This window comes from Hyalella azteca, unplaced genomic scaffold (assembly GCF_000764305.2).
Source record: "Hyalella azteca isolate HAZT.00-mixed unplaced genomic scaffold, Hazt_2.0.2 contig10279, whole genome shotgun sequence".
In the NCBI taxonomy this organism is placed as follows: domain Eukaryota; kingdom Metazoa; phylum Arthropoda; class Malacostraca; order Amphipoda; family Hyalellidae; genus Hyalella; species Hyalella azteca.
This window is the reverse complement of record NW_025940324.1, coordinates 156839-273919: the sequence shown is the minus strand read 5'-3', so window position 1 is coordinate 273919 and position 117081 is coordinate 156839. Positions and strand designations below refer to the sequence as shown.

The window sequence follows — 117081 nt, the reverse complement described above, 5'->3', positions numbered from 1 at the left end:
GTCACTCGCAGCCTGGCGCTACATCGATATTCTCAAGCAAGCTTGACGGGCTCGCTGCCTGGCTATTGTTGGTCTGATATAAATTACAGACGAAGCCCAAAAATATCGAAAATTGTTATTAAATGACACAGCAAAACAAAACGCAAAGTAAATAATTAAATTTTTTACAATAAAGAGAAGATATACTCACAAATATTCACAGTAAAGAGAAAATATACTCACATATATTCATAGTAAAGAGAAGATATACTCACATATATTCACAGTAAACATAAAACATACTCACCTATATTCACAGTAAACAGAAAATTTAGCTGACGTATGTTTAGCCCGCGTGCCTTCGCATTTCCCCGAATGCAACGCTGATTAAATGCAATCACATTAAATTCGAACGAATATCTAATAATATTCCTGAAAAACCGTGAAACTCGTCGAATCCTGGCAAGTGGCAATGACATCAAATGAGTCATGAATATATCTCAGTAGATAGGGAGTTCAGTGCAGAGGTAACTAGTGCCATTGACGGTAATTATCGTACGGAAATTAATCTGAATAATTAAGCGTTTAGCACCAGCAAAAACTGCATGGTCGGTAGATGTAATTGCAAACTACCTTCATGTTAATTAAAATGATTGTAGATATAAAGCTAAACCGTTTGCAATATATCTATATAGGCGTCAATTGCCATCTGAGCTTGGCTGGGCCAAAATGCGCTATTGACAGCTTAGAATGAAATTTTGAAAACCCATGCGTATTGCAAGGCTTCAAGCAAAAAAATACATTACGCAATATGTAAGCAAGATTGGAATGCTTTTGTTACGCGTTCTTGGTTTGGTATTGACACTTAGTAACCGCATTCCGCCGAGAATAATCGAGAACAAGCCATCTTGTGGCGTCAGTTGGCTAGCCAATATCAAGTATAGATCTACAGAGCCTCGGGAAATCTTTTGCAAGGATAAGTACATGCAAAAAATGGCGCGGACACGAGAAAAACTGGAGCTCCAGATGGAAATATATAGTGAGGTAAAAAGTAGTCATAAAGATGCATTCTGAACACGACTGCATCCGCTCGAGGTAGCACACGTACGCGGCCAGTCGGCGAGCGCATCTTGCAATGCTGAGTAATGGGCAAGACGATGTCTCTTTCAGTTATCAACGTTATGAGGAGAATCCTTGGTCTAAGCCTATATAAACCGTGAATGTTATGTATTTCTTCAATTTAATATCAGGTATTATATACAGTATATAGTATGTATATTTATATTATGTCTCAATAGAACCAAAATTAAAATACAAAGATGATAAGGATTGATATAGCTTTTATAGCCTTATTTGATATTATTCGTATATCAGACATCGAGAGGAGATACGTTAATAACCGCTGCTTAAATTAGTACGAAATAGTTAATTTCTAAGATATAAACAATGCAAAAAGTTTACCACCAGAGACACGCCATTAAACTCCCAGTCATTCATGAGTAACTTTATACGATCTAGAAATCGGACTCGGAGACGCAAGTGCGCCACTGTACATACACTAATAAATATATCTCAGTTCACAAGCCCCACATGTACTGCTTAGCTTCTTGTATATTATGCTATTCTCCCCTCCCTTGAATATTTCTGCTCTGCTAATCCTTCAAGACATGAAGACGAATTACTCAGCGGCGTCTGAAAAAGTCAGCCCAGGTGGGATGAATTAAAAAAAATAGCAAGCTTCAATATTCGAGCCTCATCCCGGGAGCAGCAAGGGGACTTGAACAAGCAAAATAGGTGCGTACGAAATATACGTCTATATATATATATCTCTTACCTATAATAGTGAAACTATAAATACTCTATGACTAATTTATATATTATATGTGTCTATTTTTTCCTATAGTAATGAAACCATGAATGACTAATTTTTACTCAAAATTTTCATTAAATTACCGACAGTTCAAGTTTCGGAAAATAAATGATTAGATTGAACATTAACTCCTGCTGAAGTTAAATTGAAGGGTAATTGGGTAAAATAGAGGAGAGTAAAACGTGTAAATCTCTATTAAATTCGACGTAAATCTTGCTATAGTTATTATTTTTCTTGATTGCCTATGGCTAAAAGACTCACGAAATGCAAATTTATTCATTAAGTATCTTTTTCACAATTTACAACAGAGTTGGAACTCGCCATAGTAAAATATTTCAATTTTAATGTGAACTTGACTTTATGTTTCTTTTTTTTCAACTCTCACCTGAAAAAGAGTGACTTTAGTGAGCCACGACCCTAAACATATTCGCTTGTGCTGCTGTGCGATGCTGCGCGGTTGTCCGCAACAGCCTTGCCGTCCAGCAGGACTCTGCCAACACCGGATATTGGCGTAGACAAACGAGATTTTTTTCATGCTTGGCCACCGGTAGCCATATGGCAGGAGCGTCTGGAGGTTTACTCCGTCGTCTGGAAGTTTATTACCTTTGCTATTTTTTCCATCAAGCTTATTTTCAACATTTTATATTCTGTACACGTGAAGACATGGGTCGTTGCAAAATAATATTACACGTAGAGTACGGGTGGCAAGTCCGGTTCTTCTCCTGAAGATTGGCATACACTATAATATCTCACGACATGCATAAGTTTATCAGTATAATTATCAAAACATGTATAAGTTTATTCTTAGTCTATAATTTTAAATTCAGTGAAAGTTATCTTATATTCATTTGACAATATCTGCGTTGAAAATTAAATTTTCGGAGGGTGTATTCACCAAAGACTCTTTTAGAACTAACACAAACTCTCATCAAGAAATATGAAGCTCTCCGCGTCAGAGTTCACAGGCAGAGTCAACATATTTTCCAATTAGTCGGCACAATTGGTGGACAAAGTTTGTCTCCGGATGAGCTAATTAATATTGAGATACCGACAGGGAGGTTAATTTGGCTTGCTTTTCCAAAGTTGTTTTCGTGTTGAACTTTCATGCAGTCTAGTAACATGTTGACTTTAGAAGTAAATGAGCGCAGATGAAGCTGATAAATCAAATCAGATTTTTGCCGTTCAGGTTCACAACTGTAAATATTATATTATTATTAAATTTAAATATTAAATTATCTTCACATACTTCTTGTCTTCATTTCTTGAAATTCTATTTTTCTCCCATGTACAGCCTGTCATCTACTTAAAAAGTTGCAATAATTCAGTGTAAAAATTGCAACAAATAGTAACCCAAAATCATTTTAAAGAATAATTGTTGTAAACGAGACCGAGGCTACAGGAAGATGCTACTGGTATTGGCTACAGGTAGCGGTTATATACAGCTAGACGATAAAGGTAGCGGCTACAGGTATGCTAAAAGTAGCGGCTACAGGTATATGGGGCTACAGGCAGAGGCCTAAAGATATAGGCTACTTAATTGTATAGCGACTGCAGGTAGAGGCTACAGGTTTAGGGAGGTTACTGATAGAGGCTACAGGCTGAGGCTATAATTAAGAAGAGGGTACTTGTGGCGACTGCAGGTAGAGGCTAACTATAATGGCATGCTCATTAACTTGTGTCTTATAGTATTGCTAGTAGCGCTCCTGCAGAAACGAACGTGATGAGGATAGATCCGACGTACGCGCACGACTATATGTGCGCAATCACCTGCGATCAGAGCGTGAATTCACTCATATTCACTGCAGAAGGACGGTATCTATACAAGGCACTCGCTATATACTCCTCAAAGAATAAAAGGCGTTGGTCTTTTTGACACCAACATCAGTTGGTGTGAACGGTGGCGGTTTTCATCAACGCTTTAGGCCGTGGTCGGGAAATTTAAAAAGTAGTTCAATGGAACATCGGCCATCCACTCATTCCACTGTATTATCGTTATTTTTTACTCAACTTCATTGTCTCGTTCTCTATCATTTTTATTTGCATTTTTTCGATAGTGATACGGCAATGAAGCAAATTTAATTAATATTGTTTGTTGCCGACAGTAATGGTTTTCAGCAGACACGGTGAAATTTTTAATCTTGACGCGAATTAAATGCGCATAAGAAAATTATCAGTACAAAGTGTTGTCAATGTTACGAGTGTTGCTAGGTTCTTCATACGCTGTGGGCTAGTAAACAACCTGAGCAAATTGACGCAAATAAGTACCGAAATGAAAAATGGTGAAACTAATTTCGAGAGATTTAGACATGCATCACAAGTTTCCAAGTGCCGAGAAAGTGTTTGAGCCTTTAATCCAGCATGTGAGTGACACGTGGACAACGTATACAATACAAGCTCTGTATTGCTGTTGTTAGAGGCCACACAGTCTGTCGTCGTATGAAAGCTCCAAAACATACCACAATTGTCAAGCTTGTTACGGTGCTACAGGGAATAATCCTCAAATCTAATTGGAGGTCTCGCAGGCAACTCACATCAGCTAAAATAATTGTTTTGCTTCACGCTTCATCGAGGCCTGTGTCGCCGGCACGCTTCCTGGGACCTCCTGTCAGGCTGCCCCGCCATCAGCAGCTGTAGCCTCACACAAACGATAGACTCAAGAAATTCTGCAGTAATTTAATACATTTTTTGTACATTTTACATTATTAATTAATACATTTTAATACATTTTTTGTGGGCAGAATGTTTTGCACACCGGCATGAACACCGGCAAGAATTTCGAACAAAAAATTTAGTTTATATGACTTAGGAGTCATTTAGTTATGTTCCGAAAGGGGAAAAATTCTGATAATGAGTAATCAGCTTTTCAAATGAAATATCTATTGTAACAATAATCAAATCAACAAATTTTGGACATAAGTTCCTGAAAAAAAAACTTGCTGACATGCATCAGGAAAATTTGATTGCCCTTAATTGTAGATACACTTGAAGTGATCACCAAAAATCGTAGCCAAAAATTACCTAGACAACTTTTCTGCAACTTCATGCCGTTCAGGTGGAATAAATCCTAAGTTGAAAAAAGGCCTGTGCACGTGCAGTAGTTTTTCATGAATTATTTACAATTATACAAGAATCATGAAAAGGTACACTACTTTGAATACGAGCATGCCATAGTGAGCATATTTCACAGCTATGAATGTCAGTTGCAGTCGTTGAAGACTTACACTCACACTCCTAATTGGGGTTACTTTATTTGCGGGGCGACAAGCAGCAGATGCCCTCCACTCACTGAACCTCAGTGAGTCTCTGGTCAGATATACACGCGTGCATACCGTACGGGGTGAGATATGTCGCTATTAGAAGATGTTGGAATAATCATCGCATTTATTATTCACATTTTTAGCGCATTTTCTCATTTATGGAAAAAATGCACTATTGTGCTCGCCATGTCCGTCTGTCCGTCCGTCTGTCCGTGACCTCAAGTTTTCGTCGACGAGAAAATGCGCTCTCTGTCACTCACTGCAGTGAGTACTGAGTTATATTTTTTTGACAATTCATCCTCAAGGGGTTTAAAAATTTTTTACCAAGGTAATTCTATTATGAAAATAAATATAATGCAGGCAGGATTTCTGCGGTAGTTCGATCTTGAGGATGTTGTCTATGAGATTTTAATTGATACTTTCATATACATACATATAACTAAGACCAATCATTTGAGTTTCAAGTGTTCACCGTCACACATGATTGTTGTAGAGCAAACAATTTGTCAGTGACCGCGTCTCGAATATATCCCACAATAGAGATTTTCAAACACTTCTAAGTGATAGAAAACAGAACTGTTCGATCTAAAATTGTTCATGTGAGTACTTCTAAGTGTGAAAAATTAAAAACACTTTAATTCTGACGTAAATTTTTATGTTGATTACTCGCAGATATAAAGTGGTCTGCAATTCGGCATACTAAAAACAGATTCTAAACTTCGCAGAAGTAAAACTATAGAAACGCATGAAAATACCAAGAATTAGAATAAAGGTTCAGTTGTCCACGCAAAAACCATGCACCCAAATTAACATAAAGGCACACAAATGACCCAAGAAACGTGGGTCCACTCAGAAAATTGAATGCGTCATAAATTGTTCATTTGGTGTACTTGTGTACACTATTGTACAAAGTACCAACTGTGTACTAAGTACACTATTGTCCGTTTAGTGTACTTTATATATAGTGTACTTGTCCTTTCAGTGTACAACATTTTCTGCATGTAGCACTGATACGCTTATATGGCGGGCCAAATAGTCAGGATGACGCACACAAGGGCACAAGTGCATCGCTATTTTGACAACGTCGCACTTATGTTCATGAGTGTTGAGGGTAGGCAGGTCGTGAGCAAAATATGTTAACGTAAGCCAGCGACTGTGAGCAAGCTGACTAATGCTATGAATGAGCGACTGTTGAGTACAGGGAGCTGGTCACTCATTCACGGCATCGGCTTTCACTCGGTGAACAAACGCTCGGTTCATTCATGAACTGAATTCCGTGTGTGAATGCGCTCTACTGTGACCAGGAAATTATCTGCCCACAGGACAGCAATGGCTTTGTGGATGAGCAAAGCTGTACTTGTATTTGTTATTCGTTGCCATTAGAGACGCGATCAATTCACCGCTCACCTTGTTCATTGAGTGGCTTTTGCATAATTGTCACTTGAGGAACTATATTAACATATATAGCCTGAATTTACTTCATCAATAAGTATAAATAAGCACATATACTATGCACGAAAACACTCCATGAATGCATTACTCCAACTTTGATGATAAATCTGATATTTCCATTGACAAATCAAACGAAAGCAATTTAGATGCAATAAAATCTGTCGTTTGGAGCACATTAGCATTCGACGCCACTAGCTGAAATTAGCAGATCAGACAACAGAGTCTTCATTTCATCTTTAACATTTTGAATTGTTCAAAAATTACTCCGATGGGAGCATATTTTCGAAGATTCCTACAGCAACAATGAACAAAGGCATTAGAATAAAATTTAATTCTGTATATATATATATATTTTTAATTTGTGTATATTTCATCCATTCCCCATTGCAAATAAAAAATTATAATATAAAGCCCACTCAGCAATGAATGATCGAAAAGAGGAACTTTAACAAGCCACCTGAAGAAAGCTGACAGGACCAGGAAGGACAGGACCACAAGAAAGCTGACAGGACCAGGAAGGACAGGACCACAAGAAAGCTGACAGGACCAGGAATGACAGGACCACAAGAAAGCTGACAGGACCAGGAATGACAGGACCACAACAAAGCTGACAGGACCGCAGGTAAAGTTCCACGACGAAAAATCTTGTAACAAACACCGACGCTGAATTTTCCTTGCATTTTTATCTCAAGGAAAATTATTTTCAGGTCAGTAATAAACTCATGGTTCTTCCCACGCTTGTCATGAACATCACCGCAAAAATACACGAGCTTCTGGTCAGTGAAATCTTTGAGTTAAAACACGAAATGAAAAATCTTCAAAGAAAATTTTACAACGTTATACAAACTATCACTTGTTTAGCGCCATTGTCAATGAGACAAAAATTATCAACGATTAAAGAATTCAAAAGCGAAGACGATGCCAAGTAAATTCGCTATCGTTTCATTGGAAACGTTTACGAGACCAGCTCCATTATCAATACAAGCACTTCAACAATGTAATTACAATAAATAGATAGAATAACTTTATACGTGCACGGAAGAGATTCAAACTTATAACTTCCGTGTACAGTTTTGGTCGTTCAGTTGATTATACTTGTATTCTTGGAAATGATAATGGATTCTATTAAAATCATGGCGACGATCGACTAAGTCAACCTAACATATAACTTACATTATTGAGCAAATAAAATGTATATGCATTTTGGACAACTGAAGAATGAGATCATTTGGGTAACATCAGTTCGGTTATAATTGAGTTCGGTTTTTGCGTCATGACTAATTAGTAATTACATGAGAGAAACTAAGGACATCCTTTGGGAGAAAAACTCAGTTAATGTGCTGCTCCCGAGACGATCTCTTGTGAGGCAGGAAACAAGCTAATGAGAGAAGATGGCATTCGAACATCGCATGCATTTGCCCGACACTGAAATGATCGCGCTGCCTAATTTCGACCAAAACAAAGCGCAACAAGAAGTCGTCTTTGTTTCAGTGACGGCAGTTAATCACTTTCGTATGTAACTCGTCAAATAAGCCAAATATCCACAAGAAGTACAGATGGTTTGAAAATAATGGCATTCCTCTTTGGTATCAAGGATCAGGAACAACCGTGAGCGGGATTCTCATTAGCATGGTTGCCTTAATTAGTGCATTAATTGGCAACGAAGAAACTTAAATCCGATTCAACAGTCCCAAGGGAATCGTTAATTTTAAACTGGGTCAAATTTGTATACAGACTCAAATCAATTATAAATTTTACTATCAATTCGTTTTGAATGCGAAATTTAGTCTGGATTCCTCCAATTTAGTATGTTGACGAATTCAATTAGAAAAGATAAGCCACGATGCAGTCGCCATGCTGAGAAAATCGATTCGAAGTCCATCTGTAAAAAACAAATAAAAACTTTTAAAAACCACGTTTTCTTAACGGACAAAAAGGAAAAACATTTACTCTTACATAACATTAAAGTTATGTAAAACGTTATGTAATGTTATGTAGGATTAATGTTTTTCTTTTTTGTCCGTTAAGAAAACGGGGTTTTTAAAAGTTTTTTTTATTTCATTGTTTTTAGTTTTGTAAACACAAAAAAAGTGGTTTTTAAAAATGTTTTTTTTATATTTATTTATTTTCTACTTTTTACTTTAGCAATTTTAGCAATTCAAATCGTTTTCCCGGGTTGGCAAGTCTGGATGTTCGACAAAAAAACTCGAATCACAGGTTGAATCCCAAAACTCGAATTTTCAGGTTGTTTTTATTTTTTTTCGTAAAATTTTTTATTATTATTACTTCTGATGATCAAATCTTGAATTGTTAGGCAGCATAAGCATGCATGCCAAATTTCTAGTTTCTAATATCGTCAGAAGTACTCTAAATTAAGGTTTGAATTTTTGATGACAGACAGACAGACAGACACGTAGAGAAACTAAGAAAAACGTGGTAATAAAATGGCACATCTGATGAAGGAATGACGTCTGAACACTTCGACTAGACGCAATTTTTTTTTTATTCAACAGTTGCATGATACCGATGATATTGAGGAAAAAACCTCATTTGGCAACTTATCCTCCGCCCGAAAGGATATTTTTTCTATAGAATTATTGACCCATGAGAAGTGATCGCAGTAACAACCACAAATAGTTCGGTTGATTGACCACGACATTTTCTACGACAACTTGTCAACTTTTGCTGATGTGCCTGAAAAATCAAATTTTGTTGCAAATTCTGGCGCTGACTTTTACTTATGCAAGATTCTACGAATTATTTGCTATATGGAGTTTATGTTGAGAAAAATATATTATATGGAAATATATCCTCATCAGACCATCAGACCGATTTAAAAAAATTATCATACGAATTGCGGGTACAAGAACACGTGGAGTTAAGTTTCGTTTTCTGTTGACAGTCCTCCGGATTTTTCATTGTAGCAACTCAAGGAAGAACTTCAGCAAAAAGCGTAAAATTAAACTTTGATAATACCTTTGAATCCTAGTAGACATGATATGATTAATGACAAACTTGAGTATAAAATGGAGCTGTACCATATCAATCCAGCAAAATTCGTCAACGTTTTATAAATTATATTTCTTTGGACATTGGTACAAAATTTCCAGTTTGCTGTAGCCGGACGAATTTTAATAAGCGCTGGCACACCTGACTGCAACATATCAAAATATTTCAGTTACAACATAACAGAAACGAGCTTTCTTCCACTGTACTGTGCTTCATCAACTGTGAGAGTCGCAAACTTGCTGGGAAACGTCAAAAAAACTCCTTGAGAAATTTCAGACTCAAAATGAAAACAAAAAATACCGTAATTTTCTTAACGCTCTGTTCACACATTATCTGTTCCATGAAGCCAGTATGTTCAACGAACAGTTACTTGTATGAAAAACGCACTAGTTAAAGCTCGAGGCTACAACTCTATATTAGATAGAGCGCATTCCGGGCAAGGTGACTTTTACCTAAATAAATAGCATCACGACAACATATCAGGAGCAGTATTTCCCATATCCATGATGGCCTGAACTGTTATTCCTGCCCTTAATTTGACTGACTTGCTTAAGAATAATGCATATCGAAAATAACATGAATCAAGGAACCTGCAATTTAGGACCACTCCCCATAAGAACAAGGCCTTTTTTGTCAGGTCTAATTTCTAATTTTATTACGAGATGAAAATCTCGTAATAAAATTTGATCGGAGCAGTAATTAGAGACGTGTATGAAGGATTAGGTAGTTGCGGGCACCCCGACATTCCATGCAGCTTCTTATCAGGGACCAGTTGTGGCTGCAAGAGGTGGTCGTGGGAACATCAAGCTATACGTAGCATGGCAAGTTGCAAGTGGCAACCAATCAAACGACCAGAGATTCACTCTTCAAATATTGAGGGACTCTCAGACTTGCGCATATACGGGCGCTTTAACAGCTAGTTGCAAGATTGATCCATCGCGTGAAATTAGTCACCATCCAGACTATAAAGTAAATAATTATTATTCATAAAATTTACTGTTATTGTTATCTTTAGTGTTTATATTATTATATTGAATATTTTTATGATCTGTATTATTATTGTGATTCTAATTTTTATTTACTTTAGGAATCCAGTGTCATGGTCCGAGTACAGTTGAATATATTATACTCACCCGTTCACTTCTGTCCCGTGAGACATGAAAATTTACTGTCCTTGTTGAATAAAAAAATATTTCTATACACTTCCATTGCCGGGGTAAAATTTTAAAACTATCATTTAAGTTCACTATGAATTTCTGGAACAAATGCATATCTTTCATGGCACGAGAAATCAGAACTTCTTACGTTCATCGGAATTTCATTTAGCCGAAATCCGGAGTCGGAAGTTCTTTCTCATGTGAAAATACGAATAAAAATACGCAGACTCGTAATATGAGAAATCAAGGCAAAAGAAGTGGCCTGAATTTCGCTCAAAGGATTTATTTATGTGAAGCTTTTGAAAAGCCCGACAGACTATTGAAATACGAGAAAACATTCGCAATAAAACAGACAGAACGACTTCATTTGATGTTGTTCTGGTCTCATTTTGCGAGGAACAGCCCAGCTTTGATGTGTATTTTTTTTCTAGAATTTTGATTGAATAGAGGATTAGTAAATAATGAAGTTGAATACCTTCCCTGAAATGTTTTTAATATTTGAAATCGACCACAAAGTAAGAGGATCTGAAAAAGAATTTAAAATCCAATTTTTTTTGTGCAGGCGCTGCAGAATCAAACAATTTTCGAAAAATTCAGGTAGTTTATTATTATCGGCCGCTGATGCGATAAAGTTAAGTCTTCAGTCGATGAACGTGGCTTGGCATGATGCTGTTTACGTACCACCAATTAACATCTATTAAAAACACAAAACCATAGGCGAGTCGAAATTAAGTCATCAATTAATTGTTAGCGAAGTCGAATTTTTTATTCTTCAAAATGACGATCACACTTATCTAATTTCCAGAAATTAAGGAGCAATGAGAATGGAATTAGCGGACTAATGAATCATTCGATCACATCATCTCTTGGACAAAAAATTACTCGACCCCGAACCGCGATTCGAATGGTAAATGCCTACTGAATTTATTTAATATCAAGTGGGAGTTTGCGCTGAGTCGATATACGTGTAAAATGGCAAGACGAAAAATATCTCTCAAAATTTTTAAGCTGCGCGCCCGGTTCCTGTGGGTGACTAACGTTCGAAAGAAAACAAATGCGCGCCTTTGCGTTTCAATAATAAACTTGATGAAATGGAATTTTTGAGCGTTCGGGCCCACTTTCGTGATTGTATTGGCATCCTCTGCATGCAGCGGAGATAACGATTATCTACAGACATCTTAGGTTGACAGTGACATGAGCATTGCGGAACACTCTACCTCCGCACCGATGGAATTCATGGCATTTTGCCAGTGATGCTAATCAGAGCTTGTTGATCCAACCGAGAAAAAGAGTACCTCTGGCGCTTCGATGTTAACTTGGCTCTGTCACAGCGGGGTCGGCTAGTCAAAGAAAAAAACCTAGCATTTAGGAGCGAGTTAATAACACTCTGAAGCGATAGCGTCCACTTGAAATGAGCGCAAATAAACCGTAACCGCTTTATCGCGATCAGCATCTCATGGCACGTAGGGGTGCCGCTATAGCGTCACGACCGACGCAGTCTCGCTTTCTACCTTTGCAATACCTAGGTCACCAACGAGAGCAAACTCTGTTCGGGAAAATAAAGGGGATTACTATAAACATATTGCAGGGTAATTAAATGTCTTGATTGAAGACTTCATAATACATTAGCTAACGTGGGATATTTCAGAATAAATTTTCACTGAACGACGCCGTGGAAATGACTAATTTGAGGTGCATGCACTTGCATACTGGCGACCGAGCTCGTATATCTTATAAATGCTTATGTTCCTTATTTGCACACTCATCGGCAACTCTATCTTCAAACAAAGGGACAATACAAAGAATATATTTGCGGGCGTGAGAGCACGAAGGCCTATACTGGGGCTGGACGAGATTCCGCGGCTGCGGAATGCTAACGACGCGTCCGCAGCGACGGCGAACTTTGATGGCAACTCCGAGGCGTGGGCATCGTGACACGCGGCCACGCCTCGCGTGCCTTGACCACTCATTTAAATTCCACAAGATGTTTTTGTGGTCCTTACATCTTAAGATTTATTGCTCATCATTCACCGAAAATTAGATGGCCCAGCAGACAACGCGTTAAGTTTCTTAATTCCCCGAGCTACTCGCTACTGGTTTATAATGATACATTATGTACGATTCAAAAGCTAATCAACATTGCATACTAATAGTTTTCGTAATTTTCAAGTGTGTTAAACTTTGGCATCTAAGCAAAGGATTTTTTTTTTCGAAACAAGAAAGCTCCTCCGTCTATGCAATAATCATATAATTCATTGCTTGCAACAGCATCTACAAGAGAGCGACTCCCAAGCTCTCTATAGTTAAATTGTAATGCGCATGTAAGTTAAACCTTACCTTTACAAAAACAGAATTCAGTCTCTCAGTTCAAGATTTTCACACACGTTCTTGGTTTCCGGGCGTCCGCAAAACATATTGGCCGACCGAAACGCGTCGGCAGGTATCAGAGCGTTTTATCTGAGTACCGACATCGTCGCTGAGAGTGAGCATGACCAGCACCTCACGCTTTATAGGTGTCAATACGCAAATCGGGACCTGTACTAGCACATTATTGTACATTGCCACGCATTCCCCACAACAAATGAGAAGCTCATCAATATCAATGATGCGGGATACGTGTGATGAGTGTGAGAGACCGGCTAGATCTGAAGGTATACCGCGGGCCGATGGTCTAACAAGGGTCAATTTGTCTGATTATAATCTCTCGATTTAACTACGAAAAAAGTATGTAGCGAGAGCCTGGGAGAACATAATTTGTGCAAACGAAGAGAGGTGGTAAAATTCGCAGTAATTCTTCAGGCTTGATGGTTAAAAAATGTTACAAAAGGCAATGAAAATAAGATCAAATACTTACAACAGGACCGTAATGACAAGATTCAAAGCCTCGCTTCACTTCCGTAATCAGGTTGAAGTTATACATTATGCATTAATAGTTATGTTGGGAAAAATTCTCGCTTCCATCTTAGCGTGTTTCAATTAATAACATATAGAAACATTATTCATGTAGGAAATGTAATTTTATCGGGCGGAGGCTAGATAAACAGCTTACTCTGCTTCATTCAAATGATCAAACTCTTTCCGGTAGCGGAGCGCCACGCAAACTCCTCTGGCCGAGGGAACTGGCCGTGAATAAGCAAAACAATTTCCCGGTTTGCGTGCAATGCGTAATGTGCAGGCTCTTGGAGGCGCCAAAATAGGACCACCGACGCTAGAGTGTGTCTTTTCACTTATCACATAGATATTATCGCCTCGACTTAGCAATAAACATGGAAACGTGGAAGAGTTTATCGGAAACATCGAGTGGAGTCGCAGCTACATAGCACCTCGTACCACCAACCGAGGTCCAAACCCACAAGAAAAAGTTTAAAGGTTTAAGCGTTAGAATCGTTAAGAATTTATATGGATATGTTTTGTAAGAGAGCTAAGAATGTCACTTGTTCATTCAGATAAAAAGCTTTTATTTTTTTTATTTTAACCCTTTACATGAGCATGAGGGTTAAAAAAGACTTTTGATTAGTTCTACTAGTTAGTCATATGAAGGGACAGACGAAAAACTTCTTACTACATAAGTGAATATTATATATAATCACTCAGTGTACTTTCTAGCAAATGAAGCCATTGCTTCCTACTCGCATTTGTTGCGCGACGGCTTCTTTGTACACAGTTTCCATGCGTGCGTGTTGAGACCAAGTCAAACAAAGACGTTATTCTCACCCTGCATCTTTTACGTGCACGTTCATTCTGGCCATAATATGGCGTGTTAACAATGAGGAAGTGTGTCACGAAGTATGCGTACATGTTTCAATTTATCCTTGGTATTTTCGGCTGTTAATTGGAACAAAGAGTTTCTAGGAATCGAATTCTTTTACCTCAAAATTAGTTCATCTTTAAAATCAATTTTGGCTAGATGACAACAAAATGGATCTTAGTTGTACAGTTCATTATTTGATGAAGAATCTGAAGAATAATGGCATTAATATTAAACAAAACCTAATAAACAAGCACGCAGGTTGCCCCGGCAGGTGTAGGAGGGGGTCGGCCTCCCGCCGCCACCGCTGCCCCAGGTCACGGAAGTCAGTCGACGTTGGCAGGGCGGAGCTGCGATATCAACGCGGTGAGAGTTCGTCGTAACATTCCTGCGCCCGGTGCTCGGCAAATGCTAACATCAGCGCAATATTAGAATGATCGAAAAAGCTGTAATAACATACAAACTTTGCAATGATAAGCATAATAATTGCCGATTGATGCAGCTTTGCGGCACGGAATTAATTTTGAGAATCCGGCCCAGGTGTTTTTAGCTCGTTGTTTCAACACCTAACTGCGCTCGAGACTAATTTGCTGACAAGACCATAGAACAGGAGCCAATCTGGCATTATATTTGATCTTTAGATCTTGAAAATGAACAAAAAACATTCCATTCTTTCACGAGAAGAACAAATTTGAGCCTATGATGTTAGATATTTGACATTGTTTTTAGAATATTTGATAATAGGAGCAACTTACTTAACTTCAGAAATTTTAATAGAGAATCATTTCAAAAATCAGAGAATAAATTTTTCTACCAAGCCTAGAATAATGCTTAATTCAGCAGTCAAGACCAAAGTAACCTCACAAACATCAGCAAAGATGAGCCTCTTGCCAGAGAATTTGCTATAGTAAAATCTCACTGAATAAATATTAAAGCGTACGAAAAATAAATCACACCCGGTTAATATGATAATTTGATAAACAATTCTAAAACTCCATTTACAACGAACCATGAACTTTTCAGTTCCTGCAATTCCATATATTTTCATCTGAGGTTTTAAGCACCCGGTGGTCATACAAATTCGAAAAAGATCAATGCTACCACCCTATTATTTGAACACCTCTCAGGGCGACAATGAGATTGGTTGGACCTTGACTTGTGACCCATGTTCCCTAGATGGAAAACTGGATCGGTACTCGGATAAGCTTTACTGCTATTGTTTATTAATAGAGGACATCAATTGCTGCAGTTGGTATAGGATACGCATTATGTACACCACATGCTGGTCTTATTTGGAGCGGGTCGCTGGCTTGCGTTGTCCCACTGATGCATTTCCAAATGAATGGTCGACCCATAGCACTGCACTCATCATGGGTGTTATCAGGGCATGCTTTGCACACCCTTTTACACTTCGCAATTTACATGCAATAAACTCAGTGTGAATAATTTAAATAAATAGGATGCAAGGACCTTGAAGACTGACGTCCCGTGGCTACTGCTTATACATCGTTTTAATGGATATTTAATTCGTCTGTACTTCGTCCAGCTCCCAAAAATCTCTTTGTTATAGGTATTAATAATAATCAAATTAAACAAAAATATTGGACAGTAAAGCTATTTTGAAACCCTTCCTCTACAGCAATACGATCGAAGATTATCTGAAGTTATTTTTAATGAAAATTTAGCGGGTCAGCATAGAAATGAATGGACATTGGTTACAGAGTGAATTTTGAAGAAAAAAAAGCGGTTCTGCAGCAGGAAAAATTCAAATCGATATAAATGTGTAAAATTTTTCCAGAATATTGACAAGGCGCAAAATTTTAGCTAAGAATAAATACTCTAAGCTAATTTGTACAGTTGCCTGTAAGGCATAAATTCGACGATGACATTGCCACGCAGCGGCGAACTTGACTGCGTGAGAAGCCAGCGACCTCGCAGGCTTGAAGTCTGACCTTGCCGAGTCTGGGCGGTGTTTGATTACAGCAAAACTTTGTAGCTACACTTAGCAAACTACAGCAAAATTTTGTAACTACACTTAGCAAACTACAGCTAAACTTTGTAACTACACATAGGCTCATAGCATACAACAGCAAAACTTTGTAATTACACTTAGCAAACTACAGCAAAACTTTGTAACTACACTTAGCAAACTACAGTAAAACTTTGTAACTACACTTAGCAAACTATAGCAAAACTTTGTAACTACACTTAGCAAACTACAGCTAAACTTTGTAACTACACATAGGCTCATAGCATACAACAGCAAAACTTTGTAACTACACTTAGCAAACTACAGTAAAACTTTGTAACTACACTTAGCAAACTATAGCAAAACTTTGTAACTACACTTAGCAAACTATAGCAAAACTTTGTAACTACACTTAGCAAACTATAGCAAAACTTTCTAACTACACTGAGCAAACTACAGCAAAACTATGTAACTACACTTAGCAAATTTTCTTAAGTGTACTAAGATTCAAAGTAAAAATTAATTGATCTATCTATCCATGTCCAAAGACGTCAGAAAATTAAATCAATGTTTGACGTGACAACTTGACACTCAAAGGAGATCACACGTCAAATTAACATTGACTTTTTTGAACTCCGGCTAAGGAAAACTGATATTCAACGTCGGTATGATGTAAGTAAACTTAATTTTAAAATTATTTCTACATGGGAAGTAAATGTGTCAAGTGCCTACATAGAAAGCTAAGAAGAGATACCAGCGGTGAGAAGAACGTGGCCAGATCTTCATTAGAATTTATCCCAACAGGAAAACATCAATGTTCATAAATAGCATTGAAGATACGACGGTATGAATGCATTACACAAGTCATCGCCATCATTGAAAGCCTCATAGCGTAACTAATATCATGAATATGCAGTTAAGCCAATTCAGTCAGTATGTGTAGCCAATAACGGAGCCGTTGTCAGCACTAATGCAAACTAAATGCTGCCGGGAGAGCGCAATGGGACGCTACGATAGACGCCTGCGCTATCCAACACCCAATAAATGAACGGCACCCGCCTCAGGCGTTACTCTCACGGTAGCCTTGCCGCTGCTGCTGCTGCTGCTGCTAGTGCTTAGTGCTACCAAGTGCTGCTGCTGCTGCTTCTGCTAGTGCTTATAGTGCTACCAAGTGCTGCTGCTGCTGCTGCTGCTGCTTCTGCTGGTGCTTATAGTGCTACCAATTGCTGCTGCTGCTGCTGCTGCTGCTGCTATATAGCGTTACTGCTGCTGCCACTCAGTGCTGCTGCTAACATATAGTGTTCCTGCTACTTATGCATAGTGCTGCTGCTTCTTGTGCATGTTACGAGTAGTTACTAATGCAAATACTCAATACTGTTGTTTCTACTTAATGCTGCTGCAGTCGAAAAAAGTAACAAAATTTTTTAATACTCGTCATTCATCCTGGGAATATTAGGTCCCTATTACAACCAATAAGAATTGCTCGTCGAAGTCTCTTATATTCAGAGACTCGATCGTACGTATGGCGCCGGCGGCTGTCATGGTGCACACGCTCCAGTTATTCGGTGGAAACAGAAGCCTCGGTTGGGTCACATGATCTTGTCCTGGACACACGGCCTTTGTTCGGTGCCTCGTCGTGTAAGTGAAGGTAATTGCGCACTGCTGGGCCAAGTAATGCCAGGCTAAGGCTCCTGGAACCCGCGATTGATCCACAAATGCGAGGAAATGCCGAGGAGCTTCAACTGATGAAAACGTAAGCTGATGTCGTCCTGTGATCCGCGTGTACATGAACGATGATGATGCGCATGAACTAGTGCAGCTCTTAAGAGGATCTCAGCGTACATGTAACACTTCCATTAGTAATATTTTATTTTTTATTCTTTAAATTTCATTATTCCATTTACTTTATTTATTTATTAAATTTATTTCAATCCATTAACGATATTTTATTTTTTATTCGCTCACGGAACAGTGAAAAAAGTTTTTTACCATTTTTGATGAACTTCCAGAGACATAATTGATGTGTCCAGAGTGGTTCGCCGTCATTTTTCGTTTGTACTAAAAAAGAAAATATCTCGTAATGAATCGTTAGATCTTTCAGACACAAAAAATGTCCATGATGCTTAATAATATTTGCAGCAATAATAATCGATTTTATAACAAGTCAAGACAATATGAATTGTATTCAAATTTAGTTGCACACGAAATCGAATTTATTCCGATTAGATGAAGTAACAATGAAATAATAAAAAATAATAATTATCGCGCTTAAACATTTTCCAAAACTAACCATGAATTGAGAAGAAATCTGGTGAGTTTCATTTTCTGAAGTCAAGTTGTTGCCTTTTTACCCATTCATGAGAGAAGTGGCCACTAAACAACGCTTGTCGGCTAAAGTCTCGCCAGTTTCTTGTAAAGATCAGACCGCGTTCGATGGAAGCCATAAGATAAGTTCCAGGCATACCGTGATCTGCTTTTTATTTAATTTCCAAGGCGTGACTTATTGGATTCGTGGGATTAAAAGAATTCAAGACGCCAACTTGCGGTTATATAAACCAGAGCAGCGAAGCAAGCAACCACCACGCTCCCGAGTGACACCTCCTGCAGCTTCTGACTGCCTCCGTTGAAATATCTTCACTTGGAAAACATTTTTTGTGATTTAATCTTTAGTGCAAAGATTTTTCTATGTGCTCAATGCAGGCACTTTAGAACCCATTCGTTTTTTTCCATCAAAGGCTAATTAAGAGTACATTTAACAGTTAGTAATGGCTTAACAATGTTATCCGTTTAACAATGCAATCTGTTTAACAATGTTCACGTCATGTCTGAATTCTCTCGATAATTTTAAGAGCCCCATTGAACCATAAAACCCGCCCTAATCTTTTGCACTCGTATTATGCAAAATACGTTGTCACTGAGCTCCAACATTTCACTAGATTTCTCTTTGACAGAATAGGTTTTCGCCGCCGCAAAATCGCGTCTCAATTATTTCTCTGTATTTATTTTCATCAGTGCAGAATAATCTCACATTAAATACAAAGTAATCCGCAATGAGAGTTTAATACACAAAGTTAGTCGTCAGTTTTCGTGTACAATTTCACAATTAGAAATTCATGACACGAAGCCAAGATAACCCACATTGTCCATATTTACGACGTGTAAACATCTATATTTATTGTTGTTAAACCAGGATTATTGACTTAGATTGGCACGAGTTATCACAAGCTTATCAGTGAAGTTGTTGATTTGAATGAAATCGTTTATGGAGAATGAGCTTAACTTTATCATTTTAATTTAATCGCAGTATTTGACGCGTGTTTACTGATAATTATGCGTACATGCTTTATCAACCGTTCGCATTGAAGTGTTTCACAATATTTTGCTGGTTCAAAGTTCAGAGTTTGCAGATATGGCATAAGTCGTTACAAATATTTCAAGGCAAATAGTTTAGAATAGAATCAACACGTGCAATAGTTTGACTCCAAGATACTTAGAGTGAAACACTTTAAGCACAAAGTAAGATTTTTAGTGAGTTTGTCTCGCCTTGAGTTTTACACCTCGCCTCTATTAGGTTGATCAACAGCTTCACAATGCAACGAAGGATAAATAATCAATGGGAAAACACGTTAGGTTCACATGTATCGTTAATTGTCTTCTTCCTTGGTCGTGCGCTTGAAATCTGCGAGGTCAGATTTTGCTCTTTTAATCATCGACATGATTCCCTCCCGGAGGTGGGAGCCGACATCAGGAGTGACGCTTAATTCGTGATGTCAGAAGCTCTTCGTTTCGCGATGAGCCAATTCAGGGATACACGATATGATTTGTTATGCATTGATTACCAACGTAATCTTAACGGGCGAATAAAAATCATGCGGAACATGGTGCAAGCAAATATACGATTCAATATCTAAATTCATATATATCATTAGAAATTTGCGTTTACAAGAAGCTTTCTTTTTTCTACTGACTGTAGTGTAAATTAATCGTGCTTAAGATAGATGTCTTGACAAGCTACACAAAAAGTAGCTTTCAACCACAAATGACTTGAAGTAAGCAATTGTCTGGTTAATCACTGCCGAGGAGAGCTACGGCTGTGTGACATTGAGTGGCATTCCAGAACGTCGTCGATCATTCTATCTGACGCGCGTCGGAGTCACGTACGTTGCCTACGAATTTATCAGCCAAAGTAGCGTGGCCGACACACGGCCGTCGTTCGCCAAACAGGATTCGGGGGCTTTTGATTATTCTTAGCCGATCACAGGCGTATTTTCAGAGCTCTTCACTCGGCTGCCGGTTCACCGGGCGCGATTCAGATGGGCTCAAAATTAGCCTTGGCCGATCGCGGGCGTATTATCGGCACCTTTCGCACGGCCTACGGCTGGTCAAAGAAGATACGCGCGCCTCCTAAACTGATGACATGTATCGATGATTAGCGGCCTGCACAGAGTAGGCCGCGTATGCCACTGAGCTGGAGGGGTGGGTCGTCATGAGAAGCAATTGCTCAGGTCGCTTCTCATGACCTCTGACGCTAAGCTCCTCGGCAATTGTGTTCACTGTCAAGGACCAAACTTTAGCCTCTCCCAAGGAATTTTTTTTTTCAGCTCCAAATGCTAACAGACCTCACCTAATTTTCCGGGGTAATTGTTTACTGGCATTCCTGAAGCTTTCGCTCCGTATTTTAAGCTTTTTATAAGGAATTTCTTACGATCACTCTTCTATACGATTTTGCGAGGCCAAAAGAAATAACATTTGACGTCTATGAGTATTTACAGTGATTCAAATTCAAACTTCATACTCTATTCCTGGAATTAATTTTTCTGCAAATCAGTTACGAACTCACTCATTGCGGCCAGAGGCAAACATCGTTGAAGCATTTTAAATGCACCTGACAAAGAGAAAGAAATCGAATACATTGTTAGGCATCAGAAAGAACATTAAATGTTCTCTCTATATATTTTAACAACCAATTATTCATTCCCAAACTGAATTTGATCAGCAAAGTATTAAGAATGATATCTTAATACATAATAGGCTCCATACTATAATGCATAATAGTCTCCGAATACTTCATCATGCACAACGAGGCAATATGTCGTGAAGGAATCGTTAAGCTGAAGGAGTTCTCTCCTTAGAAGAGGATGAGCTTCTCATGTAATACAGAGAGCTCAAGTAGCTGCACTCTTTAGATCACTTGACATTACCACAATCCCTGCCACTCTACGCGCCCTATACTCTCGGTAATGCTGGGTGCGGCGGTCACATCACGCATCTCACGTGACCACGACACATGTTCACTGGTCTCTACTACACAACAATGGGAATTTTTAATAGCGGTGGACGGATCTAAGCTCTAGAAAATAACGATGCAAGCGCCGCCGATGTCACGCAAAGCAAATCGTATTGAGTAGGCCGTGAATATTGGATGTTGATTCATTGTTGATAAGGTATTCGGGTTTTGATGTAAGATGTGTTCAAACGGCGACAGTTTCTGAAAATCTGAAATGATTTATATCATTTGTTCCGTGTAATATTTTTCAAATTCATTCGAGATTTTATAAACTTAACTTGAATTAAAAACGGTTCGTTTGACCGGGAAAAGATTGAAATCTAGATCCGACTTAATCATCGAACTTGCACAAGCCACTTGGTGTAAAATACGCTATCTCTCTGCAGCCGCTGGTGTGTGCCCTGGTGCTTGGAACCATCGATTACCACAGCGTATGATAAGCTTAATGTACTGTTTAGTGGGAGCAAGGTAAAGGGTTTGGTAATCAGGATTTCATGATGAATAACTGCTTATTCACAAGATGGTGTAAAGAATTATCTCTGAACGGTAATTCATTCCTCGAGCATAGCGGTATTTAATCTCGGGTAGTTATAGGCAGAGATAAATAAAGCCTTTATAATACTTTAGGGGAAAGCTACAGATGCAATAAATTCACTGTTAAAAATGAGAGCCATTCTCTGAATAAATAGTTTTATAATAATGCAAAGCGCCTGGTCGAGGAAGGCTAGATTGATAAAGATCTGCTTCTGAGTCACCAAGGAAGCAATGAAATTCAAAATTCTACAACGACTTAGAAACGGAATATTATGAGTAACTTACCTAACTCTTATAACCGAGATTTCAAAGAGCCGCTTTTGTTTGTTATGCCATGACAACTTAAAAGTACCGACATGTGACATCAGAGAGTCCAACAATTCTTCAGATGACGTTGGTAGATCGAAAAGCAGGTGCAACGAGGCAACTTTATTATATTATATAACAACGTTCAGCATGTAACAACAATCTTTAAAAAGTTAAAAAGGCAGGTGATTTGTATTTTATAACTTTGACGCGGTTTATAATTCAGTTTATAAGCAAAATCCTGGAACATATTTGAAATATTTATCTATTTGACAGAAATATGAGAAGAAGGGCTGGTGGCAGCGGCCGGCGTGGCGCTGACCACAGGCCGCCTACACAAGCCGTCCTCGCCTACAAAAAATCCCCGCCAAATTCTGTTTGTCTCTCCGGTGCTCGGATTTGGAAAAAAAAATCCGAATTCGATGAAACGCTTGAAACCTAAAATTGGAGTAATTGGAGGGAATCATTAAAAAATATATGTTACAAAAATCGGTACATTGTAAAACTTTATATATTCATGCAGTTGTATATTTGAGTGTAATTAGATTAATTTAATTCAGTAATATATTAGATAACGATTCGCCGCTGCACCGTCATGTCACCAAACTCCCAATGTTCTGTAAGGCTAAGTCGATAGCTGAAAATATCTATGTAACTAAATGATACGAGATGATGCAATAAAAAATGAGAATTAAAATATACAATTTTTAATACTCATTTCAGGAATGATGGCTGGAGCCCACGCTTGGTCTTCTTAGTTCAGCAGACCCTCGCCAGATGACCCTGAAGCGACGGCAATGCGTTATCAACTCATACGTACGACAGATCAGGGCATACAATATGAAGAAAACGCGATCGTTAAGTTACGAAAGAAGAAAACACCGACAATAATTTGTTAATATATACTAACTATTTCAGACAGATAAGTTCATCTTGAACACCGAAATTTAGAAAATAAATCAACAAATGTGATGACAACAAAACATTGTTTGTTAACACCATGCGCAGGGTTACTCAAGATAATCGATTATCTCGGTACTCTGGCCAGCTCAGTAATGCTCGCCAGCTTAGCATACCTTACAACAAACGCTTCATTACTTCGAGCGGCAGGTGGGAGTATAGTCCTATACCTCTAATGCTATTCCTACCAGACAGATATCAGCAAGGCTTCCTCGCAGACCAATAATGAAGTGAGATACAAGCTCTTAACCAGGCCACCTGAATAGGCTCTGCGATGCGAGGTGTTTGCATGTGAATTTTTACAGTATTAGGCAGGATGACATAACTTGTGGCACTGTTTTTGCCGAGGTCAGCAGCAAAAACTTCCTCGACTTAGAGTCATGTCAAAGTTTGGGCCGTGAACAGCTCTTCGTGAATAAGGTTAGAAAGATTTCTCATTTACAGTCAGTATGCAAATTTTTGGAATATATTCATTCATTTTGAATTTTCTATAAATCCAATCGTATCTTTAAAAACAACCACTCTTTGCCCTTTAATCATTAATAAAACGGGTTTAGAAACAATCGTCAACAATCCTGCCGAAATGCACGGCAATCATGATTATTACACAGACGGAAGAAGTTTTTCGCGCATATAATTGTGAATAATCATTCGCACCTGCACCTGCAGCCAGTCAATAAGACAACCTGCACCTGCAGCCAGTCAATTCCAACCTGCACCTGCAGCCAGTCAATAAGACAACCTGCACCTGCAGCCAGTCAATAAGACAACCTGCACCTGCAGCCAGTCAATAAGACAACCTGCAGCCAGTCAATAAGACAACCTGCACATGCAGCCAGTCAATAAGACAACCTGCACCTGCAGCCAGTCAATTCCAACCTGCACCTGCAGCCAGTCAATTTCAACCTGCACCTGCAGCCAGTCAATTCCAACCTGCGCCTGCAGCCTGTCAATTCCAACCTACAAATGCACCCATGCACCCAAGCAGAGCCTAAGTTCTATTTCCTACAGTCAGGCAGCACAGACATGCACCTGTAGGCGGGAAGTGGCCACCTGAGCTCACAGATCCTTCCCTGGAGTCTCTTAAACGCTCCATAAAAAACAACGAGTCGCACCTGCAGCTGCTGAGCAAACAATTCCAGTGTCACCGTCAGTGTGTACACTGTACAGGATATTTAATTGCACTTCACGATTGTAGGTAGGAACTTCTCTGGTCAAAATTTGGGCTGTTTTAGAAGTGGGCGATGATCACCATACATTCAGGATGTATAATGTGGTTTTAAGTTTTAATTTTTTCTTAAAGATTGAGGTTCTTCCTTGAATTTAGTTCACTTGCGCATTAAAAGTTAAGAGGTAACCGAATCTGCGAAATCAAATGATTATCTTTAGCTTGGCAGCAACCCAGATTTATGTGTTCCGAAATATTAGACGCAGAAGGAACAATTTGGAATTAACGCAGCATCTCACAATTAGTTAACGCAGAACGGCCGAAATACAATAACTCGAAACTTATTGAGAGAGTCTCAGACTTTCGTATTATGCTTCCTTGCATCGTTGAAAGTGGAGGAAAAGTGCATTTTGGACCTGCTGCAGTGAAATCAAATCTATTAAAACTTTAGCTAATTTAGAAAAATATATTTTTTATTCAGCTCATTGGAAGCGAAAATCCGTTCATCCATTCCGCGTTGGAAAAAAATCAGAAAAAAATTTCTAATGAATGCCTCGCGTTAGTATAGTTTGCTGCAGTAAGCAGGTAGCCGGATGTAAAATAACACAGGCAAGATAAACCGCAGCAGATGAATCTAAATTAAGCAATAAAAAGTTCAAAATTACCAGATGCAAATTAAACTGATAAGGCTTAGGTCAAATTACGAAACTCAATTCTGGATATTCCCAGCTTCATCATGGCAAGCGGCTTAGTCGTTATTTGCTTGGTACGTATGCTAATAATATCAATTATGTGCATTCGCAGAAATAGGAAAAAATTCAATCGTTATTATAGAGAATAGACAATTAAAAATGTAAATTTAATCAACAGAAGGAGCAACATACATATACGGTACAGTCACAGATTTTTTCTATTGCTCCCGCAATTGCGTTTCGCTCAGAGACTTAAAATTTTCTAAACATACTTTTAACGCTCAATGTGCAGAACATAATAATTCAAACGAAGTACTTAATATTTTTCTTCAGGCAGAAGAGTTGGCCGTTCAACAGCGATCGCGGCCGGTGTTGTTTGCTCTCTTGTTGCGTGGTCTTCATCAGCCCAATTACGAGACCATCAGCTCCGCCTGATCGCTGCCCTGCCAGCCTCTCATGCAGCCCATAAACTTAATAATCACTTCCAAAACATCAATAATGTTCTGCAAGTTTGAATAGATTATCAACAATTCAGAATGAAAGCACAACTTAATGAAACTGAAAAATAGTATTCCGCAATTAAGACATTGTTATCCACGCGAAGAGTACCTGTAGGTTTATGTTAGTCTGTAAATTTAGTTATGTTAATATCAATGTCAAAAACGTGTTTGACCCTTTCACGGGTAGGTGGTCATATATGATCAATTAAAATCTTCTCCCTAAGAGACTCACCAGGGCCCTCGGTTTGCGCATGATTTGTATGGTCCCGTAAGACCCCGGTTTGCGTATTTGATGCTACGTTTTCATGCCTCTGCCAACTATTAATTATCTGACCATCATTGCATGCATATATTCCTTCCTTTTGACCATACGTTCCATACCTTCATTCTGACTATATGTTCCATTCCTTCCATGGCCAAAAAATCAAAGTATGAGCATTTGAATAAAAGTTTTGACTCGGACAGTTTAATTAATGCTCTTTCCGTTTTTTTTTTTTTTGAAAAGATGGAAGTGGCGATATCTCTCTAATTAGTTTGTGTAACTTGATGAAATTGAATTAACTAAAGTTAAAAAGTTACTATTTATATCTGAGTTTTTAAATTTAAAACAAAATAAATTTTTTCTTACAAATGCTAGTCTTTCATAACTAATTTAACAGCGAATTACTCCTTCAATGTCTAAAATTTTGTAAAGTACATATCAGTAAATATATCTTATAATTGTTCATACTTTCTAATACTGGTTTCAGAAATTTAAATTTCTGCATATTCTCAGGTTGCCTCTTGGAGGGCAAATAAAGTTTATTTAGTCTATATACTCTGCAAAGATTTTCATTAAAAAGTAAACAAAGACCAAGAGAATGTTGAACGAGGTTGACATGACAAGGTAAGGTCGAGCTCTTCTTCAGATAAGTATTCTAGTGATGCAAACATCCTCCAGGCGGGCCGCGCTCCCGATCATAAAGCAAGCATCAGGGCTGATTTTTAGAGCGAATTTTACCATAAAGCTCCTATAATGAGAGGGTGCGTGCCGGTAGGCTCCCATTCAGACCTGCTTACGCATTCCTACCCACCACAGACTGAATAATAATCGTTTACTGAATAAATTCTTGACTAGGCACAACAGCCCAAAAAATTCTGCATGCTGAATTTACGATACTGAAACGGTAAAATATGGACTTGTTGCAGTTGAATCTACAGAATTATTATTGAATTTCACCAAACCTTCCTTCTCAAATTTAGAAAGGGCCAAGGAAAATCAGAAATAATCGTATATAGTGTAATTAAAATTTAACGGACCGTAAAAACACAAAAACAAAACACTCCAAAATGCAATGTAATTTTTCTTCTGATAAAAGAAATGAATTTAAACTTACTCTCAAGTAATTTTTTTTTTCCCCGATCATCTTGAATGGCCCACACGCGCGTCGGCTGAGCCATGCACCCGATCGCGTGTAAGCCGAGGCTATGAAGGCGATCGCGCGACGTGTGCGGTGGCCGGCTATTGTGTTCAGGATCCTACAACTCAATTTAAGCCGCCAGACCCATCAACAGGTCAGCCTTACAGCGCCCTGCTGCTTTCATCACAACGCTTGCTAATTTATTTCCCATGAATGCATCCTCAGTTCTATGCATAACTCAAACACAACGAGAACTCTGCGTCACCGTCACTCTAGAATGCGCCTCGAAATTTCGAGAAGCCAATAGCTGTTTGGTTTTTTACTCAAACCGAAAACATATCATTGTTGACTTTTGATACTTTTTTACGGTGATTGATAATCAAAGAATTTATTGATGTCAATGATTCGTTTTGTACGTTTTTTTAGAGCATTCAAGCACAAATATTTGCAGATTCATTTTTAAATCAGGTAGAGAAAAATAAAATCGGACACACAAAAGCGACTGCTTCTTGAGACTCTTATTCACTGAAGGAAACAACAACTGAAATACAATGCAATACGAGATGTTTTTAGCTCACGTTGCCCAACCATTGGGTGACTTAAGAGCCCCGGATCAGCTTTCCAACACTCAACAAAAAGCCGATAATCTGGCGGCGTAGTAAAGCGACTCGACACCGAGGCGACAGCGCACGTTTTCCGGAACATATCGCCTCGCCCGACGGAAGTGCATCCGATCGTTGTTTGTGGATGCGGTGGTGGTGGCCGTGGCGGAAGGATGGATAGGCGGATGGCTTGAAGTGAAAGGGGGATGAGATCGAGAAGGGATGTGGGCACAGCCCCTTCTACTTTTTTATTCATTTTTCAAGTGTGAATAATGGAGAAGGAGTTAAGCCGGAAATAAGCGATGGTATCATCTCACAAAAAGAAAGGCGGCACTGCCTTAACTGCCACGAACTGCGCTGCCATCTCCGGCGCCATGAAAGAGTCATCAAGATGTGATGTCGCAAGTGGCCTCTTGAATTCTCTCCAAGCGTGCCCGAATGGCCCATAAAACAAGACGTTAGGTCAAGCTATCAAAAGAAGATGAAGCTCGAACGCATCAGAAAGCTTCCTGCCTAATCTAGGTACATTGAGATCATTTGCATCGAAGATTTATTGGCTCATTCTAAATTCAATATCATGAAATGAAGCACCAACAGACAATTATTTGAACAACGCCATTTTCCTAGCCTTAAATATTATTGAGCTCATTACTTACAGTTTAGGGGCAACTTTTTCTAATGCCGTGTTAATCAATACAGAAAATATCCCATATAATATTTGTGAAACATCATTAAGAGTTGGGTAACTTCGCAGCTGTATTCTTGACAATTCTAAGGTTGGCGTTCAGTTCATTGGGCATTTTACGAAGAAATTGTTAACAGCGATCGTTTGATTTACTTCAAGACTCTGCCGGTGACTGGCAGTTGCGTACACTCGAATTTATGTAATATTTTGCCGACTGTCTCACCACGAACCTTTGTTTTCCGCGAGCTAACCTAGCTGTATCCGATTCATTTCAATCAACCGCACTGTCATCTGCCGGATAATAAACTCATTGAAGCCAAGTCGAGATACGAAAATTCCATTAGCTGTCATAAAGCAATACATTCCTATCATTTACTGTGCTTGTAAACGAGGCGGACTGATGCAGTCAAGGTTTCCCAGTAACCGGAAAAAGGTCGATATTGTGCCCAGGAAACGAGCAATAACATAAGGAAGCTGTAGTGTAGGCAGGCTTGATTGCTTCACAATTGGCTTAATGTCCAGGAAATGAAGACGTGGGTAAATGGTGGGGGCACTGCAAAGACTTCAATAGAGCTTCTACTGGATACATTCATTTGTTAATAATTAATAGTGCAATTCATTTACCAGATTTATAGTTAATTTTAGAAGTGAATATTGTATTCAAAATATGTAACGCCGCAAGACTTAAGGTGCATTCACTAATGTGGATAACCGACGTCCAAATTCGAGCAGTAACTCTCCTTTGTTGGAAAAAATAATACTCAATGAATAAAAAGTAGCTCTCCTAAGAATCACTAAATATCGTACTTATTTCACTTGTCATATCGCATTCATCGTCTTCAATAATATCGTCTTCAATAAAACACTAAACCATCACTGAGTTTCGCACTCGAAAATCACCGAGCATCGCGGGCATTTTCTTCCCATAACCATCACGAACATCCTGCCCGCAACCGTGACAGGAAATAGAGCTATCATTTCCTGGATGATCTTCCTAACTTTTCTTTACGTTTAATAATCTCGTATATTCAGCCCCAGCAAGAAGTCTTCTAACTATTGAGATCGTCCCCAACCACTGTAGATTTGATAAGACTTCGACACGTTCTTTCTTTGTTTCAGGACAGAGAACACAGGCCAATCAATTCAAGAGAAAAACAAAGCTTTTAACACAGGGGAAATGATGCCGGTTTTGTGCGATGAAATACAGTAATAATTCATTAGCACGAAAACAACGGACACAATTTTCTAACCAAATTCATATCGGTTTAAGTTTCATATATCCTAAACAATTATTTTTGAAGCAGTCTCCAAGTTTCAGAAAAGATTTGATACATAGAGTATTTCAGCGGAGAGAGGTCTTCAATGAAGCGATATACGTAACTCTTAACGTATGAGACTATTCAGCATAAAAGCTCGCAGAGTTTTCTGAACGCTGAATACGCTAACATTTATTGACGTTCGTCGCTTCAACTTGACAAAGGAGATCAACTGCCGGAACCTCAAAAATCCACATAAAGGTCGTTCGCCTCTCGGCGCTCGTTATTGTAGTTTAATGTTTTCAATCGTCACTTAGATGATAACAAAGTATTTGGCTGTTAAAAAATTTATTCACAATGCTCTGTTTGTTTTGCGTAAGGATTATTTTGATGAGCAGAAAGCCCTGCAGATTTGTTATCAGTGACGAGCGGCAGCTGTGTAGGCAGGTCGATGCTGTGGCGTCCGCTTCTTCCGCTGCGCGCCGGAAGCCGCATAGCAGGGCAACCAACCCCTATTGCCGATTATGGTAGAGGTATAGGTGGCCATAACTCACCCAGGGTTAGCTCCGATATCCGCAATCGAAATATATTTTTTAGCGAAAAATAACAAATCTAATGGCTGAATGCTTGTGTTGATACGGGCTGCACATTCATCTGCACTCTGAATATTTAATATTAAGCACAGGCGATATACTTCAATTAGGCAATCTCAGCTTGAATGAAATAACCTTTCAAAATTATACGAGTGATCGATTGGACCCTATGCAAGATTCGTCCTAAAAAATATCATGATTCGATGTCAGGAACAGTTCAGAAAAGATAAAACTGCTATCGCACGTATAGCAGAGGGGTTTGAGTGCCCACATATATTATGCATCGTCCTAAGTGTATTTTCTAGTAAATGTCATGGAAGGCGTCATCGCGAGTCGAGATGCTCAGAGGACAGGCTAAAGCTGAGCGCATATCCGCCGGAAGACTCACACTTCCACGCGTTGCATGTAAACATCGACCGGGACAAGAGGCCGCAAAAAACGCAACGCGAGCCCGCATCCCAACGCCGTGACTTACACCAGCCTTCTCGAGATAGACCGACAAATTAAGGCTCCGTTAAGAAGTTGTGCGAACATTTGCATGATTAGAGGAAACTCGCTTATCTGTTTTACAAAGCTACGCGGACATCCAGGATTAAAACACATGATCAGAAAAAACTATTACAATTTTTCCTAGTTCATGGAGGAGAAAGATGTCGGAACTTTTTTTCAAAAATCTTTCATTAAGCTTTCGAGTCTAAAAACGAAGTATTTGGCTTCAATGAGTCATTTACTAGTAAGATTGCCTGAACGTTGAAATGTTTGCAACGTTAGCACGTTGCAAACATTTACTCTTAAGATTGAGTGAACATTACAGACATTTAGCCTTTTTGAGTACTTTTACTCGTAAAATTGCGTGAACATTGTACCGACTACGCTAAAGTTACACCCCCAAAATATAAAAGAGCGTCATCCTCGCATGGCTCAATAAGTCCATCACACTGACTCCAGCCACAGCGTACACTAGGGTAATTACACCGCGTTGTCGTAACGTAAGACTGGTGAGGGAGGAGGTTTTAATCAACAAACCATGTTTGTAAGAAAAGAGAAACCTGAGCACCGTGCAGCGCTTTTGGTTTCTTGCCCGCAAAAAGGAAGAGAAACGTTCTTCGCTATCAACATAATCTAGGTCCAGTTTTTCTTGCTTTTCCCACGCATAAGTCATTTGGTCGAGAAAGTATAATGGAAAACTACACTTATTTTATTATACTAGGCAATGAACAACAAACTTGCTCTACTTTATGAAGAATTATCATTCTTATCCAGTTTAGCCCGGCAAAAGGACATATTTGCGCTACGTGCAGAAATTGTGTCACTAATTGGACAATGTAACCTGTTAATTCTTCTGAGTGTTTACATTGATGAGGTCCACTCAGAGTTTGAGTAGCCATGACCACCGACATGGATGAGAAAATGCCTTGTCCACAAGAGACTATAGAGTAATCTTCTGACCTATGACCGGATCAGGCGTGTCATGGCGTAGGTTCAAAGGACCAAACTAGGTCAGTGTGACACAGTGAAGAGAATAATTATGTGGCACACAAAAGGGTTTATTTTCGGAAAATCAGTTGAATCACCCAAATGAGTCATCGTGACCCATATGGTTCTTCATTGAATATGATGAGTTGATTCACAATTACTTGGCAAATTTTTGTTACAGAACTTTAATATGTGTACCACGCGAAGCTCAACCGAATTTAGATTGATAACACCCAGTCACCAGAAAGACGTTAGATATCAGCTCCCTAAAGACTAGTTCTGTGCGAACATGGAACGATAATAATAACAATCGTCCTAGTTCTCTCAAAACTTCAAGTGAAAACAGTATTCATAAACTAATTTCCTAAATTCACTCAAGATGACTTAATTGAGAAAAAAACGAATGAACAGAATGCGAACATTGAAGCGACCCGTGAACTCGTCTCAGTTCCATTGGGACGATGGAGTTTTTTGTGTTCGATCGCAGTTCGCTGGAGGGCCAAAGACGCTTGCCGACGGAAGGAAACTTGCAATTGGTCACGTGCGGAGCAGCACAAGCTAAGCGAAACTTCTGCTTGAAGAAAAAATAAAAATAAATAAAAATTACGCGGCGGGACAGTTGAGGAGGTCACCACATGACTGCCGCGAAAGCAAAACACAGGCAATCTTCCCGGATAATTCACAACCAAAAAAATATTCTCCTCCTATAATTTCTCATTAATTCCTTGCTCAATGAATTCTTTAAAATAAAATTTAATAGAAGTATTTAAAATAAATAATTTAAATTCCTTGTTGCGCACGCGACGCAGCAAATAAGGAACCAATCCAAAATTGCGTTCTCTGATACGACACAATTAAAAAAAATTCTCAAAGAGTAACAGTAACCATTCCTTTCAATGACATCTACTTCAGAGACCCGCTATGGAACTTCGCACTTTATCGTGAACAATCTATTAACGGGGTAGATCAACGCATCCAGCATCGAAACCATCTTATATGCATCGAGTGAACTAGCAGAACCCACGCATTTTTGCCAGCTATTAAAATTATACAAATATTACATGTATCACAAACCTAGGAAACGTTCAACAGTAGCATGCACCATTCAGTTCATATAAACGATATTCAGTCCCAGAGTCATTATTCCTTGCTTAGGCCACACAAGATAATTATTTATGGTCATCTTTCGATTACCGTTGCTGGAAAGCTCATACAGACAAACAGCCCAACATTACCAAAAACTACCATCATCATCGACGCCTAATCCAAAGCGGCCATGAGCGTCAACAACACGAACAAAAGTACTAACACTCATAACCCTGCCTGCACAATAACCACATCAAGAATTGTACCACCTACAAGACCACCTGCTAGAGGCCGCACCACCGCCTACAGCAGGAGGAGCGTTCCACTACCTACAAGACCACCTGCTAGAGACCGCACCACCGCCTGCAGCAGCAGGATCGTGACCCCCGCGACCCCTGGTGGCTAGAGGCAGGGTGCCCGCAGGACAGGAAGCGTATAACTGCTAATCGCTGCTCACCAGCTCGTGCTGCACTCGCCTCCTTTACACTCGCACGTCCTGAACTCTTGATGAAAGCACAACTTAAAACATTTGAAATTAATGCAGTAGCCTGCACTACGTGTAAACAAAAGCGTACTAGAGTCTTTTTTATAGGCCTTCATTTAACACGGCTTTGCCTCTCAATTTGAACGCAAGGCAAACATTTTGGATACCATCGTCGCTACACGAATGGGCTATGGAATTTTGAAGCAAATGACATGAAAAAGGAGGTCAGAAAAGTTATTGTTTTCTTCCCCTCTAGCGATTTACACAAACTGCATTATTTAATTGTTCGTGATATTTAAAGTCTACTAACCAATCTTTAGTCCATTTACCCTCTTTTTAATGAAAAATGTTGACGATTGCAAAAATGGCGTATAATTGACGAAAGGAACGAATCCAGGAAAATGAAAATATGCTCCAAAATTCGCGACATACATTAAAAAATACAATTAATAAACCCCATTTTTTTGCAGCCTCCACAACTATCTACTTAAATATTTAAAAGACTAAGTTAAAATAAGTAAAGCTTATCCATGTATAACAATCGTATACCTATGCACATCATCGCATCAGGTTGTGACGCGCGTTATAGTGAGTTCTGACGGCCACGGTCACGGCGGAGGAAGCGGGAGCGCCACAGACGCACAATGCTCACAATAGAAGCCTGCATTTGGTGCTACGTAACAAGTGGCATGGTTTACTGAGGATAGGTAATGCATGCGGCCGGCAAACAAACTTCAATGTTATTCAAGTTTCCTCATAAAGAAGTTCAGATCATACAATTACATAAGCGAGTCATAATTTTCCCATATTTCCTGCAATTGAAGCTACACAAAGCAGAGATGACATCAGGTATGAATTTATAATACGTAACATTTCGAAAAAAATAAAACAGATATTTATTAGTTAAATAACAGGGTACTCACGTCTACTTCAAAGTCAAGAAGGGATAAGTAAGATAAAATAATTTTTAAAATTATTTACTTAATCAACGGATGTGACTAACTTCATTATTTCTTCGCATAACCTTACATTTGGATCATACTGCGAGGAAATCACCAAGTACTATAAAAATCAATGAAATAGCTTCTAAAATCAATAAAACGCGGAAACTGCAGAAGTTGAGGAATATAATAGGCATACAGGTTCACTACTTATAGCTTTTGTACGCAGGCAGCCTTATCAGTTTATATTCCTACCAGGAAATTTCACATCACAAATTTTTTATGCAAGTGTGCAGAGTTGTCAAGATTTGTTTGCAAACCATATAATAGTGAGTATTCAACAATTAAAACTTTACATGATATCATCATCGTCGTCTGATGTAACAATCGGAAAATTGGGAGCAGGATCGCTGTAGTAGATTATGGGGGAGGGGGTGGCCGGGGGGCGCCAGCGACCGACCACTTCCGTCCGCGCGCCGCCCGCCGTCCACGAGGCTGACCTCGCCCGCCACAACCGAGCAACACAACCTACCGCAAGCGCTGAATTTAGCCTCGCATTATGCATTAACTGCACATGCATATGCACCTAGCATAACTGTGCTGCCTATTTATAATGAGTGGAGTACGTACATTGATACGTTGACATCGTCGCAGACTTTCATCGAGCAACGCTATAATATACTCGGAAAAAGTGACACGATCAGTTCCTTGCCAACCTGCGCTGGTATAGAATGAATATTTCACCCGAATAATTTTATAAATGTTTACAATGGTTGTGGGATTCAATATTTTTCAATATATTACCCTTCTAAAGATAGGGTCAAGTGATTAAACGCTCACCTGTACTTAGGTCAGCGTTTATAGGATTGGGTCAAGTGATAAAACGCTCACCTTAATAACCCCTGCGTAGTTATTAAGGGAAGCTATCAAGCGTACTTGTCTGTTAGCGGACTCGATGAGCTCTGTATATTATAACCCAGATTAGTATCCTGTTCCCCAACCTATAGTTTCATGGCTATGAATCACAAGTAGAATTGTTCGTAGTTTATTGGACACAACAAACAAGTATAGACGATGAATGTTGACAGAAAAATTTAGAGCATAATGGCTAACGTAAATCTAAGGAAACTCTTTGCTTCACAGAGCCATAGTGCTACAAAGAAATATTTAATACGATAATTTGAAATTTGTGAATTAATTCAACTTGGAAAGTTCGTTCCGAACATGAATCCTAAAGTTGTTATACAACTTATTTGTGCCACAGAAAATCCACAAATATGAATCTCGTAACATGATTAGGTTTAAACAACTCACTAAGCTTAGTAAGAACAAACTCCCTTCACATGGAATTGCCAGGCATAATTCATGTCGAAAGTGAATGAAACTAAAGAGTGGTTAACCGTGCGGCAAAAGCCAGACGTTACCGTGATAAGCAGGCAGCTACTTCGCCCGGGGCACCGCTTGTTTATGACGTCGAGCTCCTGCTGCTAATATCGAGCGTCCGCAGCCAATGCATTTCAATGGCAGGAAATACCAAGACGCGGGATTACTGCAATTGTGTCCGACCTCAGCACCAGGCAGGAAGTACTCTTGAAAAAGTGAACAAAATTAGATCCTGCAACCTGCATGTCCCCATGATATCACTGGAGACAATGTCTCGAAACTCAAACAATATTACGAGGGTCACAAGACATGAATTCATCGTGAAATCGGGTTCTTTGACTATCATAGTCTAGGATGACAATGCAAACCGAGCATGGGAATATTTGTCCAGTCTTTCGAGCATACTGGACGAAATATTTATTCAATGTTATGCCAAGATCATATGCGTTGTAGATATAAGATAATATCTGAAACTAAAATGAAGCTTAATCAAACAGATGTCAAAAATGAGTTATTTTTGTCCACCTAACATAAAATTGATCGATTATTTTCATTATTTTAGGGAATAATTTAATTTTCCAACACCACGCGTTCAGTCGAATAAATTATTCTTATGTCTTGAGTTTCCCAACACCAAGCGTTCAGTTGATTTAATTTACGAGAATATCAAATACCAAATGTTTTGAATGGGTCCCCGAGGCTCTTAATGTGACATCTATCGTGGTCGGGACAGCCACTAAAAACTTGGTCGCTGATTGGCCATTCACCTTGCAATTCTTGGGAGAGGACAGGGAATAGTGTGGGAACCCGCGCTCGCCCGACCAATCATGTGCACGCAACACAGGTGCATCCTATATACGGCAGCGCTCTAAATCAAAGCTTCGATTTTAGCTTCTTTCTCAAAACTTAATTGAAGATCTGTGGCGTTTCTTTACTCACAATCCCCTCGCTACGCTTCGTAGCTAACGAACACCACCTGACGCTTCTTCATTTTCAAACACTACATTTAATACCTTATTAGTGCCATATTTTCCATTAAGTATTTGTGCAGTCACGACTGCACTCAAATTCAACTCAGTACTATATACATGCAAGATTACTCAGTCAGACCTCACTCTCCCTATAGTCTCAAGCTTGTATGAGGAACTTGGCCTCAAAATTTATAGTGTATTTCACTGTTCCTGGCCTTTAGAGAACGCCATTAGATATGCGCCATTGCATAGGCCACATTTTTTTTCCGGAAGATTGCAGAATTTAATAAGTTGCGTACTCCCTATCTATACTCTTAAACGTTCCATCAATGGCTAATTGGTGGCGTTATTCTCAAGTGCCTCTGCAACATTCTTATCTTATTCCTGAGGTGAGTAGATTGCTTTAACCTTCAGACTCCTCTGACTTCATTAATTGCTGCATCCACGTTTACACACATATAGCCCATTTAATAAGCAGTGAATATCATGCACGTTTTAAGAGACCGCTCTCACAACGACTAGTAAATGATCTAGCAGATGCTGTCCACAGTTATATGGCTATGAAAAAAAAAAATAATCAGGATAATGACTGAAAAGTACAAATGCAGGGAGAAAACTTCGTTTTCTATGGACGATGTAATCTTCTATCAATGGAACCGTGCATCTTCCCACGAAATATGTACTCATATAGTAAAGTATAGCTGATTAATTGAGAGGACATGCGCCGAGGAGGACACTAATAACACGCAATAATGGCGTGAAAGGGAACGGTCACTGAACGTCTTGCAGAAGTAGAAACATCATCGATAGTCAAAATATAAATGGCGATGCATCAATTATGTTCAAACAATTCGACAATTACATCACGAACAATATAAAGTTAATATATACTTTTTCAGAGTTTTTAGGAAATTGTTGTGTCACTGCTTATACACAAAGTTCACTCCATCCTTACTGTGGCCATTTTCAGGGAAAATTCAGGTATATTATTAAAATTAAATTATTCTGTACAACCTAGTTTTGAGGACAAAATATAATTCAAATCAATTTTTGCCGGAAAATCTAAACAGAAAAAAACATGGTAATAAACTTTGCACAGCCAGAGCCGTGCAACTCGATCGTAATGACGAAATAAGCGATGCCGTTATATATGGGAGCTCGTCTCGAGCCGTCACGTGGGGTGTACTTTGCACGCATAGTCTTCAGTGAGCTCCACCGCAAACGGGCCCTGGTAATAATAATGGACAGCTCGAAACGGAACTGCTCATTTTCGCGGAAGTGCGGACACTGCAAAGGTCGATGTCCATGCATCATCGAGGAGCAGGTGGCGTCCATTAGTGTGGCCGAACCGACGGAGGGAAAACATAGAAAGCCTACTTGAGATCCTGACGGACAGCCCACCTCGTGAAACGCGAGAAAGCTACAATTTTTGCATGGATGATGAATAGATACTGTCGTTGCTGTGGTGATCGGCCTTACGAGATGTGTCCATTCAGACGTAAGAGCGAGCGCGTTTCATAAATGATGAATAGGGCGTGAAGTTGGCGAGAAAATTAGAAAAAAATCGAGGTAAGGAATAAATAAAAACTGCCTGTTCTTATGTTTTTTAGATCCATGAGAAAGATATATATTCTTAATATTTGTTAAAACTTAACCATTTCAATTTCAGCAAATCGACCGCAAACGCAAGTAAATCAAGCAAGTTGAAATGCAAGCAGGAATGTCTCGATTTATTTTAAGACTTTTCAACATCCGATCATAATGACAGAAATCAATAAATTCATTGTTGTAGCTAATTCGAAGCCATGTGTCATTTAGTATAGGAGATACAACAGGTCGGTGGTTATTAAGGATTTAAATTTCTGACTTTATGTTTTTATGAAAGCACGGTCATATCTCATACATGCGATCGATAGGATAGGTTTCACACTATTGAGCAGAGGGTAAGCAGGTGAGACCTAACTGTTTCGCACACGCAGCATCTCTGATACAGTTATTCGAAAGGCTCAGTAATAATGCATGGTTTCAGTGATAGACTCGGAGTCGATTGCGACCTCCGATAGAGAGAACAAAAACGTACGCTTAAAGATGGAGGAGAGTCCGATCTCTGAAATGATTGCTGATCGAGGAATTTTATGGGGTTATTTGTGGCATCGACCAAAGATGTGTGAAGCGGAAGAGTTGTCATGCTTCACGAGTTTGAGAGTTGTCATTACGACTACGGAAGAGATAAGTTAGAAAATGGAGTCAATCACGCCAAACTGGGTTCCGCATCTACATGCAATTGGTTCCCTAGATTTAAAATTTTGTTGTTTTCAATCTATCACATTCTTGGCACTAAAAATAAATGAATCTTTAAGTTCAATGTAGGACACAAATTTAATGCCAGAGGCAGCGCCCAACTAACAACGTAAATGGCCACGGGTTACCGGCAAACGTCAGCCCCGTACCCGAAACGAATAATTCCTGCTCGCATCGCATCTTAACTTGAGCTCTGCATCGGGAACTGGGCTACAGAATATTCCTTAAGGTTAGAGCACAAAGCCAGGGGATTCATGAATAGAAAATATGGCCGCAGACCTAGCGATAAGAAAGCCATAAGTTAGCACTTGATATCTGCAGCATGAGCCGTGCTGCTCGCATTATAATTTGGCAAGCGGAGCGTACTAGTTAACCGTTTCTCGAGATCAACGAAAGTCAGTTTATTCTGGTCATAAAAACCTGCTGAAATATCGATGTGAAGTTTACGTCACGTCATTGCGCTGCATGCTATCTATGAGACAACCACGGTCGCTCTGAGGATCCGTGCAATCTGGACTTCGTTCTATATAGTGACTATAGAAGTCTAACGCCGCCGCCAAAACTTTCCCGAAAATTATGCCTTTTATCATCTAGAATTCTTCCGGGCATAGTGTTATATCGGAGTAGAAAGAATAATCAGTGGGTCTCTTACAAAAATAAAGTAATGTATTTATTTCAACAGTTGCATTAAAGTACTCTTTTAAAATTATCAATAACAATAACATAATGCATGCCAGCAAATATTAGTAGAACGCATAAAATGAAGGGTCGCGTGCAGAAGCGATGAATCCATGTGCCGAATGTAGTGACGATTTCGTGACTCAATGTGTACGTGAAAATTAACGAATCCGTGACTCAAAGGAAACGAGCACAGGTTACACCTTCGAGACCCGCAGGGCAGAAGCTGGAGTAACGCCTTTTACCCCAAGAATCGCCTGCTGAAGCGACGTCAAAGAACAGGTCGAAAAGTGACCAATTCATGACTCGAAGGACACGTACACAAATGACGACTTTATGACTCAAGGAGCACCGAATTTGCGACTCAAAGAACGGGTGTCCGAAAGTAACGTCCCACTCGTGACTCAGCGTTGGACGCGTGCAAAAGTGGCGACTTTACGCCTCGTGTCGCCGAACCTCGCACTTCAGTAACTGGAACGCTGCAGCTGCGATGATTCAGGGGAAGTGCCTGGGCGTAGTTCCAGGAAATTAGGTCGTGTCACTTCCAATTCCGCGACGAGGAATTTCGCGCAGTGATGATGACTCATAAAATCCTAGTGTAGCTCGCACCTGCGTGACAACTGATGCAAGAGCTCGTATCGTTTATTCTCTATAATGCCTCGTAATACATCAGTTCAATTTCAACTGGTAAATCGTTTGGTCTTTAATTTTGTGTATCAGTACAAAAATTACTTCTAGAAATTCAGTAGAATAGAAATACAATCATTTCCTTCAAACTGTGCCGTTTCAACGCAGACCAACGAACTGCCAAAGAAGTGGGCAGTGAAGAGACGACGACAAGGCAGCCTTGTGATGCCTTGTCTCGCTCTGGCGTTGGCACCCGATAAGCCACCGGGTCCGTGAAGCTCGGTGCATGAAGACTGATGCCACTATTGCGACCAGCGAATCTGCTCCAAACTCACATTAAATGAGAGCTGTCCGGAGGCTATCAGTTCATTTTTCTACGCTAAGATCGCATGCATGAAGTACCGATTGGGCGATTCCTGGTGCAGGCGAAAAATGTAATCCTTAACTTAATTTTTCGGACAATAAGATATACATTTCGAAAACAATTTGCTGAAATTGATGGGCTAATTTTTCGCACTATTTTTAGAGACAATTATAACCGTAAATTTGAACGAAGCATTTTTTTCGCAATGTGATCTCAGTTATTCCTGTAGATTCAAAGGCCCCTCTGACTCGGGTCATTTCCGGCATTTAGCATATAGACGACTTCATACAGAAGGCTTATACCGAGCTCAGAGCTGAAGGACTCTAACACATCCTTCAGATAACTGCTGGTCCTGAATGACTTCTTTCATGACTGCAGCTCAATTTCAGGCTTTGTCGAGTGCCCAGTGGCGCCAAGCGCTGGCCCCTACAAGCTTGGCGTGTTGAACAAACGCCTGTATTCATTATACATATTCCTGGCACAAATAAAAATTTATTAACTGTTAACGCAGTAGTGTGATGTGCGCAGAAACTGATATGCGCAGCACTATTGCATATCCACGATTTAATAACATGCCAGAGTAGCAATAAAATGTGGTCAAAAATTATTTCCATGGCTATGGGAATTGTTATGCGATATAATGGATGCAAGACTTCAAAATGCAACCAATTAATGAAATGGCTCGTTATTGATGATTAACTTCAAGTTCGCATTAATGATAATCACACAAACCGCTGATAAATAATAGCTGCTAATATGCCCGAGAAATAAGCATGTTATACATTAAACGTAATGAATCTTCCACATACTTATGGAAACACAGATAATTTTTGAGGAAGAGAAATTAAGTTCTTAGAAAGTTCTCGTGTACAGTAATGCCATAATGCCATGAAAGCAATGGAAACTTGAGATCCTTAACTTAACTTCCTTAACTTCCGCCAAGGCTGAAAGTTGAATAATGATCGTCATCACATCAATTTTCAACCATATTTCCATTAACTAAGAAAAGGATGATCATGAATAACTCATTATTTAAGTTGAGCTTTCAAAAAGTAGAACATGGAGTACGTCTTGACGGTACAACATTTCCTCGTAAGAACATTTGGTAGTAAGAAAAGCATACAATCGTGATTCACTGAAGCTCTCGCTAAGCTGCTTCCCTGCACTCTGAAAAATGAGCAGGACTTTGTCTCAATGCTGATGCACTTATAGCGTTTGTGTGGGTCATTGTGACCCAGTTTGTCCCGGTCAAGAAAGCATATCAGTACGGCGTCCACACCGTGCTCGTGCTGTGGCTATGATAAGTGTGTCATTATTAGAAGAATATGCTCCTTAAGTTTTGTGAGTATGCACACTGAGCGGTCACGGCAGCGCCAGGTCGTCATCGCCCAGGGATCGAAAGTGCGGCGCTGCGTGATTGATGCCTCCGAAAATTGACCCTTGAGTGCACTCGAGTACATATTTCATGCACTTCGCGCCGAGCGAAGACGCTTCCTTTTACATTGCCGATCACCTCGTCAGTTCTGGCCGATAATCGAGTCCGATAATGGGGGATGAGCTGAGGAAAACTTTCCCTTTAGTGAAGTCTGAAAACTACTGAGCACCCGTCGCTCTAAAATGTTACTTTCCCTGCATTAACTTTCTGGAAGCCTGATGATTTAGGTTTTCTTTTTTTCTTGTATCGATGGAAATTACGCATAAATTCCTTGAAATTAAAATTCATACTACATTAAAAAGGCTGATTGTCGCTAGTTCGGAAATAGCTTTTTAATATGTAGAGAAAATATATATGTTTTTTTCCGACGATTGTTGGAAAATTTCACTCACATTAAAAAAAGCACGAGTTAATTGATAACTACGTAGCGTGGTCGAGCCAAACACATGGCGTCTCAGCAAGTGAACCTCGTGCATAAGAGTCCGCAATTAAAGCTTGACAGTAAGAACGCCTTCCGCGTCATCAATAAAACAGTTCAAAGAACAGAAGCAGTCTACCCGCGCCGTGCGTCTGCCACGAACAGATCGACGTGTTTACGACAGCTTCTTCAGCGCTGTTTGTAGTCTCCAACTCGCCCCGTGTTTACTGAAAGATTCGTCAGCGTACGATTCTATTTTTTCCACGTCTTCTATAAGGGAACTATTTTGATCAATTAACTCCACGTTGACAATGCAGTGCATAATAAAGTAAATCTATTTAATTGAGAAGAGACAGAGGATGTGAAAAAAAACGCAAATGATCTACTTATATACGCGCCATTCAACATTCGAACAGGAAAATTATAAAAGTTTGTGAATATATACGGTGATATTGGCCGATACGAGGTGATATTGACCGATAAATGATGCTCGAGACGAGACCGATTATTGCAAGACTCGTACGCGGTGCTACAGAAGTGGCCTGATAACATTGTCCTGTCAATATCTAAAAACGTGATGCTATTAGAACCAAGTATGAGAAAGGGTACATGCATTCTAACATTTTTGCTGGCAATTGGAATGTAGAACTAAACTTTAAGATCGTTCTAATGCCTCCATTGCAAATGAAAACGTTGCAACTTTGCAAAAACACTGTTCCCGTATAATTAGACGATTTACTAGGACAACTATCAGAACTTTTTCGTTTAAAGGTTTCTGTAACTGTTCTCAATGAAGGGCAACATTACCTGAAATAAGAATGAGTAGAAATATTTAATTGCATGTGTGCATGAGAAATAAAGGAGAGTGACACATCTTCGTTCCAACAGGATATGATAAGCGAATTTAATTAACGCAGGGTTATGAGGAACCCTCTAACCTTGCAATAGAAAATATTCCGCTAATCCTCCCATGATGACATGAAATTAGAACTCCTGGCTGTTTAGAGAGACGACGGAAGGCAACCCTGAGAAATGTTTCGAGTTAGCGTGAGTTTTGCTTGGTCAGTTTACGGTGAGATACACAAGCGGGACCCGCGTGTCGTTTTCTTATCTCGCATTTCAACAAAACTGAAGCAGACGAGCACTTGAGCTGCCTCAAGAGTGGGGGCGCAGTCCACGGCGGAAGCCATCGAAGAAGAACTAACGTCCCTTTCACGTAAATAATATATACCGAGTCATTAGGCCCATTGCACGACTGTAAATAATACCGAGTCATGAGGCCCTTCGATCATCGTCCGTGGCACGCATGTAAATAATACTGAGTCATGGAGCCTATACAATTATAACCATGCATCGCACGTGTCCGAGTCTCCTGTGATCATCTTTGATTTCACGTGTATAATTAATACAGAGTCACAGAATAGTCTCATTGTCACCAAATGGTCCCATTGTCACCAATAATATCAAGTGACCGAACCCTTCGAGCACTGACGGGGGAATGCATATAAAAATAAGTCGCGACTTGAAAAAGGATTAATTCTAATGATGATTAAAAAATAAAATTGAACAAGGCTCTCATCATGTTAATTAGAAGGCATAATACAGCGCACTTTAGAATATTATCGTTAATCGAGCCAACTGAATTCGTGAATTATTCTTCAGAGACCAATATAGAAAAATACCGATGCGAAAATTTCAAAAAAAAATAATTTTTCCTATACAACACTTGGCAAGGCACAGAAAAGATTGCCATAGATGTTCCACAGTATAAAAGTCAGGATTAAATTAGAATATTAATTTCGGGTATTCGGGAATTGTTGAAACAAATTCTAGAATTAAGGATAAGAGGAAGTTGCACAACTTGGTTGAGGCAGCTGCGTGCGTCTCAGTTTCCCGGAACAGCGGTCCGCAGCAACTTCGTCGTGATACCGAGGACAGGAAACATCCATGTAAGCTTATTCTTATTCTTAATTGCCCTCAGACCCAAGCGTAAAAAACGCACCAAGACGCGGGAACTCGAGCTGGTTCGCTCAGAAATAGAGCACGAGGTTCCTGCAGTCCAGCACGTAACTTGAAAAGTGAAAATTTTCTATTGAGATCTGCCGACAAGCCCATCGGCTCATTAAGGTAAATTTTCGATTTCATTAATTGCACAGTCATGTAAATAACGCTTTCCGTGCAGCTCATTTGACATTAAAGCTCTTGAACCTGTTGGCATTGACAAATCTCGTTCAGAGTACAGAACCCAAATACATGTCTGTGTGTGGAAAATCAGAGAAAATACAACAATGCATTGTTTGTTAAAAGCGCTACAAGAATCTCAATTCTCAGTCTCTCTCGGGGCCTAAAACGTCTATAATCTCTACCCAAGAATGACCACTAACCTCCTCTATTGAGTACCTGCAGCAAACCCGAATTGTACCTGGTCATCGTCACTGTTGAGTACTTTTGCCGCTCTCGAGACCAAAGCTATTACAGCCTCCAGTCGGCGTGGGCTTCCCGCGGTTGGGACATCAATAAAAAGATTAGGGTTTTTGAAAACTAAATCCGTCGTGCACAGGCACCTGGGCAGTGTTAAAACATCGGCGGTCGTACGAGCAATTAGGAACTCGTGTTGGATCTTCTCCATCAACGTCGCGAGGTGGAAAAACTATCATGCGCGGCCCAGCGGTGTGCCAGTATTTAGTATATATGGTGGATTGAACGCGCGGTCACACAATAAAACACACTTTTAACTCATGTTTATTTTATTAATAGCTATTGATACCAAACAATCGTGGCATCAATAATTTAGAAAACGTTAATTCTGATTTCAAGAGTCTTATTGGCAATGCTGAAATGGTGATTGATGTCCGTTAGAATTTGTTTGTTCTTCTTTAAAGCAGGAGGCATCAGTAATTAAGTTCATCACGAGGTGAGCTGAAAGTTAAGAATGGGGCCTTTGACATTTCGTTTTGTGCTAATAGGCTTTATACTCAGATGGCCAACAAAGGAGACTTGTAATACTCTAATTATAACTTAACTTACATATGGATCTGTTCGTGCATTCAAACAAAGAGTATCCAGCTGGCCAATTGTATTCCTCAAATTTCTATTAGAGGATAAGTGAAGAGCGGGTACGAGTCCTGTCATCTAAAATTGTTCGAATTGATTTGACGTATGGGTATGAAAAAAGAAAAGTGCTAATAGCGTCCTACCATATCATGATAGTTGGCTCTGAAGAAACTGAACTTTGACATCCATCATTGATATCTAAGTCCAACGTCTTGAACTTATCGATTGTCTGATTAAGAGAATTTGATGATAACCCTTACATTGAGATTCAGACACTCCGAGCGGTAATCTAACAAAACTGTTTGACTCGCTCATGATGATACATTTATCTCTAACCCTTGTCAGATTGCAAAATTTTAAAACGCTACGATTTTACCGCGTTTAGATAGGTTCAATTATCCTTATGCTGTCAGTCGAGGGTTAATATGGTCTCCAGTTATAATTTTACTTTATTTGAACAAGGATGAAGTACGCTAAACCTTGAAAGAAAATGTTTAAATCATGGAATGAATGTTACTTAACTTATAATTTATTCGAGGGAAATTGGCATCGAGTGGCTCTAATTGATCAGATAGTGAATAACGAGTTGTACAATTGTCCATGATTAATTGTTAATACAATGGTAGTCACAAGCATGGTTGCTCAAAAGCTTGTTGTCAGTCCTCTCACATACAGGGAGAAAAATGACGAGTTCGTTATCATCAGCGGCATTCCTGACGTCGCAGGGGTCGCGTCAGTCTCATGAGAAAATTTCTTTATCGTTAGAGCATCAGCGGCGACTTCGTTAACGTCTGTCGACCGTCATCGTACACACGGCCTTGCTTTTCTTCAAAGGCCGACTTGCGACGCGCCGCGTCCCACAGAACAGTGCTGGCGGTCGGTCACTACAAACCGAAAATTATGCTACAGGAACAAGAGTTATATACTCAGCTGAGCGGTTCCGTCCTGAGTTGCTGCTTGGAGAGACTGTCAAGAATTTTCTTTTGCGATAAATGAAAACTTGTGCTTGTGAAGTTTTTTTTTTGTTAAGGCCATCAATTTTTTTTTAAATGTCTCCAGACATTTCTAAAATCAGACAATCGATAAGTTCAAGACGTTGGACTTAGATATCAATGATGGATGTCAAAGTTCAGTTTCTTAAGAGCCAACTATCGTGATATGGTAGGACGCTATTAGCACTTTTCTTTTTTCATACCCATACGTCAAATCTATTCGAACAATTTTAGCTGACTGGACTCGTACCCACTCTTCACTAATCCTTTAATAGAAACTTGACGAATACAACTGGCCAGCTGGATACTCTTTGTTTGAATGCACGAACAGGAACGCAAAAGAAAGCTCCTTGTAAATATTTATACGAAATAGCTTGTTCGTTTTGGCTCAGTTCGTAAACGTGAGATGCATGATGACCGTGAAAGCAGCTATAGAGCCACAGAGCCACGTAAATATTGTGGAAGGCGTTCATGCATGCACGCGATTTCATGCATCATTTTGTTTTAAATAATCTTTCAACTATTATACGCGGTTTCTGATTTTTCAGGATGAATTGGTATATGCGCACTTTTTAAACATAAGTTTGATAACAAGGTGTTGGGATGAAGCATTTTTGAACTTCAGTTCATCAAGCCGAACCGCCAGGACTTGTAAACCGTGTTTGGGCTAACTGCTCAGCTATTTACACGGGATGCACAGAAGGTGGCATCTTTAAGCAACGCCTGCGCCTGACGCCTGCCTCAAGCATGTAGCCTAGGGGCGAATTCTAACATTCCAGGCTTCAAGCTTTGTACGAGTACACAGCAAATGGAGAAAATTAAAGCAAACAACGAAGTTTCCAGCTCAATTTCAATCAATATAGAGTTACAAATACTGAAGACGTGTTTTTTTATGCTGAAAATTATTTTTATTGAAGGTATGTCCAGTATTATGGAAAATAACCACAAACGGAGGAGGTAGAAGTCGTAATGAAAATTGTGAAAATTGTTAATGACCTAACGTCCTATAGTACAGGTGAAGGTACGCAATAAATTGCCCTCTCACGCGTCTCTGTGGGGCACCTCCAGAAATTGTCACAAACTCCTCAGAAACTAAAAACAAAAAACACGCGTCGAGCTAATGGTCAGTGAAGGCATGTCGGGGCAGGTCTGCGCTGATTACGAGCAGCACGGCGCCGATTTAAGGCAGTACAGCGCCGATGCCGGTTAGCGATACGGTCTGCGCGGCGCGTAATGACAGAGCGCGCAGTACGAAACAAAACTCGCGCGTCTATACACCGCAAGACTTATTAGGATTTACGTTTGTAGGAAGACGGTGCGCGCGTTCGCGTCCATTATACTGTTCAACGGCTTGGTTCGAAGGAATGAATTATCGGGAAATTCTTGCATAAGATAGCAGATGTTCAGGAATTTTACTTGAGCAAATGATTGCATGCGACCACAGGCGGTCGATAACGAATTCACGATGGATTATTTTGACCGGACGAATGAATGATAGAAATAGTAATATTCAAGTTTAATCGTCATCTACAAAAATACATATCCAAAGAGCAAATTGCAGGATATATAAATCAACAACATATAATAAAAAAATAATCGGTTGATTTTAAATCAACATAAATTGACCGTCGTCTCGTAAAACATTCAGCGATTTAAGCTGATCATGTTAAAAATAACTGGATGACCTTACCAGAGATTTCTTATGTGTCAAAACATCCTGATGACGCATCCGGTGCAACCACGATTGTCCGTTTAGGTTATTTTTAACGATTATAACCTCGCAGCACTGAACACGACCGCCTTAATGTGTTCTGCCGCAGTTTGCTAGGGCGTCTTTGAAGCCTTATTGTGTCCGTCACCTCACGATATATTCATAAATGAGCTTTCAGTTTCTTAGGCGAACATGACAATCGCAAGCTAGAAATACATTATCGTAATTTATGATAACGAAGAATTCTTGACGGTGCCCTCGGAATGGATGATTATTCGATGACCGATGTAAGCATGATGAATGTCTTAAAAATGAATTTCCTAGGCTGAACGTTCCTCTCTGCTTTCGTATCCGCGATTTTTGATGCGGATGCCGACGGTGGGATGGGCAGCGGCCTGGCGACGCGGGAACGGAACGCTTGGCAACTGGGCCAGATTTTCGTCCCTCAATGTCCACCCTGGAATGTTGCCAAGTCATGCGGCGTGTCTGAATTAAGCGTGACCCAGTCATATACAATACAAATTACGTGATACGAAGAAATTTTTTCGAATCTAGATCACAGAAACTAGCGCTTATCCAAGTTGAATTGTGCTTGGTTTAACCTTGCCTTTATTCGAATTTGAGATAGTTAATTCGACTAAGAAATTTCCCAGTATTACGGCGACTTTATGTGCTTTATTTGAAAATCAAATTGATGTTGCATTAACATTTTCCAACAGCAAAAACACATAAGGCACATCGATCGTCAGTCCAAATGAACATCACATCCGTCATACTCTACAGATAAATATAGAGCTACACGTTACATTCAAAACTCTGGATATAAAATATAGTGTTACACGTTACATTCAATACTCTAGATATATAATACAGTGTTACCCGTTACACTCTATACTCCAGATATAAAATACAGTGTTACCCGTTACATTCTATACCCTAGATATAAAATTCAGTGTTACCCGTTACATTCAATACTCTAGATATAAAATACAGTGTTACCCTTACATTCAATACTCTATGATATAAAATACAGTGTTACCCGTTACATTCAATACTCTAGATATATAATACAGTGTTACCCGTTACATTCTATAATCTAGATATAAAATAGTGTTACCCGTTACATTCTATACTCTAGATATAAAATTCAGGTTACCCGTTACATTCAATACTCTAGATATAAAATACAGTGTTACCCTTACATTCAATACTCTAGATATAAAATACAGTGTTACCCGTTACATTCAATCTCTTATACACATNACTCTAGATATAAAATAAAGAGTTACACGTTACATTCAATACTCTAGATATAAAATACAGTGTCACACGTTACATTCTATACTCTAGATATAAATTACAGTGTTACCCGTTACATTCTATATTCTACATATAAAATAAAGAGTTGCACGTTACATTCAATACTCTAGATATAAATTACAGTGTTACACGTTACATTCAAGTTTGAATGCTCTGCGGGCCTGTGGAGAGCAAGTCAATTAAGCAGCGCAGGATGAGGGTCTCCTGTAGGAGGAAGCGTAGAACCGCTTCCGCTGAACCTTTCACCAAAACCACTTTTTGTGGTCCTTCTAAAATTTCTGAAAGAATCTCTCAAGTGAAAAATCTCCGAAAATCATTTATAAATTTTGTGATTATTTTCTCGTACTGAGCGGATAAGAAATATCCAATACAATCATGAATTATACGGTAGAAAGTAGATAATTATTATCCAACAACTAAAACCAGCCGAAATATGTCATTAAATAGTGCAATGTTCCAGTGAAATATAAAGAGCACGTTTCCCAGTACCCCCTCGTGCAAATCACTTCCATTTCCAGCCATCAATAAATTTTCATTTGCAGCCATGCTCAAACGCCCCCAAATGTTTGCTGCTGGCTGCGAGCATGTCTTGGGAACTAAATTGAAACTTATGACGTAGCCTAATTCTTTTGACGGGTCACAGGCAAATAATACCCTCAAAAGAACGCGTGTAGAGCCATTGTGTCGCTCATCATTTGACAACGCTGCCCTACTCGAGCCTCAACTCGTGCGGGACGCCCAGCAGACTGAAATATTGCACACTGTTACACCCAAGCGTATTCTGGATCATTGCTTTGACCCTTCTCAAAATCCGGCAAGAAAACTAAAAATTTTTTTAATATATCCAATAATGAGTATATCTGTATTTTAAGGAAATAATTAATTGTTTTTGGGCGAATGCGGACTTTAATGGAGAATTACTTAGGAGTCTTGAATTATTTCGATTTCTCTCATGAATTCGCGAACGAGCTGCCATTTCACTTCAGATTTTCAAATGCACGTAGAAATTAATTAAGCCACTAAGAATCTTCCAGGGAAAGACCATAAAATTTCTTGACTTGACCTCTGGCCTAGACGGCGTCACATTTGTCCCCATTTAGTAACGCTTGACGAGAAAGTAGTTTTTTATGACCCCATAAGCACTGATGTGTTTTTGACTGCCATTAGTGAATGAAGCTCTTGAGTTATGAACTGAAGGAATTCGTCCCTACATTCCTGCACTCTTCAGGGTTGACACGAGCTCTCGAGCAGCGCTTGCTTAATGACTGACACGCATTACTGGCGAGGCGTATACATGTGTAGGATTATACATACAATCAGGCGTTCCTGTTTGTAAGGCGACAGTGCCTATAGTGTGAAGGGTTGCACATTCTAATTACAAAAACTTTCATACAGTTGATTTATTCGTAAAAAAGCGTATATTCAATTTATGGTGCCATCGTATATTCTTTTGAGAAATTCACAGGCTGTTCATTAAATTTTACACGAATCAAGAAATTCACTTTAACCGCGCAACTCGTTGTGAATGTATGGGTCTCGGCAGAGAAGGACACATATAATTCGGAGAACATAACAGCCTTGCGGTGAAGTTTTTTTCTACAGAAGAAAACCACAGACTCCCCAGCCCTGACACCCTCAACAACCATAGATGGCATTTCGAAAACCAAGCCAGTTTCGGAGGCAAACTATTTATTATAGACCTCCGGTCACCTGATCCTGCTTTGCTCTGAAACTTTGTACAGACTTGCTCTGATCTCCCTCAGAAGAAACTGGCAAAACAAAATTAATACGAAAGCAATAATTTCATTTAAAAATCAATTGGGCCATCTTGCCTCATACGCTGTATACGTGAAGCAGGGATTTGTCACAAGCCATTCTAGCTCTGCTTGAAAAATTCTCTTATTATGTAAGGTTTTATATGATTTTATATGACGTGATGATCAAGATTCCGATTCTTAATGCACTGGCGAATATTTTGTTCCTCTTTCAGGTTCCTGAATTGGATAAAAATTATAAAAAGTAATAATACTCGAAAGGCCTTATACATTGAATTTAATACAGATAAATAAAATTCCGAAAATTGATCTTAATTTACCTAAACTAACATTTCAACTATTTATTTAATAAGTTAATCACTTTCAAATCATTCATGCTTGGCTGACAAGGGTAATGAGTAATAAACTGTGAAAAAACAGATCAATTTATACTTTTCACATAATTTTTATTTTTATTTTAGGGAATTCCCGATTTCGAACTTCTTAACGATACATCGATAAATGTTTCCGGTAGAATTTCAGTGCATCCTAGAGTCCAGCTGATCGGACTTCGTAAAACTTTTAATACGAATTGTCCGAGTACGAAATACAAAGAAGTAAGGCAATTTCCTGCCAATTTTTCGAGTGCAACAGAGGCCATCACTTCTCTATAGTGACTTCTATTCACCGCTGCCACAACAACGCCACCAAATTATCCTTAGAATAAATTCTTGCCACCGCGATTGAGCTTCAATGGGACAATTTGTTCCATCTTGAACACGAACCAAAGACCTCAGAGCACATCACTCAGTCCGACACGCAAGTGGCAGAGAAGGTTATTTTTCCGTGTACGGCCTTTTAAGGAAATTATTTCCTGGGCAATCAAGCGTACAATGCGACACAATTGAAAAAGCCATGTATATTTTTGAATTTCATTTATTATTCCCGGGACCAATGGATTTCTTTATACGCCGTTTTGCTAATCGTCTTTTTGAAAACCGCGCAACGAAATTGTGATGCTCAAGACAAATCAAAGTTTCACGCTATGCATGAAATTTTAATGAATCGTATATTTTCATGTTATTTTGTATCAAACGAAGTAGGCCATAATTATCAAACGAGTTTATTGTAGCTACTGGACAATTAATAGTAAAATAACTTACCCTACTCACGAAGGGTAAGTTTTAACATGATTAAGTCTGAGGTTTTACAGGACTAACATAAACGCCAAGCACCACACAAATGGCGGATGATGAATCGGCTTGGATAATAGAAGTGTCGGAGCTCTCGTTCGAAGACGCAGCCAACAAGACTTTGAAAAATCTGCTCGATAATTAACAGGGAAGGAGAGGCGTCCCGACCATAATGCTGGCGAGGCCTAAGCGCTGCCAGTGAAGGAGAAACTGTGGGTTTTAGTATTCGGTAATTATATATTACAGTTGTTACAATGCACAAATGTTTAATGAAATTTTGTTGTTGCTGTTGCAATGTTTGCAATGTTTATCCGAGGCTTGTTTAATGAGGATTACCTAGTTTTAGTACCTTACGGTTTACTGTTTAATACCCCTAGTCGTGATATGGTATTATTTACCGCCTTTGTCGCCTGCGAAGCTCATTAGCATATACAGTATAAGGCCGTTCTCAAGTAGCCGTTCTATCAGTTCTTATAATTTTTGGAGTATTTTTTGCGAATGTTTTCCTATATGTGAATAAAAAAGTTAAGCAAAGAAAAGAACTTGCCACAAAAATATAATTTGAAAAAGAATTAGAAAAATCCCTCTTTTTATAGCAATGATTCCATTTCGGTTTCAACGGAAATCGCAATAAATCCCACATTAATATAGTTCCGCCGTTAAATTTGGTAAATGCAGCACCGGTTGACAGGAGGTATTGAAAGCTTCATATTTCAGTGGGCACTCCTTCCCCTTGACGGAAGCTAAACTGTGACTGTGTGAAACACTAGCACAACTCATTGCCAATAATGGCCTCTTGTAATGCGAGAAAGGCAAGCAGAACCGAACAAATCTTCTGAGCAGCAGTTTCCCTTGTGCTTTTGGAGTCACTTTTGTAGTATATAGAGGAGGTTGCATCCAACAATTATGCGACTAGAGACAAAGCGGCACAGCACTGCACTGTGACCAAGGGAGAGGACCGATGGAATAAAAGATCGCGTTACAGGAACCATGCAGTCGGCGAGGAGAACGGATCAAGGACCTTGTGGACGAAAATCACAGCCTCGCAGTTTTAGGGGATCAAATATATATTGGATGAAGATCGTGAATGCCATTTGCCTACAGTTATGCGGGCGATTCGAACTTCGATATACATATAAAGCTCAAATTATTCCAAGATGTAGTCACGACACTTCTGCATAATCAAGGAGAGACCGTGTCAAGGCGCTGTGCAGATCTAGTGAGGAAATAACGCAGGCTGCCGTGGTTGCTTTATTTATGGTTCAGCTGACCAAACTCAGTCCTAGAACAAAAGACCATTCCCGCTGGAACAGGCAATTGTCCAAGAAAACGGCTCAGAATCGCAGCTTCCATTATTCCGGCCGGTGTCGGGCTACCAAAGACTCAATTACTGCCAGATTTTCCAGCGCTCATGAATCACGATCATTTAATACTATAGGACTTCAAGCTATGGAAATTCAAGTCTGTTCATTAATCTCACGCGCACGAAAAGATTTAAATATAGCATAGTCTTTAACCTCATATCAAAAGATTTTAAAATATAGCATAGTCTCTAACCTCGTATCGAAAGATTTACTATAAATTGTAAGAATTTTTAAGCGATTGTATTTTAGTTTGCACCAGCAGGTTTCACTTACAAAACCAAATCTTCCTGACGACACTGTGTCAGTTTCAGTGAAACATTTGAATTTTGAATGCATAAGTAATGAGCATTCGAATTTTCATATACAAAAGTATACAATGCATCTCACGGAATTTCATGAAAAACATCCAGTCGAAATTATTTAAAATCCGGTACAATTTTTCATTATCGTGTACAATTCTCAAATTCAATTTAATAATAATATATATTTTAAGAGCATGTCTTTTGCCCCTACGGTAGTCAATAGGCTAGCTGCTTCAATAAATTATAGTTTACTTACCTGGGAATTTATCTTCGAAAGCGGAAGAAATTTGTCTGGATGCGACGGTCGTGGAATTACTCGGAACTTGGAACTGTGTCCTCGTTGCCATTTTTTGTACGGCAGGAATTACAGCATTGACATTACCAAACCTATCTTCATTTGAGGAATATTACTCATGCAAGGAAGTTACAGTGAAATATTAAGATACGAAACTCCGGTCGCAGTTTTTGAAACATTTACGCTCATTAAATGCAACGCGTATTGTAATCATTTGATTAAAGAGAATATTCACATGCTGGTGCATCAAGCTATACTTATAATTAAATTAGAGGCGTATCATAGATCGACCATTATACGTATCTTTAATTATAGAAAGCAGCTAAAGACGTACAGTTGGATAGACTTCAAAATGATCACAATAAGCTTGATCTCTTCCTCTGAAATCCTGCATGTGAAGACATGAAAAAATTCTCCTACTGAGAGATATGAACGTTTATAAATGATGTCGCAACGCCTATAGACAATTATCAAAGGCTTAAATTGTCGAAATTAAATGTTCTCAAAGTCAAAACAAATGAACGCACACTTGACCGACAACATCCTGTCAGTTGCACCACGACAGCAAACTGAGGCTTGACTACCTTGAGCCGAAGGGAAACATTTTGCGGACTTCTTATGAATTTGAAGCAGCATCCGTTGAAACTAAGTATTTCCGTTACCTTTTCGTTAAAGCACCCCCTGTAAAGTGAATATGGGTAGATAAAATATTCCCGATAATTTTCTAAAGAAAATTTTAAAAATCAATTTAATTTAATGTTATGCAACCTTTATAACAAAATTTTAATTCTCGTATTGGAACTAAATGTGCGGGTGAAGAAACAGCGTTTTCTCGAGGAAATATTACCTCAATAAGAACTCTAGGGTTATAAAAGTTCTCGAGCTGTTAATCTTCATTCCCGCCATCACAGGTACTCAAATGTTGACCCAGATCAGCAGATGTGCAGGATCAGTTAACTGCATCCTGTTGTCTGTTACTGAACTCCAGCAACAGAAACAGCAGAAAGTTGGTACACAGGATACTGACTTTCATCACAACACTTTTCATCTTCACTTGCATTCAGTTGAGCGTTGTTCAATTAATCATGATCTTGTAGACAACAGGTGTGGCTGCTGTTCCAATTCTTGGAATGTGGGCCAAGTTGTGTTCATAATAACCTTAAATAATGAATAAGAGGTACGTATTTCTTCAGAAAATGTTCATTTCTCCGTTAGTTAATTGAATAATAATGTATGCATAGCGTGAAATATTTTTATCGAGAAGATGAATATTCTAGTCCGGCATCCATCCGTGCCTCTCTGCACCTTATGGTGATGCGAAATTAGACACTAAAATATATTAATCTTTTCTCTTATTGGTCGCTAGCATGGGTAAAATACATTGTTCTCAACTATTGTTATTATTTCTAAATTTGAGGTTCCATAAAATACTCAAAGAACTATTTGTCTATCGTCTTTGTAGTCCTTCATTCTCATTCAAAAATCTCCATCGATTTTTACTTTTTATAGATTAATCAGCAGAACTCATAACGGAGGAAATGTAAGACCTCAATATCATAATCCTGTCTCATTTCCTAATACTTTATACTAATTTCTTGTTGCTACTGATATGTCCAATTAAGTATCATTTATGAATTAGAGTTGTATGTTCAACGAAGGTTCCAAGTCCCGAATGTTCGCTCCTAGTCTCAGGACGCAGCCTCGACGGTCACTGTGTCGTCCGCGTTATCAGTTCGTTGAGGTTAGCGGATGCCGCTATCAGCTCTGCTGCGCCGAGGCTCACGTACGCAGCAGCGCGTCGTGCTGTGCAGATCTTGCGCTGCGTGTTGTCATGCTAATTCCATTTAATTAATGCAATGGTAACAGATTGCGATGTGCGTTCCGAAATTTGAGTATAAGGGCTGAGGTGGGACAGCTCTTCACTCCTTTACTGCAATTGATTATTGAAAGACAAGTTTCAGAATTTTATTTTAATTTCAAGTAGCCATACAGCAACTAAGCTGGAGAAATTACCCGACTACCTAGATTAAACCATACCAATGAGCAATATTCTGGAGTTTCAGAAGTAATTTTCCACTAACTTTCTGACTCCAGATAATCGCTGGTACATAAGTGCTAGAAGGTAAAGGAAAAACAAAAGTTCCATTAGAACATTTTATGCATAAACCAATATAACTTTGATTGAAAGCAATAGAATAAAGACTAACGAAACAGCTTCAAGGGTACCCATAACAACAAATTGTACAACTACCTTCTTACATTACGCTACGTAAAGCAACGCATGATGCAATTCTTATTGAATTGTCTTGAAATAAATTTCTTGAACCTTGTTAATTTTCAATACAAAAGAAATGAACATCAACTGAAATTATACTAACAGAAAATCCAGCGAAATGAGCGACAATGCGAAAAAGTATAAAATATAATAGTATAATAAATCGATACAAAGATTTCACGGCAAACACGGACCGAATATCTAGAATACCGGTACTCTATTTATTCAAGGCGGAAACACACGTTACTCGGAAATGACACGCAATAAGAAAGTGAAGAAATTAATTGTAATGTTCATTTAATTTTAATCGCGGATTTAATTTCGGCTAATCGCTCAATGAAATTTAGGTTACCAGAAATAAATACTAAATGTAATTGAACACAAAACAATTAATTACAGAGTAAGCTAACACTAGAATTCTAGAATAAGTCGTACGTTTTGACTGTTGCTCGAAAAAATTTCCACGTTTTGTTATAATTTTTCAAACTTCAACATAGGCCGAGCAGCCCAATGCCTCATCTTTGGTTTGCACAATCGACACTAAATTAATATTATCTTTCAATTCTTTCACCTCGGTCAAAATTAGCGTCCATTACAAGCTTCAACCTTCAATTCCTTCTGAACTGCACACAAAATGACATGAAGCATCGTCCGATCTTATCGAAACTGTCCCCACTTTCTTTGGCAATTAATATGACTAATATTGAACTTGCGCGAGTGCCTGTACAAAGAATCATACAATTGACCATCTCAAATGTAGAAGCACTTGTCGTAGCGACAACAGGACGGACAATGCTTAGTATCGTCTGTTTCGTGGCGCGAATTCAAAGTCAGAGAACAACGACTAACGACAACATTTGAGACTGAATCTTTTGATTCGGTGGGAACTTCGGGGGTTTTGCTTTCGACATTGCCGTCAGTTTTGGTAAGCTCAGATTCTCTTTCGTCTTTGATATTCGAAGAAGAAGCCGGAGGTGCTTTCTCGGAATTAGGAGATAAAGAAATGAGTGTTGTATTGTTTGAGGAATTCGACTGGGCGACATTGAAAAGTCCAGTTGAGATGTTAGAAGAATTACTCTTGGAATCAACACTCGGAGAAGCGAGGGACAAAGTTGAAGACGAAGCCATCAAAGTCGATGTTGAATGCGACTGATTCGATAGCAATGAAGATCGCCGTGATGAAAATGTGATAGAAGAGTTTGGTGCTAAAGATAAAGGTCGAAGCTTTGTGGCAGATGGGATAGCGAAAGAATAATCCGATGCTTTCGACTGTGAAGTGATTGACGAAGCTGACACGGCACGTCCTAAGCTTGATGACCTGTGGGCAAACTGTGATTTTTCACCATCTGATGAGGTAGCTGATGTTAAATTATTAACAGAGGAACGTGACTGATCAATTGATCTCGACCGATTGTGTAGGGATAAATTGGCCATATGTTCTACGGGACTGGAAATCGTGGCAGATCGTATCCGAGCGGTCCTACTTCTGTTCTGCCAAGTCTGAGCAGTTGGACCTCGGGCTTTAGCGACTGTCAAGGGAACATAACACGATGCAGACGACCAGGATTTGGAAAATGGTGTCAAAACATCGATTTTTTCATCTTGGGCACTAGTAGTGATATTTGCGACAGGATAGCTCAGAATTCTTCGAGGTAATGGAAATGGTTTTCTTTCCGACTGAACAATACAACTTTGTTTGCTATTTAAAGCAGGCGAAATTTCTTCATCAGTAGGCATCGTAAAGTACGACTGAATATTTTCTTCAGCAGAAATGGGATATACTTTAGCTACTGGCGTCTGAGCTCGCGGGATATGAGGAAGAATCCGTCGAGTTGTTTGTACGGGGCGTTTTTTCTCGGGAGTTTCAGCGGCAGTGAAGGAGGATCCTGAGCCAGAAGACACTCCTGAAGAGCTGTTGGAAGAGAACGAACACCTGGACGATCCATTCGAAGAAATGGATGCAAGGCTGAGTACTGATGCGGTTGTGGAAGATATGGATGAACGAGACCTGGAGGAGTTGCTCGAAGAAGTGAGGATGCTGCTGCAAGAACTATTATGTTCATCCAAGTCTGCGTCGGCATCCAGACTGCACTCATCCATACTTAACCGCCGCCATGTCTCCTAAGAACAGGATGAAGATACTAATTAATAATAACATATCGCAGAGGAATCAATAACAAGCGAACGAACAAAACTCTTCAAATGAACTTGGTTTGTCGTAGCAAAAAAAAATCCTTCAAGTATTACTTATTGAGGCACAAGACGAGAATCCGATCAATGATAATTCTATTTAACATGTGCAATGGAAAATCCTGTCTCAAGTAATAAACTTACCGCATCTTCCATCAGTCCTTGGGTGAGATGTCTTCGTAAGACCAAAGAATATTTTTGTTTTTCGCTTTTCGGCCACGAGTTTTGCACGTACAGCGGCCGGTCTTCGTCGTTGAGGAGTCGATCGTTGTAAGGATTTCCGCAAACTTCGTGCAGTGTGAACATCCGCCAGTCGTCCGTGCGGTTGTTGCATCGCAGCAGCAGTTGGATTACTTCGACCACCGAGCTCGTGTATGACACCAACACTGACTTGTACTGAGACTGAGGAGGAAAAAAAAAACAGAAATCAGTTGAGCCCGAAATACCCTCTAGACTAATCTGCTAAGAGGAAAGTAATTTTAATTGCACGAGAATTTCATTATAAGAAGTCATTATGACATGATTTTTTATATGGTTTGCCTAAAACTCACCCCCGGCGTAAGAATACTGTCCCGCACCCTGAGGACGCCACCGCGTCTCATGGTCACGCTGAAGTTGGCCTCCCCCCGAGGGCGGCATTGCTGCAGCTCCACGGGACGCGCTGAGTCCTCCAGCAAGAAGCGCTTCTTGAGCGGCGGTGCCCCGCCAGGCCCTTTGACGGCCACTTCGAGCACCACCGCAAACAGGTTCGGGTCGCGGTGCTTGAGACGCAACTTCTGCAGCAGGTGCTCGATTAGCTGACGGCAGGTCGTCTCGGGGTCGAGTCGAAGCGTCTTGTACTCAATGTCAGGCCGAAGCTGGCGCAAGTGTACGCGTACAGGAACCTGTGGGTGGGAATAAGGAAAAAATTAACTGTTGTTAAGACTGCGTGAGAACAGCCGTGTGTGGTCGGGTATCGAAAATACAGAAGCAAAGAGGAACACGACGAAACCTCGGGCGATAACTGATCGGAAGTTGAAAGGTTAAGTTGCGCCGGTAGAAACGAATTATAGCAGGAAAGTCGAAGAGAGGGGTTGGTGGAATGTGGGGAGGATCGTGGCTTAATTATGGGAGCAACGTGACCTCTACCCCAACTCCTGGCGCTTCCATGCCAGAGTGCCACCATGAAATTCCGTAACGTCATAATTAGAGCAATTCAAGTTATTGTCCTCCGTGTGTGCAGAATCAGTATGTAAGAAGAAATTTAAAATGACGTTATGCGTAGTTATATGTCATGCGCTTACTTAATACCAAAAATATCGGACGACTAAACAATTATGATTCTCATCCACTAAATTTTCTCGACTAAATTCTTTTCGAAAGTGCAAAAAACATACAAATGCGTTTCTGCGTACTAACCGAGTCGAATAGAAACAGAAGCAAGAAATTGTATAATGCATTCAACAAATAATAAATAAGTGTTCAATATAAAATCAAAATAGCTCCACCTCTTTTCAAACATTCCTCAATTTAATTCAAAAATACAATGCATACTGTTATTCGAATTTTTATTTCGATCTTTGAAAGACTCACCTTTGGGGCGGCGAGTGAGGTCGAAGAAGCTCTGAGGTCATTACGACAAAGCGACGAAAAGCTCATGGTCGAGTGAAGGCTGATATTATCAGGAGCTTCTGTCCTCTGCCGAGCACTGATGTCGGGCATGAGTTCTGCTCGCACCTCCATGCTCTCCACGTTCCTAAGGTCTTTTTGATGTTTCGCCAGCGGGTCATCCGACTTCAAACAAACTGAGTCTTCACTTGAATTTCGCACGTGTCCGGAGTTTGTCGGACTCAAGTTTGACACGTTGTGGAGATACGAGTTGTTTGCTACGGGAGAGGAGTTGGGAGTGAGTGGCATTTTTGACTGGATTGTGTGGCGCTTAGCTCCATCTACTTCATCTTTGCTGAGCATGATCGCACTGGAGTCTGGAGTAATAGAATGATGACGTGTGTGACGGGGAAATTGGGAAATTTGTGGTGAGTTGGGAGCGCTGATGGTGCAGTCATTGTCTGAGTGTAACAAGGGACTTTTTCCTTGAGGACTGAGAGTGTTGGAGGCGCGGCAGTTGCCGAAGGGACGAGTAAGTGAGGTACTCGAGGCGCGGTATGAGACGTGCTTCAGCATCTCGGCGTCTGAAACAAGAAGAAATAATATTCGTTAAAATAGTAACACCGAAATTCTTATTCAAAACAATAAATCGTTGATTTCAAGGTTAATGTCAGAAAACTCAAGCGAGATATTTTTTGCGATAGAGTTAAGTTGGGAACAAAAAGATCTTGAAACTGGTAAACTTGGTTCAAAAAACATTCTGACAACGAAAGTTCCACCGAGCGCGCCACAAAGATTCCGGATCGGTAGAAGTGACCGTAAGGTGGCGCTAACGACCACAACAAGCAATATCGTGCTTTTGTCCATTAATAGTAAGGGTAAGGAAGTGCATGGCATGACGCTCCCACTTGTCAGGCTTCATTGGGAGTGCCGACAAAGACTCTCTTGTGCACGAAATCATGCGGGCGTCGGTTGGGCAGGCTTCATTGAAGTCATCGTCGCGGCCTGCGCCCACGAGGAGTTCGGACAAACGTAACATTGTTACCGGCACAAAAGAAACACATTTAGAAACTTGGCCGCAAGCAACTGAGCGCCACAAGATTTATCTCTTGCACTTGGAACGAGATTGCAGCGCAAGGAACCATCTGGAATAAAGGCCTACATTGTCCGCATTGAAGACGTATTCTCGGAAGCAGTTCGAGTAAATCGAGATACTCGTAAATAAATCTTTCCGCGTTCGGCGATATAGAATATTCGTTCAGAAAAATGCAGCTTTATAATTTTGAACAACTAATTATATACACTTCGGGACACAGCAAAACTGACGAAAACGAGTGCGTTTTCAACCCCTATGTCATTAAAAATTGTTGACATAAACTATACTACATAATATTGACATACTATACTATAATACTGAATCATTAAACGTAATACTCGTATAATACCACATCCTCATAATTGAACGAAAACTGTTCGACACTACAACTTGGAAAATTCATATCGATACCTGCACTGAGGTGTAATATGTTTCAGGAAAGTAGTAATAAGTTGAACAAGTCGAAAAATGAAATTTTACTTATTTCCGTGCATTATACTATCCTATAACCGACATTATTGTTAAATTGTCAGGTAACGCGAATAAAAGCAAGTGACATGACGCAGTTCATGGAAGTGAAACTCGGGCGTCATTACCAGACACTAGACGTCCGCTCTATACGGGCGAGTCTATAAGGCAAGAATGGTTCCTAAGGCAAAAATGGGTCGTAAAGGACAAGTGAAACTTAGAGGCATAGGGTGGGACGCACTCAAGTGAGTGCACAATTCCGACCTGCAGGAACACGGATCCAAAAATGGAGCTCGTCGTGTTGACTTCCAACACGTGTGGAGCGTACTACTAATGCATCAATGTCGTAAGCTCGTACCGATCCTTTTAAAACGCAACTGCAGTACATACAATTGTGGAGGGAGTTATTCTGTGAGTAAAAACTTGATATTGAAAACACGCACGGTGGCTGCTAACAACAAAAATTTGATTCGTGTGCGATCAAGTTCATTCCGCATTGCCAGTGAAGAAATAAACTAGTTTGTGAGGCTTTCTATTTCGATGCAGGAAAACATAATATGGCTCTGAAATTACCGGTAAGTAGACGACAATGCAGTAATACGTTAAAAAAAACTTATAGGAAACAGAGAGGAAACAGTGCACAATCGCATATTCCACGACTTATTATAGCGATTATTGATAAACTTGGTGATCAGAGAGATAGCGCTCCTCGAACACAGCTGATGACGTCACTAGCGGTAAATACAGAGGACAAAATCACTTAAACCTCAGGTGAAACTTCTAAACCAAATTTTTGAAGCAATACGGAAGCTGTAACAAAAGAGTGCGAAGACGAAAAGAGCTTAGGTGTGTCTGGAGCCTCATGTACTCAAAATGTGACGACAGCAGGAGATGAGTCAAGGCAATAGGAAAGATGAGAAATATGATGACTCAGAGAAGGCAGGGCACAAGCTTGCACCTCTGATCACGTCCAGGATACGAAGAGCCGCTTGCGCAAGGACTCGTCGTGACGCAATCATACTCATAAAGCTGATTAAAGCGAACGTTTTCCATTGAATTCTGGAGCCAGAGTACACCACAGACTAACAAAAATTTCCGAGAAAGAGTTTACGACATTCTTTCAAGCAGGAAAGCTTGAACGATATTTTTCTACTTACAAAATAAAATTTCAGTTCTGATCCAATCCTTTTCTCCTTTCCCTTTAATTATTTCTATTCTTCCACTAAGAATAGAATTTCAGGTCTTGATAGGATAAACATCGCGGTTACGCGCCCGAACATCACCTTTATACATTTGTGGAGCCAGGCTTCAAACAAATCTACACACATAGAGAAATCGCTACATTAGCTCGAGCTTTATCAACCAGTGTTTCCGGAAACTCGTTTCTCACGACATTTGAACCAATCAAAATATATATAGTACTACTATATTTATGTGGTGGCATAGCACTTTATCAATCAGTGTTTCCGGAGAGTTTCTCGCGCCTAATTTGAACCAAAGAAATATACATCGTACTTGGTTTATTTATAGAAGTACTTAGTAAAGTCATAATGGCGCAATGACAGCTTTGGCACCAATAACTTAAAATATTGTTTATTGTCTTGAGATGTCATGTGGCATATGGGAAGGCAGTTTAGCACTCTCCCTTGTATATGCCAGCAGAAGATTGATCCATAACTGTGCTAAAGAATTTTGCGTTTTCATAAGCTAAGAGAAGCAAATAATTATCCAATGTATTCAAGTTTCATTATTTTGCAACATATTTGCATGACTTCAATGAATTTGCGCCCTCATACTGCCCGTCCCCGATCCCTATCTCACTTCATGGTGACATGCACTGGCGCACTATACAGCACCCTAACATGATGGTACTCAGGCCAGAGCACCATAACATGATGGTACTCAGGCCACAGCACCATAACATGATGGTACTCAGGCCAGAGCACCATAACATGATGGTACTCAGGCCACAGCACCATAACATGATGTACTCAGGCCAGAGTACCATAACATGATGGTACTCAGGCCAGAGTGCCATAACATGATGTACTCAGGCCAGAGTACCATAACATAATGGTACTCAGGCCACAGCACCATAACATGATGGTACTCAGCACAATACGCGGCGCAGCACCTAACCCTGCGCATGCGCGTGCCCTGTAAGGAGCGGTCGCGCCATAAGCAGGCGAGATCTTCCATGGGCGGGGAGAATACAAGTCATTTGTGCTCGACGCCCTGCCTTTGTTTTGGGCGAAAAATTGCCCATCCTCAAAACGAACGCGGAAATTATGGCCTCGTCGCTCGTGCATATTGCTCAGAAATGGAAGATGGTAGTCGACAAGAACAAACCTTATACATGTGTAGTCACAGAAAGGTAACAAGCCATGATTATTTTCATACATGATCAATTTATGTATTTAAATATCAGTATATTTCCTCACGACAATTCAGAATTGTCGCTAAGTTGTTCCTCGGATTCCAATATTAACTTAAACTTCAGCCCTAAAACTTTATTCATCCTACGACAACATGACTACAAGTGCACTGCAAATGTACTGAAAAGAAGAGTGCACAGCATTAAGGTGCGCACCGGATGCTAGCGACGCACCCACAGCAAACGAACGAGCCCCGGCAAATGGTGTTGCGATAACAAGGCAACTATACACGAACACTGCGGTCATTGTCCTCTGTAGCGACATAAAGACGGCCTGTACAATAAACATCAATGGCACTCTACCTGATAAACATAAAGAGGTACCTTCATTGTTCCAACTTCTTGTGGGTGTGCAATGGGAAAACAAGTGCGCGCGAGGGAATGAATTGACAAAGCAACATTAACTTCATTAGGCGAATACAAAAAACAAGACGGAAATAAATGTGAATTGAAGCTATTAGAACAAATACTTCCCGTTTTAAAATGCCTCTTTTCTTCAAACAAGAAACGAAGATTTTTTTGTACAAGGTGAGCACTGCTACCAATGTAGTGAACGAAAAAATCTAATTTCAACATGCAGGATAAGGTATAGATAGAGACTTAGTCTCCTGCTTAATTTAGAGAGCGCCAAATCTCATTAAAAGTCACACTTTGTTTGCAGAAATCAACAGCAAAGCCATGTTATGGTAAAGGAACTTCGATATTTTTGAGATATACATTAAAACCAATCAACTCAAAATAGAAATTTATCAATTTATTCTCGATAAACAGCAATGAAGTCAAAGTGGGGGTTTGAAATCAACCATTAACTATTGGCATCATGGCATGTATTTTAGAGCTCTTTATGTCCATACACAGTAAGTTATGCGGCTTCACGCCTGTCAGGCCAAGCGGCAACCGAAGCGGTGTGTCGGACGCAAGCTTGTGTGGCTTCAGCTGGGACGTTGGGAGTCGGAAGCCTGGCGGTGTAACGTGAGAGAGGAAGAGCAGGATCATATGGAGTGCTAGAGCTCTTGTAGTGATTGTAGGTGTCCCATGAAGTGCGCCGCTCACTCAATGAGTATTGTGTAATAAGCATTGCGGGCATCTAATTCTCATCATGAATAAAAAAGCTGAAATTTGTCGACGATTATTCTTTGCAGAACTTAAGGATTAAAATTAGTGCTAAATCAGATGTTCATAGCAACAAACTGCTCAGTTTCAAAGAATACCGAAATACTAAGATAAATAAAGGATGTGAAAATTTACCCATAGAGTAAACAACGACAAGCTGAATATTTATCGACCAATTTGTCCAACATTTCAGATTAAGAGCTCAAAGTAAACAAAATTCCATCATCTTCGTCCCAATCGAGATATTCTTACGAATTCCTGGAGAGAATTAATAATCTCGTCAAATAGAGAAGCCTGTAAGAGTTCTGAGAAGACGACGGTGTCGCATGGCATTAGTCAGCTCGAGCCTTGTTTACCTCACAGCAGGCCGTCGCCAACAGCCTGAGCCGCCCGGAAGCCTAACTACGCGCGAACATGCTAGCTACACATTGCCTTTGACAAGTCTGTGCTGCTTCATATCTCTGCGAGCGCGGGGATGGATGAGGAAATATCTCGTGACTGTTAATATCTTACATATCTCCAGTATTTTATTTATATTTTACTGAATAGCTGAAAATAAATGGTAAAAAATATGTTATGGATATTTTTAGGTAAATATACCAATTATAACATTCAACAATATGAAGTATCGCTCTAAATAATCATATGAAAGGAGCCGAGACTCTGTGTATCAAATTCATTATTTCTACATTTTAAATACGTCATCGTGAAGATAGTATCCTGAAAAGTCGGTAAAAACCTAGAAGAAATATACTCATCATGGATATCCTCATGTAAATGTAAGTTGCTAATAGCTGGTCACGGGCCTCAGCACGACAGCACCTCGTACACCAAATAATCATCTGGTTGACGCATGGCAGCTGCTCATGCGGTTACTGCCGCTATTCCCACCGAGCCGCTAGGAACGAGTCTGAAATTACCGTGAGGAGCCCGGTGTGATCCCAACCTAGAGCGCCACCGACAGGTGTGAGGGCGGAAGCGGTGACAGGATAGAGAAGAATGTTGAGGGCGAGCAGAACGGTAAGGAGTGTGGGAGAGACGGACCTCGGATGGAAGATACCAACAGAACTTCTCATGTGTAAGAGCCGCGGATTCAAGTGCGTGAAAGAAGAAGCAGAAGAAACTAACGATATATTGACATAATAGAACAAGATAAAAAGTAACACAGAATTTATGAATTCTCGAATACATAAATAGAATTTATTGCCTAAAGATTCAAGGGAAAAATCAAAGATCAGGTGAAAAATTTCATTCGAATTCAGAAATGATTGACGGGTAAGTTGAATATTCTATGCACTGGCATATATAGATTCAGATAAAAAATAGTGCGCTTCGGGAGAGCTGTGCCCAAAGTTTCGCAAGAACTTAATATCATAATATGATTATATTTAACTTAAGAACATAACAATAATAATGTAACAAAAAATATATAACGAACCTGAAATATTTAACTAGATAACACAAAACTAGACTTAAGATGCAGCAACAGAAAATCCTTTCCAGAAAGTCAAATAAAATTGCTGGGGCAAACCATATCAGAAAACTAAGACTATTCCAAATGAGCACTCAACGCGCACAGTTTCCTCGTCCTTTAAGTAAAAGGTGTACAAGTCCACCAAATGTTTCGTAGAAGGAAATGAACATGACAAACAATTTAAAACAAACTGAGAGGAAGAATTCAAAACAAAAGAGCGGCTTCAGGCTAGGTGAAGAATGAATACAACTTCGTAAGTTAAGAAAGCAGTTCCAATAAAATAAGCAATTTATATTTTTTCGAAAACTACCGGCGCCACCGGAAAGCGGCCATGCGGCCCAAGGTTTGCATTTTAGCTACAGGAAAAGAGCAAAGAATAAAAAGTAAGACTGGGCGGCCTTCTAATGAGGAATGCTAAGAATTTCTGAGACTTCAAGAAAGCGGCACTTGCAAATAAACCCGTTGAGGAACAGGTTTTAAACCATGCCTATGATCGGTGGCCGGCGCTTGCTGGGCTGTCGTCATGGCGCCCAAGCACCGTAATTACAGACACAATTTGTCGCCGCTTAATCTTCAGTGTGAGTGCCGAAGACTGCACATGACACAAATATCCCAAATTTCCTTGCAGTCGAATATAATTCTGTCCCGTTACTCCCGTTCGAATTCAAACATTTAGGGGCGGATAATTTTCCACAACCATTCGGGTTTAGTGTCACAATTCCACAGTAGTAGGTAGGTTGTGCAGTTTTATAGAAAAACCGGAGTCGATACTTATGTAGGTATGTTTCATTAGCTATCCGTTAAAATTCAAACAAAATTCGAATGGGTTTTAATCAATAAAATTGGACATTCCAGCCTTCTAGGTACAATATTTAATAATGGTCATCGCATGTGGTAAAAAAAAGATTAGTAATATACTTGAGACAGTAACAGAGCTTGAAAAAAAATTTAAAATTGATGCATTTAAATCAGCAACTAGTATTCTTCGTTACTAGCATTTGTAGCAGCAAAATCCTGTAACAGATATGGAATACTTTCTAAGCACACTTACGTGTCTAAGAACTTTATCAATGAAAATTGAAATGTGTCAACTGTTATTGAATCAAACATGAAGCAAATAAACTAGGCTAAATCATTGTTTCTTAGTCGACGAAAAAAAAACATAAAATTCACTTACTTTTAATCTAGTCCCGTTTAATCCAAAGCGTCACTTTTCGCTGCACTGTCACCACTCGCTAAAGTTTGCTCTCATGAACCAGTATAAAGTATTGAAACTCAGAAGGCCCAAGGCCCACAATGAGAAACTTCCGATTACTCTTGAACTGACACCAACGTACGTCACAGGCCTTTCGTGTTGTGCACGTGCTGGAACACAATCACTACATCTACACACACCGGCTGCATCTGTGTGACTACTCGGACTTGAGGTTAGGTAGCTCAGCTTCGGTCTCAAGTAGGATGACCTCAAACACTGACGAGAGCTTTCTGATTGGCTGTTCTCCATGCAGTTGCCAGTTGCTTCCAGAGTATTTTCAGACACAAGTAATACACATAAATCGTTATAAGGGGCGATTTTGTGCATACAAATATTTTCCAATGTTGTAGTATACTTGTAAAGATTTATTACTATTTAATTCAGAATTTCAGTGATTTTATACAATAATTAATCAATTTGTTAAGATTTAAGCTTAGTGACGTAGTGCTTCCTGCAATCACCATTGGCTAAATTAGTCAACTACGTAGTATACTCTGCATCTTTGATGACGACGTCATAGCACGGCATACATGGAATTACATTTCTCAACAGAGCGTAATGTATTTCTTATGGCAGAGATGTAATAATGCGAGTAGAATATTTCTAATGCTTGGTGTGATCTTCCTACAATTCCATCTTTTTTACTTAAAAAAAATACGTAACGGATCGTCAGAAAAAGGAAATGTTATCGATTATAATTGCTTAATTCATGATCGATCTGAAAAAAGTTCGGCATTAATGTTAATAATCCTTTGATAGCCAAGAGGAAAGTTTTTCGTATATCAGTATTTAATTGACCGATGAATGACTGTAAATTTATCGTCAACAATTCTCTTTTGCGATCAGTTACTAAATTAAATAGCCATTTATGGATATTCCTAAAGACCTGAGGATATTCATATTGAGTTTAACATCATGTCTTCTTATGCATTAAACTTGAATTGTTGAAAAATTGATAGAATTGTATATTTTTCCCTCATTTAACTTGTGCCGTTTTCAGCATTACATTGTTCTATTTATTCCATAAAAAACTTTACTAAATTTGAAAATGTGCATTGACGACTCATTCTAAGAAGAGTTAGGAGTGCGCCGTGCGAGGCATCGATCGCGGCTTCTGAGAAAAGATGAGCAACTCATAACCGCATTCCTAAAAACTTGCTCCCGTCGGCCAGCCCTTACTGTGAAGTACCCATACGTTAGTAGGCCTTGTCCAAGGCGACATACTTCGCAAGGTAGCTTTTACTCTCAATGATGGCTGCGGCTGAGATGAGCATGGCTCACAAGAATTGGTGTCAAGTGCGTATCTTGCTGTCCAACCGGCCTTGGCGCCTAGACTGGAAAATCCAAGTTGATAGCGTGTAACTTGAGCAACTTTTTCAGCGTACTGATGTCCGCATGAACAATTTCCATGAAATTGCCTATTAGACTACATTTTTTAAGTAAATAAAACTACCGTTGTTAGTAATATACGACATTATCTGTGACATTCCATTGTGGTCAACTTTTTAGGAATAATCAAACTGAAGAATACCTACTCGTCAATAACCAACGAGTTGATGCTTAATTTCTAGCAGGACATGGCACTCCTGTCATTGACATCCAAAAGAACAAAAATCGTTCAAAGCAAAATACACAATTTTCAAAATTATTTAATCTAGTCTTAATCCATCGTGGACTGCCTAAAGCCCTTAATGATTCAACTGCAACGTTAACCTTGTAATTGAAACGTTCTATTTAACCCACTCTAGCCTAATTATGCCTTTAACCCACTCTAGCCTAACTATGCCTTGCACAGGATATGAACCCGGGCACACGTCTCGGCCCTGACACGGTGCCGGATGTCTGAAGCTGAGACGCGACATTCATGCATATCGTAAGCATTGCTCAGCTAGGAGTCGGAAATTCTCGTACAATTACAATATAGTTGTGACTCTGGCTAGAATTTGGATAAGAATTTTACACCTGTTGCGCAATGCACGATGCTTTCTCGTGACTAAGCCACCTACCAAATAAATCGGAAACTGTGGTGCAAGCAGCGTGGCTCATAACACGTGTGGCATAGAATTGCATTTTCAGTGTGTCGCCTTAGAGATCTCGCTCATAAACTGTAGGATGCGTTTTCTTTAACTAAAAGTTAATGTGTATTCGAAGATTAACTAATAAGATGAACTCGTGAAAATTGGTCTAGTGAATAATTATCTATTAAATATTATAAATTATAAAATAAAATTATAAAATAATGAATAATTAGTTCTATTTTTTTTAGTGGGGAGGGAAATTTCTCCACAAAACTTTAATACCGAAGACGGTTAAAGAACTATAGCCAGTCGGATGTTGTACACATGCAGTTTCAGATGAAAATTCTACCTTCCTATCGAGCGTGTTCAAAGCGAGTATTTATACTGGACAAGTCTTCTCAAGATTCGACACTAAAGTCTCTTGTCAATTTCATTCCTTTCCCCGTCCAGCGGATAAGCCGGGATTTCACATCCAATGCGGAACCCATGAACGAAAACTGGAAACTCATATCGTTGGATCTTTCTTCCCAGGAACATATAGGATTTGGAATTAGTCCTGCTTAGACTCGCTCGTGTTGATCTCTAACAACTACAGATTTCTGTTTTTCGCTTGATTTCACTGCAAAAAACTTGGACCGGATTTTTTATAGCTATTCTCTGAGCAGTAATTGAATCCATTTCCGGCTTCTTTTAGGCTTCCATGGAATACTATACCCAACGCAGGTCGCTGGAAGATTTTGGAAAATAATAATAATAATAATTCCTTCGAAATTTTCCTCTGAGTATAATTGAAAAAATCTCAGACAGATTGATTACAAAGTATTTTACAATTAGCATGAGTTCTATTTAATTGGAAATATTAAAAGGTTTTGCAATCTATTGACGCCTAGTTGCCTGGACGAAAAGTTTATCTCCAAAAGAACGGTTTGTTCGTTCGCAAAACTTGTCTCAAGAATGCAAAGCAATTCCATTAAGCACCATAGGAGGGAGTTTTTTGGGTGATGTTCTGATGTTTCTTTGGAAGATTTCTTTGGCTCTTGTCGCCCGACGATGACTCGACAAAACTTGAGACGAAAGTTGAGAGACAAGGCTGGAAGAATAGATCGACGGTGCAACAGCGTGTGCGTTGTGCGTACATTAGAAATTCTGCAGCCTATCTAACGACTGCATACGAAAATCCGCTTGATAAATCCGTTTATTTTTAATACGAACATTTTGATACATTAATTAATATTTACAATTGGATGAAAAAGGGATTCACTGCGTTATTGCATTGAGCGTCACAACCAAGTGTTTCAACCTGAGAACCGCTGCTTCATTGGTGAGGTGAAGAACAACTACACCATCACGACCCGAAGCCTGCCTCTTAGTTGGAAATCGTGCTGAAAGTAGCATGCCTGCAGGCACAGAGGAAGTCAGGAGGTACAGGTAGCTCTGGTATGTGAGATGTGATTAAAAGGTAACGCTTCTTGCAACCACTCTTAATTGTGGAACTAAGTGCTCTTTGCAACTGAGGAATGAGCGGAGCGTCGTGTTGAATGATTGATGAACGTCCATACATATTTGACAAGCTTGATAAGCAAGTGTCGTGTGTAAATTTCAGTTTATTTTCTTAGAAAGAGTCACACGCTAGCAGCACCTTCCCTGTACAGATTTCATCATAACTAATGAAACGACAATCCTGCATTCATCTGCAAAGTATGAATGACGAGTGCTGGCCTCAGTTATTTTCTTAAACGTAATTGTTCAGAATTAGTAAGCTTTTACTCAAAAACTAGTAATGCTATGAAGCTCAACTGCCAAATTAATTAACGTGAGATCTATAACTCATTTCGCCAAGCCACAATCGATCCTGATGATCGAGGAACTCCTCGTTCTACAGGTGGCTCTTATAATATATTGCAGTTCTTGGCTGAATTGCTCGAATACTTCGTAAGCTTTTACGCCTGCGTTCCTTCAGGAGACGCTAGTTCATATTTAAGGTGATTCGAGATGGGATTCAACGGGAGGTCACGAGGTTAAATTCTTCTATGGCAATCGGCTACATGACATGGCATCCATAACGAAGGGTCCAGCTCATTGTTTCTTGTGCGGATGGAAGAGGCCAAAATTGGGCTAAGATCCGCAGTGCTCCGTTAACAATGTCGTTTATCACTATTTGCATCTGTCAATATCAAGAGCAACATGTCTGAATAGCACTAATAAGTAATAATATACTTTCATTCCGTTGAGAGGTAAAGAAGATTCATTGTCATTAACAACGTGAAAACTTGCGTTGTCGTGCTGCCAACAAGAATAAAACTGAGTTCTAACAAGAGAACCACCTTCTTGTGTTAGGGACGTCGAGTGTTTCAAATTATTAATATCCTTGAGCGCAGTTGAATTAATAGTATGATTTCGTTAGGTAAATGCCAGGTAGAGTGTGGGTAGATTACAATAATTACCGCTCGCCGGTTAAGTACATGCACGTATGTTCATCAAGAGGAGTGCGCGGGCTGGTTGCCCAAGTTTTAATACCTTCAATTATGCAGCAAGTGGACCAGAGGAGCAGGCTGTAAAAGAGGAAATACTTGTTGGGCTTTCAACAAATGCAAATGCAGAAAATTTCAGGACATGACCAAGCTCAGAGTGCGCATAGCGCAAATTGTATATACCGGCGCAAAAATACCAATTCATATTATTTTTCACGGAACTATTGTTGAAAATCACTTCATTTATTTTTATAAAGCATGAAGGCACACATTGAAAGGGGCCAAAAAACTATTGTTAGGGAACGCCTTTCAATATAATAATTTCATCAATAGTTTCGTTACATGTATTGTCATTTCGGTTTTTGAGCGAACTATGAAGTCACCTCGTGGAGACCCGCCATGTACCTTGTCATTGCTATATGTGATCGACCACAGAGGTGATCCCGGCCCCACTCATATGAGTTGTATAAATAAAGTGATTTTGCCGGAATATTCTTGTAAATAATTACAGATCGACAAAAATTTTTTAATTAGATGAGTTACGTTCATGCTCACAAAATGATGAAGACATCCCTATACCAGTAAATTTCACACAAACTTTCCTCAACCCAGACGAGATATTGCGTGCAGGCATCAATGGATGGTCATTAATTTGAATTAGGATGTTAGAACAATAGCTGCGTCATCGTCCATGGTTCAGAGACTCAAATTTTACCTCGCACTGTAGCTGCATCTTAAATAAATCCCTTAGTGATTATCCACGTGCCAAGCGTCATTTTTTAATCACACCTTTTCCAAATCCAGACTCATTATTTCACGGATTTGTATACCGTATGACCCGAAACAAGAATGACATCTTGCATCATTAAAGGTCTTTGTTGAAACTCAATAGAAGCTAGCTGAAATTAGTGGCAAAAGTTTCTTCGTCTTTTACGTTTCACATGCGTTTGAGGAGCGCAGTCGTGATTTGCAAAATAGTCCATCCATTCATCTCGTAAAAACGACGGTCTTGTTTATGGATTGTTGGAATAAAATCAAACTTTAGATGAAGATAAGTGAAGAAATTTGAACATACGCTCAGTGTTATTTGTCTCAAGCTTGAGGCATATTAAGATATTATAATTCTCGAACATGAGGAGTCATCAGGTTACCTGCGACTTGCCCCGTCAGTCAGCACAGCTGGAGCCCGAGCTGTAGGCTCAACAGGATTCCAGCTGGCCGAGGCGCTCAGCTGGCTACGGCTCAGTCGTGGCGCACGAGTCTGCAAAGAGGGCCGTATAAGGCATTAACCGGCCAATGGCCAGCCGCATTCCAGAGGCGCCCTTCGCACAATAAATAAAACATAAACGGAGTTTGTGGCGCCATCACATCATGGCATCTAGAATGCCATCTTGCCATGGCATCTGGAATGTCATCTTGCCATGGCATCTGGAATGTCATCTTGCCATGGCATCTGGAATGTCATCTTGCCATGGCATCTTCAGTGTCATTTTATCTTGGCACCCGAAGTGCTCTCGTGCCATGGCATCTGCATGCAGAGGCGCCCTTCGCACAATAAATAAAACATAAACGGAGTTTGTGGCGCCATCACATCATGGCATCTAGAATGTCATCTTGCCATGGCATCTGGAATGTCATCTTGCCATGGCATCTGGAATGTCATCTTGCCATGGCATCTGGAATGCCATCTTGCCATGGCATCTTCAGTGTCATTTTATCTTGGCACCCGAAGTGCTCTCGTGCCATGGCATCTGCATGTAGAGCCATCTTGCCATGGCATCTAGAGTGCCACAATGTAGTAGTGCCACAATGCAATGGCATCACGAGTGCTATCACACCACAGTATACAAATATTGCAGCGGCCAAAGGACGATTTCACAGAATAAATAACATCTCACAGCAATTCTATCGAGCCATGCCCAGTTCACATCGCACACGAATTAACTATTTGTCAAGGGATAATTTAAAAGTGGCTCGTCTTCCTGATAATCTTATCTAATGGTCTTTAATGAGACTTTTGTCCTCGTACGTTGATTTGCGTTGACATAATCGACTCTTCCTGACGCCGCTGCACCTCTCAGTTTGAGTAAAGGGTTATATGTTTTATTGTTATGTGGGATTATTTAAGTAAATAAAAAATGTCTCTCGTCTGATGATATACAACTTTCATGTCCGGATGAAGACACAGAATTCTTGATAAAAATGCTCAGAGAAATTAAGAGCAAAATGAACAATTTTTATTGCTGCCTCATTCCCGAACGCGACTAAAAGATCGTAAGTTCAGGTCTTCATAGTTAGGATTGAAACCGGTAGAATTCAATGAAAATGCATAGATTGACTATTTAAATTTTGAAATTAATGTATCATATATTTTCGAGAGTCTGGTGTTTAGACTCGGAAAAAAGACGAGAAGAACGTTCTGGAAGCCGGAGGAGGCGGACGGGGCTGAAGATCGGCGAGAAAACTCGAGCAGAAGTGAAGGAGGTGAGGATGGAAGGGTAAGGAGGGGGACGTCAGGGATCTAAGGCATTTAGGGGCCACGACCTTCCAATCTTGTGTGCTTTAAAAAAGTTCTTTGTTTTCTTTCTTTGGCGTCAGAATATTCATAGACGCGCAGTTGCAATTGAAAGAGAAGTGAGCAGACATGGGCAGGAATGAAACATGTTTAATTTTTGTGACGAGCTTTGTAGTGCGTGATATTAATAGTTTCTCGCGAGAAATACTAGCGAATATTTGGAAGGAAGCTGCATGTATCTCATGCAAATAAACAACTCGTGTGAAGGACGCATAGCTCAGAATTGTGGGAGATCTTGAACAGAGTTCGAAGGTTTCAACGAAAAATCAATAATTCAAACTTTTTGCTAAAAACTTAGGTTGTATTTATCGATTTCGAGGTTAAACGAATTCTGAGATATGTGTAGAAAATATTTTTATTCTGACCTCTTTCATTTGACGTATTGAAACGCAATCTTTGCAGGAGTTTATGAAGTTAGCAGGAGTTTATGAAGTTATTAAACCGATTATTAATAATGTTCTCGGTTGTAGAAAATGTTTTCCTTCCTCAAAAAAATTATAGGAAATCGAAAAGTTTATCTCTGAATATTGCATTAACTAATACCACAAATCTATGTTGACTAACTTAAATAGAATTAAAGTTATCTCGGCTAATCGTGCGATGATGCAAAGATCTTGCACATAATAAACTAGCTTCGCTGCTAAAATCTTGCCCAAGAAAATTTGTAATTGTGTCATATCTCCACGAATAATAAATGCGTTTTCCCTATTATATGTTTACAACGAAGTAGGTAAGATGATTAATAAAATTGAACGATTTTTTTCGTTTGTCACGTGCTTTCTTTCAGAATATTCAGCTCTCTTGCTCCTAACCTGAAAAGAGAAGACCTGCTGGAAATGTTTCGGCGACAGGAAGGAGTCGGTAGATAGGGGAGGAGTGGGTGGATAGGGAAGGAGTGGGTGGATAGGGGAGGAGTGAGTGGATAGGGGAGGAGTGGGTGGATAAGGGAGGAGTGGGTAGAAGTGGGTGCGTATAATGAGAAGAATGGGTGGGGGAAAAGGGTTGATGGGCGGGTGGATTAACTGTGATGCTCTGGTATGTATGAGTAAGAAAGCCAGGATGGAGATGCCGTGGGGTTAAATTGGTGGAAGCGATGAGCAATGTTTTATGAGGTTAGAGTTATTGGTAGCTCTGAGATGAGCTTTGGATGCAAAAACACAAACAATGAGATATTCACATTGTAGTTGCTGACGTTTGTAGATTAGCTTATGACAAGTGAGCTATTTTCGGAGTAAGAAATAACGACTGAGATATTTACAGAGTAAGTAACGCCATGACAACGAAGTTCTGATATTCTTTCGTCACATACAATGAAAATCAACGTATTGAAGGCATGAAGACTACGCATTGATAAGATGCGTAAAGAAACTGATGATGATAAAGAACTAAGATGATGCGTAAAGAAACGGAAAATTCGGAGAAATCATACCTACAGAAGCTCCAGTGATACATAATAAAATATTTCTTACGAGGCTGAAAATAATCTGTTTTCAGTCTTTGAGTGTAATACTCACGACTCCAAACGGCGTAGCAAAATGCGTGGGAACCGACGAGACCATGACGCTTATCTGAGCATCGGCTTTACAACTTTATTATTATTGTGATTGTTTCGTTTTAGGGTTCACTTTCAAATGCCCTACCAAAACCGCAATGCATTCATTCACGCAGGATCTCTAACGGGACTCAAGTTGCCCACTTGAGCTCATACGCAGCTCAACGCAGCACCTGCATCCTGGAGCTGACATTGCGTTCACGAGGTATAACTTCCCAGCGCTACAGTTGTAATTTCCCACACCCCCAATGTTTTAACTTCCATTTATTCTGATTATAACTATTCAGCGCTATTGATGTTTAATACAACTATGTTTTAACCTTTCTGATTATAACTCTTCAGCGCTATAGATCTTTAGTACAAAAATATTTAAACCTTCATGTATTTTAATTATAACTTTCCAGTGCTATATTTGTAACTTCCCACACCGCCGTACTGTTATCTCCATGTACTCAAACTATAACTTCCCAAAGCTATTGTTGGAACTAAACACACCTTATTTTGTTACCTTAGTGTATTTAATTTAAACCCCTCAGCACTCCTGCATTTTCACAGTATTTCTAACCTAATCGCTCAACAAGACCGGTGTTACTTTATCTTAATTTGTAATATTTTTGAGGTCTTATAAGAACAACGCGTTACACGTCACCCATCGTGATACCAATATTACTTCAAACAAGGTTATTACGATACGAAGTCCCAGAGTTATATATCTTTTAATACCCAACTTACTGAAGGTCACCAGTATGACCCAATTAGAATTTTCCCCAAACGTGATCCCGTTATAAAGTTTCCATGCGTAATCCTTATATAAGGAAACCCAGCGTGATTTAAATAAAGGGTTCTCCAGAATGAACTTGTTACAACGTCACCCAGCTTGATCCTCTTTTCCTCCCAGCATGATCCAGTCAAACGTTACCGAGAGTGGTCCTGTACAAACTGCACCCAGCGTAGTCCGGTTGGAAAATTTCCCCAAGTGATTTCGTCCTAACGTTACTCAGCGTGATCTAGTTCATTGTTATAGACTTCGTTCGCTATCCAGAAGCGGCGAAGTTGCACGTGCAATAATGTCAAGTGCCTTGCCAGGGCTGAAAGATCCTCACACTTAGTGCTCGCTCAAACAAGCCCGGCCATTGAGTTGAAGAATGGATGAGCCGTGCGTTCGCAAGGCCACTTGAGAAGCAATCATTTGAATCTAGATTATTTAATGCGATGACTAATAAGGACTGAGCTACTTATCTTCTAAAAAATTTCCACTGCAATGAGATATGACTGAGCGAGCAAAGGGTCCGTATATTAAAGAGATATACTCGACGACGGATGAGATGCAATCATTGACATGCATGAACACTGATCACAATCAATAGAAATCAACGTGCAGTATCAATGTGTTGTTGAAAATGAGCATTCATTCTTTGATGGAACAACTGGAGATAGTTAGCAATTTCAATTATTAACTGACCGATTCGAATTTCTTTCAGGACAACAAAGCTGCATCTGGTCCAATTACAAACATAATATTCTGATTATTAATCAACTCAAATGTCAGTATAATAACTCACCTTACCCACACTCTAATAAACCAATTTAAATAAGCAAGTCTGTTCTATGGTCGAACTTATGTTCGTCAATGCGTCGCTAGAAAAAATCCTCCAGGCCAATGGTCGCCTCCAGCCGTGGTTTTAGGGCTCCAACTCGCGTCTTGAGCTCGCTGATCACCGCAGGGTACTGATCTTATGGAACGCCATTCCAGTTTATCTATATTTAACCTAAGGCTTCTTTACTTCCTGTCGCAAAAGGATCGCATACGCTGGGCGGGTTCCCCCAAAGAAAAGGAACCTCCCAATCGTAGGGGCTTGGAGCAACGATCCTCCAAATAAATTTATCCTGTGAATGCGACTGTCGAGTTTTTCAATTCCATTTGTTATTATTCGTTTATAAAATTAGCTAATTAACTCTAATAGTATTGTAGAACTTATTACTAGTATGTACCAAGTAAAAATTGTTGATCGTTGCGCAGGAACAGTTGATTGTAATTAGAACTGAACACATGAAATATTTAATTTTATTTTTATCATCGTTACGAACACTGGCTGCTTCTCCACTTTATTAAAAGAAATTTCAATCACTTATAGAATAGAACAGAATAGAAGTGTCGGCACTGAAGAAATAGGCCCATGGCCTGTTGCCGATTCTTGAATTTTTCGTGACTTGATTCACAAGGGATCTAACCTTTGGAACCAGATCTTTCCATAACTGACAATTGATTGAGATGGCTGCTAGACTTATTGCCTGGTCCGTAATTTGCTAGACATTTTAAGACTGGACATATGCTCCTGCATAGCTTCGTCTAGTCTGTTCTTGAAGGCGTTCATACTCGGAGCGTCAACGATGCTATCAGGGAGGCGGTTCCACATGTCGGTGACTAGAAGCGAGAAGAAATGTTGTCGCATGGATGTGTTACAACGCAGTTTTTCCAAAGCATTCGTGGTGCAAGTGTTTCTACAAGTCACCTATGTGAAAAACAAGCAACGGAATAAAATTTCAACTACGGTACTGGAGTCCCTTATTCGGACCAAAAGCTATCTGCTCAGCCGCAACAAGTGATCACACCCGAAATGTTAGATTAATGCATTATGCAAGCATGTACGTAAATAAGCAAAATGAAGATGACCAGTTTCCGTGGCTTGCTCATGTTGAGCGAAGAAGAAAAAGTGCCACCATGACACTGATAAAAAAAAAGGAACAAGTGTCAATGTAATCAAACACAGGAAAAGAAAACTGTCAAAATGTTCCAAACAGAGGGGAAAAAATATAGCGTGTTCAATTTGGCTAATTATCGTACTGCACAGTACATAAGGTAATTTTTTTTCTAACCAACGTTTCTGACGAATAGTTTTATAAAATTTGGAAGTATTAGTCTTTTTTTGAATGATAGAATTTCTGGTATATTTATGGTATTTTGAGCTAGGCAATCTGGTATTCTCGCCAAGAAAAAACCTGGCAACACTGGTGGTTAGTGACTTAGTGCCACCAGGTAGAGGTTAGTGTCTCCAGGTGAGTGGTTACTGGTTAGTGCCCCAGGGGCCAGCCTGCCAGGTGAGTGGTTACTGCCTACTGGTTAGTGTCCCCAGGTGAGTGGTTAGTGCCCCCAGGTGAGTGGTTTGTGCTCCAGGTAGTGGCTAGTGTCCCCAGGGCCCAGGTGAGTGGTTAAAGCCCCAGGTGAGTGGCTAGTGAAGTGTCCCCACTCCCCAGGTTCCTGAGCCTGGAGTGGGGCCTTCTGCCCTGTAGTGGGGCTTTCTGCCTTGGAGTGGGGCTATCTGCCCTGGAGTGGGACTATCTGCCCTGTAGTGGGGCTATCTGCCCAGTCTAATTGACTGCCCTGGAGTGCAGGAGTTGGGCTTTCTGCCCTGGAGTGGTGCTCTCTGCCCCAGTGTGGTCTCCACTTTAGTGGCCCCATTCTGTAGCCCTTCAGCGGTTCAGCCATTGAGAAATCTTGAGTTTTTTGAAGACACCTAATTTTGTACCTGAAAACAAAATTCAGTTAAATTCCTTGAACTGTTCTCAGTGTTCTGCCATGCTGCCATGGGGCTGCATTGAACCAGTTTACAGAGGCTCCCATAAATTCCAATTAAAGAAAAAGGGCTGGCTTTACCAGCGGCTAAGCAGCCTAGGTAGTAGGTACGTACTGGGTATTAGGGTCCATAGAGCACAGAGATGTAGGATGCCTTCAGTTATAGAAAATCAACCTATTCAATTTCAACCCGGCATTTTAGAGCTGCTTCATAATTTGTCATTAAATTCATTTAGTTTATTGTAACTTTATTTTGTTTCATTACTTTCCTATATTACCTATATCAGTTATAATCAGTATATGTCAATATCTTAAAGCTGAAGGCAGTGAGAGGCACTTGCCCCATGTAAATGATGTGAGCATTGCCTGGTGCTAATGGCATAGAAGGATTTTTTTTCCCTTTCTTGAGTTCATTTTTGATTTGTATAACAATAAGTAGCCTGGGTCATTCCATGCTATTGCCCATTGCCAAGTGGTCTAACCCTCTCCACCATCATGTTCTCCAATTTTCTTCAAATTTTAACTGTAGCACTAGTGAAGTGCTAAACTAAGTTTTCCAGAATATAAGGCCTCTAGCTGCAATAGTTGCTGATCTAGACGCCCTGATCTGAAGCCAGTCTGTATAGTATGGCCTTTCAGCTCAAGATATTAGCTTGAGGCTCATTTTGGGATGTTTGCCAGCATGTCAAGAAAACAAGTAACCAGTATATTTGCTAGAAAAACTAAAGTGCATCTCTGACTGATGCCTGATGATCGATACTGACGCATGCCTCATGATCGATTTGGCCAATGCCTGATAAGGATGCACGCACTTGCATGATCGATGCAGCTGTTGCTCAATGATCAACATAGATGCCTACGCTTTATGATCAATGATTGACATGCATGCACGCATTTTACAATTGATGTGGCTGTCGCTCACGCTTCGTGGACAATGCGGTATGATTGACATGGATGCACACATTTTACAATTGATGTGGCCTATGCCCAATGATTGATTCCGACACTCCACGAACGATGCGGCATGATTGACACGGATGCAGGCATTTTACGATCGATGTGACCAATGCCCAATGATTGATTCCAACATTGGCACTTTGCAAGCAATGCGGCATGATTGACATGGATGCACTCATTTTACGATTAATGTGGCCGATGCCCAATAATCGATTCTGACGTTCACGATTTGTGAATCTTGGTCTGCCATGATCATACCTAGGCATCTTTGGGGCAAGAAAGTTGGCATCCTCAACTTATGTTGTGCCAGATTGCTTCTTTTACTGTCCAGGCTCATGCTACAACTTCCTGCCTTGGGGCGACATGGATGCATCTTAAAAGCTCCCATTAAACGACAACTAGAAAGAAAAAGAAGGATGTAGGACGTAGGAGTTTGCAGCTGAAGCTGAACTATCACATTAAGAATTAGTTAGATTGGTTCTCTGCCTAGGGGCTTTGGGCCTAAATGGAAATAACTCTACTTTAGATGGATTTGTATGCCTGTTAATGAACTTTGCTGGTGGGTTAGGCAGCAAAATTTCCACTTATTCTGCAGGATGCACAAAGAAATAAATGAATTAAAATAGAACTCCACAGTGCAATCCGGCATAACTAAAAGAAACGGGATATTAGTTGTATTAATATGCCTGTTCAAACTATGTTGCATGCTTTTTAAGCAAAAAATTGCCACTATATCAGCAGATAGTTGATGCCTAACAATCCAATCTAGAAACTTCAGATTGGGCAATAGCTGCTACCAATACTCTTCAATTTATGCTTACTATGAGACTATGAGCAATGTTATAACATTCTTAGTTATTAGCTTTAGTTTAACTGACTAGAATTTGTGGTTGTGGATGGATGCTAACACTTATAATGCTATTTATGTATTTTCTACTAGCAAGGTTAGCAATAACCAAATGCCTAATTTCAGAAATTTGAGGTGAGCAGAAGTGTAGAATTGACCTTTTTGTCTTTGTAAAAATTGCTTCAGTTTACCTTAAATTCATTCTTATTCTTTGATCCTTCACAGATAAGTTCACAGGTATTTTGTTCCTTGAGAGGAAAAAACTCCCTCATTTACTTTATTAATTTTTCTTGATTAAAGTGGTCAGAAAACTGAAAAAAGCTTCAGGCTGTGCCAGCAGCCAGACATGGAATATACCTAGGTATCTATCTAATTTCTGAGCCACAAATTGAGCTTACTCACTATTTTAGTAGCTATAAGATTCCTGCCTAAATTTGCAATGTATGACCTTTGGGTACCGTTAAATGGGTAACTTTGACCACTTTTTTTTCAAAATGACGCCATTTTTTTTACTAGATAAGTTAAACTTAAATTGAAACATGCAAAATACAGGTCTATACTCTAGCTTTACTCACCATAAATTGCTGGCTCCTGCCTCTCATAGTTTTGATGTAATTTCAAAAAAAGTGATGGTCTTTGTTACCCCAGCTCTTGGGGTTTCTTTGATGGGGTGGTAAAATCAATTTTATTTTTTGGTAAAATAACTTCAAATAACTCCAGGTTTTGGTGCATTGTAGTAGAACTCTTCTAGTTACACATGCAAATGACAAATTTGTGGGAAGTGTCATAGTTTGCAAATTGGGGGAGCTGCCCCCCAATGGGCGAAATGTGACCACCTAATGGCAGCCGTGACAAGGTAACATTGACCAGCTTGGAAATTAAGTTAAAATTACCATATATAAGACTCTGTAGAGTCTGAAACAAAGAAAAAAGCATTTATAGGTGTATCAAACATAAAATATGTTATATAGGTGCCTATGGTAATTTCAACTTGATTTCCAAGCCGGTCAATGTTACCCTGTCACGGCTGCCATTAGGTGGTCAAAGTTCCCCCATTGGGGGGCGGCACCCCCCATTTGCAAACTATGACACTTTCCTAAAATTTGTCTTTTGCATATGTAACTAGAAGAGTTCTACTACAATGCATCAATACAAAATGAGTTATTTTACCAAAAAATAAAAAAATTGGAGGGGGTACTCTGACAGGCTTTAAATAATAGCTCTTTTTTGTGGGTCACATTATTAATTTTTTAACCTATTAGATGCAAACTTTTTAAATCTCTCTATTGTGTTACGTAGCCTCAGTATTAGGCCTTTGATGGCCATTGACAAAATTTTTCTATGTCAAATCGTTTTTGAGTTTTGGGTGTTTTTGTTAAAAAAACAAAAAGTGGTCAAAGTTACCCTGCCGGTCAAAGAAACCCCATTTTATGGTATAGGTTACTATAATGATAATGTGCAATGGAGAATCTTAAGTGTGATTCATTTTGAAGTCAGACACTTTAAGTGAACTTTAGACAAGATAATTTATGAAGGCAGTTTTTCATCTGACATTCATGTGATTTGGAAAAAATCTTCCTGGTATTCTATTCATGTTTATGATAATCTTTAGCTTATTTTATATACTGTACTGAAGCTCTTAGTCAGGCCTTTCAATTTGACTTTTATAATAATGTATGAATGAGGTAGTATTTGTTCTATTCTGAAATATATTACCTTTAACTATCTCTTCTTTATATTTCCAGGTGACTCATAATTATGTTGGGATAAGAGACTATACCTTCAATAATAATTTCTTACCAAAAATTTGAAAGTTACTAATTAAAGAAGCTATTCAGTAGTTGATTAGTAATTGGGTTGCTGTTTTAAATAATCCAGCAGTATGATTCCTAGAGGTGTAAGTTTTTCAGTTCTAAGAGATACTTTTGTTCAATGGTCCTCATCAGCTAGACTCAAACATTCACATTTCTTGCTTGGATTTCCTCCTGAGAAGTATTTCTTGGGAAATTCACAGGTAACTTATGATGCTTGACATATAAAAATTGTATTGGCTTATTCATTACTATGATTACTATGATATGAGATATGAGCTATGTACATTGTAAAGATAATATCTAAGATCACAAGTTTTATTTTGATGATTATGTTGTATTTTTCTAATAGTTCAGTAACTTCCCAGTGAAGAATAATTTCCAATAGCTATGAAACTCATGATTTTGTAATTATTTTTAGTGCCAGAAATTACTTTATAATTTGACAGCAACCATTAATTTGCTGTGATTCTTTTATTTGCCATAACTGAACCTTTAAGACCACTCCTAAATTTGTTGTACTTTATTTTTGTACAAATTTTTAGTCTTGAGATTTTTGTTCCAAGAAAAAACTTTTATTGGCCTGGCCTATCTTTGAACATGGTTTATTTTGCATTGAAAAATTGAAATTTGCAATCAATTTAGTTGACAGGTTTTCATAAATTCTGCCTCTTGATGATCCCTAAAAACCTTGAATAGGTGGTGTGCAGTTTCCAGAAAAAGAGTCAAATGTTGGTCAAATTTAATGGCCATTATTTCTGGTCTATTTAAATGAATAATATAGATAATATATGAGATTTCTGCCCATTGTGCAGCTGTATTTACTGGTTCCAGTTCAACCTAAACTATTTGGGTGGTACAGTCACTTTATTCAAATTTTTATTTTTGACAGATCTTGTCATCATGTCGGCACTTTTGCAGTGCTGCAACTCCTAGAAAAAGTGGCTCCATTGTACAAAAAAATCACTGTAATGTGGGAACAATTGGTAAGTGATGAACCTTGCTTGCAATTAGAACTATTGAATTAAATTTGCTACAAAACAACAACAAGCTGCTACAAAAATTTGTTCCAGTGTTTTGTTTTTCTTATAATGCTCCAAATTTATTTAATTGTGATGGAAAGTCATGATAATCATTTTGAGTGTGTGCTGCTTACTTTGTGGTTGTAAGTTTTGCAGGGGCAACTTATCCAGTCTTCACATATATTACTGAATTTCTTAGGTCATGTTGACCACGGAAAAACAACTCTAACCTCAGCAATCACGGCCGTGCTTGCCAAGTGTGGCCAAGCAGAATTCACTCCTTACGATAAAATTGATCAAGCCCCGGCTGAACGCGCCCGTGGCATCACTATCAACACTGCACATGTTGGATATAGGACTGAAAAAAGGTGTTTGTACTGCATAGCCTTCATATTTCTGCTCATCCTTAGTTTATTTGAAATTTTAATTATTTTATGCATTTAGTTACCTAACTTGAAAACCCTCAATTGATTTGTTACTTTTTTCTGTGGCAGTACAAAAGATAATTTATAATTCACCCGTATTGAGGAAGTGTCTAGAACTTATTGATTTTAGTTCTCAGAATGTCTTCCTAATGAATATTGTGAAGAGGTTTTCCAATGCTCAAATACTTCAAGTTCAGGGTTTTAAAATTAAAACAATCACATATATTCAGCTTGACTTGCCTAACTGAGATGACATTTCTATGTGCAGAACATATGCTCACACAGACTGTCCTGGTCATATGGACTTCATTAAGAATATGATTGCTGGCACAGCACAGATGGACGCGGCTATTGTTATAGTGGCTGCTACTGATGGGCCCATGCCACAGACTCGGGAGCATCTCATGCTTGCTAAGCAAATTGGGCTCAATAAAGTGGTGGTATTCGTTAATAAAGTGAGTGAGTGTCATGGAGTTCAACACTAAAGCCCTCTGACTGAATGTTTGCCAAATATATATATATATATATTGCATTGATGATTTTTACACAACATGAATTTTTTGCTAGTCACCTAAAGTTGCTAATGTGAATTTCATACCAATATTTGTGATTATGATTATAAATGCTCTATTTTGTATATTTTAGTGCGAGATAGTGGATAAAGATGTGCTGGAGCTGGTGGAAATAGAGATGCGTGAGCTGCTTGACCATTATGGCTTCAAATCTGATGACACGCCATTTATTTTTGGCTCAGCATTGCTAGCTCTCAAGGTGAGAGTATACCTAGTGTTTAATTTTGATTCTAGTCTGCAGTATATTTTTCAACTTTTAGTTCAAATTAACATTTAAATTTAAACTTTTAGTTCAATTAAACATATAAGTTTAAATTTTTCAACATGTAAACAACATGTAAAAATATGCATATATCGTCTCTATACATGTATATATTTTCATGTAACGTAAAAACATGTAAACAACATGTAAATTTAAATCTAAACGCACTTTTTTCTCCGAAAAATATTTGGAAGCAGGCTGAATTATGTTGGATTATATAATGCTTGAACATACCGGAACTGATATGTTAATGGTAAGATTATATATTTAATAGAATATTCAATATTTATGACTGTTGATAGTTTGGTTAATCAGTATGTAATAACTATAATTTCTCATATTATGAAGTTAAGAGTGTATTAGGTTCGACAGATTTTTTACATACAAAAACCTACTAAGTTCCATCCTTATAGGATTCCATCATTGTATTCAATAAGCTGGCAATGAAAAACTAGAGAGTTTTTTTAATTTTTCATTTTCTTTTATGAATTTTTCATTATATCTGGTCATAAGCTTTTGAATAATATTTTGTAATTTATCTTAGTGTACCGGTACCCAAGTTGTTAAACGAATTAAATTGTTGTTCAAATATCAATATCAAGTTTTGTCAATTTACTACAGGGCGACACGGAGAGCGAGTATGGGGAGAAGAGCATCCACAGACTCATGCAAGCCCTTGATGACCACGTTGAGCCTCCTGTGCGAGATCTCAATGTGCCCTTCTTCCTCCCCGTCAGCAGGTGCTTCTTCATGGAGAACTATAATCATTAGTTTTTATTACTTTTTAGCTCCTCCTTGAATCTTTTGTTTCACTTCACCATGATAATTTTGCAGTCGTGTCGACTATTGGTGTTGATTGTTTATGCAATAGAATCAACAAGAGCTCAACATTCGACTGAAAATGTTGTAATGCGTTTTTCTTTTGTTTGAGGATGTGGTTATCTGCCAACAGGGTTATTTCTTAAACTCTTATTACCTACATCAAAAATTCCAATTTTTCTGTAACATAAAGTAAAAGTATCATCTTTACACGAAGTTAATATCAACTTTCATCAGTGTTGTTATGAACCAATTATCATAACCATCTCTTGTTTGAAAATATTCAGTACCGTGACAGTTCCCAACCGTGGCACGGTCTTGGTGGGCACAATGAAGCGTGGTGTCCTTAGGAAGGGCCAAGATGCCGAGCTCATCGGCTACGACCGTCGCCAAAAGACCCGTATCACTGGCATGCAGGTGCGATGTACGTATGTATGCTGATGGTTACAAGCTCATTACAAAATTCTCCTCAAACGTGAACCTAATTCCAATAAAACTAACCTGGATGAAACTAGGTACTGTTCCAAGAGCTAGATATTCAACTTACCAAGAGCATACCAGGGGAAACACTAATTCTGTGATCTCATTAGGGAACAGAATATCATCATGTTAGTGCTGCTGTATGCTTATGTTCCCAATGTAAATGTCACTGTCATGTAATTTCGTTCTGTCACTTCCGTCGTGTCACGGAAGTGACATGACGTCTGCAAAGTGATGAGGAGATCCAAGTCAAAGGACATCTGCGGTAGAGTTGATTTTTTTAAAATAAATTTATATCTTCTTGTGAAAATTCATAAAAATGGTAATTTTAAAACAATTGTGGATTAGTATAAACTTTGATCTATTGTATTCGATGTGCTTGAAGGTTTTCCACAAAGACGTTGACTCTTGCCAAGCTGGTGAGAACGTTGGAGTGATTGCCAAGGGCATCAAGAAGGACATGGTGGATCGTGGCATGGCTCTGGTGCCTCTGAAAAGCATGTCTCTGCACAACAGGTGCGGTAGCCTGCGACCATCTTTGTGGAGTCTACATTAATAGAGAATTGCTTGAGACATTGTATTTATTTTTTTTTTCATTCAATTTCTCTAATTATCGTTCATTCGAAATAAATATATAATACGGGTTTATTTTGCCTGCCATTTATAGATTTATCTTCCGCAAATTGTGTGGATTGTAACCATAACGCAATGTATGCTTTCTCCGACTAATCAATGATTTTCAGTCAAATCCTAAGCCCCCTACTGCTTGACAAAGATTTCAGTCATTTGGGTAATGGTGAACTTAGAGTCTTATCATTCCGCATTGTCACTTACAAATCTCGTGATGAAACGGATGTAGTATTGAACGATTTTTGTTGTTATTATATGTGATTTCCAAGTCCCTGGTTTTCTGCTAGTAAATGCATGAATCATTTCTAGGTTTGAGGCTACAATTTATTTATTATCCGCTGATGAGGGAGGTCGTCAGAAAGCCTTGCCGGCACGCTACATCCAGATGCTCCACATCGACACGTGGTGCATGTCATGCAGATTTGATCTCCCTCCCAAGATTGAACTTATGATGCCTGGTACGAATGATACACCGGAACCATGCTTTTCCTTGCACTACGAACAAAGAAAATATGGCTTTATGATAGATTTTCTATTGAACATTTCCAATTTTAAAAAAGGATAAGAGATTTTGCTTTCCAATTGCGTGCATCATTGAGACGATTGACCATACATTTAGTTTTTAAACAATCAGCCAACTGATTAGATTTAATTATCCAATCGGCTATAACAAATCGCCTAGTGTGTGGATGAACTAACGCTTGTCTTGCGTGCGCAGGCGAGCAAGGCGTCGTGCACGGCACGCTGCTGTGCCAGATGCCCATCACTATCGGCATGACGTTCACCGTACGGGAGGCGAAGAGCACAATAGCGACGGGTGTCATCACTAAGTTGTTGCCTAGCGTCGACGTGCCGAAACGTATGCTAGTGCTTGTTGATTTCAACAGAGTAGTGCCTAATAAATAGTAATTGTACAGTACCTGATAATTTTTTCATGCTCGGGATCAATTTTCGTTTATCAGAGAGTTAGCCCAAATGAGGCGAAAGGAATCTAACGTATTTTGAAGTGCAGTATAACTTGCAAGAATGGCGGATGAACGCTACTCGCTTGGCTGAGGCGTTTAAATGCGCATTGTCAACAACTCTAGCGTGTATTTTTCCCTGGAGGCTAATGCAAGTAATTGTCTGGCATTGTCTGGATTTATTTCCTCAAGATGATCGGATGGTTCAATTTCTTGACAGACGTAACTTGATGTAATGGAAGGATCAATAACATACGTCAATAGTACCTACGTATTTATGAGTGACATTTCCATGACTGATACAAAGCCAAGTACATCTGCCGTCAGATAGACACACAAAACATTTCGATGGAACTAAATATCTGAATAAGGAGACAGATCAAACGCCCAACTAATGACGGAATAGGAATACTGACACAAAAGTGTTACCAGCGCTCCATCTAAAGGGATTTAATTATAAATTGAATTATCTTAGAAGACAAGACCTAAGGTAGCGCTACTACTATCTCGACCATATTTATTTGCTATTCAAAGAAAGAAACATAGAACATTATTGGACGAAGAACTTGTCATGCAAGAGGCCAGCAGCACCATCGGCCCGATGCAGCCTCGCGAGGACATCGAGCGTGTATGGTGGGTGAGCGGCTGGCATGACATCCCAACACCAGTTCTCGATTACTGTTAGCATTCTTATTAAATTTACAAAGTTTCTTCTATATGAAGCAAGATATTACTTACTTCAGGAGGAGAGCAAATCCCGAAATAATTTTTCCAAACAAAGATTATTCGTATTTACTTTATTGACGAATCTTTCAGGCGTGATAGACTCCCACCTTTCATGTTTCCAACTAGTGGTATCCCTCCATCGATTATTAGCTTTCGAACTCAATTGTATGAAAGGAAAGAAAACATCGGTAGCATTTAACAAATATTTGGGCGGAAAAAGGCAGAAGTAAAATTAATAGCAAGGAAAATAGATTGAACTAATAGTACAAGTACGACATACACGAGTCCAAATTGTGAAGAAGCGCAATTGACAAAATAAAACATACTGACTAGTACATTTGTAACTTGTCTGGGAAGAAATGGATCATTGCTCGGTAATCGAGACCATGAAATAATTTTCTACTAGACTTCAACGTCAGGAAAGAGAAAACGTGACCAGTCAAGATCAAGAGGGCTTCAGAATACGACATTAAGTGTTAATCTATTAAAAGGAGCTCGAGTAGCACTTCTTGATAAAGTTATTCGTCCCCTACAACCACGTCGTAACATTATAGATAGTATAGTTCAATTTCATTAATATTTAGGAAGATTTAACGATTAACACATTAATAGTAGCCTTTACTTGGGGTATGGTAAGCTCTACTAGAATGGCCGACGACTCGCTACAGGGAATGCAAGCGCAACGCAGCGACGAGCCTCACATTGACGGGTGCCCCCAAGCCGCACTCGGTGCCGCCTCTACCAACACAAGAATCGGTACGCACCATCAAACTTACACGAGATGGTATCACGATACGGGATACTTGCTTGTATTTTTGGATGATAATCATGATAATGGATGATAACGAATAGTGAATTACACGTAAGGTAAATTCAGCTATTTTCTACTAATATGGCGAATAACCTTTAGGGCAATTATTTACTTCACGAAACATCGACTCGTCTCAATAATAATTTCAGGAAGCAAAGGGTAGTCGCAGTTGGAAAATCAAGTTCAAATTCAACCAAGTTGCGTTGGTAAACAACATCCAGAAAAACCTAATCACGATGCAACAGTTTGTAATACTGAAGCCAGACGGCACTCGAGTGACAGTGCAGATGAGACATGCAGCATACATGTCCATCTCGCTCATAAGCTGCGCCTAGAGACAACCCTAGTCCATTACTGTTAGTAGCTGTCCGCACGACAAGGAAAAATTCTAGAGACAAGATCTAGGGAGCTCTAGGTGCAGCTATCTCGAGGGCACCCGCAAAATACAGGAAGGCGTCATTGTTACGGACGACACAAACGCCATTCTACCAAAGGATTGAGGACCAGGAAGAAGTCTATGATAAGATTCATTGGCATCAGAGACTACTCAGCGCCTCACACCACACTCACCACAACAAGCATTCCACCACAATGCGTTAGTAATCGCAGGAACACCAGATCAATCACTCGAAACTACCTAGACACAAGAACTAGAGCTAAACATCGAATATAGTCTGGATTACAACGACTGGAACGTCAGGCTGCATTGTATAAGACACGCGAACGCCGAAGCACCACGGTCGTCGCTGCAGCAGAGCGCTTCTGAAGCCACCGCTTGCCAGTGTCGTCAAGTAGAAAAAATTATTCGCAATTACGAAAAAACAAAATTTTCGGAAAAAAATGAACATTCGACCTAAGTTGAATTTTAGTCAAAGGCTCAGCGCTGAGCTTGTTAATGGCAGAATTTACTACTATTGATATAAAAACGCTTAGTAAAGTTTCTGCTACAGTTAAAAAAAATGTATTTGCGTACATAAACAAACACACGAACAAATAAAATTATGCAAGGTATGTGAAATCATTGTAGGAGTGAAGCGACTTGATGAAGGATGGCAGCGATAGCTATCTATGGGGGGAGACCAGACGAGCTCTGCCGCGTCTCCAGCACCGCAACCTGACGCGCTACCCTACCAAAAAAACACAGAACACACGCCACTGTCATACCTTACATCACAAACATTCTTTGCCCAGTGCCATTCATTCCATACCAATCGTGCCTCGTCATGTCATGCCTGCTCATTAATATCATCTTAACCATATAATACTCGTACGTGACATCGCTAACTCCATGCACTCAGCATTCGCAGAACAGAAACGCACACAGGCACAAAATAACATTCAGCATAGGAATCGCAACACGACATTCATGACCATTCATGCACATGTTCATAAAATATAATAGAGATAAAGCTTTGCTAATTTTTCATTAAGAAAGAAAATTTAAATTTGACAATGGCCTGGAAATAAGAAGCCAAATGAAGAACAAAGACCAGAATGACGCGTTGCCTAATACCACTTTTAATTGCATGCAAGATACTAGTCACTGTCAAAAAATGTAAACTATAAATTAAGTCATAAAACGTGAGCACTTATCACACACAATTCATCTTAAATGGCCGCGCATTAAGCGCTAATGAAATAAAGGTACGCGATAAAACAAAGAAGTTCTGCGCCTCGAGACAGAGAAGTGCACTAGCGAGTAAATCCAATCAAAGTACTTCTCCAAGGCGGATGCTCACACCCTTTATTATGAGAGCGACCTTGAAACAACCAAAATGATCATATACTCTCGACACCAATCAAAAAAATCTTTATGAAGAAAATGTTTGACGATAACGTGCGAAATCAACCACTAGACGAGACACAAAAACGCACCAATTACGAACTGTTAGTGCCCTGGGTATGGACACATGATAACCTGCCTAAAGCAACACAACATGAAAGTTATTGGTTAAGTAATGATGTCAACAGAAAAAAAAGAATATAAATTTCCCATATTAATCATAAGCTGAACATTTTCAGCATCATAAAATCCGAGAAAAAATAGAAAGCAACTGAGATCAATGGTCTAATGGAGCTCATCCAAATAAAGGATTCAGTCTATACGATTTTAATTATTTAAAATTTGATCTATTTTACCAAAAAATGCACACATAAAAACGCAGTATTTGTTTTCGGAATTGAATGAAGAGTATTCATGCCTAAGCCGCATTGTAGCATCGACGCTACATAGGGGCAAGGAATGACAGTCTGTGCGCGTTTGAAGGACAAGTAAACTGCACAAAACAACGGCTTAATATCATCAGCAAATCTCAAAACCAACTGACTGATCTAATAAAAATCAGCTCCATTTTTCTTTCAATAGGAAAATTTATGTGAATTTTAACTAAAATAGAGCAAATTTTCCCCTCTTTGCACAGAGGAAAATTTAGAGCAATAAACAAAGATTTGAGTTGCGCTGCAGTCAACCTCAATACGAGGTTAGTCGCGAGTAAAATTCTCAGAAGCTGGAATTAATATCCAGGAATAATCTTTTAACGCTTGTAAGAAATATTAAAACTAGAAGGGGCTTAAAATCAAGTTACTAATTATGAACATGAACATAACTTGAGAACGCTTATCAAGTACTGAATATAAGACCAATGTTAATTAGCTTAAAATAAACTATAATACAATTAAGAGTAAAGGAAAGTTCGGATTAATATCAATTTAACGTGCGTTGTCATCAAGCACGTACAGAAAGAAACAGAATAAAACGTAGAATTCGTAGAAAAATGGCTTCGCAAAAAGTAGTTCTGTTATGCGAAAGTGATGAGGATAAAATTCGTCTCGTGCTTTTCATCATTAATCAAGTCTTCAGTGAATCATTGCATCTAATCACCAGCTCAATAGACAACTTGTACTACCGATTCACGGCAGTGATGCCGACCACCAATCATTAGAACGTTGAAGATAATGAACGTTTAAAGATATCCCAGATCATCCCAGAACAGTTAGGCATTCGATTCAATTAAGTCTCGTTAAACCTTTTCATGTGTAAATCTTTAAGAAAATTATGACTGGTCTTCATGAACAATTACATGTGAATTGGTACTTTTAATTGTGGCAGACACGGTTACAAATTTGCCGTTATGTTGAAGTCTTCAATAAATGTTCAATTAATAATTCATCTCTGTTCATCGCTATAATTAAAACTAGTTTCTCACGAAAGATGTACTCAAATAATAATTTACTTTTTATATATAATATCCTGCCATCATTAACTCTGAAGAATCTTGAACATGAACACAATAGAAGTAGAAATTTCTTTGTTCTTGATTACGATGCATCATTAGCATGGATGGGAGGAACAACATCGCAGCTTCAGATCAGACACGAGGTCATCTTGTCATCCATTCACATGGAGCGGTAGGGGCCTTGAAGTTTCAAGTACTAGAAATAAGAGATCTAAAATTAGCATGAAATCAGAATTAGATGCATAAATATTCCAAAATAACTTCTCCCTAAAGAAAAGATGACAATATGTCAACAGAGGTAGCATATACCAGGTGAAAAACGTAATAAAAGACCTTGCTATGGTATTCAATTTACGTTACAATTCACTTAAAAACTAGCACGAAGCAAGACACTACCTCTTCATATTCAAAGAATATCAACTAGTTACCACGTACCTGTATGACAAGCGATGGTCCACCATTAACCACCTCCTGGGGTATCTGACTGAGAGGACAGTTTTCGATGGACATGATCTGAAGATTGGTGCACAACGCGAGCTCGAAGGGCAAGTTGTGCAGCATGGGATTGTCATTAATGTAGAGACTTTCCAAAGACTCCAGCGAACCAATCTCTTCAGGCAAGTACCCAAGGTTGTTTTCACCAACACTAAGATACGTCAAGTTTTTAAGATGCCCGATAGCACGCGGCAGGGCAGAAAGCTGATTGCTTTGAACCGTCAGAGTCTGGAGCTCTTTGAGGAAACCTATTTCAGGAGGCAGTCCCTCAAGTCTGTTTTCTTCGAGGTCGAGTGTACGCAGCTTCCGCATATTACCAATGCTGCTTGGAATTTTCTTCAGGAGGTTGTTGGAAAGCCTGAGGACCTCCATACTTATGAGGCATGAAATATCGTCAGGGATTTTAGTGAGCTGGTTAGTGCTCAGATTGAGCTCGACCATGTTCGTCCATGACCCAATATCGAGTGGTAAGGAGGTAAGTGCATTATCCTTCATGTTCAGTTTTGTGAGATGTTTGGCACGCGAGAAAATCCCATATGGGATCTTGTCAACCCTATTGTGCTCCAAATTTATGCTCTGAACATTAGTGAACTGAGAAGGTCCGCCCACCGGATATGAGCAGAAACTGTTACGGGACAGCGTCAGTGATGACAAATAAGTTAAAGACGACAGAAGGCCTTCTGGCAGCTGCGAGATTTGATTGCCCTCCACATTGAACTCCACAAGGAGAGTGCACTGATTAAGACTGGGCGGAATCTCCGTCAGGCGATTGTAGCTGTAGAAAACAATGCCTCATCAGTTTAAGCTATTAGTAATAAAATCGTTAAAATTGTATTTTTTCACAGGACATGGTGCACAATTTAAATTTGAACTTAGCATGCATATTGCCAGAAAAACTGAAGTTTTGATAATATATGTACATCATATGCTTTTTTCGGAAGTAATAACTTAAATATGTACGAGAATTTCTTACATACTCTACATTTCTTACATTACTAAAAACAAACGCACCGGAGTCCCAATGTGACGAGGGAAGTGAGGTTTCCTATAGCAGGCGGCAGAGCGACGAGCTCGTTGTGCTGCAGATGTAGGGTTTGCAGGTGCACGCAGGAACCTATTTCGTCAGGCAGACGCTCCAAGTGGTTGTTGGCAACGTCCAACGTCATTAAATTCACGAGCTGGCCAATACCGTCAGGCAGCTCTCGAATTTTGTTTTCACGGAGTGACAGTGATGTCAAATTCTGAAATTATTTAGAATTTTATTTTCGTGAGTGAAATAATAAGCTGCCAATTCATACCAAACCGACGTGATATTTAAGAAAATTAAAAGATGCTCTTGGGAGTTCAAGGACAATTATAAATGCTACAATTTGGAAACTACAAACGATTTGATAATTACGGAAAGATAGTGGAAGAGCAGCCATCTTTTTAGAGTAACTTTAACGAAACTTTCAAGGACATTTTTTATTTCTTGATTTAATAAATTAAGTTAAATGGCATAAATTAGGCCAATAAATCATGAATTTTGAAGAAGTTAATTTTAGAAGAGCCATATTCTTTACAGTAACATCAACTGAACATTCAGTACACCTGTGAATCAGTTCATGAAAGGAATAGATTCACCTAGCAAGTAATTGTATGCATCAATGGCACTCACAATAAGATTGCGGATGCGGTCGTCAATTGTGCGTATTCTGTTGAAGCGCAGGAAGAGGGTGGTGAGGGAAGGTATCCTGTATACGACGGGAGGAATTTCACAGAGTTTGTTGTGCCTCAAGTCGAGCACTCGGAGCCTCTTGAGGCGGTCCAGAGTGTCTGGTAGCGATGTCAGAGAGTTCTCTGATAGCCCAAGAGTCTGGAGGTTAACCAGACTGCCGATTTCGGCGGGGAGTGTGACCAACTTGTTACTGGAATAAATAAGTAACGAATTAATACCTTTATGGTCTCCTGATAATATCAGAAGACAGTTCATTAAGATTTACAGAAAATCGAGGCTACGAAAAGGGATTTAATTTAGTTATTTGAATGCAGAAGATGACAAGCAACTTTTGTAGAATGAAACCTACATGCAGAACATTCACCCAACATTTACGCAAGACATTGGTGCTATTATTATCAATGAATCTGATTGGGCATGAAGAGTCCCCAAATGAGTACCTGTAGAGATAGAACTCAGAGAGGTGCGTGAGGTTGTGTACAGACGGGGGCAGGTGGCTGATGCTCGAGTTGCTGAGGTCGAGGCGACGGGCGCCTTCTTCTCGGCACCTGAAACAAATAATAATATGGATAAAACGGCCCTTCTTCTTTTCCTATTCATCACAACATATATGGACCTTCATCTATTTAGTAGTGAATAAATTTTTTGTTCACTTGACCATACCGTGGCCTGGAGTTTCGAGACTTAAACATGAGTGTTAAGAGCAAGTGCATGAGTGTTAAGAGCAAGTGCATGAGTGTTCAGAGCAAGTGCATGAGTGTTCAGAGCAAGTGCATGAGTGTTCAGAGCAAGTTCATGAGTGTTCAGAGCAAGTTCATGAGTGTTCAGAGCAAGTTCATGAGTGTTCAGAGCAAGTGCATGAGTGTTCAGAGCAAGTCCATGAGTGTTCAGAGCAAGTGCATGAGTGTTCAGAGCAAGTTCATGAGTGTTCAGAGCAAGTTCATGAGTGTTCAGAGCAAGTGCATGAGTGTTCAGAGCAAGTCCATGAGTGTTCAGAGCAAGTGCATGAGTGTTCAGAGCAAGTTCATGAGTGTTCAGAACAAATTCATGAGTGTTCAGAGCAAGTTCATCAGTGTTCAGAGCAAGTTCTAATTTTAGCAATTTAACCGAACAAATTTTCATACACACAATGTAATGGCACGATTTCATATACCAGGCTTTGTATTTCATACATTGTTGGTGCAAAGTAGCTCGCAGGGCCATTAGATGGAATACTAATACAGCATTTTTTCTTACAAGGAGAAATTCTTGCCCTAATATCCTTATTTGACTCCTCCAAGCATTGGTCAAGGTCGTGTCAGTTTACAGGCTGCAAAACCAGCTGCCGCAGTGATCAGGTTTGTGAAGGTCAATAACGTTTGTAATAGGTCAATATATATATATATATATATATATATATTTTATACTATGTAAAATACTTATGTGTTTTCATCATTTATACTATAAATTTTAATTGTGAATTCATATTTTGATTCCCATATAGCAATAGCATACATAGCATATTTTAACCTAGATTACATTGAGCTTGTTTTTACCACTCACTGTTCACAATCATTGTACGATATACCGCAATGACATGAACAAAGATCTGACCTGCTGAACTCCTTAGAGACATCAAGATTGGCTTGGATGGGCTTAGTTTTCTTAGTGGTAGGTCTGGCTTTGTTATTCTGGTCGATGACGGTGACCGTCTTGGGGCGCGGTGGGTCAGGCATTGAAAGAGAGCCACCTGAAAGCTTCTTGTCCTGCACACAAAAATTACTCATTTAACATCACTAATTATTTCATAAGTAAATGAGTAACCGACCACTTCAAAGAGCAAAAACTTTCTCATTAGGCTTTCTTATTGTATTTAAGGCTTCCAACAGAATTTATTCATGTTTTGCAGTCAGACTTAGGAAGCCTAGTAATATCTGAGTAATTTCATATGTACTTAACTGAATTAGTAATAGCCTTGTTTTAAAATAGAGCTAGCACTTTTACGAGTAAATAGATTTTGATTACAGCTTTACAAGGTTTCAAGTATACCACTAATATCTTATAACCTAATGACTTAATATAAACTTGGGACGAAAGTAAAGATATTAAACAGAATTTGAGGTTGCTGTCAGCCAGGCTGAAGAGCTCCCCATATGTATTTAGAGAGATGATTTACAAGTAATGTCAACTTTGCATTAGGAAGCAAGGAAAAGGACAAGAAATTTAACAAATTCCAACACCACTATTAAGTGTTTGAACTAATGATGGAACTGGTCTGTTCAATATTCTCATATTCTCAACGTTAAATTTGCTTATCGTTTTCTTTCTATTTAAATTCTTGCTCAATTTATAATGTAAGCACTAGTAGTAACCAATTAACTCAGTAGATAAACAAAATTAATTTTATCATCCATCACATCCTGCAGTTAAAGGCAGCAATCTTCAACATAGAAATTAACCAAAATACATACGCCAATTTAAACAACTAAATTATTAGCATGCACGATGTATAAGGACTCTGAGTCTTACTGTACAATAAAACCTCATAAAATGAGATTGAACAAGCAATATGACTATGATGGGAAGCAATACCCATTTCATATAATACTTCACCAATTCTGAGGCAAACGATAAATTAAAAATTTATGCCATTAAAATTAAAGGAAGTCGAGAGCAATGATATTAAAAAGTAAAAGATGGACATCTGGCAAAACACATGCTTAACACATATATTTAATCAACTAAAAAATATTCTATCCAGACAGGGTCATGTATACAAATTACAGAGCATCAAGACTTGTCTCCTCTTACCTTGAGGAGTTGGCAGCATGGACGATCATAGATATATTGCAACATTTCAATAGCTTATTTCCAAAGAGAAGCCAAGATGCAGCAAAAAACGTCAACAAAACATTATACATGGGACAAAGATAGCTAAGCCATTACGGGCAAAATACAAATAATCTAACATAATACAATGAAGTTGATAAAATGAAACAAGTGAATGTAAAGAAGAAATTTCAGTAAGAATTATATGAATTATATAAAATAAAAAATTCTATTTTGCAATGAGCCCAGCCCCATTTGATTTTGACAAGGCAGAACAATAGCATAAGCAGAAGGAAATAATGAGCAGCAATTGAGACGATGTAATCAACTCAGAAGATAACACTTTAACAACATGAATGATATGCAGAGCTTATAGTTAAAAAAAATTAATAAAAAAGGTGCAGTTGAATCCGAAGTGTTTCTCGTAGTAAATGCAGCAACCAACAAGCAATTTCCTAACAAAAACCACGATCTATCAACAGAGATGAAAACAAAATAGTGATCAGAAAGATTGGTCCCAGCAGCTTTAATTATGAAAAAAAAAACTATTTTCAACAATCAAATATCCTAAAAGTTCATTTCCTTTCAGGGACATTTGATCACTGAGCATCATTCAATGAAAACAAAATAAACTACTACCAAAGGTATGATACATATTCAATGATGACAACAACGATGAAAAATCATACACTTGAGAAATAAAATCTACCAAGTCATTCAAAATAGAATAATAAAAATATAATTAGAATGTAACAATAGAAAAAAATGAGCACTTGTACAAACAGTATTTCTAATTCATACAACAAGTAAATAAGTGGTGCTCCAGCAATGGAAAAATTTGATGCAGGGACAGAACATCCCCCCACCTTGATGCCTCGCCCACTGCTGCTGCCACTTATACTGCTGCCTATGATGCTGCTGCTCAGAGGACAGTTAGATGGTGGTGTCTGTGGCGGCTGCTGGTGTATCGTGGAGGAAGCAATCACATTTGATGAAGGAGGTGGTTGTGGTTGATGGTGGAGAAGGGACTGAGTATCCAGAGGAGCAGGCATCTTGGAAATTTTGCCACACAAGGTGAGGTCTTGTAGTTCCAAGCCGTGGTTATCAGTGATTGAAAGAGTGGCAAAGTTTGCTTCTTCCTTTTCACTGTCCGAGATGTACAAGCCTTTTTCACTCAAGGCACCTGATAAGCCACCACAGCCAGACTGGTCTCCATCACCAATACTTGGCAACTGTTTGGTAATCCATGAATTTGCACAATGATAAACCCACACATAGAAGACATGGAGGATCAACACTTCAATCAAGTTAAATTAATAACTGCAACAAAGTGTAACGACAGCAACTTCACAAGGAATAAGCATGAGCCCATACTTGTAAATTATCATCAAACATACAGTAACAATTAACCATGTTATATATATCACCAGGATTAGTATGGAATAAACTGATTAAAGTGAAATTAAAATAATGCCTGAATATTCAATAACTGACAGATAAGAAAGACAAAAAGTGGAGAACAGAAGCTACCCTTATGAACCCATAGAAATGACAGTACAAGAATAGTCATGAAAATACGATAGTATTTTATTTCAAGAAAAAAATGAAAAGCAATAGGAAAAAGGAGAAATAGCTGAGATTAAAGACTAAATGAAGGATTCCAAATAGAAAGTCAGAAATTAACTTTACATTGCCAGTTAAAAAATGATGGTTAGCAAATAAGTTACTAAATATATACTTTGTTAAATTTCAAACCACTATTATATAACTTTCTGATCAAATCCTATAAAAATGTGATCATGGATCAACCCTCTACTACCTAACTGGGTATCAAGAGTTACACAATGCACCAAGAGTGCAGCCCAGTTCAATTGAATCAAACAGGTAGGGCTGTAAAATGAAAGTAGGTACCCAATAACAGCCTTTCCTTGCTTTTTCCTCAATATCCATGATAAAGCAGCAAAAGATGCATGCAAAAATCATATCAAGGAGCAAGTTCATAAAAAAATTATTAGTCATCACAGACATTTATCTAGCATGAATATTCCCAGAATTGCACAATATTTGCAACTGTTCAGTAATAAGTGATGGAATTTCTTTAACTTACATTTGAGACATCAACCAGTAGAACATCCAAAATAATTTGTAATTGGTGATTATCATAGCTTTGATTATAAGTCATACAGCAAACAACTTGCAACATCTTACAGGAAATTGCCACCTACTTAACATTAGAATAGCATCATCAATGATTCATTCATATGGCAGAATAGCAGGAGCTTGAATCCAGCTTCATTTTCAGTATTCATAAAATCATGAAATTCTCATTAATGCATTTTCATATAATCCTCTTTTCATAGAAGAAATATTAAAAGTAGACTTCTGACTTGAAATGCAATTTACCTCTTTCTTGCAAGTTGTGGAAGCAGCAGCTAGACACGGTGCATCTGGAGAGCTATAGTTGGGATTTCCTGGTGATTTGCTGGCCACCTTTCGCATCATCATCCAGCAGACGTCTCAGGATGTCACCATGTGACTATAATAATCTACCACCCATCTGTGTGATAACTTCAATTAGAAAATCTTTTACATTGAATTTCAATACAAACAAACATCCATAACAATTGTGACAAAAAATACTCAGGGTATTTATTATAGTGACAGTTTACCTTTACCATGTTGAAGACTCAGAAAATTAATGTAATTCCAGTACAAATTTTGATTCAAGTTTACTGAATGGGTCTGCAATTGAAGCTATTCCTAGCTTCATGAAATATTATGAGGTTATAAAACCTCTGGCATAAATCAGGAAAGGAAAAATTACTTCATGATATCTTGCTATGCACAGACTTCATAAGTAAGCATTAGTTGTTGATATCAATTAATTTTTTTTTGTGTTATCTATCTCCATGATCTGGATTTGCCATATTATTATCTTTTCACATTATTTCAAGTAAATCTAAACCAAGAATCTATCATTAAAGAAAATCCCTAGTAGATTCACCATATCTTTGATGAAAATTTTTCAAAGACCCAGTACCAAAAATCAAAACATGCACTTTCCTTGGCATGTTCCTTGCTTTTAAATTCTTGGGGAGCTCACAATTTAAGCTGACAAAAGACTTATATAAGTACTTTTATCTGGTGAATAAATAGATCTTATTGGTTCCCAGTCATAAACAGGCACACGTTTGTTAGTGGTATTTGTGCAGTAGCATTTCTGTATGAATTGAAATGTAACTGGCATTACTATGTGTTTTCCAAGCAAGATTTCTTGGTGAATTGTAATACAATGCAATTTTTACAGAATGACAAGCATAAGATTTTTTATGTGTTATTAGCAGTAAAACAATGTAGTAATTTCTGATGGATAAGAAACTGAAAGACTTTCAATAGAAAGTTTTTCATCATGTAATGTGAAGAATATCAGTTGAAATGGGAAAGCATTGATAATTTTTTATTACAATGGCTGACCATTGTAATAATGGCTGACCATTGTAATACACTCTGCTACTATGCTTGTAGTATATTAGTGATTATACATAGTTTAATGTCTGCTGCTTCTGCTGACTGCCATGGCACCTGCTACTGTGATAACATGATCATATCCTTGTGCCTCACATTTGTGCATGTATTTATACTAGTATAGTTAGGCAGTTTTTTAGGGGGGAGTTTTTCTTTTATGCAAGTTTTATTGAAGACCAGAGCGTATTTCTTATTAACGATTTTCTTATAATTTTCTTGATGCTGCTGCAAACAACCTTCAAGAAGGTTGTAGACTTCTTCCAAACATGAACTACATTGGACTTACAAGTACGACCTTGAGCCGACGACTCACATGCCACCTACAATCTGGAGGACCTAAGAACCACATGCGGGAGTTGTATTTTCGAAACGTCGCAATCTATTAAAATGTCATTCGGAAACCTGCTTTTCGATCTCCCGGCTCCAGCTAGAAATTTGGTTTGACTCATTGAAAAGACGAACAAGAAGATTGTAAATAAAAAGCATGCTCTGGTCTTCAATCGAACTTGCATAATATAAGTATGTGCACAAGGATACTATCATGTAATCAGTCATCACACTTCACACAGCTGCAGTAGCAGAGATCAAACTATAATATATCTATGGTTATTAATACGCTACAAGCAATGAAACATGGCAGCATGATGAGAAGATATTGCATTGTTGCAGCTAACCTAACCAGTAGTGATTGAACTATATATTGTTACTGTTAGTGATATGCTGCTACATCTAGATTGGAATTTTCATACTTGTGAATGAAATTTTGTGGCTCTAAAGTGATCAATTATTTATAATTATGATTCTCATGGCCCAATTGTAAAATTTTATAACCAATTAGATAGGCAGCTTGCAGCTCCAAAAATGAATGGGAAAGCTAGCCTATACCTAGGTAGTTGTGGCTTGAATGGTATTTGGTAGATATATTCCAGGCTGTATTTTTAGATATATATTCCAGGCCACATTTTTTGCAACATTTCACCACACACTGCAACCATGCAGATTGAAATTTTGAAGTCATAAAATCCTGCGACCTGCTCACCTGGCACTGGCAGTCTGGCACATCTTCCCAAGGCTAATACCGTCAAACGGGGTAAAAAGGGATGGGCAGGGTAAATCAGGATGCGGGTCCCACATTTTGTAGAAATGTTGTAGCAGCTAAACTAATCAAAATATTGCAAAACTAAAAATAGTGGCGTAAACTTCAACATTTTTACTATCTATTATGTATAAAGCTAGTCAAGGAATCAAACATTTACTATCTCTAAAAAATCGCTGAAAAAAAGTGTGAAAAGTGTGATTTTGGAAAAGTACCTATGCTAAGGTCTGGAGCAAAAAAAAATATTTGCCTTATTAAAAAATTTTACTTACTACATAAAAGTTGCACCAAGGTGTCAGCTTGAAAATGTAATTGACAGATTTTGCCTATCACATTAAAAAAAAAAAATGGCAGCCATTTCCGCGCGATGGGGTAAAAAGGGACACCCCCCGGGGTAATTAGGGACACCCTTAAAAATGCATTTACAGTAGAACCTCAGCTAGCAAAGGCTCCAGACCTCCAGTTAACAAAAAAAATTGATTAACAACAAAGAATTTTGATTACATTTACCTCGCTCAGCGAAAAAAATTCACTTATCGAAAAATTAGTGCATCATCGGTTGTCACAAAATTGTACATAGAATGCTATATATAGAATTGTGCACCAGGCATCATAGAATGAAAAGTACGTAATTGACCTAAACTATGATTTATTTCTCCAAAACATATGATGGTTGTCACTAAAACATTTTCTGTTTCAGGTATGTTTTTCACAATCTTTTTTGTTATAGTGAAATCACTTGACTGAGTTGACTATTAAAATTGTGCGAAATTACAAACCATCCTGTAAGCTTACAGATAGGGTAAACGCAGTATATTCCATCATCGTGGGTAATTCCGTCACCTCTCTAGTTTTTCCTTTATATTAAGCTTTGTTTTAGTTTCATGCATTTGTTGATGGTTGAAATGGTGACGTCATACATTTGCGCTCAAACTAATGCCAAAACACTAGGTCTTGGCCATCTAGTGGGAAAATATTGAGATCCAAAGAGAGACAATGCACGCTACCCAGTGAGATCATCGAAAAATGTGTCAAATTTGACAGTTGACCTTGCTCTACCAAATAGTGAATAACTGTTTGTATGGGAAAAATATTATGGTTTGTATAATGCAGGTATCCAGGATACTTTACTGGTCTACATATAGGACTCAAAAATGAACTTGAGGGAGAGTCTAAAAACTCTCTGCTTTGCCACTATGGTGTCCCGGATTACCCCGTTCCCAGGAGTAAATTGGGACAGTTTTATTTTGTGTCTGGCACCTTACGAATAGCATATGGATTTTTTTTAAATGCCACTAGATAGCCCTCACAAACGCAAAGAGCTATAAAATGAGCCTAAACTTCATGGTAAGAAGTTATTAACAAAAAATGCTCAAAACCATCCCTTTTTAGCTACCCTGTTTGACGGTATTCAATAGGCTTGCAATAAAAACAAAAAATGTCATATAGCATAGAATAGAAATGTCAGCACTGAAGAAATAGGCCCATGGCCTGTTGCTGATTCTTGTAGGCTACTTTTTGTGAATGAATGATAGGCTAGCTAATTAAGTTAAAACTAAAATATGACCAATATTTTGCGTGCATTTTTAAGTCCCATTTCATCCAACAGTAGTTAACACTTTTACAGGACCTATAAGGCTCTATATCTACCAGGCAGTGAGCAGATATATAATCAACAGTTTTCAACACAATAATTACCTCCTACCTATCTCATCTAATGTATTCAGAAGCTATCTCGATTCCCGACTCCCGAGTTTACATTGTTGACAGCTCGTTCAACTGTTTACCAGTTTACCTAGATCCAAAAAATTTAAAGCTAAAGGAATAATAATAAATTGACTTTAGTTAATTCAACTTGAATGTTGAGCAATAAAAATTTTTTAAACTATATTAACGAGTCTATCTTCCTGCATTTGATCTCAATTCAATCATTCAATGTCCGCAGCTTGAAACCGATTAATCGTTCTATTTAAAGAAAAGCATTTACGGTGCTTACCGTAACGATTCAAAACTTCTTGGTAGATCATTCCGCAAATATGACCGTGTGTGACCTACGTTATTATCAATTTAAACGAGTTGCTCTACAAAAAACAGTAGAGCTTCGAGTGTAGTGATCCTAAACCAAAATCCTTGACCACCATGCCAGGGCCTCTCTAATGAACCGAAAATCTTAGGGAAGCCGAAAGTCAGAAACAACTATGATCTTTGAAAGCTTAAAACACTCGATAAACCTAAAATTATCTATTATAAGCGGCACAAGAAGAGCTTTTAAGGCTATAGAGATACATTAGTTCATTTCACGAACATTTATTAATTAAACGAAAATTTTCTTCAGGTAAAATCTTGCGCAGTGCTCCTGCGCGCGAACGTTTACGAAGTTTTTTTTTCTCGACAACAAAAATAGTTCTAAGCAGATGAAAGTTTAGTTTTGGATGCCACAGTAACTAATATTTGGAAAAAAAAAATAAACCAAGGAAAGTCTCAAACGAACCTTCCAGCAATTTCAAATTGTTCAATTACCAACCAACATCAATTGAATTTATTTTGACTCCTATTGTCAAATTTTAAACCCTTCAGCACATTATCTTTTGTTCTTGCAAATGCGGAAGCATTAGTTTAGTGATAGTCTATTTAGTGGTCGCAATAACTTAAATATTTTTTAAAACTTAGAATCTCCATGCATTGGTGGCAATCAAATTGAAGTGTACTATGACCAAATGACATACATGTTCGATAAATCCAGTCCGTCCGACATTGAGAAATTTTATGATCATCTTTCGATTGTAGCCATAGAAAGTTAAAAAATCGGGTGAAAGAACAGTTCAAATTTCTCTATTTCAGCGAGCTATAAAATACATTTAGGGAGGCCAGATAAATCCAATTTTTAACTTTTAACTTAATCGCGCCAAATAAAAAGAGTTCCAAAAAGTCTACACACCCAGCCGAGGTTCACAGTCCTCTACACCACAACACACTAGGTCCTAGTACTAGGTGGGAAAGAAGAGGCAACATGAAATCGTAAGAATTTACTCCAACAAACAATTACAAACTATGATTAATGGTCTTACCAAAACTAAGGTTAATATTTTTATGTATCAAAAATGAAATAAGAATTAACGAAACCGCCAAAATTGATAAATTAATCTTCATTAGGTACTTTAAAAAGGTCATACATTCGAAAACAAACGGAATTCCGTGAGCTTTTCATTTCTTTGTAAAGAATAAAGAAAGGTGCGATGCCCTTAGAAGCTGTACTTTAAAATTCGATAAGATGATTTCATGATAAACTAAGATTAATAAAGGTTACACAATTTCGTTTAGAATCTCCAAAAATTTCTTCCTTACGGTATTGCCGCGTCGCAATAAACCGTTGTAGTTTTGACGACTGTAGATCTGACGTTTTTCCCCCAAAACGAAGAAGTCCTTCAAAGGGAATTCAAGGCTTGAACGATGAGATTCAAGTCGTTCAAGACTGAGCGATGAGCAGTCGTTCAACAAAAAATATTCAACTCGACGTAAAACGGTTTAAAGAAAATGGCAATTTATAACGAAAATAATTAACTGGAAGCACGTTCATTAGTGAATTGAAAAGGCAATGATAATATAAATCACTGAGATCAATCTCGGTTTGATTTCTACGATGTGTCCAGCAGGCTGGACTAGAATCGATAACGTACGAGCTGGACAAGTTAGAGATCTATTTCTGGCAACTACCTAATGAACTTAAGGAATCAGTAATGAGATTCACTGGAAATGAACAGATAGGTATTTGGATTATTTGATAAACAAGTACCTATAGAGATAAAATTGAATTTTTTATCGGAACCATCCAATTGCAGAATCAACACAAAGAAAGCTTCAAGTACGGTATACACTAATTACTATATATAGTTCAATTCAATTACACCATTATGATTCCGTCAACCGGATTCAGTCAACAGGATCTCACGTTTTCTCATTATTATTTTTTAAAAATCAGCTTCTTAGTTAATGAAACCTTCTACGTATCCATTTTTTCCACACCAATGCCGTTCGTCTTCTCCAGATCGCGGCAGCGTTTCTGACGACTTAAGACCGTGACGGCATCATCATCATCGTCGGTCACAACGTTTTACAGAGCCATCCATCTTATCAGGTGACTATACATACGGATCCTTCACAGTACAAAAACCTGCGTGATCTCTATTGCTCTGACGCACACACAACCCTTTCTCTGCAGACGGTAACTGCGTCTCAGCAAACACAGACCGAAGTCACTTCATCATCGGGTGATACGGTCTTGCCGAGCGTGAGTCTCGTGTCGTCCACCACTCTATTCATGCGCAGCAGCACTGCGTCGACCAGCGCCAGCACGCACGCCGTCACGTTGAAGCCTGTCGCTGCCGACGCTTCCATGTACGGTACGCTGCAGAATTACAAACAGTTTTGTAGCATCTTATGTCATCACTTGTATTTAGTGGTGAAAGTTCACGCTGTAAAATTTTTAAATAGTCTCGTCACTTTTCAAACTTCGTGTCAGTAGGTAGTTATTTAGTAGTAATAATAAATCATGGTGGTGACCGTGTTAAATAGGCTAAACCTGAACAAACGTGATTCTAGAAATGGTAGAAATCCTGACACTCTAAACTCTAATTACTGGGCCATATTGCTCCTGAAATCAAAGTTGGTAGGACACTTAAAGTCGTTATTTGCAACTAAAAGTGAAATTGAATCATGCAAAGTATAAAATTGTGTAGCTCGGAATGCATTTCTTTCTTCACAAAGTAGTAAAGTAAACTCCTTCCAGGGAAAACATTTATAATCAAACTTGGCGCCAAATCGAAAAACCCATTTCTGTTCATTCACTAGTAAAATATTGGGATTTATAGCTAGAATTTTATTAATTTGCTAGTACTATTTTTTTCGTTATCAAATTATTGGATTACAGACCTCATAAAACAGCTTTCGAGCGCAAGGCTCATCTGTACTATTATAGTCATTTTTAAACAACATAATTATTTTGGGGGTTTTCATTTCATCAATAAAAATGACAATCACAACTCACGACAGAAAAAAATTGTACGGCAGTGAGTTAGAAAATATTCAGGCAAAATATTATTAAATAATTTCGTACAAATTTACAAAATTAAGCCTCTTACCAATACATAATAGACAAAAAAACGACTTCATTAGCTCTCGATAAAAAATTTGAAAAAATTTTAAATTCCATATTAAAATTTCAACCTAACATATCCAATAGAAGGGTATTCTCTATAAACGAAAAATGGCTACAGCCCTCATGTTATGATGGAACTAATTACAGTACTATGCAAATTACAGAGCCAAGGCAAAGAATTACCCCAGTTTGAAGGCGGCATCCCGTGCTCGTGCCTCCGAAACAACGTGCTGCTCCGTCAGGTCAACTTTGTTGCCCACCAAGATGATGTCGGGGCTTTCGCAGTACGCGTGCGTCTGAGGAGCAGCAACATTGATGACGTGTTAGGGTCAGACACATGAATGACATTTGTACGAGTGATAACGCTGTGTACAGACTCGGATTTATGTGCGTCTGAGGTACAGCAGCATTATTGGCGCGTGGTCAGGGACACATGAATGACGTGGTATATTATAAGTGATAATAGTGCGTTCAAGTTAGCAGTACGCGTAAGTATGAAGCACACTATTAATATTCTGTTATAAGACTTGCATGGCGACAATGGTATGTATTCTTAGGCTGCCACATCAAATGTGAAGACCAATAAAGTCAATACAAGTAAGTACTACACATGTAAATTGTTTATAACATCAAAGAAGCAGGAGGAAAGATGAAAAAATACTGAAGTATGTATATTACATTCATACTCAAAGCAACCTGGATTATGTTGGAGTTATAAATAGTTAACTTGAGCCCATTTCCAAAATTAATATGCTGCTGTTACATCTGCAACATGAGTTTTGAAGTTGTCAGCAAGTAATATTGAATTTCACTCCTGAACAAGAAGGCATGAAATGCTTATTATTATCAACTAAATTGTGATTTTTCCAACTCAATAACCAAAATGTGACTACTAGAGGAATATTTTTGCAAAAAAAAAATGATTAAATATTTGTGCTGTTCCTTCACATGATGACATCACAAAAAAACAGAAACTGCAATGAATAGATTTTACTAAGCAGTGCCAACCGCCTTGTAGAGAGCCTGACCCAGTAAGACAGAATCTTCATTTCCGCAACATTTCCAGTGAAAACAAACAAAATCAAAACTAAAATATAAAAGATAAAATAAATAAATTGGAGACATTGGTAATTTGATACTCAACATTTATAGAGTGCAACATTTGGCTTTCAGAATTTAAGCCAAACTTATCATTGAAATTATGTAACCTGATAAAGATATGATGTCAATGTTTGTTGCTTTCACAATAAGGATCCAAAATTTGACATTACTGCAGCACAAACAAGCAATGTTTTGACTTATTTAGAAAGAAAAATAAGCATCAGGGGCATTATATAGGTAGGTAAAATGAAGAATAAGAAAAACAAAATAGATTAAATTTAACAAATAACCTTTGATAGCAAAGCAAATCGTTTTCCAGACTACTAACTGCAGTGTTAAAATGTCTCATACATCACACATGAAAATTTATGACAGAATTTAAACAATATACTAACACATTTAACAGCCAGTAAATGAATCATTTAAAGCTGTTTTATTTACCTTACAACCATAAAGAAGCCCTCTGTTGGAAACAAAGTTAGGCTCAAAAGCTTTACAGAAAATAGCATATAAGCTGCTTCACAAGGTAAACCTTCACAACACCACTGACCCAAACTTCAAACAGTTAACTCTTATTTCATACCCTAAGTTGCTCCATCCAGCTTCTGATATCAAGGAAAGACTGTTCATTGGTGAGATCAAACACAAGAATAAATCCCATGGTGTTGCGATAAAAAGCTGTAGTCAAACTTCGGAACCTAATGGAAGATGTGTTAGACATGCAAGTTAGATCATATCAATCACAAGACATGCCATACATTAGAGTCAAATGAGCAATAGATTAAAATATACAAGATGAACAAATCTGGGAACTTTTTTGTTAAAATATGTGGGAATGATGTTCACTCAAGAAGTGTAGATAGACGAGGGCTGAATTAGCATTACAGTTTATCAGTACAAATATTTGGACTGAAGGTGTAACATTAAGCAAATTGCTGAGTGAGTCACAAATACATACAGAGCAATAAGTTACAAAATGGAACACAAGATACAGTAATTAAATCTAGAAACACTATCAGAGCTTTGAGCACTTATTAGCTATGGTTATAGTTATCTAATTGAATTCAACATCAATTACCTGATTTTAATGTATCATAAAGTTCAGTACAAAAGTAACTACATAACTCACTTTTCTTGTCCAGCTGTATCCCACAGCTGTAAATGCACTCCTTGCTCACGACCAGTCACTGAACATCGATGTACCTGCAAAAAAAGTAATGTTAATAAAATTGAAGACCAAAACTAAATGTATTCACTATGGATTAAACAAAGAAAACCACACTATGTTGCTGCTTAGTGTGAGTTATCCAACCCTAATTCTTACCAATCTCTTTTCTTTGAAGTCAATGCCAACAGTTGATGTGAACTGGGAATTGAAGCAGCCTTCTGTGAACTGGTACAGAAGGCTTGTCTTGCCAACACCTGAGTTTCCCAGAGCCAGAAATTTGACAAGGTAGTCATGATCATGACGAAGTTGTTCATGAGCGCTTGTAATCTGAAATTATAACAAATTATTTTAGGAATTTTGGTACCTCATGAAATTATTCTGAAAGAAAACTTCTAACTATATATATATATATATTTCCTAAGTTCTTACAAAACATAACATTGAACATTGGACATAACAAAACATTGACATTGAATTGGCAAATCTGTTTATTCGCTGGTCTAATCAGAAACAACATTTGATCAATCAATAATATGTGGATCAGTATCTGACACCCTCATTGATCTCAATACATGCAAAGTCAATACTGAACATTTGCTATTGGCCATAAATGGAAAACTACAATGGTGACCATACCTTCCTAACAATCCTCCCATGCTATCTTTGGGGGGTGGAGTTGGCATCCTTGACTTAAGTTATGCCTTATTTTAGTCAGATAGCTACTCAGGCATGAATAGAAACCAAAAAATGAATAAGAGCATAAGCTATAAGTTTGTGTTAGTAAAGAAAAAGAGTGCAGAAATAGAAAGATCCAATATGTGAATGTAAGTTCTGAGGTAAGTGAGGAAAAGTCCAGCAGTTCCAGGAATAATGCATAGAATGAATGTGTTTGCATGGAATGATAGTGAACAGAACCAATTGGAGGTGGTACAGAATAGGATAGCTAGACTGGCACTTGGGGCCTCAGATGGACAGCAGTGGAGGACCTGAAGGGGGATATGGGATGAGGAATGTTCTGGGATAAAAAATGAAAGCAGCATTGTGATATGAAGTACAAATGGAAAGAATAATTGATGAACATAGGGCTTGTAAATTGCAACTGTGAAACATGAGAGTGAGTAACTGGGAATGTTCAATGCAATAGTACACAAATGTGAATTGCTTAAGACAAGGGCACACTGAGAGTATAATGAAAAGAGTGATGAATGGTTAATGAGGGGCAGACATGGAATAGAGTGAGTGACATGAGAAACAATGTAAGAAAAAATAGAAAACAGAGTCAAGTTTTTTGGTTTAATGGTATGCAAGCAAAGAATGGAAACAAAGGATTGCCTCCAACTGTATCAGATTAAAGAGATGCCCAAGTGCAAATGCAGGTATGGTGTCATTGAGGTATAGAACCAATGTTCTGTGCAAATCTAAATGCCTCAAGTATGAATGAACACTCTAGTGTTCATCCTGTTTTGCACAAAAAGAGAACATGTGTGTATTGTGTGTAATAAGGGTGTGAGAAAAAATGTGGAACACCTCATGACAGAGTGTGACACAGGTGTGGAATATATCTACTTTCCAGTCTGTGACCAGAGCTTTCCTTACTGCCATTTTTGGAGTGGCAAGATTCCCAATTGATAAATTACTTCCCAGTGCAGGGTGAAATCTAACTCAACACAAGTTAAAATAGATCTGTAAAGTTTCAGTGCTAACAAAAATGTCAATTTGGAGCTGCAAAATACTGAATTGAGAAGAAAATTTCCTATCTTGGTGTAATAGAGTTGAGACAGAAATACTGCAATTGCTGTGAGTGATAGTGCATTGTGTATATGAGAGAACAAGAGAAGAATGTATTGAAATCATAGTAAACTTACAAGCAGGAGTGACCCCTGCCATGACAGTGAGAAGAAAAAGATAGATGTTAGTGAGATGTGAGAGTTGAGTCTATGAGGATACGAGGACACATATGATAACAACCATAATAAAGAAATGGGTAAATCAGCTGATTAGCAAAAAGACTGGAAAATTCCTACTGATTACAAAAAATCTCATCACTCCAAAGTTACACATTTCCAATACGGCAACATCTTGCACTTTTGTCAACAATTAGATAGGCAATAATTTGTCAAGCAGCAATCTTGAAGCTTACAAAATACAAAAAATCTCTAATCACAGCTTGAAGAGTAGATAAATTCCATGGCCACTGGCATGGAGTAGTACATCTACCATTTGACCCATGACTAAAGCTTTCATGCCATTTTTAGAGCCACGAGATTCCCGTTAGATAAATTACCTCCTATCTAATTGTTAACAAAAATGCACAATCAGGCTCTAAGATTCAAACTGCATAAAAATTCATTACTTAGGAGCCATGAGATTTCATTCATAAGTAGGAAAATTCAAATCCTGCATGGATGATTATCAATGACCCAGAAGCCAATACAAAAGAAATGAATGCCCGAAATTGTCTCTGGCATGGGCACTTTTGTCTCATTCACTGGTGGCTTATGGCATCTGTATGACTTCACTTTTGATGCATACAAAAATTAAAATATATTAGATATTGAATCAGTGATATTGAACCATCCTAGAATATCCTACAATTAATACTCTAAAGTCTCATGATGTCAGAATATGGTGCGTTTACCCTAGTTGGCGCAGCAGAACCAAATGTTGCCAGAGCATGTACACAGTACAACTGTACAAGATGTGTATCAAAATTCAAACCTACACATCCACTTGTATATTTATTTGATTTTACAATTTTATTATTAATCCATTTTTCTCTGCTTGAGTGCTGGATCCAAATGGAACTGCTTGGCACTTGGCATTAATGGGTTAACACATGCAGCACAGGAAAACACTTCCTTTTTTATTTGCAAATTCCAAATTCCATGACTTTCCATAATCCATAACCTGAAATGAAATCCCATCATTCCCATGACTTTCTAGGCCTGGAAAAAGAAAAATCAAATCTATGACTTTCCAGGTTTTCCATGACCAGTACCAGTACACAGCACACACCCAATAGTGATTAGTGAATAGTGAGCGCAAAATGACTAGCACTGATCAAGTGATCGTTGCCGCCATGCCATGGTCAGGAAGATGTGCCAGGTGCGCGGGAATTTATTTTGTCATTTTAACGACCTGCGGCGTGCGCCGTACTATGCTGGTAAAAAAATGTGCCGTGCACCGTACTTTAGAAAGCTAAAATAGTTCTACTATTTTAGTCGACAATATACGCGAGTATATTGACTACCGTAAAATGGGGTAACTTAGACCGGTGGGGTAACTTAGACCACTTTTCGTTTTTTTTTTACAAAAACCCCCACAACTCAAAAACTATTTGACATAGAAAAATTTTGTCAATGGGCATTAAAGGCCTAATACTGAGGCTACATAACACAATAGAAAGATTTAAAAAGTTTGCATATCTAATAGGTTAAAAAAATTAAATATATGACCCATGAAAAAAAGCTATTATTTAAAGCCTGTCAGAGTACCCCCTCCAATTTTTTTATTTTTTGGTTAAATAACTCCAGGTTTTGATGCATTGTAGTAGAACTCTTCTAGTTACATATGCAAATGACAAATTTTAGGAAAGTGTCATAGTTTGCAAATGGGGGGCGCCGCCCCCAAATTGAACGTACGGTAATCGTAAACTGCGGCTATTATACATACGAAATGTAAACAGACAGTGTTCAGTGTTGCCATATGACTTTGGAGAAAATTTCTTCTAAAATAAAGTTCTAGATTTCTCATTCACCAAATTTCCGCATCAAGAAAAATCATATATTATTGAAAGATAATTAAAGGCATACTGTACCAAGTAACGAGAGTATTACGTCTGTTCCTCCACAAACTGCTCGTGCGCGGCAGCGCGACATAGAATTGATGGCCGGGAACTAGAGGGTTAAACTGTGTGGCCTGCATAGTGGCAAAGCAGAGAGTTTCTTAGACTCTCCCTCAAGTTCATTTTTGAGTCCTATAAGTAGACTAGTAAAGTATCATGGATACCATCATACCAGCATTATCTTACATAAGAAATTGGTTTAAGTCTTGAGTCAATGAGGAAATTAAAAATGAACTGATTCTAAAAAAACACTGGTTTGTCACTATGGTGGGTTGGTGGCCTGGGCCACAACTTTCTGGGCCCTGGCACATCATGAATGTAAGTAGCACCGTAGCAGTCTAGCAGCTTTGTAGTTAATGTCCTAATTAATGTGTTAATCTAATTATCTAACCAATAAAACCATGCAAATCATAATTATAAGTACCTATCATACAATCTTTATTGACAAGCAGCAGCCGGCAAGGTAAAACTTGAATGCAGTAGCTGTTCATTCTGCTGAGCCTGAGTGTGAGTGGCAACTTACAGTCTTACAGATGTCCTAAGGTGACAGGTGTCATTCAGTCATTGACAGTAATTTGAGTAAAGCCTTGATCTTGAAAGACTGAAACTGAAAGTTGAATGGCTAAAGAGTAAAGTAAAGGAGACTGTATTCTGTCAGTCGGTGTCAGAAAAACATCTTTCTAATTTCTGACCCAGTTATATTGTAAATTGACAGGGTTAGTTATGGGATAAATCTAATTAAAGTGAAATACCATAACTATTCCTTAATTACCATTCCCATACATCACTTGCATGAAAAACTACTCACCATTCTCGAGACGCTTGTGAATTGCTCATGCAGTTAGGTAACGAACCACCTGCCACTGCCGTCTGCCAGGCTGCCACGGGCGACAAGCGGAGTCTCGACTCTCGACCTACAGAATAACAGATGACAAGTTGACGGCAGTGTTGCCAGCTTTGTTTCTTGTCGTGAAGACCAGCTGATTGCCCAGCTCAAAATACCGGAAATATACCATAAATTCTATTGTTGAAAAACAGACTAATACTTCCAAATTTAATTAAACTATTCGTCAGAAACGTTGGTTTGGTTAGAATAAAAAAACAAATTATCTTATGTACTGTACATTCATCTGGCTTCTCGATAATTAGCTAAATTGAAAACGTTATGTTATTTCCCTCGGTTTGGAACATTTTGACACTTTTCTTTTCCTGTGTTTGATTACAATGAAACTTTTACTGAAAATGTTTTCCTTTTTTACCACAGTGTGGCACTTCTTCCCCTTCGCTCAACAAGAGTAAGCAATGGAAACAGGTCATCTTCCTTTTGCTTATTTCCGTACATGCTTGCATATTGCATTTATCTAATATTTCGGTTTTGATCACATGTTGCGGTTGAGCAGATAGCTTTTGGTCCGAATAACGGACTCCAGTGCCTTAGTTGAAATTTTATTTCATTGCTTGTTTTTCACATAGGTGACTTGTGAAAACACTCGCTCCACGAATGCATTGGAGACAGGTCAAAGTAGACAAGTGATGCAGTATGCAGCCAGTTATATGAATTGATGAAGATTTTCAAGATCAATGAAATATTGAATGACACCCCAGAATTCAAGTAGCTCTCCAATAAGTGGCACTCTAGAATTCAAAACCACCAAACTAAAATGATTAAGCTTGCGTCGCTGACATCGGTTCGACCATGGTTGAACTAGTAAAAGGAGAACCCATGAGAAGCTCATTTCGCGGATGGAGCTTTTTGTTCGTATGTGACCACACTGATCTCAGTGACGTCACGGGCATTAACCAATCACAGAAATGCGATCGAACCAGTCAACCAATCCTTCATGGGAATGACGCGATTGTTTACGTTTCTCGATCTCAGAGACGCAACAAGAAAGCTGAACTGAAAGGCGGGACTTCTCGTGGGTCAACCTTATATAGTTCAACCATGGGTTCTCAA

General features: G+C 38.8%; 4 protein-coding genes across 4 annotated transcripts; 1 reads left to right on the top strand and 3 right to left on the bottom strand.

The window, feature by feature from the left end:
• Positions 1–56713: 56713 nt before the first annotated feature.
• LOC108673458 (serine-rich adhesin for platelets) lies at positions 56714–68633 on the bottom strand. Its single transcript, XM_018161298.2, has 5 exons — positions 68388–68633; positions 60611–61209; positions 59590–59922; positions 59183–59440; positions 56714–58969 (listed from the first exon to the last, which is right to left on the bottom strand). The coding sequence occupies exons 2-5, from the start codon at positions 61199–61201 to the stop codon at positions 57599–57601; spliced, it is 2553 nt and encodes an 850-aa protein (XP_018016787.1). The 5' UTR covers positions 61202–61209; positions 68388–68633; the 3' UTR covers positions 56714–57598.
• Positions 68634–84203: 15570 nt separating this feature from the next.
• On the top strand, positions 84204–89611 carry LOC108673452 (elongation factor Tu). The gene is made up of 10 exons (XM_018161289.2): positions 84204–84473; positions 85163–85256; positions 85492–85660; positions 85986–86172; positions 86363–86488; positions 87173–87291; positions 87658–87787; positions 88236–88366; positions 88790–88938; positions 89199–89611. Exons 1-10 carry the CDS (start codon positions 84342–84344, stop codon positions 89384–89386), a joined length of 1425 nt encoding a protein of 474 aa, XP_018016778.1. The 5' UTR covers positions 84204–84341; the 3' UTR covers positions 89387–89611.
• Positions 89612–89702: 91 nt separating this feature from the next.
• LOC108673453 (leucine-rich repeat protein SHOC-2) lies at positions 89703–106123 on the bottom strand. Its single transcript, XM_018161290.2, has 9 exons — positions 105853–106123; positions 101639–101792; positions 100102–100467; positions 98021–98172; positions 96868–96975; positions 96368–96617; positions 95722–95951; positions 94651–95485; positions 89703–94411 (listed from the first exon to the last, which is right to left on the bottom strand). Exons 2-9 carry the CDS (start codon positions 101738–101740, stop codon positions 94376–94378), a joined length of 2079 nt encoding a protein of 692 aa, XP_018016779.1. The 5' UTR covers positions 101741–101792; positions 105853–106123; the 3' UTR covers positions 89703–94375.
• A 744-nt stretch (positions 106124–106867) lies between these two features.
• On the bottom strand, positions 106868–116066 carry LOC108673459 (ras-related protein Rab-27A). The gene is made up of 6 exons (XM_018161299.2): positions 115933–116066; positions 111437–111607; positions 111242–111315; positions 110696–110810; positions 109195–109307; positions 106868–108261 (listed from the first exon to the last, which is right to left on the bottom strand). Exons 1-6 carry the CDS (start codon positions 115933–115935, stop codon positions 108090–108092), a joined length of 648 nt encoding a protein of 215 aa, XP_018016788.1. The 5' UTR covers positions 115936–116066; the 3' UTR covers positions 106868–108089.
• Positions 116067–117081: the final 1015 nt, after the last annotated feature.

Bases quoted from the DNA above. Each gene is read 5' to 3' on its own strand.
- LOC108673452 (XM_018161289.2), top strand. From the start codon at position 84,342: ATGATTCCTAGAGGTGTAAGTTTTTCAGTTCTAAGAGATACTTTTGTT. The intron at 85,257-85,491 runs GTAAGTGATGAA...TGAATTTCTTAG, and splicing joins CTGTAATGTGGGAACAATTG to GTCATGTTGACCACGGAAAA. The intron at 86,173-86,362 runs GTGAGTGAGTGT...TGTATATTTTAG, and splicing joins TGGTGGTATTCGTTAATAAA to TGCGAGATAGTGGATAAAGA.
- LOC108673458 (XM_018161298.2), bottom strand. From the start codon at position 61,201: ATGCTGAAGCACGTCTCATACCGCGCCTCGAGTACCTCACTTACTCGT. The intron at 59,923-60,610 runs GTGAGTCTTTCA...TCCCACCCACAG, and splicing joins CCTCACTCGCCGCCCCAAAG to GTTCCTGTACGCGTACACTT. The intron at 59,441-59,589 runs GTGAGTTTTAGG...TTTCCTCCTCAG, and splicing joins ACAGTATTCTTACGCCGGGG to TCTCAGTACAAGTCAGTGTT.
- LOC108673459 (XM_018161299.2), bottom strand. The intron at 109,308-110,695 runs GTATGAAATAAG...GCTGCTCCTCAG, and splicing joins GCTGGATGGAGCAACTTAGG to ACGCACGCGTACTGCGAAAG. The intron at 108,262-109,194 runs GTAATTCTTTGC...GTAATTCTGCAG, and splicing joins GATGCCGCCTTCAAACTGGG to CGTACCGTACATGGAAGCGT.
- LOC108673453 (XM_018161290.2), bottom strand. From the start codon at position 101,740: ATGATGATGCGAAAGGTGGCCAGCAAATCACCAGGAAATCCCAACTAT. The intron at 96,976-98,020 runs GTCAGATCTTTG...TATTTGTTTCAG, and splicing joins GTCTCTAAGGAGTTCAGCAG to GTGCCGAGAAGAAGGCGCCC. The intron at 96,618-96,867 runs GTACTCATTTGG...TATTTATTCCAG, and splicing joins TCTGAGTTCTATCTCTACAG to TAACAAGTTGGTCACACTCC.